At 39.2% G+C, this 134,541-nt stretch overlaps 3 protein-coding genes and 1 non-coding gene across 4 annotated transcripts; 2 read left to right on the top strand and 2 right to left on the bottom strand.

Annotated features, from left to right (window-relative positions):
- Nucleotides 1-10,250: 10,250 nt before the first annotated feature.
- Nucleotides 10,251-50,644, top strand: GSR (glutathione-disulfide reductase). Its single transcript, XM_059909420.1, has 13 exons — nucleotides 10,251-10,547; nucleotides 19,230-19,256; nucleotides 21,575-21,663; nucleotides 23,514-23,583; nucleotides 26,577-26,724; nucleotides 29,356-29,410; nucleotides 33,274-33,373; nucleotides 40,066-40,152; nucleotides 41,415-41,573; nucleotides 44,219-44,330; nucleotides 45,893-46,024; nucleotides 47,117-47,250; nucleotides 49,704-50,644. The coding sequence occupies exons 1-13, from the start codon at nucleotides 10,251-10,253 to the stop codon at nucleotides 49,851-49,853; spliced, it is 1,560 nt and encodes a 519-aa protein (XP_059765403.1). The 3' UTR covers nucleotides 49,854-50,644.
- A 19,123-nt stretch (nucleotides 50,645-69,767) lies between these two features.
- On the top strand, nucleotides 69,768-132,313 carry GTF2E2 (general transcription factor IIE subunit 2). Its single transcript, XM_059909299.1, has 8 exons — nucleotides 69,768-70,027; nucleotides 74,155-74,324; nucleotides 92,607-92,698; nucleotides 98,483-98,590; nucleotides 100,193-100,375; nucleotides 107,798-107,891; nucleotides 130,414-130,529; nucleotides 131,806-132,313. The coding sequence occupies exons 2-8, from the start codon at nucleotides 74,159-74,161 to the stop codon at nucleotides 131,920-131,922; spliced, it is 876 nt and encodes a 291-aa protein (XP_059765282.1). The 5' UTR covers nucleotides 69,768-70,027; nucleotides 74,155-74,158; the 3' UTR covers nucleotides 131,923-132,313.
- SMIM18 (small integral membrane protein 18) lies at nucleotides 81,002-81,820 on the bottom strand. The gene is made up of 2 exons (XM_059909193.1): nucleotides 81,759-81,820; nucleotides 81,002-81,335 (listed from the first exon to the last, which is right to left on the bottom strand). Exon 2 carries the CDS (start codon nucleotides 81,296-81,298, stop codon nucleotides 81,002-81,004), a length of 297 nt encoding a protein of 98 aa, XP_059765176.1. The 5' UTR covers nucleotides 81,299-81,335; nucleotides 81,759-81,820.
- LOC132356762 (U6 spliceosomal RNA) lies at nucleotides 91,940-92,046 on the bottom strand. The gene has a single exon (XR_009500038.1). It is a non-coding gene; the product is annotated as a U6 spliceosomal RNA (small nuclear RNA).
- Nucleotides 132,314-134,541: the final 2,228 nt, after the last annotated feature.

Genomic DNA, 134,541 nt, shown 5'->3' with positions numbered 1-134,541 from the left:
GATGTGTATTTAGTTGGATGCAGTATTATCACCTGTGTTGATTCATGTGACCACCACCAGTCAAGATACAGAACAGTTCGTTCAGAAGAGTCTCTTGCACTACCTTTTTATAGCCACAGTCACTTCATTTTCTATCCTTCACTAAACCCTGGGCAACAACTAATCTGTTCTCCATCTCTTTAAGTTTGTCATTTCAAGAATATTATGTAAGTGGAATCATACAGCATTCATTAACTACAATGACATGCACATATCTTAACTGTACCATTCCTTGACTTCCAATATAAGCATTGTTAAAAGACAAACTGAGGCATATTAAAGCTTTTAATATTGGCCTTTGAGATAGCTTTTCCTTTTTTTTTTCGCCACACCGTGTGGCTTGCAGGATCTTAGTTCGCCGACCAGGGATTGAACCCAGGCTCTGGCAGTGAAAGCGCCGAGTCCTAGCCACTGGACCACTAGGAAGTTCCCGAAATAGGCTTTTTTACTCAGTATAATCCCCTTGAGATCCATACAAGTTACTATGTGTATTCGTTTTTATCGCTGGGTAGTATTCCTTGATATGAATGTACCATAGTTTGCCTAACCACTCACCTTTGGGGGACATCTTGATTGTTTCCAGGTTTGGCTATTATGAATAAAGCTGCTATAACCATTTGTTTACAAGTTCTTATGTAAACTTAAGTTTTCATTTCTCTGGGATAAATGCCCCAGAGTGCAATTGCTTGGTTGTATGGCAAACACATGTTTAGTTTTGTAAGAAAATGCTATTTTTATTTTTCAGAATGGCTCCAGAAATCTACCTGGGGTCCTAAGCTGCACACGTGAAGGGAGAAACTCCATAAGGCCAGACAAAGACAGATCAGGGAGCTGTAAGATGGTTGAATCATACAGCTCACATAGGTAAGGAGATATTCATACTACAGCCAACCAGAGTGGAAAGTCCTTGTTGATCATCTAGGGGAGGAATCAACAAACACTTTCTGTAAATGACCAGATAATGAATATTTTAGGCTTTGCAGGTCATCCAGTCTGTATCTCAACTACTCAACTCTACTGTTGTGGCATGAAGGCAGCCATACACAATAAATAAACAAATGGTTATGGCTGTGTTCCAATAAAACTTTATTTACGAAAACAGTCCGTGGGCTGGATTTGGCCTATGGACCACAGTTTTCTGACCGTTCATGTGAAGTATTTAAGAGACCACAAAATAGTTTTACTTCAGTAGTGGTGCTAAACTATCCCTAGAGTAAAGGCTTCTTTAGACCTGCTCTAACAGAACTTTAGAAAGCAGGCCACAAAAGGATCAAATTGATCCATAAGTAACAACTTCCTGGGAAAACAAAGTCCAACACTTTTTAAATTCAGACATTCAATATCACAATGTCAACCATTAAATTAAAAAATTACTAGACATAACAAGAAGCAGGAGAAGGTGACACATAAGCAGAAGAAAATCAATGGAAACAGACTCAGAAATGACATAGATGATTGAATTAGCAGACATAACTTTAAAGTAGGCCAACAAGGAAAAATGGTTACCTCAGAGTGGTGAAATTATGGATGATTTTTAAAAACTTCTAAATATATATATATAAAGAAAAGTTTTAAATATTAGCATATTATATATCTCTAAGTACTATAATATTGTTTAGCGTATTTTAAAATGTCATATATTCTTTTCTAATTTAATGTTATATTAGATTGTTCCCAGTTAATTTGTGTAGCCCTAGTTTATTTTCACTTCCACATAATATTCCAATATAAGAACATGAATATCTATTTTTCTGATGATGGACATTTATTTCCAAGAAAAGAGAAGTGATAAAGATCAAATTTAGGATACTGATTACCTCTTAGGGGAGGAAGAGAGGAAAGAGGATGGGACAGGGATAGATACCTGGAGCTATACAGTGTGGTAAGACTTCATTTCTTAAGCTGAAAGGTGTGGATGTTCACTGTATTATTGTTTTTTTCCCTTTTTAAAAAATTTAGATACAGTTGATGCACAGTATTATATGTTATAGGTATACAACATGGTGATTCACGATTTTTAAAGGTTATACTCCATTTGTAGTTAGTATAAAATATTGGCTATATTCCCTGTGTTGTACAATATATCCTTGTAGTTTATTTATTTAATATATAACAGTTTGTACTTCTTAATCCCCCATCCCTATCTTGCCCCTCCCCGCTTCCCTCTCGCCACTGGTAACCACTAATTTGTTTTCTGTATTTGTGAGCCTGTGTCCTTTTTGTTATAGTCACTAGTTTTATTTTTAGATTCCACATATAAGTGATATCATACAGTATTTGTCTTTCTCTGACTTATTTCACTTAGCATAATACCCTTCAAGTCCATCCATGTTGCTGCAAATAGCAGAAATCATTATTTTTTATGACCGAGTAGTAGTATTACATTGTGTGTGTGTGTGTATGTGTGTGTGTATATATCTCATCTCCTTTATTATCCATTCATCTGTTGATGGATTCTTAGGTGGTTGCTTCTATATCTTGCCAGTTGTAAATAATGCTGCTATGAAAATTGGGGTGCATGTGCATGTATCTTTTTGAATTAGTGTTTTTGGTTTTTTCAGATATATACCCAGGAGTGGAATTGCTGGGTCATATGATAGTTCTGTTTTTAGTTTTTGGAGAAACCTCCATATTTTTTTTCCACAGTGGCTGCACCAATTTTCATTCTCACCAACAATATAAGAGGGTTCCCTTTTCTCCACATCCTCGCCAACATTTGTTATTTGTGGTCTTTTTGATGGTAGCCATTCTGACAGGTGTGAGGTGATATCTCATTGTGGTTTTAATTTGCATTTCTCTGATGATTAATGATGTTGAGCATCTTGTCATATGCCTGTTGGACATCTGTATGTCTTCTTTGGAAAAATGTCTATTCAGGTCTTCGGTCCATTTTTTAATCGAGTTTTTTTTTTTTTAATGTTGAGTTGTCAGAGTTGTTTGTATATTTTGTGTATTAACCCCTTATCAGTCATATCATTAGCAAATATCTTCTCCCATTCAGTAGGTTGTCTTTTCATTTTGTCAGTGTTTCCATTGCTGTACAAAATCTTTTAAGTCTAATTAGGTCCCATTTGTTTATTTTTGCTTTTGTTTCCCTTGCTTTAGGAGACAGATCCAAAAAAATATTGTTATAATTTATGTCAAGGTGTGTTCTGCATATGTTTTCTTCTAGAATTTTTATGGTTTCCCATCTGTCAGTTAAGTCTTTAAAACATTTTGAGTTTATTTTTGTACATGGTTTGAGGAAGTAGTCTAGCTTGATTCTTTTGCATGTAGCTGTCCAGTTTTCCCTACACCATTTATTAAAGAGGCTGTCTTTTCCCCATTGTATATTCTTGCCTCCTTTGTTGAAGACTAATTGACTATGTAAGTATGGGTTCATTTTTGGGCTCTCTGTTCTGTTCCATTGATCCATGGGTCTGTTTTTGTGCCAGTACCATACTGTTTTGATAACTGTAGCTTATTAGTATAGTTTGAAACCAGAGCATGTGATACCTCCCACTTTGTTTTTCTTTCTCAAGATTGTTTTGGCTATCCGGGATCTTTTGTGTTTCCATACAAATTTTAGAATTATGTGTTCTAGTTCTGTTAAAAACGCCATTGGTATTTTGATAGGGACTGCACTGAATTTGTAAATTGCCTTGGCTAGTATGGTCATTTTAACAAGATTAATTCTTCCAATCCATGAGCACAATATATCTTTCATTTGGTCTTCAATTTCTTTCATCAATGTCTTATTGTTTTCCAAAGTACAGGTGTTTTACCTCCTTAGTTAGATTTATTCCTAGGTATTATATTCTTTTTGATGCAACTGTAAATGGGGTTGTTTTCTTAATGTCTCCAACAGTTCATTGTTAGTGTATAGAAACACTTTGTATCCTGCAGCTTTACTGAGCTCATTTATTAGTTCTAATAGATTTTTGGTGGCATATTTAGAATTTTCAAAATATATTATCATCTGCAAACAGTGACAGTTTTACTTCTTTCTTTCCAATTTGGATTGCTTTTATTTCTTCTTCTTGTCTGATTTCTAAATTACTGATTCACTTGTCTTACTGGTAATTAGTCTGCTCATATTTTGTAATTCTTACTGATTCAGTTTTGGGAGAGTGCACATTTCTAGGAATTTGTCCATTTCTTCTAGGCTGTCCATTTTATTGGCATATAATAGGTTGTAGTAACCTCTATGGTCCTCTATATTTCTATGGTGTCAATTGTAACTTCTCCTTTTTCTTTTCTGATTTTATTGATTTGGGCCCTGTCTTCTTTTTTTCTTGATGAGTCTGGGTAAAAGTTTATCAATTTTTTTTTTATCTTTTCAAGAACCAGCTCTTAGTTTCATTGATCTTTTCTAATGTTTTTTAGGTCTCTATTTAATTTATTTCTGCTCTGATCTTTATTATTTCTTTCTTTCTACTAACTTTGGGTTTTGTTTGTTCTTATTTTTCTAGTTCCTTTAGGTATTGCTATATAATTCCCTCTTAGAGCTGATTTTGCTGCACCCCATAGATTTTGGATCATTGTGTTTCTATTTTCACTTGCCTCTAGGTATTTTTTAAATTTCCTCTTTGATTTTTTCAGTGACCCATTGGTTGTTTAGTAGCATATTGTTTATCCTCCATGTATTTGTGCTTTTTTGCATTTTTTTTTCGTATAGTTGATTTCTAGTCTCATAGTGTTGTGGTAGGAGAAGATGTTTGATATGATTTCAATCTTCTTAAATTTATTGAGACTTGTTTAATCTGTTGCTTAAGCCAGTGTTTCCCTGTTGATTTTCTGTCTGGATGATCTGTCCAGATATATCTGATAAGGGGTTAATATCCAAAATATACAAAGAACTCCAACAACTCAACATCAAAAATCAAACAACCTGATTTGAAAATGGGCAGAGGATCTGAATAGACATTCTCCAAAGAAGAGATACAGATGGCCAACAGATACACGAAAAGATGCTCAACATCACTAATCATCAGGGTGATGTAAATCAAAACCACAATGAAATATCACCTCACACCTGTCAGAATGGCTATTATCAAAAAGACAACAAATAACAAGTGTTGGCGAGGATGTGGAGAAAAGGGAACCATTGTGCACTGTTGACGGAAATGTAAAGTGGTGAAGCCACTATGGAAAACAGTGTGGAGTTTTCTCAAAGAATTAAAAATACAACAACCCTATGATCCAGCAATTCCACTTCCGGGTATTTTTCCAAAGAAAACAAAAACAGTAATTTGAAAAGATATATGCACCTGTAAGTTCATTGCAGCCTTATTCACAACAACCAAGATAAGGAAGCAACCTAAGTGCCCATGGACAGATGAATGGATAAAAAAGATATACATAATGGAATATTACCCAGCCATAAAAAAGAATGAAATCTTGCCATTTGCAATAACATGGATGGACCTGGAGGGTACTATGCTATGTGAAATAAGTCAGGCAGAGAAAGACAAATACTGTATGATTTCACTTTTATGTGGAATCTAAAAAACAAAACAAATGAACAAACAAAACAGAAACAGTCATATACATGGAGAAGAAACAGGTGGCTGCCAGAGTGGGAGGGGATGGGGAGATGAGCAAGATAGGTGAGGGAGATTTAGAGGCATAAACTTCCAGTTACAAAATAAATAAGTCATGGGGATGAAATGTACAGTGTAAAACAAAAAAGTAATTACAGAAATCATAATACATATTTATATCCAGAATAGGTATATTAGTGTTATTTCTAAAGCTTTTTTATCATCTCCCCCACCCATATTCTTTGAAAATACATTGGTAAAAAATTAGAGATCAAAAGGGTGAAAGAGCTAATCAGTGCATGTGTGATTTCTCTCTAAACGTGTCTTCCGAGGTAGTAGCCCATTTTCCAACAAAGCAGACTTGCTGTTTCCCTTGGAAAGATTCCTTCCTCTTATTGTAAAATTTGCTTTTTGTTAATCTCACATTCAGTTATAATTATTGTTGTCTGTCTTTTCAGTGTTTATTCGTTGCCTCAATATTAAACAATGAAATTGTGCAATTTAGTAATCTTTGTTTAATTCCTTTTCTCATATTATGTTTATCCTTCTTATAAATGACTGAAATTATTTTCATATATGCGTCACGAGAAATACATTTCATTGAGCAACCTAGATGTGCAAGCTTCTTTACCTACTACTATTTCCTGTACAGACTTTGCAGATTGTCTATGAACAATCTATAAAAGTACTTCTATAAAAGTACCATTTCCACCTTCCTTCTAACATAATAGCTCTTGACCTATAACCTTAAAAGAACACAGAGTTGTAATATCAATGAGTTACTTATGAGACATGAATACATTTCCTATAAATTATACTTTAGGAAAAAATGCAGAGGGAGGGACTTCCCTGGTGGCACAGTGGTTAAGAATCCGCCTGCCAATGCAGGGGACACGGGTTCGAGCCCTGGTCTGGGAAGATCCCACATGCCGTAGAGCAACTAAGCCCGTGCGCCACAACTACTGAGCCTGCGCTCTAGAGCCCGCGAGCCGCAACTACTGAAGCCTGCGTGCCTAGAGCCTGTGCTCCGCAACAAGAGAAGCCACCACAATAAGAAGGCCATGCACCGCAATGAAGAGTAGCCCCCGCTCGCCGCAACTAGAGAAAAGCCGGCGTGCAGCAACGAAGACCCAATGCAGCCAAAAATTTTTAAAATAAATAAATGAATAAAATATTAAAGGATCTAGAACAGTGTGTGGCATTTGCATCATGTAAATATTATAAAAAAATGCAGAGGGAGAGAGGCTACAATTTTTTAAATGAAATAAGTGATGTTCAACATTTTCTCCTACAAAAAATACCATTAAAAACAAATCTTGGATCTTGTATTTTCACCATAGGACAATATCTTTGATGGTCCCTTTCCAGTAATGGTTAAGAGAATAGGCTTCAGAGTCAGGCCTCCAGGATTTGAATCCCAGCTCTGCCATTCACCAGCTGTGTAATCGTATACAAGTTATTAAGTCATTTACTCTCTTTGAGCCTGTCTATTTACAAAATGGGGGTAATAATAATATTTATTTCTTGGGTTGAGGAGGGGATAACAGAAAGCTCTTAGCATTGTGCCTAATAAAGTTCTTAAGGACAGTGCTTAGTTCAATCTATACTAATCATTGGCTTATTATTTTGACAAATATTTCAGTGTCTTTGTGGAAATCACCTAAATTTGTATAGTATTCAAAAGAAAAATTTAATGATGGAATTATTAAAATATGAAATAATCCCTTGGGGCTCTGCTGTCCCTCACAAATCATGCTAGTTTATAATGACATCATAAGACTGCGCACTTGAATGATAACTTAGTCGATTTTCATTCTCAGCATTTAATATCCTGAAACTACCTCTTATTAACTACATTGACTAAATTTTTACTTTAGCTGATATTTCTTTGCTTGAAGAAGAGAAAGTTTAGATACAGTCTGAAGTCTTCAAGTGTTGGGGATATGGCTACCCGTTCCCCTTCCCACCTAAGTCAGAAGTTCAAAGAGGAAAAACATTTACGTGAATGTAAAATATTATAGTCCCAAATAATACCTTATGAACCTTTGGTTTCAACATATTGCATGGGATTATGTATTTAATGAAAATGTTGATGAAAAGTTCTAGCAGAGACGTAGACCTCCTTTCATCTTCTTTATGTTTGCTTTACGGCATCATTGTTCTTCCGTATCTCCTGGTTCAAGACTTGTCATCTTTGACTCATACCCTGTCAGTTTCACTTCCTGATGTCTGTCCAATCTGTTTCTTCCTGCCTATTCTCAATACTGCCACCTATTACCTTTGCCTCCTACGCTGCCAGTTTCACCATTTCCAATCCATTTCATCTATTTCCAGGGAAAGACACCCCTGAGAAATCTCCAGAGACTCCTTATTGCCTCTGGAGTAATGTCTACACACCTTACCCTGGTTACTAGCAAGGCTTTCCAGGACTCCACTCACCTCCCATTCTCCCCTTTAAGTTGCCTACAGTTCAGCCGGTCGGCACTGCTCTGCTTACTTCCTCCAGTTACTGCTAGCTCATTTCCTCCACTGTAAGTTGTTCTTGTTTGACAAGCCTGTCTCCTTTTGGTCAGCCTTCCTACTTCACGCATGAAGAAACTGACTCTCAGAGGGATTAAGTGACTATGACAGCGCCTGTGGGGGGATACGAAACCAAGTTTCTCTGACTCAGACTCTTTACTCCTAGATACTTGTGCGTATTTCTTAAGAACAAGGATATTCTCTTATTTAGCCACAGTACAATTCTCAAACTCAGGAAACTTAACATCGATGTAGTATCATTATATATTATCCAGGCCATATTCAAATTTCACCAATCATCCTTTATAGGAAAATTTCCCCATCCAGAATCCCATTCAGGATCAAATCTTGCCTTTCATTCTCATAATTCTTCAATCTTCTTTAACCTGGAATAGTACCTTAGCCTCGTTTTTTTTAAGTTTTTTTAAAATTAATTATTTATTCTTGGCTATGTTGGGTCTTCGTTGCTGCGTGCGGGGTTTCTCTAGTTGCCATGAGCGGGGGCTGCTCTTTGCTGTGGTGCGCAGGCTTCTCATGCGGTGGCTTCTCTTGTTGCAGAGCACGGGCTATAGGCGCGCGGGCTTCAGTAGTTGTGGCTGGAGGTCTCTAGAGCGCAGGCTCAGTAGTTGTGGCGCACGGGCTTAGCTGCTCCCCGGCACATGGGATCTTCCTGGACCAGGGCTCGAACCCGTGTCCTCTGCATTGGCAGGCGGATTCTTAACCACTGCACCACCAGGGAAGTTGTTTGTTTTCAAGGCATTGACAGCTTTTAAAGAGTACAGGCCAGTTATTTGAAAATTTCCCTCAATGTGGCTTTTCCTGAGTGTTACCTCACGAACAGACTCAGGTTATGGATTTTTAGCAGGAATATTACGTAAGTGAAGTTGTATACTTCTTACTGCATCACATCACCAGGCACACGATGACAGCTGTCTCATTCCCGGCAATATTCACCTTTGACCACTTGGATAAGGTGGTGTGTGGCCCACTGTAAAGCCACCATTTTCCCCTTTGTGATCAATAAGCAATCTGTGGGGACATAGTCTGACTGTAAACAACCTTTTCCTCATCAAACTTTCACCCAGTGGTTTTAACATTCATTGATGTTTAATGACAGTGATCACTATGATAGTTGTAAAGTGATGATTTTTCTAACTCTTGTTTCATCTACATTTATTACATGGCAGCCTAGTGGAAGGAGGATCTTTCCCTTCTTTCCCTCTATTACTTTTTAATCAGGAAAACAAAACAAACAAAAAACTTAAAGAAAGAACTGGATACCATTCTACCTGGCGTGTGGTTGGTCCCCCTTCCCCTTCAGCGAGCTGGGCCTAGCTTCTGAGACCCGGACCTTTACTCCTTTGCCTCCACTGCTCCCAGCCTTGTGGGTGATGGGCGTCGGCCACACAAACTGACTAACTTACTACTTTGTTGTGCAATTGGTTGCTCCAGATATTCTAAAATGACACCCCAGTCTCTACAGCTTGGGAGGAAAATGCTTTTGTGTCTCCATCTCTACGCTATCTTTATGCTTCATCTGTGGAACACAAAAACATTTGTTCCAAAACCTCCCAAATTAAATGTGCTGAAAGCCGGGGGGGCGGGGGGTGGTGTTTAAACTGTAGATTGCTGGGGTCCTGCTCCAGAGTGTCCGATTTAGTAGATCTGGGTTAGGGCCCAGGGATCAGGTGGTCTGCGGATCAAACCTTGAGAAACATCACCCTCAAAATGATGGTGGGCAAGTCTCCCTTCCTGGAGAAGTCGGCGCCACAGGCAACTCCCAAAGGGCCCGCTCAGAAAAGGCTGGGGGAACAAAAGAGGGCGTTCATCCTTCCTCGCCCCATCAGCCTTCAGAAACCTACATTCGGCTGATGCCACTCGGGCGCGGGGACCCAGGTGCTGGGGTGAAGACGGAAGCGGAGAGTTCCCAGAAAAGAGACCCTCCCTTGGAGCAGGGCGGGCTGGCTCGCGCACAGCGGGACGGAGTGGGGCGGCTCCCCCCTGCCCCGGTCCGGCCGAGCCGGGGAGCCCCATCGCCAGCCCGCCCCGCACCCCGCCGCGCGCCGGCTGAGTGCTTAGTCACCGTGAGGCTGCGCCGGCCCCGCGCGCCCCCCTCCTTCCCTGGGCCCGCCCACGGGCCGCACCCCCGCGGCGCGCACTTCCGCATGCATGGCCCTGCCGGCCCGGACTCTGAGCGCGAGCGCGGGGCTCGGCTGGCGGCAGGCGGCGCGCACCTTCCCCGGCTACGCGCCACCTCGGGCCCGGGCCGCCCGCGCCCTCTCCCGCGCCATGGCGTGCAGGCAGGAGCCGCAGCCTTCGTGCCCGCCGCCCGCCGCCGGCGTCGCGGCCTGCTACGACTACCTGGTGATCGGAGGCGGCTCGGGCGGGTTGGCCAGCGCGCGCCGGGCGGCCGAGCTGGGCGCCCGGGCCGCCGTGGTGGAGAGCCACAAGCTGGGCGGCACTTGCGTGAGTACCCGCTCGCTCCCGGCGCTCCTCTTCACGCCTGGGTTCCTGCAGCGCCGCGTCCCGCCGCCCCGCTTTGTCTCAGCCTCTCTCTGCAGGAACAGCCTGTGCTCTTGCCTAGTGCGACCTCCCCCCGCCTCCCCGAGGATGGGCCCCCAGCGCTGCGCTGTCCGCTTTCCCACGCGGGTCGGAGTCAGGATCCCAGCGGGGTTTGATCAGAGAAGTGTAAAGGGGCTTTTCCGCGGCCCCCGAAGCTGTGCCTGCGTCTGTTCCAGCGCAGGTATCATAATAACGCTGGCCGGAGTTGGTGAAATCTAACATAACTTTCCTGCATCCTCACTCCTCAAGGTGGAAGGGTATCGTATTCCCTGCTCGATCTCATCACCAGATCCATGAAACATAAAACTGCATCTAGAATAGTTGCAGCTGGTCTGAGTCTTTGTGGGGAGAGGGGAAGGGAGGATGGAGCCCGTGTCACTGAATGAGGATCCCGGTCCTCTCCCTTCAGTTTCAAGGGCAGAATGATTTACAGCAGCGGTTCTCACTTTTGGCTGCACATTTGAATCACCTGAGGAGTTGAAAAAATTCTGCTGCCTGGGTGCAGCCTCGGCTTTGGGTGATTCTTAATTGCAGCCAAGGTTGAGAATCACCAACTACAGTTGACATTGACGTAGGATTTATTGTTAAATGACTTTACAGACCTTTTGTTTTGTTTTGGAGGGATTTTAAAACTACCTCCCCCCAAAAGAGGGTTGTAAATCCTGCGATTGAGAAACTATTACTTTAAAAAATAAGTTTAGTTCCCAAGTTACTGGCGTGGGCTCTTCTGTCACAATACTTGGGCGAGGTACTTGCTGTTAGTATTAAAATGTTGTATCCGAGTGTAACCTGGGCTTGGGCGTGGAGTTCTCGAAGTTCCTTTGGAGAGGGATGCTTAAATTACACTACACTGGGAACTCCTTAAGGGCAGAAGTGGGTTCATATGTTTGCAAGCTCTTATCACCTTAACAGAGAGCTTGCTCAATAACCGTATGTGAATGAAACTCAAAATTAACAGCTGTGAAAGGGCTGTCTCCAGTGTCCCGTGCTCACTTTTTAAGTTCAGAACGGAACGAGGAAAGGAAAAATCCCTGTTAATTATCAACTTGCACCTCGACACCTTAGTCTAGACAGACTCTTAGGAGAAGCCTGGCTCTGCAGAAAGCAGATGGAGGGGTGTCACTAAGAGGTCCCCCGGACAACTGGTGACATCACTTGATAACTGCTCATCTTTGTCCCTCTCTACTTCTCTGTTTTCCTCCTTCGCCATGTGTGTCATAATCAGCTTGTGTCATCCTTCATCGTTGCCTGGTTCCACTGGTATTAATCAAGAAGGGGCTGACTCCATTTTTAGGTTCCTGTTAGAAACGTGAATGCTTTAAGAGATCAACTACTTCCGAGAACAAGTAAAGGACAGCTTAGGAGTCAACCATTTACTGCTTCCTTATAGAGTGCCTGGCCTTGCTTATCTCATTATGCTGCAGCAACTTTTATTTTTTAGTAAGCATTGATCTCTTGGGGTAAGTCCCCTATTTAATATTTTTATTACATTCCATTTGGGCTCTTCTCAAACTGCCTTTTGGTTTTGAAATTCAAGGAAGGATGTAGTATGCCTTAGAATATCAGAGAAGATAAAACCAACTGATGAGACCTGTTTAGATCTGTCTCAGGACTCTAGTTGTCTGGGTTATCCACAGGTGCATTAATAAACTTCTTAGTGCAGTGATTTCCAAACAGGTGTTAGGGAAAATTGAGGCTCTCTGAAGCACATTTCATTTGTTCCTGTCTTCACTTCTCCTCCTAATCTAAGTGCTAAGTATTTGGATTGGGGCTGGTTGAGATAAAAGGGTAGATGCCAATATTTGTAAGACAAAGGTCCCTTCCCTCAAGGAATTTGCGATAAGGTGGGGAAGCAAAATGTAGACAGTCAACCCCAGAGTGAGGGGGTCTATGTTAATTGCTGTTATGGTAGTTGAGAGAAGAGTGTAATTATCACTTCTGCTTGGGCACATTGGATAGTTTTGGGACAGAGATAGTATCTTTGTGAACTTGAACTGGATGAATATTTTTTGACAGGGTAGGTCAGGGGCAGAGGCACAGAAGCAAGGTATGTTGTGTAATCAAATTTGACTGGAGCAGAGGGCGTCTCCTATAAAGCTGATGGGCAGGTGGTAGTAAAAATGTAGAGCTTCTGGAAGCACAGTGAACTGTGGAAGGGTTCTGAGCAGGAGAGTGGCACGATAAAAGTGGCTTTGTACTCGAGATACTATTGAGAGATGTCCCTTGGGAAAGTCAGATAGAAGTTTCTTTACTATTGACTCTCCAACCAGGTTTTTTTTTTTTTTTTCTAAGTGTTAATTAATGTATGTTAATTCTAAAGCTTGGTAAAATTTTTAAGTTGCTGTGGATAAATTCCCACAGGAGTTTCAAATTAAAGCCTCACGGTGGCGGTTATTTCCAGGGAGTGGGATTATGTTTTGTTTTTAACTGTTTCATTATTTGCTCATTTATTAATATGCCAGGTATATAGGTACTTTTTTAGATGCTGGGGTCACAGCAACGAAGCTAAAAGATAAAAATCCCCATCCTCATGGAGCTCACATTGTAGTTGTTATCTGTAGTTTCTAAATTTTCCATGCAGTTTTTTTAACAAATAAAAAAAATACAAGTTTTTGTTTTTAGCCTTCCTCCATGAAAACTTAGACTCATGGACTGATGGAGTTGGAAGTGATTTTGGAGATCTACTAATCCAGTCTGACTATAGTTGTTTTTTGTTTGTTTATTTTTTTAATGGGAAGCACTTACATAAGCTTGCTGACTTAATTTTTTTTAGAAAAATTTTTCTATCACTATCATTTTTATCAAGGACGATTTTTTGATTAAAAGTAGGAAGCTTATAATTTCAAGTAAGGGACAGCCCTTTATTTATTTATTTAACTCTTTTTTGCGGGGGGTGGGGCTGCCACACGGCTTGCAGGATCTTAGTTCCTCCACCAGGATCAAACCCGTGCCCCCTGCAGTGGAAGCAGAGAGTCCTAACCACTGGACCGCCAGGGAAGTCCCGACTGTCCTTTAAACTGAATACTTTTAGCTTTATAAAAACGGAGCATGGGCCCCATTGCTTTCATTTCATTAAGGATCCAGCTTACACAAATCCGTATAGGAATTTAGAAGCATTGTTCCAGCCTGGGACTGGAGATTTCACATTCATCTGAAGTTCTGCTGAAATAAGAATTGAACCAAAAGAATTTTAGTTCTGGGCTTCCCTGGTGGCACAGTGGTTGAGAGTCTGCCTGCCGATGCAGGGGACATGGGTTCGAGCCCTGGTCTGGGAAGATCCCACATGCCACGGGGCAGCTGGGCCCGTGAGCCACAACTACTGAGCCTGCGCGTCTGGAGCCTGTGCTCCGCAACAAGAGAGGCCGCGACAGTGAGAGGCCCGCTCACCGCGATGAAGAGTGGCCCCCCCTTGCCGTAACTAGAGAAAGCCCTCGCACAGAAACGAAGACCAAACACAGCATAAATAAATAAATAAATAAATAAAATTTATAAAAAAAAAAAAAGAATTTTAGTTCTAACATTTGAATACCTCTTGTATCAGTTCATTTTCTTACTTTAGATTCTGCCTTACACAGAATACTTTCTCCTTCTTTCTTTCTTTCTCCCTTCCTTCCTTTTTCTTTCTTTCTTTCTTTCTCTCTCCCTCTCTCTCCCTCCCTCCCTCCCTCCCTTCCTCTCTCTCTCTCCCCCCTTCCTTCCTTGCTCCCTCCCTCTTTCTTTCTCTCTTTTTCAAGGTAGATGCCTTACTGGGCTAACCTTTATCTGAAATTTGAAGGTAAAGACATGGATGTTGAATGTTTAATATGTGCCAGAGTGTGATATTGGATTTATAATAAGAAATATGTATTTGGTCTTTGTCCCCATTTCTAGCACAGAGTTCCTGGAACCCTTGGAATTTACTACGTGCTGAGTGGTAAGGGTGTCTGGATATTGAACCACACCTGAGTTTGTGTTAATGAGGTGTCTTCTGGAAAGAACATAAAATGGGGGCTGGTTGGTAGAGGAGCCAGCCATGTGATAGAGGGTTGGAACGTCAGCCTTAACCCCCTGCCCTTGGGAAGGCGAGGACAAGGGTCTGGAGGTTGACTGCCACCAGTGGCCAGTGATTTAGTCAGCCGTGCCTATGTAACGAAGCCTTCATAGAAAACAAAAAGGACAGAGTTCAGAGAGCTTCTGGGTTGGTGAGCACATGGGGTTTGGGGAGAGTGGCGTGTATGCCCAGAGAGGACACGGAAGTGCCACACCCCTTCCCAGGTACCTTGCCCTGTACGTCTCTTCCATTGGGCTGTTCCTGAGTTACATTATAGCTTTTTATGATAAACTGGTGATCTAGTAAGTAAAATGTTTCATCACATGTTTCTCTGAGTTCTGTGAGCCACTCGAGCACATTAATCAAACCCAAGAAAGGGGAAGGGGTCTTTGGAACCTTGGGTCTATAGCCGGTCGCTCAGAAGCACAGCTGACAACCTGGACTTGTGGTTGGTGACTAAAGTAGGGGCGGGGGGGATAGGACAGTCTTGTAGGACTGAGCCCTTCACCTTTGGGATCTAATGCTGTCTCCAGGTAGATAGTGTCAGAATTGAGTTAATTGCTTGATTGTGTGGAGAAATAAAACACACATCAGAATTGGTGTCAGAATTGTGAAAGGACATGGGCAAGTGGTGTCCAGACAGCATCTTGCTTGATAACTGTTGGTGTAAAGCTGATAAAGACAGGGATCTTTACCTGTTCTGGTCAGCAATACCGAGCCCCTAGAACAGTGTCTTGCACAATCTGAAAGAATGTGTTGATGAACCAATAGTGTTTTGCTTAGTGAATGATGACTGGTCATTTTCTAAGTGCTCCTTCCTCATATCAGTCCTGAACTAGATTTTAGGCTGCAAAGGAGGAAAACAGATGGAGGAACCATTAGGCAACTCTGTGATGGGGAACAGAAAGGGGGAAACCAGAGGAAGGAAGGTTCCTATTACTTAAGCACAGGTGACATTCTTGACAGGTGAGGTTGTAAATTAACCAGTGACATGGGCAGTGTGCAGTTTGTACTTGTCTGGGCAGAATTGAAGGTAAGAGGGCCAGCCCTAGGGAAGTGGAGAACCTCTGAATTTTGCCACCGGTATCATCAGACTCCTCACATGTTCTGTCCCTGTTTGGAGAGGCTCCTGTCCTCACTGTGAGCCAGTGCTGGCAGCTGACGGAACGGAAGGATTCTGAGCACTACATTGGAAGAGGGAGTTCTCAGAGATGGGCCATCAGTTTGCAGAGGGAGGCAGAACTGCAGGAATCTCTCTGACACTGGGTGTCTCTGTTCCTACGGCTTATTGTTGGTCAGTGCCCACCTAGAGAATGCAGGCTCTGCAGGGGGATTTGCCAGGTGGAAAGCGTGGTATGCTGCAGGCCTTAGCTGTGTGCACTCCTGGGAGGTCAGAGCCCTGACAACCCGTGACCCTAGTGCCCCAGTCTGGAAGGCAAGCTTTCTTTGCCATCTGTTGATCTGTTTCTGAAAGGGAGCCGGCCACCGGGGAATTTATCTCCTCTGTTTGCCATACAGCTTTTGTACACATGGGGAGCCGGCAGACTGCAGAAATAATTCAGAGGGGTCAGTGGCATCATCAGACCTATCGTGAATTAGAAAAGAGGTGCTTTACATACATTATCTCTGATCTCAAAATCTCTAGAATGTAAGTATTATCATTCCTATTCTATGGAATAGGAAACTGAGCTCAGAGGGGTTTAAAAAGTTACCCACCAACTTCTAGGAAGTGGAGGATTCAAACTCCTGTCTGTCTGACTCTACACCCGTGCTGTCTCTCTGACAACCTAATGCACCCTCAGCTGGAGAGCAAGAAGGAGGCTTGAACAGGACTCTGCACAGAGCTCTCCACTCCGGCTTCCCCAGCTTTGTAGGTAACGAATCGTTCCTTTCTTCCCTTCCAAGTCAAAGAGGCATCTGATAATCAGTTGTGTTGCACTGAAGTGTTCGAGGTTTCTGAAACTGTCGGAAACCCTGGAGGCCTATCACTAGGAGCTGCCAAAATAGGAGGAGGAGTACTTCAAGGTCATGGGCTTCCATTCAGCCATAGCCCCCGGGCCCAAGGTGTGCTGTGCTGGGATACAGATTCTCCAGCCCCCGAAGCTCACAATTTTCTACCACCTTCTCCCTCTGATTTCTGGCCCAAGACTTGGCAATTTTAGGGAATGTGGCTGATTCTGCTGCTGCCTCTTGAGCCAGCATCTTGGATAGGCTGAGCACCTCTCGCAGGTCAGGACCGTGGGCTCCATGAGAGCAGGGACCATTTCCACTGAGTGCTCTGCTTTGCGTAATGCCTGGCGGTAGTGAGTGAGCACTTCCTCAGTACTTCTGGATGAATGAATGGTCACAAGTTAAAAAGTTCAGAAACTTCTAAAAAATAAACTAACGTTAGTCATACGCTTGGCACCAGACCTGTGTTCTTTGGACACCGAGAGGGCCCGCCTCGTTCCTTATGGCCATGATCAGCAGAGCTTACAGGCACCTGACATAAATTATGTCTAGAAGGCATTTGTTTCCATATTAAAGAAAAATAATTGTATCATAAAAAATATTGAAAATAGACAAGAGAGATCAAAGAATCACCCATCTAAATTCCACTCCCCAGATAAAATCATTTTGGTTTATTTCTTGGTCTAAATGAATTATACAGTAATGAATGACATTATAAAAAGTATTTAGAGTGAAATATGAAAGTTTTCTCCCTCCCCAGAGATGACTACTGTTAAGAACATGGAATATTTGCTCAAACTGTTTAAATGTATGTGTACCTTTGCAAATATATATAATGCAAATTGGAACATGCAGAACAAATTGTTCTGCAGCTTTCTTTTTGTCCCTTAATATCCTAAGAGCCCCTTCTGTAACGGTAAATAGAAATCTACTGTGTCCTTTTAAATGGCTGCAGAGCATTCCATAGGCTCAATGTACAGTAATTTCCCTATAATAATGCTTCCGTACTGATGGGTAGTTAACTTGTGTCCAGTTATTCACTGTGACAGTACTACAGGGAACATCCTTATACGTGTGTCTGTGGACTCTTGGACATAACATGTGACTCCTTCTGTGTAATAAATTCCTAAATTTAGAATTGCTAAGTTCTAATGGTATGTGCAGTTTTAATCAGTCTTACTCTTTAAAAAATATTTTTTAATTGTATACGTTTGACATGTAACATTGTATAAGTTTAAGGCGTACAGTGTGTTACTCTGATTCATTTATAGGTTGTAATATGATCGACCATGTAGCGATATTTATCATATTACATAATTATAGTACAATGTCATTGTCTAAATTCTAATTAGTCTTACTCTTTTTTTTTTTTATTAAATTATTTATTTATTTATTTATGGCTGTGTTGGGTCTCCGTTTCTGTGCGAGGGCTTTCTCTAGTTGCGGCAAGTGGGGGCCACTCTTCATCGCGGTGCGCGGGCCCCTCACCATCGCGGCCTCTCTTGCTGCGGAGCACAGGCTCCAGACGTGCAGGCTCAGTAATTGTGGCTCACGGGCCTAGTTGCTCCGCGGCATGTGGGATCTTCCCAGACCAGGGCTCGAACCCGTGTCCCCTGCATTGGCAGGCAGATTCTCAACCACTGCGCCACCAGGGAAGCCCTAGTCTTACTCTTAACCACAGTTTTTTTTCCAAGTTATTTTAGGATGTGATCAAAAGGAAAAAACAGATATAAACAAAAATGTGTGTATAAACATATACATCACAGTTTACTAGGACTGTTGCAAGGAATTTTTTTCTAGTCTAAGGGGTATGAATAGTTATTTTCTTAAACAATTGTCTAGTTTTTATGTGAAATCTTACAACTATTTGTGTTTTTCTTTGTGTATAGGCTGCCAGAAGGCTAAGAGTCAAGTATGTGGTCTGTCTCTAACAAGTATATAAGCATGGAGATAGATAAATAGCTAGCTAGCTAGATAATAGCATGGATGAACTTTACTGCTTGATTCATCAATCGTCCTTTGATCTTGAAAAATAATGTAGTTTTCCACTAGAGATTTTCTCAAAGGGGACATTCTGGGTGTTTAACCCAGCATACGCCATGGTAAGTTTCCCAGAAATCCTCTAGGACAGTTGCTCAAATGGTTCAGTTGCCTTTATTCAGCCGGTGAGTCCTCTCACCTCCGTGGTGCTGTTTCTCTCTGCTTTGTTCCTTTGGACCTGTGCGAGCTCAGGCTTTGGCCACCTGCTGACCTATTACCATCCCTGCAGAGCATCCCCCCCTCCCCCCAGAAATGGAATTGTCCTCCCTCCCTCCCTTCTTCCCTTTCCCTCCTCTCCCCTCCCCCTCCCCCTCCTCCTCCTCCTTCTCTCTCAACTGCTTCTCTTGAGAAAAGGCTCATAAGTAAAATTCTCTGCCTCCTCACGCAAGGAAAGTAATGTTCCTATGTTTTCCAACTCTATAATAGAAAAAAGGAAGTAGCTGTAGAGTGTGACTTAGAACTCAAGGAAGTCTCCTGGGTGGATGCTTGGGGTTCATCTCTTGCATGTTTGTTTGATGGTTTGAGTTTAATAATCTTAAAATATGTCCTTTTTATTTTTTTTCTAGGTGAATGTTGGATGTGTACCCAAAAAGGTAGAACTTTTATTTCTCCTTCCTTCCGCACTCCTTTGACATATTTGGTAAATCATGATCAGAGTAAGGATGTTCTCAAATGTCCCAGTTAAAATTCTTGCTGCAAAAAATAACTGAGAAAGCTACTAAAAGTGGCTTGAACAGTAGGATAGTTTTTATTTGTGTTTTTAAATATCATTTATTAAGAAACCTGGAGGAAAAAATAAAGATGCCTGGAGATAGGCAGCTTCTGAGATTGGCTTAGCACTTAAGGATATCTGAAAGGACCCTGGCTTCTCTCCATCTTTCCGCTCTGGTATCCTTGGTGTATGGTCAATGGTAACCCCTGCCCCCTCATGGCCACAGGATGGCTTGTGGAGCTCCAGGCAGGATGTCCTCACCCAGCACTGCCCCTGCAGATTGCTTTAGATTCTCCTGGCCAGGATGAGCTACTGGCAAGTGAGTGGCATTTTCAGCCAGGAAGAAGGGAGGGAGGGGCTGCTGGAGAGATAACCACAGAAATACTAGCTCCTGGATACTAACTGCATCATACATACAAAGGAAATTCATCCTGGCCATTAACCTTGCGGTTAAGTTCCCAAAGTGACAAAGTGCCTGTGGGAACACAGAGGGGAGATACCCAGGATTGGAACACAGTGTCTGGTCTCAAACTTCTGATGGTCTAGAAGGAACAAAGACCAACAAAATATTTATAGTCATGGTGTAAAAGAAAAGCACTGTCCATCTGCAGGGGATAACTTTTTCTCAATAGGGAGATCCAGCCAGGAAATAAAAAAGTTTATACCTCACTGTAAGCCCAAGTGCTGATGTGACCAAGACCAAGTAGATGATGGTGGCAGATGGATGGATGTCCCTCCTACATGTGGCTCTGGTTAACTACATGGACCCTGGGTGACTTTGCACAGAGTGGGGTGTTTGCCTCAAGCCATCTGGTCTTTCACCTGCTCCAGGGCGTCTCTGAATCAGTTTTTCCCAGGGAGACAAGAACGGTTTTTCTCCTGGAAAGACGTGTCAAGATTGTCATGGGTTTTTTGTTTTATTTTGATGTTAGTAGTTCTTGTTTTTAAACAGAAATCTATTTCCCTATAAATTATCCAAGTTAAAATCATGTATCATGTGACGTTGGGTATCTCCTGGCCACTCTAAAATTGAATTTCTCAAGTTGCTTGAATGATGTTTCTGAGGACAGTATTTGGATACCATTGTGGTAAGCAGTTGATAGAATTGCACCTCAGTTAAAAGAATCCAGCACAGTCATCAATTTATTCTTCTTTAGGCATAAAGGGAGGAAGGTACAAAGAAGGAATCAAAGGCTTGTCAAAAGTCCTGGGACTTCCCTGGTGGTGCAGTGGTTAAGAATCTGCCTGCCAATGCAGGGGACACAGGTTCGAGCCCTGGTCAGGGAAGATCCCACATTGCCACAGAGCAACTAAGCCCATGCGCCACAACTACTGAGCCTGCACTCTAGAGCCCCAGAGCCACAGCTACTGAGCCTGTGTGCCACAGCTACTGAAGCCTGCGCGCCTAGAGCCCGTGCTCCGCAACAAGAGAAGCCACCGCAATGAGAAGCCCACGCATCACAACAGAGAGTAGCCCCCGCTCACCGCAACTAGAGAAAGCCCGCGCACAGCGACGAAGACCCAAGACAGCCAAAAATAAATAAATAAATAAATAAATAAAAGTCATGTCTCTGGCATGTCTGACAAAGAAGATGGTAGTTTGTCATCTAGAGTTCTGGATGCCAATTTCATTTCAGTTCTCATGATGATCAGTTGGTTTACAGGTTATAGGCTACATCCCACAGGAGATGCATCTAACCTTTGAGTTCCAGATGTCTGATTACATATATCCTTACAGGGACATATTTGTAGTTATAGGAATCCATTTTCTTAAAGTTTCCGGTGCTCGATTTTATCTAATAGTTTCCTTCTAAATCACTTTAAAGTTACAGATGCAATTGCATTTCTTAAATTGAGCACAGAAGGCAAGGCTTAAAGAAATTTGAAACTTAAAATGAATGTAAGCAATAGTAAATTTGAATGGAAGAACTGTGAGACATGTAAAGAATATTCTGCTTTTACAGAGTATATAAACTATGGAATTCAACTGTAGAAGTAATTTCCCCCAACATTTCAGAAGTCTCACTATGAAATCTATCTGGTCATATTTCTGAAGTTTCTCTTTTAAAATGTTTAGTTTTGTTTGTAAGTTAAAGGTCAGTATCTTTATCTACTATTATATAGTTACCTTTCTGTAGAAAACAATTTCTCTTTTTTCTCTGGACTCACGCACTACTGTCTTGGGTACTTTTTTTATAGGTAATGTGGAACACAGCCGTCCACTCTGAATTCATGCATGACCACGTTGATTACGGCTTTCAAAGCTGTGAGGGTAAATTCAGTTGGCGGTAAGTGTAAACGCTGAGAGAGCTCTGTTTACAAACATACACTTTTTCTTTCATAGTGAAGTAAGCCATAAACTTTTTGAGGGTGTATTATTGTGTCAAAATGTATATAACATAAACTTTTGGAGGTGATAGATATGTTTTTGGCATTGAGTGCAGTGATGACATACTTATGCATATACTTATCTCTAAACTCATCAAGTTGGTACATTAAATATGTACAGCTTTTTGTATGTCAGTCATACATCAATAAAGTGGTTTTAAAGTACACAACACAACATGAAAGGTTCATTTTAGCCCTTTTAAAGTTGTCAATTCTGTGGCATTAGGTATATTCATAGTGTTGTGCAACCATCACCAACATCCATTTCCAGATTTCCACCAACCCAAACGGAAACAGTGTACCTGTTAAACAATCTTCCCTTGCTCCAAACCCCTGGTATCTCTATTCTGTTTTCTGTCTCTATGAGTGTGACTATTCTAGGTACCTTATACAACATCTTATACAAATATGCCTGGCATATTTCACTTAGCATAGCACTTTTAGAGTTCGTCCATGCTGTGGTATGTGTCAGAATTTCATTCCTTTTTAAGGCTGAATGCTGTTGCCTAATATTTTTTTTTTTAAGTTTTTTTTTTAAAGCAGATATTCATTTTTAATTAATTAATTATTTATTTTTGACTGTGTTGGGTCTTCGTTTCTGTGCGAGGGCTTTCTCCAGTTGCGGCAAGCAGGGGCCACTCTTCATCGTGGTGCGCGGGCCTGTCACTATCGTGGCCTCTCTTGTTGCGGAGCACAGGCTCCAGACGCGCAGGCTCAGTAGTTGTGGCTCACGGGCCTAGTTGCTCCGCGGCATGTGAGATCTTCCCAGACCAGGGCTCGAACCCGTGTCCCCTGCATCGGCAGGCAGATTCTCAACCACTGCGCCACCAGGGAAGCCCCCTAATATTTATATACCACACTTTCTTTCTTTATTCATCCTTCAGTGGACTCCTAGGTTTTTTCCATCTCTTGTCTATTGTGAATAATGATGCTATGAATATTGGTCTACAAGCCCCTGTTTTCAGTTGTTTTGGGACTATACCTAGAAGTGGAATTGCTGGGTCATGTGGCAATTTATATTTAACTTTTTTTTGAAGTTTTATACCTTTTATTTATTTATTTTATTGAGGTATAGTTGATATACAATATTATATAAGTTTCATTTGTACAACATAGTGATTCACACCTTTTAAAGGTTTTACTCCATTTAGAGTTATTGTAAAACATTGGCTATATTTCCTGTGCTGTCCAATATATTTTTGTAGCTTATTTATTTTATACGTAATAGTTTGTACCTCTTAATCCCCCGTGTTGAACTTGTTTTTTTTTTGGCCACGCCTTGCGGCATGCAGGATCTTAGTTCCCGACCAGGGATCGAACCTGAGCCCCCTGCAGTGGGAGCGCGGAGTCCTAACCACTGGACCGCCAGGGGATTCCCTGCCATAAACTTTTCTAGCCATAAATTTTTTTTTTTTAATTTTAGCATATTCATTCATTTATTGAGCAAGTAATGAGTGGCCACCGTATACTAGGCACTGTGCCAAAGCAGCTCTCCTTGCCTTCTTTGCAGAAAGAAATTTACGAACCTTGCGTGCCACATGCACATTCTCCATAGAGTAGAATAAGGGTTCTGCACATACGGAACGCAGACGGACACAGGGGAAGGTGTGCCTGCCTTTAGAGACACTCACTCCCAGGGCTCTCATGGACAGTCTGATTCTCTGCTCCGGGGTGTTCAGGGTCAGAGGCCCTAGTTACGACTGAAAGAGGAGACTCCAGATCCTCAGTACTGACTCCGGTTTCATTGCAGGGTTGTAAAGGAAAAGCGGGATGCCTACGTGAGCCGCCTAAACACCATCTATCAGAATAATCTAATCAAGGTGAGCATGCCAGGTTTTGAACTTTGGGAAGAAGCTGTTCTCTGCCGGAGAACCAAATCTGGCCAGACATAGCCTTTACATTTATCTCTTGTTTCTTTTCTTTCTTTTGTGATTAATGGTTTTGATGTTGACCTGTAAGAATGTAAGTCGGACTCGGTAGGCCAGTCTCATTTCTATTTCTACGGAAAGTGGGACGTATGTGCCTAAGTCGGCGAATCAGGTCTCACCTGATGCCTGCCTGCACCTGTCTGACCCTCCACTTAGTTCCAGAAACCAAGCACATAAGAGCCTGATTATGTAACAATGTGCCAGTTTATGGATTAAAATCAGGACCATTATCCTTGGTGGCTAAATCTACTCAGGACACCGTGTTATGGTTCAGAAGGTTTTTGTGAATGAAGTCCAGTCAGGAAAACTGGGCAAAGGTATGTTTGGCTTCAGCAAATGTATGTTGTCCTTTGCTCTGCTGAGGCTTTTCCTACCCTCATGCTTTGATGTCATTCCTCTGCCACTGGACTGTACTGAAGCACCATCCAACTCTCCTTTTTCTTTTTTATTTATTTATTTTTAATTTATTTATTTTTGGCTTCGCCGTGCGGCTTGTGGGATCTTAGTTCCCCAACCAGGGATTGAACCCACACCCTCGGCAGTGAAAGTGCGGAGTCCTAACCACTGGACCGCCAGGGAAGTCCCAACTCTCCCTTTTCTTGACAGTGTGACTCCCAGCACCCTTAACTGGTCTTTGTGGTCTCACTCTGCAATTTCTAACACATCAACATAGCTTAGGTTGTACTACATCAGTATATTTGGGATGGTATTTGGGCCACTGTAATCTCATTAGCACATGTTTATAAACCACTTTTTAGGGTGAGTTACTTGTACAGATGGCTAACCTCATAATTTTTATATTAATTCTTATCATTCATTGGGTTTATTTTTTTGGAGGGTGATATTTTCTGACCTTAACCCCCAAATTCAAGGGGAAAGTGTTTGGTCTTCAGACCCCTGTGCACTGAGTTCAAGAGATTTTAAGGTGGCTAGACATGAATATGAGATGCCATTTGCTATACTAAGACACCCAAGTAAAAAAAAATTTTTTTTAATGGAGCTAGCTTAAAGTACTTTTGCAAAAGAGATAGGAAAATTACTCAGGAAACAGCATTTTTTAATACTCAAAAATCTTGGTGTGTAGCAGAATTTACCATGACCTTATTGGAAAGGAATCACAGGCGATCCAGAAATTCAGAATAGGAAACTTTCTGTGAAATATCCTAGGAAATGAAAATAAAAATTTCATAACCCATATTATTGCCACTCGACTCAGTCTCCTTTTTGTCTAGCACCCGGTAGGAAATCATTACCTCCTGGAGGAAAGTTTTTCAGGAGCCTCGTGGCTTTTGACATCAATCTTGATTCACCTTGATTAAGCAGGGCACCTGCAGAACAGGCCTGGAGGGCTGATTAGAAAGGAGGAAATAGCTCAATTCAGAACCAGGTGTGTTCCAAAATGTTGAAACGCTCCATTCTGTGATCGTGCCTACAGGATTCCATTGTCCTTGTGAGTTGCCCACATTTCTTGCCAGTGTGTGTATCCTGGCTGGCAGAAGCTTGCTGGCAGTCCAAACTCAAGCCCGGGCACAGAGGCTGCCAGGAAGAGCAAATCAAGTCTGAGTTCTCAGCACCTCTAGTGTAGAGCTTCACGGTCATGTAATTTTGTGGTATTCTTCCCCCCTTCATTTGAGAAAACAGAAACATTGCTTTTCCTTCCCTTGGCCAGAGTATTTCCCTTTGGCCTCAGCTCCCTGCACCTTTATCCTTTTGTTTTTCTCAGCCTTCTTTCTTTCCTCCAGACACATCATTCTTCAGTGTGTTTTCATTCTAAGTGAGGAAGGCTTTCTCCTTCAACTCTTGGGGACAAAGATGCAATCTTCTTCCTTGTGGGAATGACTTGCGTATATTTTTTTTTAGTCTCTGGGTTTTGGCCCAAGATAGTCCCTTTATTTTTTCTTACTGCATACGTCTAGCATCAAATGGCAACCCCCGACCTAAGTATCAATTAACAGTCAGAAGTTCTGCAGAAACTCGAACATTGGAGAGTTGTCTTAGCATCAGCAAACCATAAATCAGAATCCTCAGTAGAGAATGGAAAGATCTAAGAAGTTGCAGCAAGTTTTGTTTTGGTTTTTGGTTTTTTTTGGTTGTTTTTTGTTTTTTAGGGTTTTTTTGACCATACCAAACGGTTTGCAGGATCTTAGTTCCCCGACCAGTCCTAACCACTGGACAGGGAATTCCCTTGTTTTGTTTTTTAATCTTTTTCTTCTTTTTTTAAAAATTTTATTTTATCAAAGTATAATTGAATTACAATGTTGTGTTAGTTTCTGCTGTTCAGCAAAGTGACTCAGTTATACATATATATTTTTTTCATGTTCTTTTCCATTGTGTTTTATCATAGGATATTGAATATAGTTCCCTGTGCTATACAGTAGGACCTTGTTGTTTATCCATCCTATATATAATAGTTTGCATCTGCTAATCCCAAACTCCCAGTACTTCCCCTTCCCCAACCCTTTGGTTTTTTGTTTGTTTGTTTGTTTGTTTTATAAATTTATTTATTTTTGGCTGCACTGGGTCTTTGTTGCTGCGCACGGGCTTTCTCTAGTTGCGGCGAGCGGGGGCTACTCTTCGTTGCGGTGCATGGGCTTCTCATTGCGGTGCCTTCTGTTGTTGCGGAGCACCGGCTCTAGGTGCGTGGGCTTCAGTAGTTGTGGCTCACGGGCTCAGTAGTTGTGGCTCGCGGGCTCTAGAGCGCAGGCTCAGTAGTTGTGGCGCACGGGCTTAGTTGCTCCGCGGCATGTGGGATCTTCCTGGACCAGGGCTCGAACCTGTGTCCCCTGCATTGGCAGGCAGATTCTTAACCACTGCGCCACCAAGGAAGCCCCCCTTTGTTTTTTAATCTTAAGAACAGGCTAATGTTACCATGCTTCCTTCTCCAGTCCCACATAGAAATCATCCGCGGCCATGCAGTATTCACGTGTGACCCCCAGCCCACAGTGGAGGTCAACGGGAAAAAGTACACTGCTCCTCACATCCTGATTGCCACAGGTGGCATGCCCTCGCTTCCTCAGGAGAGCCAGATCCCTGGTGAGTCTTCCAAAGGCATATGCTTGTTAACAATAGTCAGAAAGAATTTACCATTGTTTTCCACCTTACTAGCCATGCCAGGGGATCTGCCATATACCAGTTCTTTGTCTTGGACACGTGAGAGAAGGTCTCTGCAGAACCTAAATGTAATTGGCCTAAGTGGTACCTAGTGACGGGGCAAAGGAAGATATTTCATCCAGCTCCAGGCTCAGACATACTACAGTAACACAGGGGGAAGAATCAGCAAAAGCCCCATCCTTCCCTTCTCGGCACAGTAGAGATTGTTTCCAGCCTCAGTTTGTCATGAGATATTTACTGTTTTGTTTAAGAGAGAGAGCTCTTGTAGAGATGTAACTTCATCAGCTAATTAAGCCTTCTTATATGCATATTTTTCTCTCATATAAAGAATTAGAAAATTAAAGCAGTAAGGAATCTCCGAGACAGTCTTGTCTACCTTTGCTTTGTATACACAGGGATGAGTCATAACATACTGCCTTGTTCTCTCATAGGAAACATTGTCCATATCTTTTTCCCCAACTAGATTATAAGGTCTTTGTGGATGGTGATCATATACAACTTCTACTTAAGACCCATGACCATGGATTGGCTTCTTCCGACCCATGACCAACCTGAATGTATATGGAAAATTTTGAGTGTGTATGCATTTATGTATTTTTATCTCTCTGGAGAGAGGATCGATAAAATTTCACCAGCTTTTAAAAGGGTTCATGACTCCCCAAAAGCTAAAGAACAACTACTGTAAAAAATATGAAGATACTGTTGTCAAGTAACTTAAAATTTAGTTGGTACGATTGGAGATACACATCTTGATAGGGAACAACCTCTATGATTGATTGTTTAGTGAAAGAAAACAAGGTGTGGAACAATGTGTATAACATGCTACAGTTTATGTCTTTTTAAAAAGACAGGGAGACTGTACAGATGCACTAGGATCTCTGGAAGGGCACTCAAAACCCTGCAGTGCCAACTGCCTCCAAGGAGAGGACCAGAGCTCTGGGTTGGGAAAGAGACCTGCTTTTCACTAGATGCTCTGTGGTGCTTTTTGAATTTTTTAAGATATACATTTATTAATTTAAAACATGTAATAAAAACAAATGCAAAGAAATAAAAGGTAAGTGTTCCAAGGTGATTGCCAGACAGTGAGGGTCAGGATCCTCAGAGGTGGGACGGATTACTATGAGCTGTCACGGACCAAAAAGACTTCCTGGGAAAAGGGCTTACAAACTGAGCACTATGTGCCGAAGAAGAGAAAGACCAGAAGAACCAGTGGGTAATAAATAGGTCTTTAAAGGACCTTCAGTCAATTAAAACAGTTTTTCTAGCAGTGAAATCTGGAAGCAAATACATTGAACTGAAACTGGAAGAAGGTTAGGGCCAAATTGTGGAGATTTATGAAGTCAAATTAAGAAATCTCTGTCATTCACGAAAACCAGTTATTAATAGCTTACAAATAGGGTAGTGACAAGATCTAAGTGATAACTTTAGAAAACTAATCTGATAGTGATTTACAGAGGCGGAAGGCCAGTTAGAAAGTTGTTGCAGCAGAATGTACAGGAGGTGGTAATAGGTCCTGAACTACAGTGTTAGCGTCGGAAATGTGGTGGAAATACTCAGTTCAGCTCTGCAGACAGTTACTAATCCACTGCTATGTGCCAGGCACTAGGAGGAGAGGACAGACATAAGAGACACAGAAGGATGAATCGGCTAGTATATTTCATTGATTCCAAGACACATTAAAAAAAAAATGCTCAACACCTCTGAAATCAGGATGGGTCCTTAATCATTGTGCATTGAATTTGGCAAAATGCAGTATTTTAAATAACTAATGAGATGGCCGTTGTTGAGAGAAGGAATTACAGATTGATAACTCAAGACTTTGGATTATTGATGGAAGGTAGTCTTTTCAGCTGAAGTGGTAAACGAGAGGGATATGGTTTGGGAAATAAAGTTAAGGTTCTATTGTGAAAATACTGAGTTTGAAACAAAGTTAAATGGTATAGAAAGACAGTTAGAAATATGGAACTAGAACCTGGGGAGAAGGTCAAAACTGGAACTACACATTTGGAAGTCTCCCACAATGAAGGGAGAGTTGGTTAAAACCTTTGAAGGAAAAAAGCAGAGAGAAGAGAACCAAGGCTGAGCCCATTTGGGGGCGGGAGAATGAAGCAGAGCCAACAAGGAGTCTATTCATGAGAGCTGAGGAGATCTTTTTTTTTTTAAATTAATTAATTTATTTGGCTGCCATTGGGTCTTAGTTGAGGCATGTGGGATCTTAGTTCCCCGACCAGGGATCGAACCCGAGTCCCCTGCATTGGAAGGCGGATTCTTAACCACTGGACCACCAGGGAAGTCCCAAGCTGAGGAGATCTTAATTCCTCAAAGAAACTTAATAGTTACTTAGTCATCACTGCTCTTATTTCTACAGAGGAAATTAAAATGTTGACTCAGGGAAGATTTGATTGGCAGCTTCCCAAGTGGAGACTTTAACAGAATTTGTCAAAACAGAGAGTGTGATGGCTGAGAAAGTGTTTGGTTCATACATAAAATGTTGTGATTATTTTACAAGAGAAGACTCCATCTGTGTGACCTATGTTGCATTTTCCTACATAGGTGCCAGCCTAGGAATAACCAGTGATGGGTTTTTTCAGCTGGAAGAGTTGCCTAGGTAAGCTGCTTTTCTTCCTGACCTCCATGTTCAGTCTCCCTCAGTTTCTCCCAACAGTTCTACCTCCTCTTCCCAACTATTAAATGTAGGAATTTCCAGAATTCTGTTCTACCTCTTCTATTTTTATGACCTTGGGTATCTCATCCATGAGTACCCCGCAGTAAATGACTCAAATCTTTCATGCTTTTGGTCGGAGGCCATTGTAAAATTTTTAGGACCAGAATCAAATGCAGGGTGGTTTTGAGAATAAACACTGAAGTTCTAAAACTGTCTTCTTTCTTCAACTTGATAGAGCATCAGTTGATAATGTGTCTAAAGTGATTCTGATCTTCAAAGCAGCTAGTACAGAGGCATCTGGATAAATGAAGGCTCTGTCAGTCTCACAAAAATAGGTTTTCTGAAATTGGCCTTTATACGTGTTTGTCCTAATAACCTTAGTAGACTTCTGTCGTGGATTTAGATAACACAGAGAGAAAAAAGATAATGAGGAGGATTGTTTCTCTAATTTGAAGAAGCTGCCAATTGCAGGCTTCCTCGATTAGCGGGGTCCTCCCTTCACTCATGATAAGTGATAGGGCACCTGGGAACTGGAGGAGGGACCCTGTTAGCCCAGAGTTTGGCCTTTATTTCCTTCTGAGTAGCACTCACCCTGGAGTCATTATTTCTCAACTCTGCTGCTCTCTCGGCGGGCGCTGCCAACGCAGTGGGAAGTCTTAATCCCGCGCTTTTACATGAAGGCCTTTCTGGAGGGTGACTGATAATCCCTGCTTGTTCCTTTACCTTAATTCACCTGGAACCACAGGTGGTTCATCAGGGACAAGAGGGCGTCTTGGCAGTTCCATAGCTGCTGTGAAAATGTCCTGTTACGACATTCAGACCAGGTCATCTTCTGACTTTGAGAAAAGGAAACAGGCATTTTAGATTTGCTGTCTGTGGGGCAGGGCAGCGTGTTAGAGAGCAGCCTTTCTTTCCTCATGATCTGTTTGGTTTTAGGTGTGAAGGATATGAGACATGTGAGAATATATGCAGAAATGTGGTCATGACTCATCGTGTTTAAACGATACAATTCAATCTGGACTCAAAGAAGCTTCATTCTAGATATCGGTCCATTACCTATTTTTAAACCATTTATTAAACTTGTGCTGGTAGCACTACAAGTTGACGAAATGAATGTATGCGTGTTATAAACAAGACTCTGGGAACATAGGAAAATGAATTAACAATTGGTATATGATTTTTGTCTTCTTTTTTTAAGATTCCTTTATCATTGTTATGTTGGTAAGTAAGTAAATAATCAAAGAAGGAACAAATTCTATAGGCGAGGTAACATGTGCTCTGGACTGTATGATCCAGCTTTTACCCTCATTGGGCTTATGGTTGAGGGGAGGCTGGAGCATAGAGTCTGTGGAACATTGTGGGACAAGAGGTTCTGATGGCCGTAATGAGGGAAAGAGAAGTGCTGTGGGGACTCAGCAGAATATAAGATTGTTTGTAGGTGGTGGAGGGCTCCCACGTGTGTCTGCCAAAGTGTCTATGTCCTCAGGGTGAGCCACGGCCTCCCCCCTCCTCTCCTGGAGACTCTCCAAGACCAACAGGCATTGAGGGTAAGAAGGAGAATGTGGAGATTGTGCTTGGTTCACAATTTTTACCTAACTTACTGAGATTTTCGTATACTGAAGATTGGTGTTTTAAATCAAGACTCCAGGGGCTTCCCTGGGGGCGCAGTGGTTAAGAATCTGCCTGCCAATGCAGGGGACACGGGTTGGAGCCCTGGTCCGGGAAGATCCCACATGCCGCGGAGCAACTAAGCCCGTGCGCCACAACTACTGAGCCTGTGCTCTAGAGCCCGTGAGCCACAACTACTGAAGCCCATGCACCTAGAGCCTGTGCTCCGCAACAAGAGAAGCCACCGTAATGAGAAGACCGTGCACTGCAACAAAGAGTAGCCCCCACTCGCCGCAACTAAAGAAAGCCCGTGCGCAGCAACAAAGACTCAACGCAGCCAAAAATAAATAAATTAATCAATTAAAAAAAAATCAAGACTCCAAAAGCCTGGATGTCAGCTCCCCAGCCTGAGCTTCAGCTTGTCAAGACCATGCCACTGTGTCTTCGTTCCTCTGGCAGTCTCTGTATCACAATGCAGAGCTTGGGGATGAAGCCAACATGAAGTGCAAAGCTGAGCATCTTTAAGGGACCAGGTCCTGACGCATCATCAGAACACTTAGATGCAGCCATACCTGAAGTCAGGACTTCTCGGTTACATTAATCAATAAATTCCTTTTTTTTTTAAACCAAAAAGAAAAAAAAAGATTGTTTCCAGTGGTTACTTTACTGGTACGAGGTGGACTAGAGGGGCCTGTGGAAGCTGAGGGGGAAACACTGAGCTCCTAAATTGGCCTTTCATCATATTTCAGAGATTGATAGAATTTAGCAATGAGCAAGGGAAAATACTGAGCCAGAGGAGAATAACGGTGGTGAGGATTGTGATGCCAAAGAAAGGAACAGAAGAGATATTTGAAGCAATAATGACTGTCACTTTCCCCCAAATTAATGTCAGACACCAAACCACAGATCCAGGAAGGTCAGAGAACACGAAGTAGGGTAAATGTCAAAAAACTATACCTAGGCATATAATTTTCAAACTGTAGAAAATCAAAGAAAAAATTCTGGAAGAAGCCAGAAGGATGAAACACACCTGACCTATAAGGGGAGCAAAGATGAGAATTACAACAACTCTTCAGAAACTATGCAAACAAGAGAGTGGAATATTTAAAGTGTTGAGAGGAAAAAACCCCACCAACACAGAACTCTTTACTCTGCAAAATTATCCATCAAAAGTGATGGAGAAATAAAGACTTTCTCAGACAAGCAAAAAAAAATTGTGGTGCCAGTTTTAGTTTTAGGTGCGAAGATCTCTGCATAAGGAATCGTCTCTAGCTTCAAAGGGTTTTTATTTCCTCTCTGAGGAAATGAAGCTAAGGAATTTTTAAAACACCTAAAAATATATTTCTGTTCTACAGAAGGATATTTTCTACTTAAAATTACTGTGTTATCCTGGATTGGATCTTGGGACAGAAAAAGGAAATGAATGGAAAGACAGGTGAAATCTGAATAAAGTCTGAAGTTTAGTCAACAGTAATGTACCAGTGTCAGTTTTGACAACTGTACCATGGTTTATAAGATGTTAACTTTTTTTTTTTTAATTGAAGTATAGTTGATTTACAATGTTGTGTTAATTTCTGCTGTACAGCAAAGTGCCTCAGTTATACATATATACACATTATTTTTTGTATCTTTTCTATTATGGTTTATCTCAGGACATTGAATATACTTCCCTGTGCTATACAGTAGGACCTTGTCCATCCATTCTACATCTACTAACCCCAAACTCCCAGTCTATCCCTTCCCAAACCCCTCCGCCTTGGCAACCACAAGTCTATTCTCTATGTGAGTCTGTTTCTGCTTCATAGATAAGTTCATTTGTGTCGTATTTTAGATTCCACATGTAAGTGATACCATATGGTATTTCTCTTTCTCTTTCTGACTTAACTTCACTTAGCATAATCTCTAGTTGCATCCATGTTGCTACAAATGGCGTTATTTCGTTCTTTTTTATGGCTGAGTAGTATTCTATTGTATATATGTACCATGTCTTCTTTATCCATTCGTCTGTTGATGGACATTTAGGTTGTTTTCATGTCTTGGCTATTGCAAATAGTGCTGCTATGAATGTAAGATGTTAACTTTAGGAAAAACTGGGCAGGGGGTATACTATCTGTACTATCTTTTAAACTTTTCTGTAAATCTAAAATTATTCTAAAATAAGTTTATTTAACGATCTTAACCCTCTACTCTAATGGTAGCCGCAGTGTCATCGTTGGTGCTGGTTACATTGCTGTGGAAATAGCTGGGATCCTTTCCGCCCTGGGTTCTAAGACATCACTAATGATACGGCATGATAAGGTAAATTCTATCCTTTTCCTTGATGTTAATCTTTTAAAAAATCTACAGGGAGAAGTTTCTCTTATGTTGTCATTAAATACTAGGGTGCAAAGCATGTGGAGCCGGTTGGTCTGTTCCACATGGAGCTGCTTTGAAGGCATCTGAATAAGGGCTTACATCCTTCCTAGCCATCAACTGCTAGTTGATGATACTGATTGAGATTTGATCAGACTTGCTGGTGTTTCCATCATGAAGTGGTAGATAGCATGCCTTAATAAAACATACATCCTTAAATATAAATATTAGTTAAATTGAGCAAACTGTCAGGTTAATTTCTTATTCTGAAAATCAATTGCATATGATCAGATAGTGTTGGATTATTAACACTCAGTCAAAAAATTTACTAAATTCTTTGCATTAAAAGGAAACGTATCAAAGATATTTGCACACCTATGTTCATCGCAACATTATTCACAATAGCCAGGAGGCAGAAGCAACCTGTGTCCGCTGATGAATGGATAAACAGAATGAGGAATACCCATACCATGGGATGTTATTCAGCTCTAAAAAGGAGGGACATTCTGACACATGCTACAACATGGATTAACCTTGGGGATATTATGCTAAATGAAATAAGCTAATTACAAAAAGACAAAAACTATATGATTCCACATATATGAGGTACCTAGAGTAGTCACACTCATAAAAACAAAAAGTAGAAATGGGGTTGCCAGGGACGGGGAGGGGGAGGGAATGGGGAGTTATCGTTTAATGGATACAGAGTCTCAGGTTTTTTTGTTTTTTTGTTTTTTTATTGAAGTATAGTTGATTTACAATACTGTGTTAGTTTCAGGTGGGCAGTATACCTATTCAGTTATATATGTATATATTATTCTTCAGATTCTTTTCCCTTATAGGTTATCACAAAATATTGAGTGTAGTTCCCTGTGCTGTACAGTAGGTCCTTGTTGGTTATCTGTCTTATATATAGTGGTATGTATCTGTTAATCCCAAACTCCTAATTTATCCCTCCCCACCACCCCCAGAGTCTCAGTTTTGCAAGAGGGAAAAGTTCTGGTTGCACAACAATGTGAATACACTTAACACCATGGAACGTAGTACTTAGAAATGGTTAAGTTGGTAAATTTTTTTTTAAATTAATTAATTAATTTTATTTTGGGCTGCGTTGGGTCTTCATTGCTACGTGCGGGCTTCCTCTAGTTGCAGCGAGCAGGGACTACTCTTCGTTGTGGTACGCGGGCTTCTCATTATGGTGGCTTCTCTTGTTGCAGAGCACAGGCTCTAGGCGCGTGGGCTTCAGTAGCTGTGGCACACAGGCTCAGTTGCTCCACGGCATGTGGGATCTTTCCGGACCAGGGCTCGAACCCCTGTCCCCTGTACTAGCAGGCGGATTCTTAACCACTGCACCACCAGGGAAGCCCTAAGTTGGTAAATTTAATGGTACGTGTTTTTCACCACAATAAAAAATAATAATAATAAAAGAAACTTATAGATCATCTCATCTACTGGAACCTCATTTTGTAGATGAAGAAATTAAGGCCAACTGAGGTTTCATGACTGCTAATTAATATCAAAACTGAGAGTCAACGAAATTCTGAGAAAGCCCAGGCCAATATTCTTTCTGCTAAAATGCAGCCTCCATGTTTCTCAGTACTTGATTAAGTGTTGCTTCATGTGTTTTGTTGATTAATCGTGACTGAGCACCACTGGGTCGTGGCACAGTATTGGAGCTTTCAGAGACACCGTGTGGGGCAATAACAAGAGTGTTGGCCTAAGAATCTGGTCCCTAAGAATCTGGCCTTCCCCAACAAGTGTGTGACTTGGGCAAGTCATTTAATGCCTTTGGGACATTTATTAGATCCCTGACAACTCAAATGCAATGACTCAAATTCCTGATTATTTGAGCAAATAGGGGGGGCACATGAGGGAAACGGATAATCCTGGTCAGTGTGGACTCCAGAGAACTTTCTCTTTGGCTTTTAGACTTGTCCTAAAATTAACCCCCAGGAGATTTTTGTCCTGAAGAATGTTTTTCATAGGTCAGTGTTACTTTGCATTGCTGGAATATGTCCAGCAAATTAGATGGCAGGAGAAAGGCAGAGGGATAGGTAGCCTGAATCTAATATATAAATAAGTAAATAAATCACATCAGTTTATCAGTAGAGTGGATAATTCCTGCATTCGGAAAATTGGCTTGTGGCAGAGAGCCACATGTATCTGGGCTTCCTGCCCTCCCCCACCCCCAATGCATTCTCCATCTTCTCCCCTTCCTGGTATAACTCCACTCTAGAGCTACTCTATGAATAAATCACAACCTCCCACCTTTACCCCACCTGTGTGTTATCCCGAAGAAATCTCTAGAGAAAGAAAGAGGAAGTCTAAGTAAAGAAAAGTTGCTAGGGACTTCCCTGGTGGCACAGTGGTTAAGAATCTGCCTGCCAGTGCAGGGGGCAGAGGTTTGAGCCCTGGTCCGGGAAGATCCCACATGCCACGGAGCAACTAAGCCCACATGCCACAACTACTGAGCCTGTGCTCTAGAGCCCACGAGCCACAAATACTGAGCCTGCGTGCCACAACTACTGAAGCCCGTGCGCCTGGAGCCCATGCTCCGCAACAAAGAGAAGCCACCACAGTGAGAAGCCTGTGCACCGCAACGAAGAGTAGCCCCCACTCGCCGCAACTAGAGAAAGCCCGCGCACAGCAACAAAGACCCAACACAGCCAAAAATAAATAAATAAATTTATTAAAAAAAAAAGAAAAGAAGGAAAAGTTGCTAGACAGTAACAACTATTATCTTAAAGACTAGTCTCCCGAGGGCAGTAATGGAAGCTATCATAGGAACATTGAAATCCAACTGAAAATAATATGAATGGAAATTTTGAAAAAGAACCAAACCTGGCAGCAAAAACAATTTTTTAAATTAATTAATTTATTTATTTTTGGCTGCATTGGGTCTTCGTTGCTGTGCACAGGCTTTTATCTAGTTGCGGCGAGCAGGGACTACTCTTTGTTGCGGTGAGTGGGCTTCTCATTGCGGTGGCTTCTCTTGTTGTGGAGCATGGGCTCTAGGAGCACTGGCTTCAGTAGTTGTGGCATGCGGGCTCACTAGTTGTGGTTTGCAGGCTCTAGAGCGCAGGCTCAGTAGTTGTGGCGCACGGGCTTAGTTGCTCCACGGCATGTGGCATCTTCCCGGTCCAGGGCTTGAACCTGTGTCTCCTGCATTGGCAGGCGGCGTCTTAACCACTGCGCCACTAGGGGAGCCCAGCAAAAACATTGTTATGCCGATTCTATTTCTTATTTCAATGATGTTATACTATAGAATTCATGTGGCTACTAATTAACTCAAGTCTATCTGATTCTCATATTTATTGAACTTCATAAGGGCAAGCATTAGAATAGCTATTTCATCATCTTAAGTGAAATTAACAAACGATAATGACACATATCTCTAGGGATATTAAATACTAATAACAATTGCTTATTCATGTAAGTGCCAAATGCTTTTTAAGTCTGTGACACTAAGTTTTACAGGTTCATTAGATATCTTGGGTTATTTCCTTGTTACCAGTTTTACTTGTGTTTAATAGGGTCTTCTGTTTGAAAGAGGCCTAGATTCATTGCCTTCTTTAGTTAGTTTAGCTGACTATTAAATCTACTGCACTATCAATTCCGTGATCTCCCCTATGCCTAATACCATCTTTGATCCTGTGTTCCTTAAACAGAATTAGGATAAACTTTCATCAGTAATGTGGTATAGGAAAAATGTGGGGTTTTCATTCCTTTTCTAACAATCTGCCTTTTTTTTACCAAGTATCCTCTTCCTCTTCCATCACCCCTATCACCACCTCACCACAATCATCATCACCTTTGTCATTACCACTACCAGGTCCTCCACAAATACATTTTAGGGCATGTTGTTCTACTCTTGTGATTGGTAAGGTTTGAGTATCACTCCAAGTATATACTGAGCCCTCATAAAGCGATCTCATCAGACGTGGTTTCTGTCTTCCAGAAGGAGTTTAACCCTCTCTAGCCTTACCCTCCATTTCTTTTCTTCAAATTTCTTCCATTCAGTAGGATCTGGCCTACTTGCTGTTCCTCTTCCGTGACCTGGTCCCATCTCTGTATATTTGTGCAGATTCCTCTACTTAAGTTGCTTTCCCTTCCCAAGTCATCAAGATCCAGTGCAGAATGCTACATTTTCCTTGAAATCTTCCCTGTTCTCTTTGACTGTAATTTTCCGTCTCTTCTAAACCTCCTTATCCGCACATTCTTCAAGTTAATTATCAGTCTGCCTTTTATGATAATATTTTGCATCTTGCGCATAGTAGAGCTTAATAAATGTTTGTCGATGGAATGGATGAATAAGTGAATTTATAGTGTTGATCTCAGTTTAGCTTACAAGAGTTACTTGTCTTTCTCCTCCACTGGGAAGGGGACAGAGGTATCAATAGGCATGTTTATATTCTCCTGGAACCTTTTAGAGTAAATGTCACAAAATAGACACTCACTACACATCTACTAATTTAAAATAGAGCTAGAGACTAAGTGGATGATTGCTGTGAAAACGGTGAAGTATGAGAATATTGCTATAGCAGGAATGTTAAACATGTAAATGGCTTTTAACCTTAACTGATCAAGTTCCCTGAACTTCCCACCTCAACTTGGCATCCTGAACTCAATGAAGAAAAAATAAAGTGTCCCCATACGAATGGAGAGGAGACTAATGAGCCTTGGTTCTGAGAGTAGGAAGAAGTCATACCTCTTTAGTCCCCGTTCAGTGACAAGTGTAAACTGATCTGAGAGATGTGGGAAGAGAATGGCTTTCTACACCTTGTTCTCTCCTGTTCTCTGTTCCTTCCCAGGGTCTGTAGTTGCCTGCCCTGGTAGGCTGTCAGTGGTCAGTTCTTAATGGTCCTGGTGGTGCCTTTCAATGGTGTCCACGATTATGGGGTGGGAAGAAGTGCATAATGTTGTGGAGAGAACCTGATCGGAAGACTCAGACCAAGCTCAATTTGAATCCTGGCTCTAGAACTTTCTAAAAGTCACTCCACTTCTTAGGAATCTCAGCTTCCTTATCTGAAAAAAAAAAATAGGGATAGCACCTTCTAATCCATAAGGTCATTGGAAGGACTTGAACATAGATAGGTAGATGGACAGACAGACATTCTCTAGAACAACATCCAGGGACTTCCCTCGCGGTCCAGTGGTTAGGACTCTGAGCTATCACTGCAGGGGGCACGGGTTCAATCCCTGGTTGGGGGGACTAAGATGCCCCTGCGGCAGGGCCAAAAAAGGAAAAAAATATAGAAAAACATCTAGCATTCCAGAAAAAAACCCACAGTTTTCAACTTTTTTGGGAACCTTAATTGGAATGGATCCCATTTTTACCAAATTTAGAACCCTAAAATTTGTAGTTTGAAACCTTAAACAAATACTAAGGCTAGTATTAAAAAAAATCTCTAAGGCCATGTAGTTGACTTTTCTGCCTAGAATAGGAGATTTTGTTCAAGAATCTTCCCTTAAATTGTATCAGCAGGAGAGCTGGCCCTGGAATACTGAAAGGGGAAAGAGAATTTCTGGTCCCTATTCTTATGGAAAAGAGAAGAGTTTGGGAGGAGAGGAACACGGCAAAGACAGTAGAGGCACGAAGGTTGCCTATGGATTAAACTCTAGAACAGGAGTGGGTGAAGTCAGGTGTAATGCAGACGTTGGTGGTGATGTCGGAAAACAGACTTATTAAAACTCCACTCAGCAGAGAAAGACAAATATGATATAACTTATATGTGGAATCTAAAAAAATGATACAAATGAACTTAGTTACAAATCAGAAATAGACTCACAGACATAGAAAACAAACTTATGGTTACCAAAGGGGATAGCAGGGTCGTGGGGGATAAATGAGGAGTTTGGGATTAACATATACACGCTACTATATATAAAATACATAAATAAGAAGGACCTACTGTATAGCACAGGGAACTATATTCAATATCTTATAATAATCTATAATGGAAAAAAATCTGACACAGAGTGTGTGTGTGTGTATAACTCAATCACTTTGCTGTATACCCGAAACTAACACAACATTGTAAATTAACTATACTTTAATTTTTTTATAGCAGCTGATTTTATTTATTTATTCTGGTTAAATCCTTTTTTTTTTTTTTAACATCTCTGTTGGAGTATAATTGCTTTACAATGGTGTGTTAGTTTCTGCTTTATAACAAAGTGAATCAGCTATACATGTACATACATCCGCATATCTCCTCCCTCTTGTGTCTCCCTCCCACCCTCCCTATCCCACCCCTCTAGGTGGTCACAAAGCACCGATCTGATCTCCCTGTGCTATGCGGCTGCTTCCCACTAGCTATCTGTTCTACATTTGGTAGTGTATATATGTCCATGCCACTCTCTCACTTCATCCCAGCTTACCCTTCCCCCTCCCCGTGTCCTCAAGTCCATTCTCTACGTCTGCGTCTTTTTTCCTGTCCTGCGCCTAGGTTCTTCAGAACCATAATTTTTTAAAGATGATTTAAAAAGAAAAAAAACTCCACTCATAGTGCAGCCGTGAATGAAGAAGGACATAAGAGGGGGGTTGATACTGAAATTTCCCTCCCTGGTTTGTAGCATATCTTTAATCAAGTTTTATTCTTTCCCACCACCCATCCCTCTGCTGCCTGTGTATACAGGTGCTCAGAAGTTTTGATTCAATAATCAGTTCCAACTGCACTGAGGAGCTGGAGAACGCTGGCATAGAGGTGCTGAAGTACTCGCAGGTATAACCGAGCCCAGGGCGAGCTTACGGCCCTTGGTTGTCTATCTGTTGTGAACCCCACTAGTTTTATAAACACAAACTACCTCTACCCCAGTCAGTTTATTCTTTTCTAGAGTACTACCAAGTCTTTTCTTTATCCTCAGAAGCTGCATTTCACATTAATGTTTTAATGAAATCCAAGGTATAAAAGTTTAGAAATCTGGAAGTTGAATTTAGTTTAGTTAGAACTAAAACTACAATTTTTGTGTTCAAAAGCCTCATTGAACATCCTTATTTTTCAGGTTTATATTTATTTATATTTATTTATTTATTTCAGGAAATATTACTATGGAATCTATTTTTTTTTAAAGTCTTTATTGAATTTGTTACAATATCGCTTCTGTTTTATGTTTTGGCTTTTTGTCCATGAGGTATGTGGGATCTTAGTTTCCCCACCAGGGATGAAACCCACACTCCCTGCATTGGAAGGCGAAGTCTTAACCACTGGACCGCCAGGGAAGTCCCATGGAATCTATCTTTGAAAGCACACCTCTGGGTTTTGTAGATGGAAACAATGACAAAGTTACTTTGTATTTTTTTTTATTCTCAGGGAATCACCTACATGTCAGATTTTTCCTGGAGCATTAGCCTTGTAAAAATGACTTTCTCCCCCAAAGCTTTGCCCTTTCAGCATAGGCCATATCATAAGTAAAACAATAAATGTGAAGTTGCTTTGTAAATGCTGAAGTACTGGGCTGGTGGTTAAGGGCAACATCAGAATCCCCTTGGGACTTTCACTAAACTGTGTATGCCCTTCACTCTCCTGACCTGATCTTACCCTCCTCCCCCGAGTCCTGATTAAGAATCTCCAGGGAGGAGCAAGGATGGTGCAATTTTAAAAACTCTCTTAATGATGCTGCTACAGCCATTTCCTCCCCTGATTCCAGCTGCAAATCACTGTGCTTAGATTTGTGGTTTAAAAATTTTATCACAGTTTTGAAGAAGTACGCTTTAAAATACTTTGTTTTTAAGCTGAAGCATTAGGATCTTGATGTGAGTTGACATTTCTGGCTGCTGGCTGATTTGGGGCCACCTAGGATATCATCTGGGTTCCAGAGAGTTCCAGGGTTGGTGGCCTTTGGGCAAAAGTAAATGTGTCAACATGTAAGACTCATATGTAGGATTCAGTGGAGAGTTTTTAAATGTTAAGAATTCTAGTTTCCTCTTTATTTGCTTTTCTTCCCATCCCCACACCCCCAATTAACAAACTGTATCTCCCAATAGGTCAAGGAAGTTAAAAAGACTTCTTCAGGCCTGGAACTCTGCATGGTTACTTCAATTCCTGGTAGGAAGCCCACCTTGACCACCATTCCAGATGTTGACTGTCTACTCTGGGCCATTGGACGGGACCCAAACTCCAGGGACCTGAATTTAAACAAACTGGTAAGCTGACCTAGTCTGCCTACGATGTTCTATTTTTTTTCCCCCAGTTTTATTGAGAAATAATTGACATACATCACTGCATAAGTTTAGGGCACATAGCACCATGGTTTGATTTACATACGTTGTGAAATGATCACCACAAGAGGGTCAGCTAACATCCATCTTCTCATATAGATACAATAAAAGTAGAAAAGAAAAAAGGAAAAAATTTTCTCTGTGTGTTGAGAACTCTTAGGGTTTACTCTCTTAACAGCAGTGTTATCTGTAGTCACCATGTTGGACGTTATATCCCTGGTATTGTACTTATTTATGTTGTAACTGGAAGTTTGTACCTTTTGACCACTTTCCTCGCCTAAAACCTTCTTGAATCGGTCAGTAGTCCTGTGATTTCCCCTGATCCAACCCCAGACCCCCCAAAACTTGAGTGGGTTTTATTGGATTCATTTCTTTTTATTCCATGTGTCCAGTTTGTCATTAAATCCCATTGCTTCTGCCTTTGGAATGGAAAAAAAGGGGTTTTTTCTTCTTTCTAGTGTCATCACCCTAGATCAGGTCATCGTCTTGCCATTTCCTGACTAGCCTTCTCCCTACAAATTTCTTTTTTACTATGATACCTGTCTCTTTAAAGCCCTATAATTATTTCTAATTGTCTGCAGCTCTCATCCTAATGGATGGGTGTGTGACTCGTCATGGACATTGTGGCACTCGGGGATGGGTACAGATGTGAAGCTCATCTACCAGTGCTATACTTAGCATTCTTATTTGTTCTTTTAAATTTTGAAGGACAGTCTAGTATAGTAGCCTGGGGCGTGGGTCCCATTGTTTGACCCAGTTTTCAACCTTAGTTCTGTTACTTACCGGTTTCATGGCCTTAGGCAAGTAGCTTAGTTACTCTTAAGTTTCGACTGCTTCATATAAATATGGGAATAAAAATAGTACTTGTTGCATTGGGTTATAGAGAAGAGTAAATGAGAGTGCATACAAAGTAACTTGCTTAGATGCTGGCTTACAGCATGAACTCAATAAATATTAACCAGCTGCTGTTGATGGTGAGGGTGATGATTTTTCTGACATGCTATACTACTCTACTAGTAATAATAGAATATTTTATATATTTGAGGTTTATATATTTGATGGAGCCTCTTGAGTAGTGTCTCACAGTTTGATTTATGTTCTGATATTAGTATCTGTTTTAAGTTGCATCCCTTTTTCATTTCAATAAAAGGTATTTTTCATAATTAAAAAAAAATATCCAGGGACATGTTTTACTTGATTTTAATCTTACTATTCTGTGGAATTTAGTAAAATTAGTTATCTATTTCTATATTAACAAAACTATTCATCCAGCTTTTCACCTTTCAAGAGATATTGTGCCTTTATGCAGATATAGGCAATGGTAAGTCCAGTTCTGAACTATATTTGCTGAATTTTTTTTAAATGAGGCAAAAATTTTCCATCTCATTCAGTGTTAAGATATATATTTATACTGCAAATTGAATGATTACTATTTTAAGTCTTGGCAACATGTTACTGGCCTACTTTAATCTTTTTAAAAAAATTTTATTGGAGTATAGTTGATTTACAATGTTGTATTAGTTTCTGCTATACAGCAAAATGAATGAGTTATACATATACATATATCCACACTTTTTTAGATTCTTTTCCCTTATACGTCATTACAGAGTATTGAGAAGAGTTCCCTGTGCTATACTAGCCTACTTTAATCTTGCCAACAACTGTTTGAGGGTTAAGGATGAGGAACCCAGGAGCACAGAGATAAATTGTCCACCAGGCTTGTAAACTCCACAAGGAGTGGAGATGTTTGTATTATTTACCACTGTATTTACAGTGACTAGCTTAATGCCTCATTTAGAAGTTCAAGTAATTATTGATAAATGGGTGGTCTCATAACTAGTAAGTGGCAGAGCTGGGACTTGAACCCAGATCTCCCAGCTCCAAAGGTTGTACTCTTAACCACTACACTACCTACTCCCTATGCCTGCAGGCCTTCTACTTCTCACATGGGAGTATATACACCAGGGATCTGCAAAGCCACAAGATAAGCATGACACATATTCTTGGAGCAAAAATTCGACTCAATGTATAGGGAGAAATTTTGGTTAAAGGAAACATTGATATCTTTTAGAGTAGAATACAAATTTTGCTTGGCTTTTTAAAGATAAAACTGTAAACTTCGAAGAAGTCTACTTTTGATGACTGCTTCAGGCTGTGCCTGTCTAAAGTATGAGTTAGCATGCTTCAGGAGGAGGGCTTCCAAGGAATTCAAAATCACTGTCTTAGGTGGGCTCCACGGGGATGCCAAGTACCATGTCTGATAGTTGAGTGACTCCTTTTCAGGCTTGCCTGGCCAGCTGAATCGTACAATGCAAAGTCAAATCCTGTTAAAACTCCTCAAAACTGAGTTAAATATTTACCTTTTAAATTAAGCAAAAGATATGAAACTTGCCAGCTTGCTAAGATGTTTTTCATCTTCTGGTTGAGTCTTGTGGTTTCTTGGAGATTCAGGCTGAAGAGGTGCCTGAAGTGAGGCGGATCCAGAGATGTGAGCTGCTATTTTTTTGTAGATGGGCCAAATACTTACATGATGTCCCAAATACTTACATGATGTCCCTTTACAATTTTAGGGGATTCAAACTGATGACAAAGGTCATATCCTAGTAGATGAATTCCAGAATACTAATGTAAAAGGTGTCTACGCAGTTGGGGATGTGTGTGGAAAAGCTCTTCTTACTCCAGGTGATGTTTCTTCTTTTTGGGGGCTAAGGGAGGCTCTGTGTGTTACATAAAACTGTTCAGCTCTTCATAGTCAAATCAGCTCAAGCAGAGTTAAAAGACTGAGTGTCTTTATGTCATCAAAATGATAAAATGTGTTGAGATAGATGTTGGTTGGGTACCTGACATGTTATGAATAATATTCGTTTTTTCCTTTAAAAATGCTTTGAATAGTATTTATTTTTCTTTAAAAGATTTTTAAAATGCATGGTGAAGACTGAAATTTTTATACAGATGATACAGTCATCCTCTGAAGAATGCTGTAAATTAGAATCCGAGTTGTGTTGGTGCCAGTGGAAGGAAGTGGTATTCTTATATGACTGTTGAGTCTTGATACAACCAAGGTTGATCCCCATCCTCAGAATCCCATACTTCAGCCTACTTCATGAGTTAACTGGCGTCATTTCAAGCTCTTTGTCCTGCTTCTGTTGGTGGTATCCATCCATCTGCTTTCACCTGTACCCCTCCGGGGCCTCACCATCCTTTCCAAAATGGCCCGGGTCTTACTCAGAATGGAAACACACACCCAAAGCCTTTTAGCTCTTTTAGGAAGCTCTCTCCACAAAAGCAAACTAACAAGCAAAGTTTCAAAACCTTCATAACATAATCTAACAGCTGAAAATTTTGTCGAGGTAAAAAAAATTTCTTATGTATCCTACTGATACCTTATTTTGGAAAAACAATTATCAATTTGAAGTCAATAAAATTAATAACTGATGCTTTTACTGAACTCAGGCATTTTTTTTAAAATTTATTTATTTATTTTTGGCTGTGTTGGGTCTTCGTTTCTGTGCGAGGGCTTTCTCTAGTTGCGGCAAGTGGGGGCCACTCTTCATTGCCGTGCGCGAGCCTCTCACCATCGCGGCCTCTCTTGTTGCGGAGCACAGGCTCCAGACGCGCAGGCTCAGTAGTTGTGGCTCACGGGCCTAGTTGCTCCGCGGCATGTGGGATCTTCCCAGACCAGGGCTCGAACCCGTGTCCCCCGCATTGGCAGGCAGATTCTCAACCACTGCGCCACCAGGGAAGCCCCAGGCATTTTTTTTTTTTTTTTGACCATTAGGAATAAAAACAGGCTAAGGAGGATAAACTTCAAAAAAAAATTAATAAGAAATAAAAATAATTTTAAAAAGAAACAAAATATTCCTGTGAAATGACTATGGTTATGAAGTAGAACTGAAGATGCTCGAAATTAATGTAGTTTGCTCCATAAATATATCAAAAAGCTAACATCCTCATTAAGAGGTAACTTGCCAGATGGTTGGGAACTTGTAAATGTGTCTTTATTTTTTTTTTTTTTTGGTCATAATAGAATGTACAGAATGCACATAAGGCGATAGTTTTGAATTGTTAACTAAGGTATTATTGATAGGTCTTTTATTATATTGAACTAGATATTGTAATGAGCATTGACAGAAGACTTTGTCAGAACTTGTATGTTAAGCCAGATGGATAAACGGTTAGTAGAACAATCCTGCTGTGTTAAAATGAACAATAAGCTAAGCACTGCTTTAAAAATATCTTTGTAGTTGCGATTGCTGCTGGCCGAAAACTTGCCCATAGACTTTTTGAATGCAAAGAAGATTCCAAGTTAGACTATGACAACATCCCTACGGTGGTCTTCAGCCACCCCCCTATTGGGACAGTGGGACTCACAGAAGGTAGGTGTTTAAAAATAAAGGTCATTTATGGTTTCTTCCCCTCCTCTGCTAACGTTAAACTAGGTGTCTGCCAGCTGACTAAATCTATCTTAGCCCCCGTGTTATATTTCTTTTTAGTTACTAACTTCTCATCACAGGTCCAGTTTCCTCCCCAGCTACTAGTACTTTGAGAGTATAATTCCTTTCCCCACTCCACCCTATCTGTTTGATTTTTTAAGCTTTTTTACTTGAACTAATTTCAAATTTAAAGAAGAGTTGCAAAAATACTACAGAAGACTCCTGTCTACTGGTAACACTTTTGCTGTATCATTTTCTCTCTATACACATGCACACACACTTCAGTATCTGTTTCCTAAGAACAAGGCTGTTCCCTTACAGAAGCATAGCTTCAAATGAGAATATTTAAGTGGATACAATATTATCTAAACTTTAGACCTTATTCAAAGTTTGCCTGTTATCTCAAATAATTTCATTTTTAACATTTTTCCCTTCAAGTCCAGGGTTCATTCCAGGATAATGTAGTATATTTAGTTTTGATACCTCTTTGGTCTCCTTTAGTCAAGAGAAAGAATTCCTCAGCCTGTCTTTTGTCTTTCATGACATTGACATTTATGTTGTAGATTTCCCTCATTGTGGTTTGGTTTTTTTTAATATATTTATTTTATTAATTTATTTTTGGCTGCGCTGCGTCTTTGTTGCTGCGCACAGGCTTTCTCTAGTTGCAGCGAGCTGGGGCTGCTCTTCGTTGCGGTGCACAGGCTTCTCATTACGGAGCACGGTCTCTAAGTGCACAAGCTCAGTAGTTGTGGCTTGTGGGCTCTAGAGCACAGGCTCAGTAGTTGTGGCGCACGGGCTTAGTTGCTCTGCGGCATGTGGGATCTTCCTGGACCAGGGCTCGAGCCCGTGTCCCCTGCATTGGCAGGCGGATTATTAACCACTGTGCCACCAGGGAAGCCCCAGCTCATTGTGGTTTTGTTTAATATTTCCTTGTAATTTGATTCAGGTTATGTATTTCCGGCCATCTCTCTGATAGCTCAGTGGAATTGTTTAAGTTTCTGATAGATGCTTTTTTTTCCCCCCTGTGCATTATAGATGAGGCCATTTATAAATATGGAAAAGAAAACGTGAAGATTTATTCCACCACCTTTACCCCAATGTATCATGCAGTTACCAAAAGGAAAACAAAATGTGTGATGAAAATGGTTTGTGCCAACAAAGAGGAACAGGTATGGGAAAAATCCAGTAAGCTCAAAACTGTCTTCAAGGTTGGCAGGGATGGGGTATTTTGGTGAGGTGGGAAGGGAAGACCAGGTAAAGCGTTTCTCTGATTCAACTGGCACAGTCCCACCTTTATCTGTCTCTCTCTCTCTATATTGCGGTTCTTCATAATATTTCACATAGAAAGAAGGTTCCACTGCTATAAAAACATAAGTTGGTGGGGGGGAATTCTCTGACGGTCCAATGGTTAGGACTTGGCACTTTCACTGCTGTGGCCCAGGTTCAATCCCTGGTCAAGGAACTAAGATCCTGCAAGCCACACGGCATGGCCAAAAAAAGCACATAAAATATAAAGGGGAGAGGTTGAGATTGTCATTGACCAGTAGGCCAGAATAGATAGGCAACTCAGAAATATTGGTAAGTGCAAGAATTTAATGTAAAAAATTTAGACTTACCATAACCAATCAGTGAGGAAGAAGTTTATTTAGTAAAATGTTCTGAGATAATCAGTTATCTATTTTTGGTTTAACTTTTTGAGGAACTGCCAAACTGCTTTCCAAAGTGGCTGTGTCATTTTATGTTCCCTTCAGCAACGTGCGACGGTTCCAGTTCTTCCTCACCTTCGTCAGCACTTGTTACTGTCTTTTTTTATTGTAGCCATCCTACCGGATGCGAAGTGGTATCTCATTGTGATTTGAGTTTGAATTTGAACAGTTTTTTTTTTTAATAATTTTTGAAATAGGTGTTGTTTTGATATTACGTCAGCCTATTGGGCTTTTCTATAAATTGAATTAAATATTAAAGTGGAACTTAGCAATATGCCTTGGGAACATGGCTTTGTGAGGAACAGTAATTTAACTGAAGATTCAGGTATGGTTTCCAACTTTTCTTATTAAAAAGAACATAGTCTGTATCTGAATCAGTGGCCCTTACACCAAAAGCCACAAGATGGTCCCTGGCTTCTGGCTTACAAAAATCAACATCACTGACAGTTGACAGAAGCAGAGAATCAGTGCAAAGAGAAGAAAGTAAGTGGTTTGGCAGGAAGATAAAGGTTGCTGTTTCTTGCCCTGAATGTTCCTCAGTAGCCTGAGATCCCCAGTTATTGAATCAGCAAGGTCCTTACTTATCTCTTCATATCAGTTATTTCTTTATGTCATTTATCATTCATTCATTTGGTAAACATTACCTGACAGTCAACTAAAGAGTAAGAAGTGGGATACTGTATGGAGAGAAATAACATAAGGCTCCTGCTATCATCAGAAGCTCTTTGTAAATTCAGTTTAGATCACAATATCTAAAAATTTGGCTGAATGTATATGCAGTACATGATTTGGGATTTCCTTGTCTTATTTTGAGATATACTTTTTCTTTCAATTGTAAAGAAACATATAACATTAAGTTTGCATCAACCATTTTTACGTGTACTGTTCATTAATATTAAGTATATCCTTGATTTGTTTTTAAGCAACATATTTTTGTGGCTAAGTTTTATATTCTCTAACTTTGCTTTTCAACAGTCTACTTACCCTAGAAGTGTTTGCTGGAGGTGAACATTAACTAGTCATTTTTAAATGTATTTAGAAACCTGACTGAAAAATATGATTTGAAACAAATGCCTCTTGTTGGTCATTCGTCCAGTCAGCCAGCACGTGTGGGCTGAGTGCCTCTAAGGGCTATCTTTGTGCTCGGCCAGACGGGTAGAGTGGGGAGCAAAAGTGGGCAGGGGGACTTGCCCAGTGGTCCAGTGGTTGAGGCTCTGTGCTTCCATTGCAGGGGCCCCAGATTCAATTCTTGGTCAGGAAACTAAGATCCCACATGCCATGTGGCCAAAAAAAAAAAAAAAGTGGGCAGGGTCCCCTCCATCTAGAGATTAACATCTACTGGGAAAGATGGACTGTAATTGTCCAGTCCCCAGATGAATACAACTTTGCAGTTGTGATAGAACCGTGATGGAGAAATATTGGGACTGAGAGCTCACATGATAGACAATTTAACTTGGTCAGGAAGGCAGGTGTAGCTATCTGAAGAATGAATGGGCTTTAACACTTAAAAGAGGGGAGGAAAGAGTGTCCAGACAGAGGGAACAGCCTGTGCAAAGGGGAGAGCATGCCGAATATTCAGGACAGGAGGAAAGCTGGTGAGGCCAGAGTGGGGAGAGCTGAGTGAGGTAGGCAGGGGAGGGACGTCAGGGCTACGCAGGGCTGTAGCCCATGTAGGCTGTGTTATGCTATATTGGGATTAGAGATGTAAGTTTTTTAGGGGTTTTTTAATATCAGGTATCTCTCATGACTAATAAAAAATTTATTAGTATACCTGATAAAAAAATTGTGTGAGTGTGTGTGTGTGTGTGTGTGTGTGTGTGTGTTTACCTAGAAGGAGATTTATTACAAGGAACTGGCTCATACAATTACAGAGATAAAAATTTTTACTTGAAGGATTTTTGTCTTTTCTGTCGCAGGTGGTTGGGATCCACATGCAGGGAATCGGATGTGATGAAATGCTGCAGGGTTTTGCGGTCGCAGTAAAAATGGGAGCAACAAAATCCGACTTTGATAACACTGTTGCCATTCATCCTACCTCTTCAGAAGAACTGGTCACACTTCGTTGAGAACCCAGAGACTCGTATGGCTGGCAGCTGGACCAGTAGACCTTCAGAAAGGAACCAAATCATCACGTTTACTTACCATTCCCATTATATGTATATCTTTATTGTAATGAGGATCTTCCAGTAGTGGAAATTTTCAGTAAACTTATTTATGTAATTAGAAATCTGTTTTGTTATCCAGGATTGATTTTCATTTGATTACATCTCTCAATAATTACTATTTGTTTTATTAATAGCTCTGTGCTAGCTGGTTTTTTGTTTTGTTTTTGTTTTAGCCTCATCCTAAGTATAAAACCATATGAAGTACAGTGAAATTAATGTACTTGAATATCACTTGCTAATTTTTATAGAGGAAGATGACAGCTGCTCTTCACATTTAAATAATGCAAGTACAGAGTCTTTTTTTTTTTTTTTTTGAAGCCAGTACTGCGCTCTGCATATTACAAAGCTGCTTCAAGGATGTGAGTTTTCTCTAAAAGCATGTAACTTGAGAGGCCTGCCTCCTGTATTTTACTCTTTCTTTTGTTCTAAATGATTAAAAATGGTTTGTGTTACTTTTATGAGATGAAGTTCATCAAATTTGGGAAAGATTTGAGGAGGCTGGTTGCACAAGTGAGAGGGACATTTTAGAAGTGATCCGTGTTTTCAGATGTACTTCAAAAGTCCTTTCCTCTGCTAAGAGTTCATAGTTCGGTGAATGATTTCAGTTTTTGTATGTATTCTTGTCATTTTATTTTTTGAAAACTATTTCCAAAAATCTGAAAATAAAATCACAGTCTTTTCTTCTTATAAAATTTGTTATGAGTTTATGGGTAACAGTTCATTTTCTAAGAATATTTCACATTGAAGGGTCAGATGCCAATAGTGAGCTACCCTAAGTCGGCTTAAGACCTTATGGGGGAGAAAAGAGATTTCGCTTTTATAAATAAAGACCAGAGGTATAAAAGAAACATTTAGCCAATTTAATGGTTGAGTTGAAAGCACAGTCTAGAAATCATAGAGATTTTTAGCATTTTATTTCCATTAGCCTTTACCAGCTACGTAAGCTGGTTAAATTTTTCCATGGCTTTCAGTAGTGACTTAATGCTGCTGACCTCTGTCATTAAGCTTTTACTGAATGTCTTTCTGGTTAGCCATGGCTAGGCTGCACTGACAAATTAACTAAGTCCAGTCTCAAAGAAAGAAAATTACCACTGGTAACCAGGTAATGTAAATGTTGCAGCAAGCAAACAGGATCTAAAAACCTGGACGTAGACTGACATGACACTGCCCCCTCTCCTCCACCAGCCTAAAAGGTAGTGGACCATGGTCCTGAGCTCCGCTGACCTGGTGGGTTTCTCACTCTGCATAGGGCCCAAGCTTTGGGTGTGATTCCAGAAGGAAAAAGGAGAGGCCCCAGCGGTCACATGTACCCTCACACCATGTGTGTGTGTGTTGTTTTTTTTTTAAGTAATTTAATTTATTTACTTATTTTTGGCTGCATTGGGTCTTCGTTGCTGCGCACGGGCTTTCTCTAGTTGCGGCGAGCAGGGGCTGCTCTTCGTTGTGGTGCGCAGGCTTCTCACTGCAGTGGCTTCTCTTGTTGTGGAGCACGGGCTCCAGGCACATGGGCTTCAGTAGTTGTGGCACACGGGCTCAGTAGTTGTGGCTCGCAGGCTCTAGAGTGCAGGCTCAGTAGTTGTGGCGCACGGGCTTAGTTGCTCCGCGGCATGTGGGATCTTCCTGGACCAGGGTTCGAACCCGTGTCCCCTGCATTGGCAGGCGGACTCTTAACCACTGCGCCACCAGGGAAGTCCACACCATGTGTTTTTTATCTCAGAAACCCTCTGCACTGCTTTTTTTCTGGTTCTGGAGTAAACCAACCTGGAAGTAACCTTTTCCAAGGGTCGGCCTTCGTTCTCATCAGTTCTCAGCTCAGTCCAGCCCGCGAGCTGATCTGACCCTTTGATGCCTCCATTCCACAAGGCACTGGGGAAGGTACGGGTACACAAGGCAGCACATTGTAGGTGCTCAGTAGATGTTTATCGAAGGAAAGACATGGTACTTGCTTTCTTTGAATAACCATATAATCTAGAAGAGGAGAAAAAATTCTACGCAACTAACTGCAGTTCAAAGCAGTGCGTTAAGCACAGGGTGATCGTACGATTTATTGACTAGGATGGGACACTTTGGGGAGTGAGGGGGGCACCGTTAATTAATTAATTGGGACAGTAGACACAGATTTGTACTGTTGCAGGAAAATGGGACAGTGCCATCCTAGTGAGGCATTGGAGAGGTGAAAGTATACAGGTTCAGAGAAGGCAGAAAGTACCATTTTGCTGGGAGAACTGAAGAAGGCTATGAGAAGGTAAGAGGTTAGGTAGGATCTGGAATTTAGGGTTGTGCAGGAGGTCAGAGCATGGGGCAGGCGCAGTGGGGCAGACGTGGGCCACGTATCCATGGGGAATGATAGAGCTCAACTTGGCTGGAGCACAAGAGTACGTGATAGCCTTGTATGGAATGTTCTTCCCCACTTGTGAACCTCATGATCTGGTTATATACTGCCACATAACAAACTACCTGGAAACTTAGTGGCTTAAAATAGCAATCATCATATCTCATGATTTTGTGGGTCAGGAATTGGAGCAGGACTGAGCTTGCAAGGATGACTCTTCTGTTGATGTTGATAAAAATCACTTGGTGGTAGTCAACTGGCAGATGGGCTGGTCTAGAGAGTCTAAAACAGTCACCCAGGTGTCAGGCACTTGGGGAAGGATGACTGACTGGAAGGCTGGCCTTGGCTGGGACTGTCAACCAGAGTTGCCCACGTGTGGCCTCTCCAGCATGGTCGTCTCTGAGTTAATGGACTTACATGGAAGCTCAGGGCTCCCAGAGATTGTTCCGTGCTTCCTAGGAAGCTGCTGCAAGCTTTATGACCTAACCTTGGAAGTTCTAGAATGTCACTAATGCTAAGTGTTATCAGTTAAGCAAGTCACAAAGGATTTAAGAGGGAGTGAATTGGACTTCAGCTCTCAGTGGGAAGAGTGGTCAATTTGTGGCCATCTTTAATCACACACACTAACGGCAATCTACTCATTTTACAGGGCTTGACTAAAACCACCTTTGTGAAGACTTTTCTATCGTGGTCTTATGCATGTATTATGTGTTCCCATAACACCTTGTCACATAGGAGGTCTACACTCTGTGTTCACCTTGTGTATGTCACTTTCTACTTAGTGTCAATCATTTCTATATTCTGTATTTCAGTTTCATAATATTCCTGGTATATCATACACTAACTTTGGCTGCAAGAGGACAAAGGTGTGTTATTTTGTGATTTTTGACACTAGGATCTATAGTAAAAAAAAGAGCCAACATTTTAATCCTTAACCTTTTTGAAAACTGGGTAGGCAGGATTTTCAGATCTTCAACAAACTTTGCATGAATCTTTCCATGAATCTGACCACCTGGATATAAATGAAGAGCTGGAGCAGGTGGATATAGAAGATTTCCATTGTGCCCTACTCTAAGAAATACTCTTTTATTGCCATTACCATTGATACAATAATTTAGCATGTTGATTCATCAATAAAGACCACAGTCAACATTTTAAAGGTAAGAATAATTGTATACAGTCATTTCTGGGTTTTATATAGTATATTTTAAGTGCTATTTAATGTGTTAGGAGGAGTTTCAAAAAATAAAAAGTGGTGGATGGTAGAGCTGGGGTTAAATCTAGATTTTACATAAAATTTTTATGCAAACAATTCCCCTTTAAAGTTCTTTCTCTGTAAGTTGTGTAAGTAGACATTTGTCCTTTTTGCCTGTTCAACCTCCAGACACCATAAGTTTGGGGAATGCCAACCTTGTGAGCCTTGGAGACAAAGCCCAGCTCCCCACATAGAACCCAAAAATGCTAGGTGCATGACTTCTCAGGCTCCCTTGCAGCTAGGGAGGAGGCATATGACATAGGCTTGGCCAATCAGATGCACCCATTCCTGACTATTCAGAAACCAGTGATGCAAAGAAACAGGTATAGGAGAATCCATTCTAGTGGCAAGTGATGGCAGTTGTGGCAATAATATCAAGGGGCAGCCTGGCAGCGGTCCCAGTGCCTGCCATGTTGGTTACTAGCTACAGTGATAAGCACACCATGACAGCAATGCTGACCTCACTGGCCCATTTCAGAGTCATGGTTTTGGCCACTGTGGCTCTGGCTGCCTAACTTCTGAACCTGGGTCACCAGCCCTCCCAAAATTCTGTGAGGTACCCTACATAGTATACCATTCCTTCGACTTAAATTAGCCCAAGTCAATTTCCAGTTGGTTATCTAAGAACTGTGACTGATACAGTTTTATTTTCTTAAATTACAAGAAAGCTTATCCATCTATTAACAGCACTTGTGCATTGCCATTAAGTGTTTGTCCATGTACCTGTCCTTTGCTCCTTTCAAAGCCAGGGAGCACACCCTACACATCTTTGTACTGTGTGTTCCTCCTGTTTACTGCAGTGCCCAGTACTGTTGAATTGAATGACTGGGAGTAGTGGAAGATGACACTAGAAAATTAGGTTGTGATGTTGGGAGAGGACCTTGATAAATGGATGAAAAGATTAGCAATAAGGAATCATTGAAGACTGTGAAAGGAGGAAATGCCATCAAAGTGGGATTGGAAGATAAAGGTGGAAATAGCAAAAAAGTAGAGACTTGGGTGGGGATGAGCCGTGAGGCTGAGACTGTCTTTGTGTGAGTTCATAAAGGGCCTGGACTAGGGTGGTGGCAGTGGGAATGGAAAGGAACACGTGCAAGAAAATTTGCAATAGAAGAATCTGCAGAATTGGTGAACTGATTTGAGTTTGGGGCTTGAGGGAAAGGGAAGAGTCAAAACTAGCCCTGACCTTTCCAGCATGAGAACTGGGAGAAAGATGATACCATTAATAACAAGACCATTAATAAAATACCAAGACAGACAGAAACTGGTTGAAAGGGAGCAGATGCTAAGTTTTAGCCATGTTGAGTTTGTGGTCTCAGTAGGGATCTGGAAATAAAAAAGCTGGGATTTAGGAGAAAAGTCAGGACTAGGGAGACAAATGTGTGAATTACACGCCTGGAGGTCATAGTTAAAGCCACGAGTATATCCATGACCCTGAAGACAAGGAGTGTGAAGAGAGAGAAGAGACCAGAGCATCAATAATGCCCACATTTAAGGGATGGATAAAGGGCGAAGGCCTCGGAGGAAAGGGACAGAATAGAAGTCATGGGGAAGGAGCTCCAGGAAGAGAGAGAAAAGGGTCTTAGGCCACTGAGCCTAAAGGCAGAAGAAAGTTCACAGCAGTGTCAGTGTTCTTCAGCCAAGGACCACAGGAATCTGTATCTTTGAACAAGGTGGGTTATTACTTGGTGGTGGTGAGGAGTGACATAGAGGGTTATGGGGCGTGTTAGTAAGAGTTCTTTCTGACAGAACCTATTATAGGATATGGGGTTTCACTGGGTGTCTTTGGGGAGGGTCTCAGGAAGCAGAGGTTGGCTGTAGACTGATAGCAGAAAGCAGGGGGCAATTCTATGACCGGGTATAGCAGTGGGGCGGCAGCTCCCCTAACCCCCATTACTAATAATTGGTAAAGAAGCAGCATTAACTCATTCAGTAAGAGGGGATGTTTGGTATTTTGTGCTGCACAGTGGCCTTGTCTAAATCTATGAGATTTTATGTCCAACAGGAGAGCAGTATGGTTTAGCTGTGAGCCTCAGATCCATTCTCAGACATCAGGGCTGTTCTTTTCTTTCCCAGGAGGTTATTGGGGACTTTTGAGATTCCAATTTTAGTAGATTTGTAGGGAGAAAGAGCAAAATAAAAGTGGCTAAAAGGAGATTCCATGGTTGAGAAAGCAGCAACTTCAAACTACTCACTCATTCAAAAGAATTCATTTTCTGCCTATTAAGGCCCATCTCTGAAGATAAGAAGATTGCTAGGGGGGGCAGGGTGAAACTATTTGAAGATGAAAAAAAAAATCTGTGCATATTTTTCCTGAGGGGATGGAGCCAGTAAGTAAGGAGGGAGGAGAATTGATGCTGACACAAGAGGTGATAATGGAAGGAATAGACTCTTTCACAACAAACCACAGCAAACACTGAACATTTTTTAATGCCTCTTTTTTTTGGGGGGGGGCCACACCGTGCCGGCTTGTGGGATCCTACTTCCCTGACCAGGGATCAAACCTGGACCCTCGGCACAGTGGAAGCACGGAGTCCCAACCACTGGACCGCCAGGGAATCCCCTTTTAATGCTTTTTAAGATGTCTTTTGTTTTTCATTTTGTGTGGGCAAAAAGATCTGTTTGCTTCAAGATTAAGGATAATGATGTGTTTATCCTTATTACCATGCCAACCTCCGAGATAGATCCATGGTTCCTCAGATAGACAACCCCAAACTTGAACACTGGCCCCAATCTACCTTTCCAGCCTCATGTCCCATCTCAGACTCCACATTCCAGCCAGACTGGCAGGACAGCTCTTCCATCCTAGCCAACACCTTCTGTCTGGTAAAGATAGTGTCTTCACCATTTCCAGCACCATCTCCTCTCATGGCCTCTTCTGGGTCTCTGCCTGTGGTAGCCTGCACTTCCCTTCCATAGCGCTGAGTCCTCTCGCCCGGCCAAAGCACATTCTCTGACCTCTTTCCAAAGCACTTTTCTTTTTTTTTTTTTGGCCTTGCCTCGGCTTGTGGGATCTTAGTTCCCCGACCAGGAATTGAACCTGGGCCCCAGTAGTGAAAGCGCTGGTCATAACCACTGGACCACCAGGGAATTCCACAAAGCATTTTGATTATACCTTCTAGAGGACTTTTCACAGCCTGACTTGCCCTCAAGATCTTTGTTAAACTCTTCAAAGACAGAAAGCATGTTTTTTTTCACTCTAGTATTTGTTTACTCCTCCTCACACTCAAACATCACAGATGATAAACGTTTATTTGTGGAATCAAAGTACACTGGTACCAAGGGGGGAAAACTGCAGTGGGGTGGGGATGGTGGTGTGCTGAATTGGGGGATTGGGATTGACATGTATACACTGATGTGTATAAAAGTGATGCCTAATAAGAACCTGCAGTATAAAAAAACAAACAAACAAAACAACTAATACTAAACTTTCATTGGGTTATTTGATGGAAATATGTTAATATAAATGTTTCAGACATTACATGAAATTTCTAAAAATCTTATATTTGTATTTGTATGGAAATATGTATGGAAATATGTTAATATAAATGTTTCAGATATTATTAAAAAAAAAAAGTACACTAGGGACAAGTGAATCAAATTATCCCAAAACATTAAACTTCTCCCTATTGATAAAGTTAACACTTTTTGACAGGTCTATCTATCATCTATCTATCTAGAGATAGCTCCAGTATATTGGTATCCAGTATATGGTATATACTATGCATAGAAATAGAGATGTATCTATATAGAGCTCTCTCTCTTTCTGTATATATATCCTATAAATTAATGAGAAGCTGTTCATTTAAAATAGGCAAAAGAAATGATCAGACCATTCACATAAGTGAAAGCTGAATGGCCGGTATATGAGAAAATGTTCAACTTCACTAGCAATCAGGCAAATAAAAATGGGTATAAAGAGATGCCCATTAGGTTTAAAAAATATATATCTGATGATATATTCTTCTACATACATGGGGGCAGACCGTGGTGATTATCTGCTCAGTAATTACTCCCCTTCTTATTTCTGTTGGCAAAGCCTCAATTTTGTTCTAAATTTCACTCTGCTTATCCACATGCTCGAAAAATGCTACTCCCTTCCCACCCACAGAAAAATGAATCTTGTTTGCCTGAGGTTGTCAGTGGTTTCTTTCCCTTTAATAGTGATTGGTTTAGGCAAAGGCATGAATCAATGACTTCATCCCGGCCGAGAGCTACCCAGGAGGAAGTCTGTTTGTGTGTCGAGGTAGGGGATCAGAGCTCTGGTAGAAGTTTTCTTTATCCATTAAAAGTGATACAGGGGTCAGGCAACAGCATCAAAAATAGACAAATGAGACTACATCAAACTTTAAAACTTCTCCATGTCAAAGGAAATAAGAATGAAAAGGCAGCCTACAGAATGGGATAAAATCATGGCAAGTCATATATCTGATAAGGGCTAATGTCCAGAATATATAAGAAACTTCTAAAACTCAATAACAACAAATGGGCAAAGGACTTGAATAGACATTTCTCCAAAGAAGGTACACAGATGGTCAACAAGCACATGAGAAGATGTTCAACATCATTAACCATCAGGGAAATGCAAATCAAAACCGTAATGAGATATCACCTCACACCATCAAAAAGAACACAGATAACAAATGTTGGCGAGGATGTGGAGAAAAAAGAACCCTCTTACACTGTTGGTGCGAATGCAAATTGGTGCAGCCACTGTGGAAAAAAATACGGAGTTTTCTCAAAAAACTAAAAATAGAACTACCATGTGACCCAGCAATTCCATTCCTGGCTATATATCGAAAAAGAACAAAAACACTAACTCAAAGATACATGCACCCCAATGTTCATAGCAGCATTATTTACAATTGCCAAGATATATGGAAGCAACCTAAGTGTCCATCAACAGATGAAAAAAGATTTGGTATATATATATATACATACATACACACATACATACAATGGAATACTACTCATCCATAAAGAATGAAAATTTGCCATTTGCAATAGCATAGATGGACTTGGAGGGTATTATGCTAAGTGAAATAAGTCAGACAGAGAAAGATAAATACTGTATGATATCACTTGTATGTAGAATCTAAAAACTGTAACAAACTAGTGAATATGACAAAAGAGAACAGACTCACAGATACAGAGAACAAACGAGTGGTTACTAATGAGAAGAGGGAAGGGGAAAGGGGCAATGTAGGGGTAGGGGATTAAGAGGTAAAAAATACTATGCAGGGGCTTCCCTGGTGGCGCAGTGGTTAAGAATCTGCCTGCCAATGCAGGGGACATGGGTTCGAGCCCTGGTCTGGGAAGATCCCACATGCCACAGAGCAGTTGGGCCTGTGAGCCACAATTACTGAGCCTGCGTGTCTGGAGCCTGTGCTCCGCAACAAGAGAGGCTGCGATAGTGAGAGACCCGCGCATCTGCGATGAAGAGTGGCCCCCACTTGCCAAAACTAGAGAAAGCCCTCGCACAGAACCGAAGACCCAACACAGTCATAAAAATAAAAATAAATAAATAAATAAAATTTAAAAAAAAATTAAAAAAAAATACTATGCAGAAAATAAGCTACGAGGATATATTGTACAACGCAGGGAATATAGCCAATATTTTAAAATAAGTATAACTGGAGTATAGCCTTTAAAAACTGTGAATCACTATACTGTACATTTGTAACATATAATATTGTACATCAACTATACTTCAATTTAAAAAAAGGAACGAAGTTCTGACACACACTGTGACATGGATGAACCTTGAACACATTATTCTGAGTGAAATAAGCCAGACACAGAAGGACAAATATTGTATGATTCTACTTATACAAGGTGCCCAGAATAGGCAAATTCATAGCGACAGAAAGTAGAATAGAGATTGCCAGGGACTGGGGGGAGGAAAGTGTGGGGAGTTAATGTGTAGTGGGTGCTGCTTGGGATGATTTTTAAAAGTTCTGAAAATGGATAGTGGTGATGGTTGCATAACATTGTGAATGTACTTAATCCCACTGAACTGTAGACCTAAAAATGGTTAAAATGGTAAATTTTATTTTATGTATATTTTTACCACATTAAAAAAACTTTTTTAATGATGCAGAGGAAAAAATATCTAATATCTGGAACTGCTGCAGCCATTTGTGGCCATGAGGGCAAAATCATGCTGAGGTTAGCAGCCCAGAAGATGGGCTCATAATGACACTGTTGTGTTGTTGAATTAATGAGACCCAGAAACACCTATCTCTGCATTTATTATGTGAGATTAGAAACTCCTTATTATTTAAGGTATATTTAGATGGATCTTCTGTTGCTTGCATTCAAAACATCCTAAACCATAGACTACATTTCCGTATTTCTGATTTTTGTACAAGGTGTATATTTACAAGCAAAAAATAAACTTCTTGTAAAAATTTAATTTATAAAACTCCACATTTATAAAATGTTAGGAAATGTTTTTCACATTAAAATAACTAAATTGCAGGATTATTTTGCATAACAAGCTTCATATGTAATAGCATATGCAAAGTATTTAGCACTTAGCAGGCATTTAGGTAATACTCAACAAAAGTTAGTTCCTTTCTCCTTCTCTTTTCTTAGTGCTTTAAAAACTATGTTTAAGTCCCAGAATTCTACTTATATAAAACTTCTGGGATTTCCCTGGTGGTGCAGGGGTTAAAAATCCGCCTGCCAAGGCAGGGGACACGGGTTCGAGCCCTGGTCCGGGAAGATCCCACATGCCGCGGAGCAACTAAGCCCGTGCGCCACAACTGCTGAGCCTGCGCTCCAGAGCCCGCGAGCCACAACTACTGAGCCCACGTGCCGCCACTACTGAAGCCCGCGCGGCTAGAGCCCGTGCTCCACAACAAGAGAAGCCACCGCAGTGAGAAGCCTGCGCACCGCAATGAAGAGCAGCCCCCGCTCGCCTCAATTAGAGAAAGCCTGCGCGCGGCAACGAAGACCCAACGCAGCCAAAATTTAAAAATAAATAAATAAATAAATAAATTAAAAAGCAAAACAAAACAAAACAAACTTCTGGAATATATTGTACCACTCTTGAACAAAGTAGAGTAACCTATATTATACATACCTTCATAAAAAAGACTTTCTGTTTGAATTTTTTATTCAGATGAACCCAATATCAATATCCCAGGGTTTTGGATTAATAATTTGAAAAAAAGGAATATCTGGTTTTAGAATTTGCAGTAATTAGTATTTTGAAAGCTCAATCTGCTTTAAAGATTATTGCTATGCCTAGATATTTTTTAAATAGTAGCTGGGGTTTTTTGTTTTTGTTTTTGTTTTCCCTCTTCTAAAATTTCCCCCCCCTCTTTCACTCCTTGTTTTAATTGTCTCTTTACTCATTGTCTTCATGGAGGAATATGTCAGGGCAGAGAGCAGAAAGAACTTTGATTTTCAAAAGCTTAACTCCTGGGGGAATTGAAGACACCCTTTATCTCCTTTCTTGACATACATTTTTTTCCGAATAATGTCTCTTCCTTTCCTTTGAAAACTCAGATACGAACTCATCAGCGTAAAATGTTGTTGATTTTTTTTTCCCAATTTGACTAATGAAAATGGCATCTCATTGTGATTTTGCTTTGCATTACTAGGACTCCTTGTGAGGGTGGATATATTTTCATATCTTTGTTGTGATGGGTTCCTGATCTTCAGATGTCAAACAGGATCAGAATGGAAAGTAAGAACAAGACGAATGTAGAAACATGAAATTTGCTAGGCCAATGCTACGCTAGACAAAGGAACCTTCAAGAAATTGTACTCAGCCTGGAGACGGAGGCTAGACTCCTCTAATTCAAACAGTTGTTGTAAAAGTTGCACAGCCTGAGAAGCAGAATGGAATCTAAGTGCCTAGAGCACTTTCTGGCATATACTGGAGGCTTAATTACTGACTGAGGAAGGGGGAGAAGACTGAGGTTGAGGCGGTATAGTAGGTCGTTAACAGGGTCTGGAGCCAGGGTGCCTGGGTTTGAACCTGTATAATACTGTTTATTTGCTGGGTGACTTTGGGCTAATATCTTGCTGGCTTCATTTCTTCGTATATAAAATAGGAATAGTTAAAGTATTTACTTCACTGGGTTCTCGTGAGGATTAAATGAGTTAATGCACAGAAAGGAGTTAGTATAACTAGTGCATAATAAACTCAGTTACACATGGCTATTCTTTTTTATTTGTCAGACCAGTGAAAACTTCATACATAATGCCTCGTTTGAACATGTCTTTGAAGGGTGAGTGGGGTTATAATAGAGACAAGGGAAAGGGGATGTCTGAGTTAAGGCAACAATAGGACAGATTCAACATTTTAAAGATATTTGCTGTGTTTCTTCTATGTGCCAGGCCCCAGAGAAGATAGAAGCTTTGGGTCAGGAAAGAAGCAGAGGATTTTGCAGTCAAACCAAAAGCCCGAGTTGAAGGGTGGGAGGAAAGGGAAGGAGGCACAAAGGTGTTTTGAAGCCAACGTGCTCTGTGCCCTTGGCCTTTGGTCTCTGGCTCTGTCTTAGGCCACTTGTTGGCAAGGACGCCCATCAGAGGTGGGGCGAGAGCCCTACTGTGATAGGGAAAGGGAAGGGAGGAGGACAAGCTTAAAATAGACCCAATCTTTAAATTGCTTTTTAGTTTGTTTAATAAATGTATTTATTTATTTTTGGCTGCATTGGGTCTTTGTTGCTGTGCGTGGGCTTTCTCTAGTTGCGGCGAGCAGGGGCTACTCTTTGTTGCGGTGCGCGGGCTTCTCATTGCGGTGGCTTCTCTTGTTGCAGAGCACGGGGCTCTAGGCACACGGGCTTCAGTAGTTGTGACACGCAGGCTCACTAGTTGTGGTACACAGACTTAGTTGCTTCGTGGCATGTGGGATCTTCCTGGACCAGGGCTCGAACCCGTGTCCCCTGCATTGGCAGGAGGATTCTTAGCCACTGCGCCATCAGGGAAGTCCCTCAATTGTTGTTTTAAAAGCATACATCTTCTTTGTTGTCGTCAGGCAAACCTGGGTTTTTCCTCCTAAGTATAACCCTATCCATTCCTCAAATTGCTAATTATCAGGAGGGAAAGCTGGCGAAGGAACACATATGGTGAGAGTTGTGATAGGGAAGCAGCAGGAGCTGTGGAGCAAACCAAGGGCATGCATGACCCAGACCCAGAGGTCCAAGGAGGCATCCAGATAGAAATATTTGAGGACTTTGCTCCGTTCTCTCTCTGCATTATGAATTTCTCTTTCCTTATTGGATCAGAACCATCAACATACACAGTTCTGTAATCAGCTACCATTGAATCCAAATCCTTCCTTGACCTGTATCTCTCGCTACTGCTTCATCACTTTGCATCTATCTCTAGCAAAATCCTTAAAAGAGTTGTCTAGACATTCTGTTAATTCTCAGGCATTCATCCTCACCACATTATGAAAACTGCCCTTGTGAAGGTCACCAATGACTATATGATACGAAACCTAATGGTTAATTCTCGAGTTTCATCTAGCACGACCTCCCACCAGTATTTGACATTTGGTCAACATTTCCTTCTTGAAATATTTCTTCACTTGTCTTCTGGGACACCCACTCTTTCTTGGTTCTCTTTCTCTTCACTGGCCCCTTCTCAGCATCCTTGGTGGTCTTCCTTCGTGGGTCCTAGCGCTCAATCCTTGGCCTTCTTTTCTTCTCTATCTTCATCCACTCCCTAGGTGAGCTGATCCAGTTCCATGGCTTTAAGTACCGTCTGTAAACTAACTCCTATAGCCAACTGCCTACCCAACAGCTCCATCTAGGTATCTGATAGGCATTGTCAACTTAATGTGGTCAAATGAACTCACTTCCTCCTCCAAACTTGCTTCTTTCCCGGTGTTCCCCATCTCAGTACACGGATCACCACTCACTCAGTTACTCAAAATAAAGATTTGTAGTCATCCTTGACTTCATTCTTTAAGTGAAAGTTTTTTTGTTGGCTTATAATGAAGATGCTGCCAGGCAAGGGGTTATTGGGACAACTCACTTTCATACTATGGGACCCTCGTTGAGAAAAGGATGGTGTTAAAGTAGAGAGAGAGAGACTAACTATAGATGTTGTGTGGGGAGATCAGTTGACTACTTAGGAAGAGTTTTGATGAAGTCAGTAGGACATAGGTTGGTACTTAGCTTTATGGGAGCAAGAGCTAAAAAGTTTCAGTGCATTCACACTCTGTCAGGCTAGGGATGAACTCAGTGGCTTTCAACCGTAAAGTTTATTTCTCATTCATGCTACATGTCTATTGTGGATGGGCCAGAGCTCTTCTCCATGTCATCTTCACTCCGGGATTGGGTTGACAAAGTGCCCCAGTCTGGAATATGGCAGCAGAAAAGCAAGACAGTGAATCACAAGCTAGCTCTTAAATTAAAGCTTCTCCTTAGATGTTACACATTTCACAGTCCATTAGCCAAAGCAAGTCACATGCCACTCCTATGTTTAACAGGGCGGACAGTATAATCTTCCTTCAGGAAGAAGAGGTGAATCATTATGAACAATTATACAACCTACCACAGACGCCATTGGATTTGGCAATTGGGAAATCATTGGTGGCCTTTGAAAAGAATTTAACTGGAGACTTGGGTTCTAATAATAAGAATAACTATAATTTAGTGATAACTTGCTATAGTCCACATACTGTGGTGAGTGCTTTACACTTATTATCTCATTTAATCCTTGTTATGGGCTGCATGTTGGTGTCCCCCTCAAATTCACATATTGAAACCTAACCCCCAGTGGGATGGTATTGGGGGTAGGGTCTTTGGGGGGTAATTAGGTGGGTGGAAGCTTCATGGTGGGGTTAGTGCTTATAAGAAGAGACAGGACAGGGACTTCCCTGGCAGTCCAGTGGTTAAGACTCTGTGCTTCCACTGCACGGGGCATGGGTTCGATCCCTGGTCAGGGAACTAAGATCCCACATGCCATGTGGCATGGTCAAAAAATTAAAAAAAAAAAGAGACAGGAGAGAGCTTGTTTCCCCCCAGACACTGGTTCTTTTGGCATTTGGATTTTTACAAATCCAAAATCCTTGATCTTGGATTTTCCAGCCTCCAGAACTGTGAGAAAGAAATGTTTGTTGTTGGGACTTCCCTGGTGGTGCAGTGGTTAAGAATCCGCCTGCCAATTCAGGGGACACGGGTTCGAACCCTGGTCTAGGAAGATCCCACATGCCGCGGAGTAACTAAGCCCACGTGCCACAACTACTGAAGCCCGCGCACCTAGAGCCCGTGCTCTGCAACAAGAGAAGCCACCGCAATGAGAAGCCCTCGTACAGCAACGAAGACCCAATGCAGGCAAAAATAAATAAATTTTTTAAAAAAATTTAAAAAAAAAAAAGAAATGTTTGTTGTTTAAGCCACCCAGTCTATGGTAATTTGTTATAGCAGCCCAATCTGAGATAATCCTTTCCATTACACATGAGGAAACGCAGGTTTACAGAGATTAAATATTGGTTTAGGGTCATACGACTACTGGTAAGTGGTGGAGCAGATTCAGGCCAGTTCTGGCTCCAAGGCCAGTATTTTAACCCCTGCAGATTGAAACTTAACAAGCAGAGGCAATAGCAATTTTTTTTTGAGAAAGTTTGTGAGAGAGAGGATTGTAGGGTCGCAGAATGTGCCAGCACAAAATATGCCACCTGGGCTTAAGGACTGTTTTGAGCTGAAGACAACTGAGGAGAAACAGATACGAGAAAAGCTCTCTGTCCTCCCCCTATTTGCCTAAAAGTAGGACATAAATTTGTGAAGGTGTGCCCCCTCCTCTCTCTACCAGGAAGGACAAAAGTTAATCACTGGAGACAACTTTAGACCCTTCTCACCCCAGAGATGGCACCAGAGGAAGCTATACAACAAACTTTGCTAACTAGCCCTTATCTTCCATTAGTTTCCCCAAATGTTTACCTTTACACAATTTACCACCCTGGAAACTCAACGTCATTTTTGCTCAAAATCTCGTCACTTCTGTAAAAAATTATTGTTCTTTTGTTAAGATGCTAAGTAAGGGAATTCCTTAGCAGTCCGGAGGTTAGGACTCTGCGCTTTTACTGCTGAGGGTGCGGGTTCAATCCCTGAATCCCTGGTCAGGGACGTAGGATCCCGCAAACCACGGAGTGCGGCCAAAAAAAAAAAAACATGCTAAGTAAGCTTTAGTTCTAACCACCCCTTTGCGTTACTCATCTCTTGGTGCTCCCGCGTGTGTGTGTGTGTGTGTGTGTGTGTGTATTGCACATGGTAATAAACTTATGTTCGCTTTTCTCTTGTTAGTCTGCCTTTTGTTAGTCTAATTACAGGGCCCCAGCCTGAGAATTTAAGATGGATTGAGGGGGAAAAGACTGTTTTCCTCCCTTACGGGATGAATGCTTGAGACAGAAGCAGAGTCCTAGAAAGATATTTTCAGGATTGGGCAGGCTGCATCAGAAAGCCGGGCAAAAGGCTCCAAGGGAGCAGAGACTGTCAATGCTAGAGAAATCTAGGACAGGTGATGAGCAGAGTATTGACTGTAGCTCTTGATCTGGGTAGATGTGGGCTAATTTGCTTTGTCGGCTATTTTGAGAATGCAGTTATCTAATTAGTTGAGATGGATTAACTGGTGAGGGGAGTTGAAAAGCAGTTGTTATTTGATGGCAAAATGAAGTGAATTTATTTGCCTTACCTCAGTTTTCCTCTACCAAGCAATTGTTTAATGCGAAAAATTAAAATGTAAAATTAAGCCACTGCATTAAAAAAAATGAAGTTCTGATACATGCCACAGCATGAGCGAACCTTGTAAACATTACATCAAGTGAAACAAGCCAGCCACAAGAAGACATATACTGTATTATTCCACTTACATAAAATATCTAGAATTAGGGTAAATTCATAGAGATAGAAAGTAGATTAGAAGTTACCAGGCGCTGAGGAGAGGAGGAAATGGGGAGTTATCCCTTAATGGGTACTGAGTTTCTGTCTGGGATGATGAAAAATTCTGGAAATAGTGATGATAGTTGCACAGTGTTGTGAATGTAATTAATGCCACCAAATTGTACATTTTAAAATGGTTGAAATGGCAAAATTATATATATATATACCACAATTCAATAAAATAGTAAAAAAAATTTATGCACCATGTTGAATTAATCATGTGGTTATATTGAGTTGTTTTTGGGGGTGAGGGGGTTTGGACAGGCCAGGAGGGAAGAATGTTTTTTAAAATATGCAAAGTATATTTCCCTGAAGAAGTCACCACACTTTCTACCAAAGAGTATGCAGTGTATTATAAGCATTCATGAGATGACATAAATTGTTATTGCATGAATAGCTTGGGTCCTTCTTCATATAATTTGACGTTCACCACACCCTTCTGATCTGGAAATACCGAGCCTGCCAATATGTAGATGGTTTTAATTATTATAAAGGTTTATTTTATTTAAGCATCAGTGGTGGAGACTTTGTGTATATTACACAAACAGCCATGTCCTTATAAATAGTCATGGCCCTCACCTGAGAGTGAAATGTTTTTCATATGCTTTCCCTAAGCCCTGGCTAGAGGCTGCTTCAGAAGCAATTCACATGGTGTCTATATTGTGTAACAAGGATGAGAAGACAGAATAAAAGTCTATACGTTTAACTCCAAATCATGAATTCTGTGAAATCTAGCTAATTCAGGCTGATGTTTGGCCACGTGGTTATCATGCAAATCATCATGTAGTCAACATTACCAGCAGACAAAACAGAATCCTTTTTTAGTTCATGTGTAGTGTGGTGTCCATGTGTAAGTACATTTGACACAAAATTGGCCTAATTACGGGCCATATAGGGAGCACATTTGTCTCTTCACTTGAGGAGTACCTTCAGAGTGCAGGAAGTCACACCAAAGTGTTTTGAATGAGTGCAGCCATCACTTTCAGTGCAATGACCTAGTCACAGGCAACAGGACGTATAAAGAGGAGTGATGCCACTGCTTGACGACATTGATCATTTATATATTTTAATGGTTTGCCGGGGTGTGTAGGGGAGGGTGTCAAGTTGGGCAATGATAATAATAGCTAATATTGGGGTAAAGGCGGGGGCAGTTGACATTTGAGGGTTTGGATTATAAATAACATATTCTAATATTGGCATTAGAAGGCTTAACTGTGTCCTATAGCTGTTCCAACTGGCTGAAATGAGACAGGACATTGAAATAAAGGAATACTTGTGAGCATTTTGTCTAAGTAATTAAACAAGGAGGCCCTAGACTAAGGTGGCTCCAAAGCCTTGGTAAGTCTACACGTAAAACCACAACCTAAGTTGGAGTCACTGGAATCCGAGAAAACGAAATTTAAGAACAACTAATCACAAACAGCCAACCAGGATTTCCCACTAAGGCAACCGCTTAAGAGCTGTAGCCTACCAATACTTTCTTTGATTTGCTTCCTCCTCTTCTCTGTAAAAACCTTTCCCCTAGCTCCTGTCACTGGAGTGCTCCTAACCATTTTTGGTTTGTTTGCTGCTGATTTGAATTGCTATTTGCTTAAACTCTTCAAAATTTTAATGTACCTTAGTTTATCTTTTAACAGTTCATTGTGTGCTCTCTGTGTGGTAGATCTACTTCTGTAAAAGCATGAGTCTCTAATTGTTAAACTCCTAAGTCTCAAGTGACTAGGTAATGAGCATGTGCGGAAGTTTTATTAAACACAGTGGAAATAAATGAAGACCACTCAAATGAGAACAGAGACTGCACCCCTTGCTACGTAGCAAGAGATTCAGCCACCATCTCTTGCATTTGGCAGAGACTCAAAGGCAATCACAAAGAGGGGAAGTGTTATAGTGCAAAGAAAAGAGGGGGGTGATGCTTCTGGTATGTTCTGATTAAAGTTTTTTGGCAGGGGAAGCTGGGGGAGGGGTGTCTGAAATAGGGAAGTTGGCAGCCTTTGAGTAAATCCTGACCATTCTGAGCTAATTGCTGCAAAGGTTGTGGCTTGGTTTTGTAAGTGGGCCAGAGTTTTATTATCATATATGGTCTAGCCATTGTCCATTTGTATATATAAAGTCTCTCATTCATTAATAAGGAAGCTAACAGAATGGTAGAACTGATTCCACAAGGATATGGTAAATTGGGATTTATATAATCATTGGGGAAAGGATAAGATAAAAATAAATTGATAAAAAACTGGCTCATGTTTCTCAGGACAATGCAATTTTAAGCTTTGGGATTTTTTTTTTTTTTTTGCAGTGGACGCCTGTTTCTCCTCATTACACCTCATCAGTTTTTTACCAGTTAATCTCTGATTCTCCTGGATTATAAAACTTCTGAGCCCTCATAAACTGTTATCCAAATGAAGCTACCTTTCCTGAGGGTGTCAGATGAACATCAGGTGAGTTTATTACAAAATCCTGTGGAATGAAATCAATTTAAAAAAGACACAATCGTCTTTTGGCTTTATTTCTAAGTTTTGAATAAATATTTACGTATTATCTCATACAATCTTCACAACAGTCCAATGAAAGTAACGTATTGTGGTAATACAATTATTATTCCCATTTCCGAGACCTGAAAACCGAAACGCAGGTTAAGTAACTTGAGGAGTAACCAGCACTAAGTAAACGACAGCTGTATAATAGTTGAGCACTGGCTATGCGCCGCTTCAAGTTGGAGTGAGGAAAGGCCAGCCGCACGAAATTTGACACGCTCCAGTACATTGCAGGTTGTGGGCAAGGCCAATTATCTTTTCCGTCGCCTTATTTCTACCCCTTATGCAGCTTCTGAATCCGAAATCCTTTTCCAAGAGAGTTTACAGGGGGCGCGGTTGGGAGTTCAGAAACTGAACTTCACGTCAGGATTTGCCTTTGCTAGCTGTGCTGTCTCGAGCAAGTCATTTAGTTTCACTGGGCCTCTTGTTTCCTCAGTTGAAAAAGAGAGAGCTGGAACAATGTTCTTCGAAGTTTAGGTGTTGGTGACTGGCATTTGATGTAAAGTCACAGGACATCTGATAGACAATAACTTGAAAAATCTCGTCGCCATTTGGGTTAAACAGATCCCAGAGCACGCTGCAGGAGGATTTAGTAGCTTTACAGTTCTATTTCTGTAAAGGAGAGAGTTCTTCCCTCTCAGCTGCGGCTGCTTAACTCCCACTTAAGCCCCTCTCCCAACCACCCTCCCGTTGTCATGGAGACCAGGGACGCCCCAGCTCTGGATTCCCCTCCCCGGGCGGGGGTATGAGAGGGCGCATGCGCGTTCTCGGCGGCCGAGGGGCCGCGGTGGCTGCCGGGACTGGGCTCCGAACCCGCGGATCAGGAAGTGGTGGTTGGAGCCCGGGGCCGAGTTGCCGCCTGAGCCGCCGCCGCCGCCGCCGCCGCCAGTGCGAAGACCCCGACCTGGCGGGGTAGCGCTGGGCGTGCGTGCGGGCGAGCGGGGGCGCCGACGACGAGCAGGAAGCGGCGGCCACGCGGGCGTGTGCGGCTGGTCGAGGAGGAGGCTCTGGGAGGCGGCGGCCGGGCGCGTGGGGCTGCCCTCCTGGCTCAGGTAGGGGCTGCAGCAGCGGGGTGAGGGGCGCGGAGCCCCGGCCTGTTGTTCCTCCGGGCCGCCTCCGCCCGGGGGCGAGCGGGCCTCCCACCCCGCGGGAGGCTGGGGCCGCCGTTCCCGGCGCGAAACGCTGAAATCTGCTAACAGCTTCTCGGGAGCATTGTCTTTTAGGCCGGAGGTTCATTGAGCAAAGTTTTGGGTTAGAAAGAGGGGAAATTCACATCGGAGAGCTGATTGTGCCTTTTCCTGGTCCCCCCAGCTTGCATTAGCAGCTGCCGTACGAACCAGGTGTGTGGAGTTTGGGGAAACGGTGCCCAGCCACCTAAAGGCTGGGATGTAGATGCTCCTTCGCGGACTGTTGTTTTCAGCTGCCTTTTGGAGACACACTTTGGAATGATTCCTAAGCTTGAGTTATAATGGTTGTTTCCTGCAAAGCCTAAAGACATTTCCCGAAACAAATAGCTGCGGTAACCTTTTTCCGTCCACCTCTACGTTTCTGTCATTTAAGAGGTGAGCAAGTGTCTATTCTCAGCTTGCCGGCTATTCATAGTGTTGGCACCTGCGAGGCGCAGGCGGGAAAGAAGCGAGAGAGGAAAGAGCAGAAAGGTTGAAAGAAGTCAAATGATAAAGTGGAAAGAATGTGGGCTTTGGAGCGAGATTTTCATTTAATTTTTGGCTTCTTATTGGGGGAACACATGGACTCTCTGAGTTGTGGGGTTTTTTTTGTTTTTTGTTTTTGGTTTTTTGTTAATGTCAGATGGGCAGGGTGATGTGTCCTGTCTACAACACAGGTCAGTACATGTAAAACTCTACAGATACTGTAGTAGTCTTGTAAGGAAAAGTTAGGCGGAGCATGTGATGGTGAAAGACCTTAAATCTTCTGTTCTTCGTGCCATTGGACTTGACCCATAACCACACAGGTCGCCTTTGTTTGGGAGGCCTTTACCAGCATTTCAGGTCTGGAGTGAGGGCCACCTGATTTAGGAGTCAGGATATTCGTGTCCTGGCTCAGGTACTTTCAGCTGTGTGACCTTAACGATGCCTCTTCATTTCAGATTTCACATATTAAAATAGAAATAACGCGAAGTACCAGTGACCTCGTAGAGTTGTGAGGATCAAATGCTGTAAACATCAGGTCTTCGTAAAATTTGGTTAAATCTGTGTTAAAATCATGGTTATAACAGCCGGGGTTAGTTATCTGTCTTTACAAGGTGAAATAAACAGATAACAGATGTTTCCTGTTTTAGGCTTGTTGCCCTCGCCTTATCACTGGGGAATTCTCCTTTCTTGTTCTGACACTTTTCCTCCCCAAGACTGCCTCCTCCCTTCTTCACCTCAGTGTAATCATTCGGTTACTTCTTTTCAGATCCAACTCAAAATAATAGTACTGAAATAACATATTTGTATAGCTTTACTATTTAAAAAATCATTTTCACAAACATTTTTTTCAGTTTATTCTTACAGTTGGGCTAGATGTAGACAGCATTGGTAGTACCCTTATTTTACTTATGATAAAATTGGATTTAGGGAGGTCTAGTGGATTGCCCAGGTCATGTTGCTGTTAGGGATTAGAACTGAGGGAAGAAGGCAGGTCTTAGATTCGAGGTCCTGTGCCGGTGATTCTTCTTTCGTTCCTTAGCTGAAGTTTACTCTGATTATTTCTTATCAATGCTTTTATATATGTATATATTTTAAATTTTATTGAAGCATAGTTGGCTTACGATGTTGTGTTTAATTTCTCCTCTACAGCAGAGTGACTCAGTTATACATATATAGTCTTCATATTCTTTTCCATTATGGTTTATCTCAGGATATTGAATATTGTTCCTTGTACTGTACAGTGGGACCTTGTTTATGCGTCCTACATATAATAGTTTGCATCTGCTAACCCAAACTTCCAGTCCTTCCCCCCCCGCCCCCCCCCCCCCGCCCCCGCTTGGCAACCACAAGTCTGTTCTCTATATTTGTGAGTCTGTTTTTGTTTCGTAGATATGTTCATTTGTGTCATATTTTAGATGTCACATACAAGTGATAGCATATGGTATTGGTGTTTCTCTTTCTGACTTCGCTTAGTATGATAATCTCTAGGTCCATCCGTGTTGCTGCAAATGGCATTATTTCATTCTTTTTAATGGCTAATTATTCAATGCTTATATTTTTAACTTTTAGCATGGTAAGTCACGTTTTATTTATTCATTGCTTTTTAAAAAATTATTTGATTGATTTATTGTTGGCTTCATTGGGTCTTTCGTTGCTGTGCGCGGGCTTTTCTCTAGTTGCAACGAGGGGGCTACTCTTTGTTGTGGTTTGCGGGCTTCTCATTGCGGTGGCTTCTCTTGTTGTGGCTCACGGGGTCTAGGGGCGCGGGCTTCAGTAGTTGTGGCACAAGGCTTAGTTGCCTCGTGGCATGTGGGATCTTCGCGGATCAGGGATCGAACCTGTGTCCCCTGGATTGGCAGGCGGATTCTTCACCACTGTGCCACCACGGAAGTCCCTATTCATTGCTTTTTAACCGAGGTGCTCAGTGCTTTCATGTTCTCAAATGTAAGCTTATTGAAGGCAAGGATTTATCTTACAGAACTTTTCAAAGGTTGGAGTACAGTGCCTCACAAACAGGAGAAATTTTTTTTTAATATATTGGTTTTTTAAAATTAATTTATTTTTAAAAATTTTATTTATTTTTGTCTGCGTTGAGTCTTTGTTGCTGTCAGCGGGATTTCTCTAGTTGCCTTGAGCGGGGGCTACTCTTCGTTGCGGTTTGCGGGCTTCTCATTGCGGTGGCGTCTCTTGTGGAGCACGGGCTCTAGGCGCGCGGGCTTCGGTAGTTGTGTCTCGCGGGCTCTGGAGCACAAGCTCAGTAGTTGTGGTGCTCGGGCTTAGTTGCTCTGTGGCATGTGGGATCTTCCCGGACCAGGACTTGAACCCGAGTCCCCTGCATTAGCAGGCGGATTCTTAACCACTGCGCCACCAGGGAAGCCCAAACAGAAGACATTTAATAAAGGATTGTAAAACCATTAACAATGAGGCTAGAGCAATTTAAAGATGTTCTTCCGTTCGTTGCTCACTTAGAAATTTATTGAGCTACCCCATGCTTGAAGGCTTTCAAAGTATAAGAATAGAGTCTTTTTCCTCTGGGACTTTGCTTCCCAACTTATGAACACTAGTCTTAATAGTGTAGAAGTCATTTTCGTAGTCAGCTTGTGTACTTCTGAGACTCTCCATGGGGTTCTAGGGAGAGTTCAGACAAGAGAGGAATGTTTTAAAATACTTGTTGAATGACCTGTGGCTTCCCTGGTTGTACTGAAGTTGCTTAGAATTGTGGAGTTTTAAAACTGGGAGAAAACCCAAAGAGGTCTAGTCCCACCTCCTTCCAAATCAGGAATTTTCTGTAGATATTTCTAACACATATTAATCCAGCCTCTTCTTACTTATGAGAGTCCACCAGTTTTAAAATATACCTTTTAATTTATAAGCAATTCTGATGGTTCTCATTTTTTTGCAATGAGCCTAAATTTGTCTCCTAATTTCCACCCAGTAGTCCTGCTGTTGTTCCTAAAACAGCATTGTCCAGTAGGAATACAGTGTGAGCTGCAAATGTGAGCCACACATGTAATTTAAAATTTTTAGTAGCCATAATTAAAAAAAAAGAAAAAATAGGGGAAATTAATTTTAATATTTTACTTAACCGAGTATATCCAAACTACTATCACATTAGTGTAATCAGTCTAAAATATTTCAGTAATTTAAAAAGTTCTTTTTGTTGTATTGAGTCTTTTAAATGTGGGTGTATTTTACACTTAGAGTACATCTCAACTCTAGCCCCATTTCAGGCGCTCAGTCAGCACTTCGGCCAGTGGCTGTTTGTTATATTGGACAGTGTAGTTCTAGAGCTTTAGAGAATAATCCTATTTTTCTTTTCTAGTGCCTAGCACAGTGCTTGGCATATAACAGGCACTAATTAAAGAATTTTTTGAGTGAATGAGTGAGTGAATAAATACAAGTGCTAGAGAACAAGTAATAAAAGGTAATTCTGTTTGGGAAGTAACTCTTGTTGAGACCTGTGGATTTGGCACATAGATTTGAGTGACTGGAATGTGTATTGAAGAAACTTATTTTTATCTTTGCAGCATTATGGATCCAAGTCTCTTGAGAGAACGGGAGCTGTTTAAAAAACGAGCTCTTTCCACTCCTGTAGTAGAAAAACGTTCTGTATCTTCTGAGTCATCTTCATCATCATCAAAGAAGAAGAAAGCGAAGCTAGAACATGGAGGATCATCAGGCTCTAAACAAAATTCTGGTTAGTAGAATTGACTCTTTAGGACTGTTCAGCTTTTATTTTTCGGGAAACCATTTAGTTCATCATTCATATTGTTTGTTAGGTACTTTGTTAAGTATAAGGGTTGGGATGATGAGAATTTTTTGCTCTTAGGATGTTAATAGTTGTTTTGTAGTTAGAATTTAGGTTATTATCTTTAAGAAAAAAAAAAACACTTCACTGAGGTTTAATTTATGTACTGTACCGTTCACTCGTTTTAAGGGTATAATTCAAAGATTTTTAGTAAGTTTACAGAGTTGTGCAACAACTATTACTACAATTGAATTTTTGTTCCCACCTCAGCCTCTGATAATTAATAATCTACTTCTGTCTCTATATATTTGCCTTTTCTGGACATTTCATATAAATGGAATTGTACAATATGTGTTCTTCAGTATGTGGCTTCTTTTACCTGGCATCTGTTGAGATGATAATGTTGTTCTTGTTCTTTGTTAATATGGTATATTACATTAACGGATTTTCAGATGTTAAACCAACCTTGCATTCTTGGAATAAATCCTACTTGGTCATGGCGTGTAATCCTTTGTTGTGGGATTCAGTTTGCTGACATTTTGTCCAGGATTTATCCATGTTGTAGCATGTATCAGTATTTCATTCCATTTTATTGCTGAAGAGTAATCCATTGTATGATATATACCAAAATTTGTTTATCTGTTCACCAGTTAATGGACATTTGGATTGTTTCCACTTTTTGGCTATTATGAATAGTGCTGCTGGGAACATTCACATACAAGTCTTTGTATGGACATGTGTTTTTTTCCTCTTGGATAGAATTCCACCTAAGAGTGGAATTTCTTGGTCATGTGGTAAATTTATGTTTAATTTTTTAAGAAACTACCAAAATGGCTGTACCATTTCACATTTTCACCATCAATGCATGTGGGTTCCATTTTTTTTTCTTATTCTTGCCAACACTTGTTATTCCTTGTCATTTTGATTGTAGCCATTCTGGTGGGTGTGAGGTATCATTGTGGTCTTAATGTGCAGTACCCTAATGACTAATTATGTTGAACATCATTTCATGTGTTATTGATCATGTGTCTTTTGGTGAAATGCCTATTCAGTTTTTTTGCCCATTTGAAAAAATTGGGTTGTCTTCTTCCTACTGATTTGTAAGAGTTCTTTATATATTCTGGGTACAGTTTCTTGATCCAATATCACATGTGTTCTTGGTGTCATATTTAAGAAATCTTTGCCTAACCCAAGGTCATAAAAAATTCCTCCTGTGTTTTCTTCTCAGAGTTTTATAGTTTTAGCTCTTAGATTTAGGTCTGTGATATGTTTGAGTTGATATTTTTATGTATGGTTTAACATAAGGGTGTAAATTCATCTTTTTGTGTGTGGTTATTCAGTTGTCCCTGCACCATTTCTTGAAAAAACTTTCTTTTCCCCATTGACTTGCATTGGCATCATTGTGGAATATCAGTTGACTACAAATGAGTTTTTTTTTCTGGAATCTAAATTAGGTTCCGTTGACTCATATGTCTGTCCTTATGCCAGTACGATATTCTCTTGATTGCTGTAGCATTCTAGTGACATTTTGAAATTGGGAAGTGTGGAAGTGTAAGTCCTTCAGTTTTGTTCTTTTTTTCAAAGTTGTTTTGGTTTTTCCTGGAGCCTTTGCATTTCCATATAAATTTTAGGATCAGCTTGTCAGGTCTCATCTGTAAAAGAGCCAGCTGTGATTTTGATAGGGATTGCATTGAGAATTGCTATCTTAACAATATTAAGTCTTTCAGTCAATTAACATGGCTATCTTTTCATTTTTTTAGGTTTCTAATTTCTTTCAACAATGTTTTGTAGTTTTTAAAGTATGTCTTGCTTTGTTAAATTCTAAATATTTTATTCTTTTTGATATTGTGAATGAAATTGTTTTCTTAATTTGATATTTGGATTGTTAATTGCTAGTATATGGAAACACAGTAGATTTTTGTACGCTGATCTCAAACTCTGCAACCTTGCTGAACTCATTATTTCTAGTTTTTTGTGTGGATTTTTTAGGATTATCTATATGTAAGATTTTGTCATCTGTGAATAAGAACAGTTTTACTTCACCTTGCCAACATCAATGCCTTTTCTTTCTTTTTCTTGACTGTTAGTATTGGCTAGTAATAGAAGTAGTGAGTGTGAATATCTTTCGCTTGTTCCTATCTTAGGGGGAAAGCATTCAGTCTTTCACTATTATGTATGTTAGCTGCAGGGTTTTTGTAGGTGCCCTTTATCAGGAATTCCCCTCTATTTTTAGTTTGTTGAGAGCTTTTAATACAAATGGGTAGTAGATGTTGTTAAATGCTTTTTCTGCATCTATTGAGGTAATCATGTTTGTTCTTGTTTTTTATTAATATGGTATATTACATTAATTTGTTTTCAGATGTTAAACCAACCTTATATTCTTGGAATAAATCCTACTTGGTCATGGTGTGTAATCCTTTTTATTTGTTGTGGGGTTCACTTTGCTGAATAATCTACTTCTGTAATATTTTGTACAGAATTTTTGCTGATATTTTGTACAGGATTTTTGTATCTGTACTCGTGAGGAATATGGTCTGTAGTTTTCTTGTGCTGATTGGGGTATTTCTGGCCTCAAACGATTTGTGAAGTATTTCCTTTTCCTCTGTTTTCTGGAAAGGTTTGTGAAGGTTTGATATAAATTTCTCCTTAAATATTTGATAGAATTCACTAGGGAAGCCATTTGGGCCTGAGCTTTCCTTTGTGGGATGCTCTTGGTTGAAATTTCTTCTTATAGATCTATTCAGATTTTCTATTTTTTTTTTTTTTTAATTATTAGCACCTTTATTTATTTATTTATTTATTTACTTATTTTGCTGTGTTGGGTCTTCGTTTCTGTGCGAGGGCTTCCTCTAGTTGCGGCAAGCGGGGGCTACTCTTCATTGCAGTGCGCGGGCCTCTCACTATCGCGGCCTCTCTTGTTGCGGAGCACAGGCTCCAGACGCGCAGGCTCAGTAATTGTGGCTCATGGGCCTAGCTGCTCCGCGGCATGTGGATCCTCCCAGACCAGGGCTCGAACCCGTGTTCCCTGCATTGACAGGCAGATTCTCAACCACTGCGCCACCAGGGAAGCCCTCTATTTCTTCTTGAGTTAATTTGGTAGTTTGTCTTTTTAGGGGTTTGTCCATGTCATCATCTACATTGTCCAAAGTTTTTTAGAGTATTCGCTTTTGATTTCTATAAGGTCAATAGTGATATCCCTCCCTTCTTTCATTTCTGATTTTAGGAATTTTTTGTTTGTTTATTTGTTTTTGTTTTGTTTTTTGGTTAGTCCAGTTTAAAGGTTTGTCAATTTTGTTGATCTTTTAAAAAAAACAACTCTTTGTTTCACTGACATATCTGTTTTTCTGGTTTTTAAAAATTTCATTTATTTCCACTTTAGCATTTATTATTTCCTTCCTTCTGCTTATTTTGGGTTTAGTTTACTCTTAGGCTATTATCTTTTCGACAGCTAGGTCAGTGCAACTTAATTCGCAACAGAAATTATTTACCTCCTTCAAAGTGTAGCAGTGTAATCTTTATTGATGTCATCTTGTTAGTGTTCTTCAAGCTGTTTTACTGGTGTTAAAGCAGAGCCAGTCTTTCTATCAAAGGAGGTTTATCATTCTTGTTAGCACGTGCATTAGGTTTGATTATCTCTCATTACAATGAAATTTACATGAATTCATAATAAAGTTTTACAAATTGTTTTAAACATTAACAGAGACCTGCTCTTAGACCTGGTCTCTTTGATCTGCTTAAGAATATCTTTGCTCCAAAATCTCAGTGGCTTAAAACAACAAAGGTTTGTTTCTCTTTCATACCACATGTTTATCATGTGTTGGCAGGGGTCTTAGCTCATTACAGTCACTCAAGGACCCAAGCTGATAGAGTAGCTGATATTTCAAATGTTGTTGGTTTTGTTTCAATGCCCGAGGGAAAGAGAACTCTGGAAGATCTTGCCTGGCAGTTAAATGCTGTGGTCTGGAGGTGATTACACATCAATTCCTCGCACATCTCATTAGCCAGAGCTAGTCACAGGGCTGTACCCAGCCAGTTCCATGTGCTCAGAAAGAGGGGAGCTGGAAATACTGGGTGTAAACACTAAAGACTACCATACCACCCTAGCTCGGGGCACTACCATTGGATTGCCCAGTCAGCTGCTTGTCAGGTCTCCTGGTTTAGCTTCCCTACTGGCCATTCTCTGTACAACAGTCAGTGATTTTTCTAATCATGAATCTGATGATGTCATTCTCTGCTTAAGGCTGATCATTGCTTTTCAGACAAAGCCCACCTTTTCCTGCAGCCTACATGCTGTACTTGATCTTGTCCCCCTTATCTTTTGTGCCCATATCTCACTTTTCTCCTTGTACTCTGTCCTAGTGATACTGGCTTGTAGCTCCTCTAACATGCTTCACTCTCTTGCCTCTTGGCCTTTGCTCATATTATTTCCTCTTCCTGGAACGTTCTTTCTTACCTCCTTCCCTCTTTCTTTTGGTTAACTCCTATTCCTCTTCTAGGTTTCAGCTTTAAAGTCATTCCCACTTTCCAATTTGTGTTTATTGCTTAGCCTTTGAATTCCCAGAGCACTCCCTGTTTCTGACAAAGCTATTGTGTGCCACTCTAATTGCCTGATTACTTGTTTGCCATTGTAACCTAATCCCTCACACATGGAAGCACTCAGTACGTATTGGTTAAATGGCTAAATAGATTACAGGGTAGGGTAGGGAAAAGGTAGTGTATGTTATCAAAAAATCTAGTTATTAAAGGACCTGTATGCTTCCCATCTATGGCAAGGACCCCAAAGTTTTCCATTTATGAAAATGTGGTTTTAACAAGTGCTCAGAGTAGCTCTTGGTTACCAGAATATTTTGTATACCTAAGTTCCACAAGTCCTTTGAAAGTTGGTTATGTTATTTGTGTTTGTTTCTAATGTTAAAAGAAAAATATAAAAACATTGTGTGGAAAAGCGATTTCAGACTGGCATGTAGGGCTCTCTAAGTTGAAAATGACAGATACTTATTTTTCACTTCCCATATCAAGTATTTTCTGTTTTGCCATAATTTTCAGTTGCTTCTTAATGTTGATGAGACACATTTAGTTAAGTGCCGTTACTTCCAATTATTTTGTTATTTTGAGTAATGCTATTGTAAACATCTTTGTATCTTCAGTTTTTTCTTTTGAAGTAATTTCTCAGAATAAATTTCCAGGAGTGACATTTCTGGTCTAAGGGCAGTTATAGTGATCTGAATCAGATTAAAAGCATACTTTGGTTTGTTCATGGGTAGTAGCAAAATAGTGTCAGGGTTATAAAATATAATACTGTACAGGCTTTGGCATTCCAAGAAATAAGATTGCCATATTTCTTAACAGGTGTTAAGTGGTCCTAGCTTTTGACTTGCTTTTGACTTTTTTGGCAGTCTTTTTTTTTTTTTTTTTTGCCACACTGCGCGGCTTTCGGGATCTTAATTCCCGGACCAGGGATTGAACCTGGGTCCTGGCAGTGAAATCGCCCAGTCCTAACTACTGAACCGCCAGGGAATTACCTGGCAGTCTTTTTGCATTGGGTGTCTTAGGCCTTGGGAGTGTGAATGCGAGAGGCATAATGAAAGAACAAGCTCAAGAAATGCAATTTAGGGGGCATGCGAGGAAGTTTGAGCTTGACAACAGCTCATCTTAGGCCATGTATTTCTTACTAAACAGTAAGTCAGTTTTTTTTTTTTTAAATTGATTAGTTCTGTAATTTTTTTTTTCCTAAATAAATTTATTTATTTATTTATTTACTTTTGGCTGTGTTGGGTCTTCGTTTCTGTGCGAGGGCTTTCTCTAGTTGCGGCGAGCGGGGGCCACTCTTCATGGCTGTGCGCGGGCCTCTCACTGTTGCGGCCTCTCGTTGCGGAGCACAGGCTCCAGACGCGCAGGCTCAGTAGTTGTGGCTCACAGGCCCAATTGCTCCACGGCATGTGGGATCCTCCCAGACCAGGGCTCGAACCCGTGTCCCCTGCATTGGCAGGCGGATTCCCAACCACTGCACCACCAGGGAAGCCCAGTAAGTCAGTTTTATGAAAAGTTTATGCAAGTGTCCTTGTGACCTTGCTGAGTATTTTGCGTCTTTTTTTTCACACTAATCCTACATAAAACTTAAATCTTTAAAAATGTTTAAGTTGTCTTCAATAAACTAGAAAGTATTGCTTCTTAGTAAGTAGGGACTTACGTATAAGTGGGAATATTTTACTTTGGATTTAGATAAGTACTTTAAGTAGCATTTTAATTACCAAAATATATGAAGGATAGTACTCTGTTTTTTAGTTCACATGGTTTGTTTAGGAATGTTATTTTGGGATCATTAGCCTTTCTTTTGGTTTCCAGTTTACTTTTTAATGCCTAGTATTGAGTTCTAGGAATCTTTTATCTAGTTTTTGAAGTGTTATTTTAAATAGATTGGTAAATTATTCACATTTGTGAAAGTTTTACTGTGTATTTAATGAAATCGATAACACAAAAAGTGCATATTTAACTTGTTTTTCCCTTCTAGTAGAAATCTTTTAATTATTCATAGTCAATTTTGTAATAACAGTTGACCTCAGAAATTTTTCTTTCTCAGTAATTGACGGCTGTTTTCAGAGCTTTTGTTCATCTTATGTGGAGTACTAGACCACTTCAGTTTCACGTTTTCTGATGTTGTCCATCATACTTCTAAGAGGGTTCGGTTCATTTTTCAAGTCTTTCACAGTTTTGTTTTTTACACAGCAGCAGCAGTCAAGCACTTCATAAAGGAAAGCCAGCACCACTAAAGATACCACTGTAAATATAAATAAAAGCAGAATGACAAAGCAGGCAGTGTTCCAGTTATCATGGAAAGGGTAAATTTTTTGAACTTGAAAACCAAGGTATTGATAAACAGATGTAGTTGTTTCATTCCAGAAGCTGGAGCTCTGGGAGGCCATTCTTAGAGATTCCACTTCTTATATTGCTTGTTGGAATCTGTAGAAAGGTAGAAAATGAATATATGTAACGAAACTCTACCGATTGGTCAATTCAGATGTCAGTTTCTAAGATTTGTTAGTAAATTTATATAGGCTGCATGAGTCTTCCTTATTTTCTGTCAGAATTAATGCCTGAGTGGTATTCTTTAATTTTTTTGATATCTATGCAGTGTACTCTGTAAACCATACTACGTATTTTTTAATGTATATCATTTGTTAGACAAATATTTATGATCAAGATTCATATACAGAAATTAACTGCTAATGGAGGGAGAAAAAAGGCAGCTGAATTGGTTTAAAATTTGATTAAAGCAGTGGTCAGAGAGCTGTTATCTACAAAAAAATCTTAGCATTTTACAGTTGTGTTCTTCAAACTTTCTGCAGAAAAGCTTTTCCCGTTACCCTTGTGGATCCTTCTCACCTTCTTGGTTCAGTGTATTTCTGTCTATTTCCACTCCTTTAAACTTCCAGGACAGGTGATCTGAATCAGGAAATAATGGCTGAGTGAAAAATAGTAGAGAAAGAAAATCCAAATAATGACAGTTTTCAGAATAAGGATAATACAGTTTTAGATTAAAGTTGCCTATGAAGAGACCTTAATCTTAGGATTTTTTTTGGTATGTATATGATAGTCTTAAATGTTTCATAATACCTAAATGACCTATGGACAGGAATATTAAAAAAAAACAGGCAAATTCAGCATCCCAAAGGTATGTATTATTAAATTATTATTCCATTTCACAAAATTAGCCAGTGAGTTAAAGTTTCACTGTTCTTGCATTAAGCTTTGCTCTTGTTGACCTGATACTTGTTGGGCCTTAAATGGGACTGTAAGGATGAAGATCTGATAGTATTAAAAATAATAAATGACTTTATTATCTTAATCATTCAAAAATATCTTTTTAAGGGGACTTCTCTGGTGGTCCAGTGGTAAAGAATCCACCTTCCAATGCAGGGGACGTGGGTTCAATCTCTGGTCGGGGAACTAAGATTCCCACATGCCGCAGGGCTACTGAGCCTGCGTGCCTCAACTACTGAGCCCATGCGCCTCAACTAGAGAGCCCACGTGCCACAAACTGCAGAGCCCACGTATTCTGGAGCCTGCATGCCACAACTAGAGAGAGAAAGCCTGAACGCCACAACTAGAGAGAAGCCCACATGCCACAGTGAAGATCCCGCGTGCTGCAACTAAGACCTGACCCAGTCAAAAATAAATAAATAAACAAAAACCCCAAAAATATCTCTTTAAGCTTTTTGAAAAAATTATAAAATACCTATATACTAAGAAACTTTTTGAAATGAGAGGAAAAAACCCCATAGTTCCACTTCCCTAATTCAGTGACTGTTGTCAGTTTGTGTGCTTGCTTTTACGAAAGAAATGAATTATTTTGCGTAATTTTTTTGCTACATAGTTGTACATAGACTTTCATTCTTGTAAACAAATGTTTATTGATTACCTACTGTGTAACAAATACTTTTTTTTTTTAAAGTGACAAGGTATTTACTTTTTTTTTTTATTCTTTTTTTTTTTAAAGCCTTATTCTTTTTTTTTTTTTTTTTTTAATTTTATTTATTTATTTATTTATGGCTGTGTTGGGTCTTCGTTTCTGTGCGAGGGCTTTCTCCAGTTGTGGCAAGTGGGGGCCACTCTTCATCGCAGTGCACGGGCCTCTCACTATCACGGCCTCTCTTGCCGCGGAGCACAGGCTCCAGACGCGCAGGCTCAGTAATTGTGGCTCATGGGCCCAGCTGCTCTGCGGCATGTGGGATCTTCCCGGACCAGGGCACGAACCTGTGTCCCCTGCATTGGCAGGCAGACTCCGAACCACTGCGCCACCAGGGAAGCCCACAAATACTTTTTTAAAAAATATTTGTTTATTTATTTGGCTGCGCTGGGTCTTAGTTGTAGCACGCAGGATCTTTGTTGGGTACACGGGATCTTTAGTTGCGGCATGCAGGATCTTTAGTTGCGGCACGTGGGATCTTTTAGTTGCGGCATGTGGGCTCTTAGTTGTGGTATGTGGGATCTAGTTCCCTGACCAGGGATTGAACCCGGGCCCCCTGCGTTGGGAGTGTGGAGTCTTAACTGCTGGACCACCAGGGAAGTCCCAACAAATACTTTTCTAAGTGCTGGAGATAACTTGTGTGTGAGAGTATGTTTCATTTATAGAAAATTTCAAGGTAGTACAGAAGTATAAGAGTATAGTAAACACCCATGTGCTTATAACACAGCTTCATCAATTCTTGGCCAGTCTGTATCTCTACTCACTTCCATTCCATGGATTATTTTGAGGCAAATCCCAGACATCATGTCACTTCATCTAGGAATATTTCAGTATATATCTCTTAAAAGGTGAGGACTCTGTTTTTAAATATAACCACAATATCATTTTCACACCAAAAAAGATTAAAAACTGACTTAAAACCCCCCACACATAACAATATAATTCCTTCAATTTCTGTTTTCTTTATAAATATAATTTTAAAACTTTGGGGTTAATAAACTAATATTTTCTAAGGGTTTTTTTTCTTTTTTCTTTAAATCTGATTTGCGTGGCGGATCATCTCACTTCTTTGGTTGGACTTGGTCCCTTCCTTTTTTCCTTCATATATTTTGAAGGTTAAACTGATGATCTGAGGCCAACAGTAAAGGCTTAAATTCATTTTTTCTAGTTGGATTTAAGAATCCATTTATGGTGCTTGGTCACCCTTCATCTTGAAATGAGGGACAAGAGACTAATGGACAGTAATTGAATTAATTGCTTCTGTTCTGGGACATACAAAAATGCATTGTCTGGAACACAGGTATTTGAGTAACTTCCCATTACATTACAGTATTTCAAACTATGTCAAGAGACCCAGCCTTGCAAAGTTACTCTTGTATCTTTTGGATTTTTCTCTTCCAAGCACACCCTTATAGAAAGCAGGCTGCTGCGTTGTACAGCTCTGGGGAGCACCAGTCGTGTTGTGTTGTGGGGTGGGTGCCATTCAGGTAGAACACAGTGTAAATTGGGCTCGTGCAGCGCGGCGTCCTGGTAGGCTGCGCCTCCGCCTCTGCGTTGTTGCCGCCGCTGAACTTAACCACCTTTTACACAAACAGGCAAGTAACCTATAGAAACCAACTCAAACGGAGGCCAAAGTTAAGTCCTTCTTGACCCAGCCTTGCTGATAGAGTAGTGTCATGAATGCATGTGCACAGACACACAAATGCCTGAAAAATGTTCAGCTTTGGAACTCCTGTAGGATTTTTAGCACTGCTAAAATGCAGATACTCCTGGGAGGGGTAACAAACATTGTTACAATTATTCTTACTTCAGTGTGAATGAGTTTCAGGTGCTTTTTAAAAAGCAGAGCTAATAGAGGAGAGGGAGAGGAAGAAGATTAGGACCTTGGTGAAACGGGGGGATCGTGCGACTTATGTGGGCAGGTAAAGAACAGGAAGAATTTCCTGAGGGTCTGTCTAATAACTTTACCTTGGCTAACCTAGCCCTCTCCAGCACTGATGAAAGTATTCCTTAGACTTTCTGTTAAGGCCTTTCAGGTTGATTCCTTTTTAAAATTTGGGAATTTCTTTTGAAGATTTCTCTTCTAAATCTGGCATTAGAACTGATTGCAGGGGAAACAATGGTAGGGGAGGGAGGAGAGAGTAGAGTGAGGTAATTTCCACATTATGCCTCTGAAATTAATCTACCATATTAATTAATGTTAATTTAAACTGCTATTTCATGATTGATATCAAAAATATCATTATAGCAATTTAAAATAAAAATTAAAAGCATCACCTGTGGACTTCCCTGGTGGTGCAGTGGTTAAGAATCCGCCTGCCAATGCAGGTGACACGGGTTTGAGCCCTGGTCCGGGAAGATCCCACATCCTGCGGAGCAACTAAGCCCGTGTGCCACAACTACTGAAGCACGCGCGCCTAGAGCCTGTGCTCCGCAAAAAGAGAAGCCACCGCAGTGAGAAGCCCGCGCACCGCAACAAAGAGTAGCCCCCACTCGCCGCAACTAGAGAAAGCCCGCACGCAGCAACGAAGACCCAACGCAGCCAAAAATAATAAATAAATAAAATAAATAAATTAAAAAAAAAAGCATCACCTATAATCTTATCTCTCTAACATATCAAACTTGTAATTTTTTTCTTTTATCCTAGACATTGGCTGTATAAATCTATAACTCATACCTGGTTGAAATTATACTGAATTTATTACTTTGTATTTTAATTTATTATGAGCAGGCCTTTTTATTTTTATTTATTTTAATATTTCATTTACTGTTATTTTTATTTTTGGCTGTGTCGTGTCTTTGTGGCACGTGGGCTTCTCTCTAATTGTGGTGTTCAGGTTTTCTCTTGTTGAGATGTGCGGGCTCAGTAGTTGTGGCATGTGGGATTAGTTGCCCCGCGGCATGTGGGATCTTAGTTCCCCGACCAGGGATCGAACCTGCATCCCCTGCATTGGAAGGCAGATTCTTTACCACTGGACCACCAGGGAAGTCCCATGAGTAGGCCTTTTTAAATTTGTGGTGACTTCTTAAGACTGGGGAGAAATTGTAAAGACTAATAATGTAAGTTACTGTTTCAAAATGAAATTTTAGAATGATTAGAAAGTTGGCTTAAGGAACTTTATATTCTATTTATTTTTGAGGTACAAGTGAACTGCTTAAAAATTTTTCAGGTCCCCTTGCTCCTAAAAAAATAGAGTGAGAGGGAGGGAGGGGGAGAGATGGGAAGGGAGAGATAAGGGGAGGCAAGAAGGGGGGCAGGCAGACAGACACACAACTAAATTCACTTACTTTGAAGTTAACTTGTACCCATCAATGAACTATTCTTCTGGTTAAATTAATGTATACTCACACAGTCGGATGTTAAGCATGAGTGAGGTGACTGTAGTGACATGGAAAGATTTCTAGGATATGTTGTTAAGTAAACAAAGTGCAGGACAGTGTATAGAGGAAAAAGGGAAATAATATATATTTTTAGTTGCTTGTATCTGCACAAAAATCTTGGGGATATACAGAAATTAATAGCAATCATTATTTGTGGGGTTGGTTGGAGAGTTGGAGAGTAGAGTCGGGAGACAGGGACGTGTGTGAGACTTGTCAAGATGTACCTTGTTATATTCCTTTGGTTTTTGAACCATTTGAATGTATTATTTATTCAAACCCAGAAGTATTCCTTGCCTTTGGTTTTTAATAATCTATTGTGTTTGGATTACTTCTAAAAAATTAGGATTAGTAAATTGTGACTTTGGTTAGACTGTGTACTTTATCCACACACAAATATGCTTATGATAATTATACTTGTGATAGTGACTGGATAGCAGTATGTGCCATTTCCAAGGGTACTTGTAAGTTTTGCTAGGAGCATCTAAGCAGTTTTCAGAAAGAGTATATATACATGTCAGGTTTATGTTGTGAATGATGACAGTTTGCCATTTGTGAGTGTGTTGATAACTGATGAGCATCTCAAAACATTCACTTTTTAGTTAGCTTCTGGGCATATCTGGAAAAAGTAAACCCTGTAATATAGATTCATTTTCCACCTTAAATTTAATGTGGTTTATTCTTTCAGAGTACGGTAGAGCTCTAATAATTCTGTGTGTTAAGTTTAGGATAAAATCTAAATCTTGCTTTGATGAATTAGACATAATTAGATACGTAGAAAGACATTTATCATTAGGATTTTCTTGTATTTTGAGACTATTTTTGAAATTAAAATGTAAATTTATGTGAAGCAAATGCTGTAACATGCCTTACGAAAAGTGAGAGTAAACAGTAAAAAGTAGGAACAGTTTCATATATATAATTTTTAGTTTATTATTATTTTCTAATATATTCCCATCACCTATTTTTCCTCCCATTTTAAATGGCCCTAGTGAAATATTTACAGGGATAGGACTTGGAACTGTTCTGGAACCTTGAATTGCCAGATCAGAATAAAATTATGCCTTTGCTCTATTTGTGGAAAAAGGCTTTGAATTGAATTCTCTAGTGCATTTAAGCATATCACTTTGAAATATGATCAATTAATCGTAATAGCCTTTATATACAGAACAACGCACCCAACGCTGGAACTCTCTGGCTTAGGCCATGTCTTTAGTCAGTTTGGCTAAACAGCAATGAGCCTCCATCTGTACTAACTATAGATATATTGCCAGTAAAATGTAGGCTGATTATAATGTTTAAAAAATGTGGGTGGTAGGAGTTTTTGTCTACAGTTTACCTGAAATTTGAGTTATGAGTTAACTGTTTTATTTGACAAAGTTATTTTTATTTGATCTGAGACTTTTTTTTGAGCTCCCATACTTCGTATAGCAAGCAGGAATGTTTTCTAGGCAATTAACCACATTGTACCGAACCTGGAGAGATCTAATATCTTCTTACAGCAACCTTTGGGCTTTGTAAGGGATACTTTGCTCATGCTAGCAGAACACTGGTTAAGAAACAGAAGGAATAAAAATTATGAAAAAAAAACCCTTTAAAATTTAAAATAGATTTACCAGCAAAGAAAAGGACAGAAGTTGGATCTTTAGGTCAGTATATATAGGTAATATCCTGGAACTCTAGCATTTACTAAATAATTATTTTTTCATGCTTTAATATTGTAGAATTAGAAATTTGGTCAGCAGTTGAATAGTAATTTTTAGTAGGCATGAATGATTGCTGTTAGCTATGAAAGTAATCTTATTACCTTGAAGGGTACCCTCCTTCCTCCCATAACCAATTCTTCTTAGAGCATATTTTTATTTTAAAATTTAGTTTATCAAAATGACTTACTGTGTATTTATTTTAAGTTCAGTTTAAGAATAACTAACATTATATAGAAATAGTGTGATAAGTGTATATTTTTGTGGCATATAAAAATGAAACACTGCTTAAGAAGGTTTTTATTTAATAGCATGATTTGTATGTTACAGTGATAGAGACTTTAAAATTTGACTGTAGGGAATTATTTTAATGAAAATGTATGAAAGCCTAAAGCTCTATAAATGGTCTCTTTGGTTACAGTATAATGCAGCCTACGTAATGGTACCTTTATGGTCTTTTTATTTTTATATACAAATCACAATGTGATAATTTATTGGCATTCTCTGCATCTACACTCAAAGTCAAATAAAATTTTGAATTATTTTCTCATATTCCTTAAAATACAGCAAACTTTCTTATAAATAACTGCTTTAAATTTGCACATATAATCAGAAAGCTTTAGTCCTGGATTTGCTTTTAGTCTAGATTTTTCTTTAAGAAAAATCCTTTGTTAAGACAGACCAAACCGCTGAAATGAAATAGCTCAGAGAAGATGAAATTTGCAAGTAACCTCTTAACATCACATGCATATGGCTTACTCTAAGGTCTGGATATAGATTAGGTTCATAGAAAATGTAATGATTTTCTGTTAAGGCACAGATGGTAAGGGTGCTTATCAAATAGCAAAGATAGTCTTCATATTTTCATAATAAAAATCCTACCAAACAATGAAATGAATACATTTTTTTGGGTCTTTAGTAGGAACAAAGCTTTCTGCTTTGTTTTTATGGTAAAATATTTATATTGTATCATAAGGACATGTATTATTAAATGAAAAGATCATATAACCTACCTCTTGTCTGAAAGGCTGCAGTTGAAGCGATGGTATCCGTCTGTTTGTAATGCAGTCTAGTGCACAGCCAAGATGGAGCTGTGCTTCTATTGGTTGAACCACAATGCAGCTGACAGTTTCCTCTACGTGCATTTGCATTAAGTCCTGCCACCCTAGGAGTAAATCATTCATAAACTTGAATAGAGCCATCTGGGTTCTCAACTGTCACCCCTTATTTTGGCCTTATTTTTTTTGTCTTTAAGCTAAATTTCTGCACAGGAATTTGTGAGTTAGTAACAAATTGATGATTCCATAGTGCTTAGCTGTAGGATTTCAGATCCTTCAGTGATTATTTCAGTGCTAGGGCTAGAAGATAATGTCGAGAGAGGCAGTAACCTGGGAAACAAACAGTCCAGGTTTACCAGCGTGGTGTTTCCTTCATGAAGTGTGCATAAGAGCTCCTAAATGATATTTTCTTTCTCTTTTTTCTAATACTTGTTATTTACATAAATCTTGCTCTCTGGAAGTGATTATTTTCATGTGGTGGTTTGATTTAGATGAAATTCTGAGGAAGAAGAAAGGAAATAAGGTTTTTATCTCTACTATTTGGGAGAAGGGTAAGTTTTGGTAGGTACACCACCTGTGTTAAAAAAGCAGTCTGTGAAAGTTAAGTTGCAAAAGAATCCTCAGTTGGATGTGTAGAGATAGAATGATTTTCTTATGGTGTATTAGAGTTGTGGTCTAAGCTTAACAGTCAAGGTTTTTATTTATGGGAGTGGCTACTAGAACAACAGCAGACTGGGTAAATGCTTGCTGTGCAGACTTATTTTTTAAAATTATGGATAATTGGCACATTTGTTTCTAGGGCCAATAAAGGGGTATGTGGAAACATTCTTATTATAGTCATTCATTCAGTCAATTAATATTTATTGTTGACTGTGCCTGGCATTGAGTTAAACACTGGAGGCCTTATGGTAAACAAAACTGTATGTGCTTCATGATTGACCATTTGCGTGGTGCTTATCCTTAGCATATTGTCCTTAACTGTTATTTATAGTCTTTCCAGCTAGTTGTTTATTTAGTAGTGTAGGATAAACATAGTATTATTTTCCTAAAGTTAAACAAGAATTCCCTAAATATGCATTTATGAATTTCTGTACTGTGACAAAATATCCAGTTTGAGGTGGAATAACCTGTGTTAAATATTAGTTAATGATTCTTATACAAGACATATCAGAGTTTACAACTGGATTTGAATCTTTACTCTGCCACTTATTACTCTGAGCTTTCTTAGGTTTAAAATGAGACAGTAAAACCTCCTAAATAGGATTTTTGGGAGGGATTAAATGGGAAAATCATTTAGCACAGGTCTTGGCAATAGTAGGTGTTCAATAAATGTTAGTTACTATTATCATTATGAGTTTCCTGAAACCTTGGGAAAATGAACCATGTAGGAAGTATTTCATAATTGAAATAGTAAATGTGAAAACACACCTGTAAGGCATTCTTTGTTTTTTGTTTTTTTTTTAGAATTTTGCCAAGGGAACAGAGTTTTATTATTTGTTTGTTTGTTTATTTATTTATGGCTGCGTTGGGTCTTAGCTGTGGCATGCAGGCTCTTCGTTGTGGCGCGTGGGCTTCTCTCTAGTTGTGGTGTGTGGGTTTTCTCTCTCTAGTGGTGGCACGCAGGCTCCAGAGTGTGTGGGCTCTGTAGTTTGTGGCACGTGGGCTTAGTTGCCCCACGGCATGTGGGAATCCTAGTTCTCTGACCAGGGATGGAACCCGAGTCCCCTGCATAGGAAGGGGGATTCTTTACCACTGGATCACCAAGGAAGTCCCCGTAAGGCATTCTTAATATTGCTGTTTTTGAAAACATAGTAAAGAAGGCTTTAATGTGTCAATTATTATATTATTAAAATTGTAACAAAGTTATTTTTAAAGGAAAATTGCGTATGAGGTCTCAAAAAATCAGTCAGTAAAGCCTTTTCACTAACTAATCTCAAAGGAATATTATGTTGCCTTCTAGAAGCTGTTCCTGTGGATCTCTGACAGTTGTTACATTTGACTTGTGGTTATTCTAATGCATTCTTTTATTTAAATTATTATTACCAAACTGGTGCCAGAAATGGACTCTCCCCCCTTTTATTTAACCTCTTCCTTTGTGGATCAGCCACATGGGAACTTTATAATATCTGATCTGAGGCCTGGCTAATAAAATGTGTACTTCTGAAATGTCTTCCTGGTATTTACAGTGACTTTTTTTTTACTCTTCCTGCCTATGACTAATAGAATGCATTTGTGATGCAATGGTAGCATTAGGATTTCTGCCTGTAAATATGCAACAGAATGGTATATGTTCTGAACCAAATGATCTTCTATGTAGATTGCTCCTTGTTTCATGCTGTCATCCTTTTTAAGTATCCATGTTTATGCAGTGGCAGTGCTTATGTGTGTGTGTTTTTTTTTTTAACATCTTTATTGGAGTATAATTGCTTTACAATGGTGTGTTAGTTTCTGCTCTATAACAAAGTGAATCAGCTATACATATACATATATCCCCATATCTCCTCCCTTTTGCGTCTCCCTCCCACCCTCCCTATCCCACCCCTCTAGGTGGTCACAGAGCACTGAGCTGATCTCCCTGTGCTATGCGGCTGCTTCCCACTAGCTATCTATTTTACATTTGGTAGTATATATATGTCCATGCCACTCTCTCACTTTGTCCCAGCTTACCCTTCCCCCTCCCCGTGTCCTCAAATCCATTCTCTACATCTGCATCTTTATTCCTGTCCTGCCCCTAGGTTCTTCATAACCATTTTTTTTTTTTAGATTCCGTATATATGTGTTAGCATACGGTATTTGTTTTTCTCTTTCTGACTTACTTTACTCTGTATGACAGACTCTAGGTCCATTCACCTCACTACAAATAACTCAATTTCGTTTCTTTTTATGGCTGAGTAATATTCCATTGTATATATGTGCCACATCTTCTTTATCCATTCATCTGTTGATGGACACTTCGGTAAAAATATGGAATGCTTCACAAATTTGTGTGTCATCCTTGCGCAGGGGCCATGCTAATCTTCTCTGTATTGTTCCAATTTTAGTATATGTGCTGCCGAAGCGAGCACAGTGCTTATTTTTTTTATTCCTAATATATCTTTAAAATTTCCCTTAAAATAGTTATCGTATCATACTTTTTATTAATTCCCATTAATCAATACCCATTTATTTTTTTTTAAGTTGATAAGCAGAAATTGATGTCATTGGTGATAAATTGAACTTTTTATCCCTTAGAAGTAATCCACTCACTTCTTATGGTTTTTAAGGTTGTTAGAAAAGCACTATGGATCAGATTGAGATTTGTATTGTCCTCTTGTTTAAAAAACCTTGCTTTTAATTATGGTGGAAATCTAATCAGACTTAAGGAAAGGGTGAGATAAAGGTGCTTATAAAAGAAATGTATTTTGAATTATTTATACTTTGCTTCCATCCTTGGTGAGAAAATAGTTATTATGCATGCAAAGATTTTAAATTTGTCACCAAAATTTTATAGGGTAGAATTGACTAGATAGGAAGACTCCAAAACAAGAAATATTTTACCAGAGTTAAAATCATCTTAGTTGCTTAAAAGTCAGTAATCACATCTAATATGAAAATGTTATAATTGCTTTTTGAACCTCATTTTCAGATCATAGCAATGGATCATTTAACTTGAAAGCTCTATCAGGAAGCTCTGGATATAAGTTTGGCGTTCTTGCTAAGATTGTGAATTACATGAAGGTAAGTATTTTTTTCAACTAACAGAAATTCTGTTGACTTCTGGCAGAAGACGGGGATTGGAATTTTCAGAAGTAAATTTGTATATACATGTCAAAATTTATCAAATTGTATGTTTCAATATGTGTCATTTATTTTATGCCTATTATACCTCAAAACTGTAAAAAAAAAAAAAAAAAAAAGATTTACTGCCTGAAGCCTTTTACATTATATCAAGTTAGCATTGCAGTGAGTCATCTAAGTGTATTTGATTTACATTACGTTACATTAGTTCAAGTACACGGTTTAAGCCCACCATTTCACTTAATAAAATTGTGCTCAGGCAGTAGATACAGTCACCTCTTAATCAGTCAATACGTGTTGACAAAACCAATGAGAAAATGGGAACGATTTACAGGATATTACTTCCATTGATGTGAGAAGTAAAAATCTACATAGTTCAGGCAGATGATGGTGGTGGTGGCTTTTCTACATCTTGGAGGAGAAAATTTGAGAATTACTGAGTGTCTCAGAAAAACTTTGACTCACAAAAGAATTGGAGTTTAATGTTTGATTGGAGATTTAGTATTTTTTGAAGTAAATTTTGAAGTTTTTTAAAATAAATTTATTTATTTATTTTTGGCTGTGTTGGATCTTCGTTGCTATGTGTGGGCTTCTCATTGTCGTGGCTTCTCTTGTTGCGGAGCACGGGCTCTAGGCGCGCACGCTTCAGTAGTTGTGGCATGTGGGCCCAGTACTTGTGGCTCGCGGGCTCTAGAGCTCAGGCTCAGTAGTTGTGGCACATGGGCTTAGTGGCTCCGTGGCATGTGGGATCTTCCCGGGCCAGGGCTCGAACCCGTGTCCCTTGCATTGGCAGGCAGATTGTTAACCACTGTGCCACCAGGGAAGCCCCAATTTTGAAGTTTTGATGGTATGACATTTTGGCTTTACTAAGGATTCTGAACCCTAACTTAATTTATGAAAGTGAAATTTCATTTATAGCTAAAATGGCTAAGTGATTTCAGATTTACCCCCTTTGTCTGCCAAACTCTTATTCCCATTTAGTTACTAGTTGTATCTCTTGAAAAAAAAGTCAAAGAAAGTACTGTATTTGTTATTATTTCAAATTTCAGCTATTCCTTAGTATATAAATCAAATTTTATGTGAAGTCTTTTCTTTTGTAATTTAAGAGACGCGGTGTCTGTCTAGCTATATCTGAAATCTGTGGTTTGTATTTGATTTCTGGTAGAAATGTGTTAGTTTATAATTTCTCATTATCAAATAATATACTCTGACACTTAGGCATTTACCTTTCATTCCATCCATCCATTCCCCCACATGGTGAGCAATACTAAAACCTACTATCTGCTGTTATGGCACGAATGGTATGAATACCCAGACGAAATGTATGCCCTCGAGGCTGTCAGTCTTTTGAGGGAGACTGACATTTAAATGTCATGTTTTTGCTACTCTACTAAAAACAGTTTTCATTTATCTAGAGACCCTTATTGCTTTGTTAATCTATGACAACTATCTTCAAATTTTTACTCATGTGTTCCCTGAAACAATTTTGAAAAACTGTGTGTCCCTTTGCACATATTTAAATTGATAAGTGTAATTTTTCAGCAAAAGGTTTTTTTTTAATTGAAGTATAGTTGATTTACAATGTTGTATTAGTTTCAGGTGTACAGCAAAGTGATTCAGGTATACATATATGTATATTCTTTTTCAGATTCTTTTCCATTATAGGTTATTACAAGATATTGAATATAGTTCCCTGTGCTATACAGTAGGTCCTTGCTTATGTATTTTATATATAGTAGTGTGTAGCTGTTGATCCCAAACTCCTCAAACCTCCCCCCTTCCCCCTTTGGTAACCATAAGTTTGTTTTCTATGTCTGTGAGTCTATTTATGTTTTAACAAAAGTCTAAATAGTGACACAGGATGAAATTACTGGCATATTGTAATATTTCAGTAAAATACAGCACTCTTAAATTTATCTAAGGGAATCTAAATGCCATTTTTTAAAAATATGAAAACAGACTTTAATGGTTGGAAATTTTAATTATTTTCCTTTCAACTTGTATGTCAGTTCTGTTACTCCCACTGAATTTTATCCTAATGTTATGTATTTTAGTGTTTGGAAATCTTCTGTTGATCATCTGTCAAACTCCTTTGTCACAATAATATGTATATAAATTGAAATTAGGAATGTTTTCCCTATAACCATAAGGCTCTAAATATTTTCTGGTTTGAGCTATCATTATAATTACTATTACCAAATAGTTGATTAGAATAACATAAATATATTAAAATTTTGATTAAAATTCACTTTGTATGTAATAGTTATGCAACAGAAATCCATTTTTAATGAAATAAATGGAGCTGTCTTATCTCTCCAGTGGTTCTTGTATCTGGAGATAATATATTATTTACTGATAGAATGAAACAGGATTTGGCACCAATTTCTGGTCTTATTTTGAGATCTTGTAGGTTTAAGTGCTGAGAAATAAATGTTCATATAAATAAGTTCATTCTAATAGAAATTTTGTGATAGCAAAACCTTCCAAGTTGTATGCCAGAAATTACGTGGTGATTTATCATCAAACATTTATCAGTTGACAGTTCTGTTAGGTCCTTCTTCAGTTTTGTTGAAAGTAAAAGAATGGGAATCACCTAACTTGCCAGAGGATTTGTTACCTGGTCCTTAACCATCTAGTTTCTAGGAAGTGTATCAAAAAGGTTTTACCAAGACTCAGTAAATGTCTAATTATATCAGCTTCCTCTTCTTCCCCATATCGGTACTTTCGTTAATCTGATACATTCAGAAGCAGTTGAGAAAATAAAAATACTAGTTTCAACACACCTTTGCCAGTGCAATTTTTTTTGATGAAATACTTTTATCTTAGGTGTATAAGTATATTTTTGCCAAAACTGTCAGGTTGAAGGTTTAGCATACTCAGTTTATGGAAATTATTTTCTGGTTAACAAAGCTAGTCTCCATTGTCAGACCAACCAGATATACCAAACTTATTTTTTTATCATATTTTAAGTAATATAAAAATCACTGAGAAATATAGTATGGAATGAATACTAACAGTTACTACTAAGGTAGTTGAGATTAAAATTATAAGGATCAAAAAGAATGAATTTTTCCATTTTTATATGATTAAAAAAATAAATACGCAGTTTACCATCGTGTAACATTGCATCATTATAAATAATCAAATGTTTATGAAGCAAGGGTGTGTTAAACAGTGTGTTATTCCTTTTCTAAATGTGTGTGTTTGTATCTTCTATCTCTGATATTCAGCTTTTAGATATAAATAAAAGGGAATGATTCAGAAATAACTGTAAATTTTATCTTGGGGTGATTAATGAAGGGGAAGGATACCTATTGCTAAAAATGAATTGGTTTTACAGCTAACTATGACTTATTTTTTTAATAGGAGGTAGAAATATTAAATATTTAAAACGTAATGAGAATTGACTAATTAGAATGAAAATTTCATGATATGATTTGATAAAGTAGGTTTTAACTACCGCATTGAATAATGCACCCTCAGTCTAAAACAGTTCCTATGTGGTTTTTGTCTATGGGTTTTATGTAGCATGATTTGAACATTTTGGTAGTCCGAGAAAATATTTGTTATATTTAAAAGAATCAGCCTCCTTTATTAATACTGCTTCAGTTCTTTAAATGTGCTTTTTCTTCTGGCTAATAAATATTCAAGGAATGGATTTTGAGAATTGCCGAAGAGAATTACTTATATGAAAATACCTGAAAAATTCTATATTTATCATTAGATACTTCTTACCAGCGTTCCCTTTATTTGGAGATTCTCCCCTAAGAGTGATGCATTCTTGGACAGTATGGCATGGAGGTGTGTGGGGATGGAAGAGACAGAGTTGTTTAAAGGGAACAGCTCTCAATTGCCCACAAACTGTAGTTCATCAGAATTTAGAATGTCATAGCAAGGGCAAAAATATCCTATTTTTAACTCCTAGAAAAATATTTAGGACTGGAAGAGACAAGAAGCCCCATCTGTAGTGGATAGTTTGATACCTTGATTTATCATTTATGAAGGCTTCCCCAAAACAATATTTTTTTGACCTGACCTTTTGTTTGAGTCCCTGGAGTTTAATATAGCTCCGGGCATTGCAGTATAAATTCTGGGTGGAGGTGAGAGTTATACCTTTTTTTTTTTTTTTTTTTTTTTTGTGGAAAGGGGGCAGGCCTGTTTTGAAAAGGAAAGAGTACATTCGGAAGATGATCTGTAAACTGATTCTTGGAAAGTCTTCAGCTGCCCCTTGTGTACCCTTTTTGAAGAGCTGATAAAACCAAGAACTCAGAAAGAAAGGAAAAAGGCGACACAAAATACTCCTCATAGTTTATTCATTTACTGATGGAAGAGCTCTTTAATTGCTCAATGAGAATTATGTAGAAATTATATGGAGAAGGTTCAAGAGATACGGTTAGGTCCATATGAGACACTGCTCTAGTTCTAAGATGACAAATCAATGGTGCACTTTGTTTTTGGTGGAATGATTTTTCTCTTGATCTCACTATTATCCGTTTATGTGGTTGTGTCTCAGTTATGTAAAAAATCATGTTGAAAAATTTGGTTAGTTTGGTTTAGCCTAGCTCAGTGGTTCTCAATGTGTCATTCTCCAGCCAAAGGCATCAGCATCTCCTGGGAATTTGTAAGAAGTGCAAATTCTTGGGCCCCTTCCTAGATCTACTGATCCGAAACTCTGGGAGTGCAGCTCAGCAGTCTGTGTTTTCACAAGCCCTTCCTTCAGGTGATTCTGATGCACACCACTGTGCCACTTACATATGTTTTTTAACTTAATAGTTTGTCCTGGACATCTTTCCAAATTAGCACATAGGGAACATCTGTATTTTCTTTTCTTAACATCTATATAGTAGCATAGATGTGCTGTAGTTTATTTGATCATTCCTCTATTGATGGCCACTTGAGTTGTTTCTAATACAACTTAGTGTTGTAGTAGTTCTAATAGTACGTCTTAATACAACTAATGTTTCTAATTTTCCTTTTACAGCAATGCGGCTTTTCTACTTTGTGGTTTATCTGTAAGGTAAATTCCTAGAAGCCGACTTGCTGGGTCAGGGGTTTCAATGCATTTATATTGCCAGATTCCCTCTGTAGGAGTTGTATCAATTTGCATTCTTACCAGCAGTGTGTGAGAGGGCCTGTTTCCTTACAGCCTCACCAATAGAGTTGTCAAACATGGAATTTTGCCGGTGTGATAAGAAATACCTTAATGGAAGTTGAGTATCTTTTCCTATGTCTAAGGTCATTTGCATCTCTTTTTTTTTGTGCTTTTTGTGTTCCTGTCATTGGGTCATTTTCTTGTTAGGTTTTTGGACCTGTTAAAATATTAGGAAGGCTAACTCTTTGTGATATGAATTGCAAATATTTTTTCTCAGTTTGTCATTTGATTTTATATAGCTACAAGTTTGAACTTGGTTCTGTATGATTTTATAGTCTATTCTCTTCATCACTATAATTGTACTGCCTTAAATAATATACATTCTGCATTCCTGAAAAGATTAATTTACTGGTAACTATTATTTAATGCATCTAGCATTTTAAAACTGTCTTCCAGGGAATTCCCTTGCAGCCCAGTGGTTAAGACTCTGTGCTTTCACAGCTGAGGGCCTGGGTTCAATCCCTGGTCAGGGAAATAAAATCCCACAAGTTGCACAGCGTGCCCCCTGCCTCCCCGCCAAAAAAAATCATTAAAAAAACCTGTCTTCTAATAACAGTTTCTTGCCGCAATAGACACGGCATCAGCGAGGAGATACACATCCTCTTACTTTAGAAGAAATTTTGGATGAAACACAACATTTAGATATTGGACTCAAGCAGAAACAATGGCTAATGACTGAGGTAAGAATAGGCTTAAATTATTGTAAAAAAAAAAAAATTTGTTGTAACTAGGGTTTTCATATACTGAAATATGATAATTATTTTTGCTTTTTCTTAAAAGAATTGGTGTAGGGTTTTTGTTCTTTAAACATACACATTTTGAGATTGACTTGTTTTCATATAACCTTATGTATCTATTTAAAAATGTCAAAGACTTGAACATAAAAGTTATAAAGAAGTCAGTCATTGTACCAATTTTTAACTTTTTGCAGAATAATTGATACTTATTTTGAATTGCTAAATTTATAATGTACATGTTGGCAAGTTGTATTGTTTCTATGTTTTAGGACATTTAATGCATGAGGGTATTATAGGGAAAGCAAGATATTTTGTTAAGCAAGATACTTGTTACACCGCTACTGCTATTATGATTTGATAGTGACGTTACTGCCTCTAGCAGATTACTTGGAAAAATAATCATGAACATTGTATATATGTTCCACACAACGTTGGAAGAAAAGGAATCCCCAACCATCAGTGACCACGCTAATTTGGAAATGAGTAGCACTTTAAAAATTGAGATATTTGTCTCTTTTCTGTTTAAGTATGAAATGACAATTTAATAAGACAACTTTCTAGGACCAGTGCTGATTCTAAAGACCAAATGTAAACTTCCTAAAATATAATTTAATTTATTTTATCGAGCAAATATTGTTCTTGATTTTAGTAATGTAAAATGAACCAGTTAGTATCATTGTAGCTCATTATATTAGTGATATACAAATGGTGGTAATCCACATTTAAATTTTGATGCTTTACCTAATCTTGAAATTTCATGGACTTACCCACATTAGGTAATTTTATTATAATTACTATTCTATTCTCCCTCCTTTCTTCTTTCTGTGTTTCTTCTCTTTATCCTTTCAGGATCAGGCTGGCAGCTGTAGAAGAAAATTAATAGGGTTGCTCTTTCTTGAAGAGCTTTCCTTCTGATACTAGCTATAAAACAGGACTGACTAGAAACATAATTATATTCAGTAATTTCTGCATTCCTACTCAGTTTCAATCTCAGCTGACAGCGTTATAGGTAAATTTCTTACACGCACTAGCCTGGTCCTTTTCAGTTCCTTCCACAGCTGCTGGTGCCATTTGATACCGTGTGGAGCAGGCTGACTATTGGTATTTTCATCCCAGGGTAATGTTTCTCACATTATAATCCCGATGTGTGATAAACTATACTTTGAGGGTGGGGTAGGCAGTAACCACTTCACTTTGTCTAGTGATGTTAATAGGTGTTTTATTGATCCTTACCTCTTTTGTCTTCCGAAAGAATATGGGTACAGCGTTCTTCAAAGCAGTTGTAATAAAGTGGTTTCTTTCTCATCCAAAGAATCTATATAAATCATAAACAGTTTCTTTTATAAAAAATGAGCACCATGCTGGTCTCTGCCTGTTGTTTTGGATCCTGGATGTCCGGTATTTTAGATCTGTTGATATCCACAGGATACTTTTAGTTTGCCACTCTAATACGAGTATTGTGGTTTTTTAATAATTGGTAGAATTAAATAATGTATGTATGGTATTTCCTTTTGTTAATATGTCCAAATTGTGTCACTGTTACAGGCATTAGTCAATAATCCCAAAATTGAAGTAGTAGATGGAAAGTATGCCTTCAAGCCCAAGTACAACTTGAAAGATAAGAAGGCCCTACTTAGGCTTTTAGATAAGCATGACCAGCGAGGCTTAGGAGGAATTCTTTTAGAAGACATTGAGGAAGGACTGCCCAATTCCCAGAAAGCTGTCAAGGTAACCTCTCTTTTCTTTCTATGCCTTAATATAATTTGAATTAATAATGTCTTTTGCTTTTAAAAAATATCATGACTTAAAAAAAAGTTATTTTTAAAACCTCCTCCATCATATATACTTGGGGTTGTTACGAGCCAATTAAAGATTTGAGATTTGTGTTTTGTGCTGTAGAGCAGGACAGAGCATAACCATTTTTGTGGAACTTTGACAGCTCCCTTTTGTGTTGTTGTGTATGATTGATTCTTCAAAATATTTCTGGAAAGATTTCCTCAAAGACATTAGTCTTTTTCTTATAAGTTGTTATGTTTGTATTTAAGAACTCCTTCAACAATGCTTGTGCACATTGCTAACCTGAGGGAATCAGAGGCATTAAAACACAAGAACAGGACTTCCCTGGTGGCGCAGTGGTTGAGAATCTGCCTGTCAATGCAGGGGACACGGGTTTGAGCCCTGGTCTGGGAAGATCCCACATGCCACGGAGCAACTGGGCCCGTGAGCCACAACTACTGAGCCTGAGTGTCTGGAGCCTGTGCTCCGCAACAAGAGAGCCCGCGATAGTGAGAGGCCCGTGCACCGCGATGAAGAGTGGCCCCCGCTCACCGCAACTAGAGAAAGCCCTCGCACAGAAACGAAGGCCCAACACAGCCAAAAATAAAAATAATAAATAAATAATAAATAAAAAATTAAAAAAAAACAACAAAAAAAAAACAAAAAAAAAAACCCACAAGAACATTTGTAATTTGGTTGTTTCGAATTCCTAAAGGGGCTATCAGTAAAAGTGATAGAGTTTACATTTCCTGTTTAAATTTTCAACTCTCTCGGGAAGGCTGCAAGTCTCTGTTATTCAAAATTGCTAACGATTGATGCTAACCTGTAAGCAGGTTCATTCTTTTTGCTACCTGTGGAGAAAACTTGCTTCTTTCTCTGCTTCTTGGTAATTCAGTTACACACGTTAGCCTTTTTGGTATTGTCCCACAAGTCCCTTAGGCTGTGTGTGTGTGTGCGCACGCACATGTGCTTTTGGACTTTGTTGTTGTTGTTGTATTGATCTGTTGTTAACTGTACTGACTTTTTTACCTCCAATTTGTTATTAAGCCCAATTGGTTAATTCTTTATAGATTGTATTTTCAGTTCTAGACCTTGCTTTTTTTTTTTCTAACAATCCCCTCAAGAGAGGTTTTTTTTTTTTTTTTTTAATGTTTATTTATTTGGCTGCACCAGGGTCTTAGTTGTGGCATGCGGGATCTAGTTCCCTGACCAGGGATTGAGCGCGGAGTCTTAACCACTGGACCACCAGGGAAGTTCCATCTAGACTTTCCTTTTCATTCTTTCTTAGGTTTCTGTTTCTCTTCTGAGATTTTGTTTTTTGTTTTTTTTCCATTCATTACAAGCATATTTTACATTACATCCTTGAGTGTAATTTCTTGTAGCTGCTTTAAAATTCTCCTCTTCTAATTTCAAGAGCTGGGTCATCTTGGGGATGGTCTGCTCTGAGACTTTGTCTCTTGAGTACGGGTCATGTTTTCTTCTTTCTTCATATACCTAATTTCTGTTGAGTCTTGAACACTGTGAATTATATGGCTCAGGATTCTGTTATATTCCTCCAAAGAGTGTTTTTGTTTGTTTATTTTGTTTTTAAGTGGGCATTTGTCTTGACTAGAGTCAAACTTCAAACTTTGTATTCTCTGTGGTGGATGGCATACGACACATCTGTTTTGTTCTTTTAGCTCTATTCTTTTTAAAATGTCTTGTCCAGAGATTAGTATAGTAGTTTTCTTCTGGTGGGCTGGTCCCTTAGGAGCTACTTGGCCATTACTAGATGAAGAACCCTTTTTAAGATTTTCACTTAAGTGTCTAAACTTAACCTGCACAAATGTTGCAAATAATATGTGACCAAAGTTGATAAATTGTGCACTTTATAGCATGTTGAAAGGTAGAACTACTGAATGCTAGCTTAACAATTGGGAGTGCTAGGTACATTTCCTGCTCCATTCTTTTTCCCATTTTGATACAGGCCAGTATTGTTACTCTTTGGTAGGCTTTATATTACATTCTAAAGTAGAACAGTAATGTAAACTGATATTTGCTTTTTCTATTTTAAATAATTTTGTGATGTAAAGTCACATTGTCACCGTATTTTTTTTTTTTTTTTTTTTTTTAACATTTGGCTTCCACTTTTTTTCTTTTTCTTTTTTTTTTTTTTTTTTTGGCTGCGTTGGGTCTTCATTGCTGCACGTAGGCTTTCTCTAGTTGCGGCGAGTGGGGGCTACTCTTCGATGCAGGGCACGGGCTTCTCATTGTGGTGGCTTCTCTTGTTGCAGAGCATGGGCTCTAGGTGTGCAGGCTTCAGTAGTTGTGGCACGTGGGCTCAGTAGTTGTGGCTTGCGGGCTCTAGAACACAGCCTCAGTAGCTGTGGCACACGGGCTTAGTTGCTTCGCGGAATGTGGAATCTTCCCGGACCAGGGATCGAACCTGTGTCCCCTGCGTTGGCAAGTAGATTCTTAACCACTGCACCACCAGGGAAGTCCCTGTTACCCTGTTTTTAATGGCTCTCTTCCTTAAGAAGTAGAGCTGAAAAGGGGTCATGAAAAGCACACAGTCTGTCATTTGCAAGCAGGATTATTTCTAAGTTGTTCGAAACCCTAAGTTTTAAAAAAATCCTCACATTTTAAATATGTGAAGATGTGTTCTAAGTAATTTCTCAAGGGAGAAATTTGGCCTAATTAAGTTAAATCCCTTCTGTGTTGTTTCCTTTTCTTCAGTTCTTGGTGGAGATAGAAGATAACTTTTACTGTCATTTTGTTGACCATATAGTGTTTTGAAGAAATGTACAGTATAGTGCTAGCAAGGAACAAAAAGGACTGTGCAAAAGCAAGAAAACAAGACAATGAGAAAAACCAGTGACTGTTCCAGATTATTCACTTCTCAGTAGTTGTTTTTTGGGGGTTTTCTAATAATTAAATTAACTGCCAGAATAATTTTAATAACTCTGCGTTTGTGATATGGTTTAATTTTAAGATGGTGTATTGAATCAACTAAGGGTTTTTTTTTTAAATTAAAAATTCTTTTTAATTGTAAAAAATGATCATAGTAAGTCTGGTTAAATGCGTCACATACATAGTTATCAAAAAAAATTTATTTTGTGATAAGAACTTCTAAGATCTGCTTTCTTAGCAACTTTCAAATATGCAATACAGTATTATTAACTATAGTCATCATAATGTATAGTACATCTCTATGACTTATTTTACAACTGGAAGTTTGTACCTTTTGACCCCTTTCTTGCATTTTGCCCACCCCTTGACCCACTCGCTGCCTCTTGGAACCACCAATCTGTCCTCTGTATCTGTGAGCTCATAATTTTTTTTTTTTTTAAGATTTCATATATAAGTGAGATCATACAGTATTTGTCTTTCTCAGTCTGACTTACTTGACTTAGCATAATGCCCTCAAGGTCCATCCATGTTGTTGCAAATGGCAAGATTTCATTCTTTTTTATGGCTGCGTAATATTCCATTGTTTATATATAGCACATTTTCTTTATCCATTCGTACATCATTGGGCACTTAGGTTGTTTCCATATCTTGGCTACTGTAAATAATACCGCACTGAACAAGGTGGTGCATATATCTTTTTAAGTTAGTGTTTTCATTTTCTTTGGATAAAAATACCCAGAAGTGGTATTGCTGAATCATATGGTAGTTTTATTTTTAATTTTTTGAGGAACCTCCATACTGTTTTCCAAGGTGCCTACATCAGTTTACGTTCACACCAACAGTGCACTAGGGTTCCCTTTTCTCCATATCCTCGCCAAGACTCATCATTTCTTGTCTTTTTGATAATAGCCATTCTGACAGGTGTGAGGTGATAGTCTTGTTGTGGTTTTCATTTTCATTTTCCTGATGATTAGTGATGTTGAGCATCTTTTCATGTACCTGCTGACCATCTGTGTGTCTTCTTCAGGAAAACGTCTATTCAAATCTTCTGCCCAATTTTTAATCGGGTGGGGTTTTTTGTTTTTTTTGCTGTTGAGTTCCATGAGTTCTTTATATATTTTGGATGTTAACCCCTTATCAGATATATGATTTGCAAATATTTTCTCCCACTTAGTAGGTTGCCTTTTCATTTTGTTGATGTTTCCTTTGCTGTGCAGAAGCTTTCTAGTATAATGTGATCCCCACCTGTTTATTTTTGCTTTTGTTGCTTTTGCTTTTGATGTCAAATCTGAAAAGGTGCCAAGATGAATGTCAAGGAGCTTATTGCCTGTGTTTTCTTACAGGAGTCTTATGGTTTCAGGTCTTACATTCAGGTCTTTAATCCATTTTGAAATAATTTTTGCATATGGTGTGAGATAATGGTTCAGTTTCATTCTTTTGCATGTGGTTGCCCAGTTTTCCCAGCACCATTTATTGAGAGACTATCCTTTCCCTATTGTATATTCGTAGCATCTTTGTCGTAAATTAATTCACCATATATGCATAGGTTTATTTCTGGGTTCTCTCTTCTGTCCCATTGATCTATGTGTCTGTTTTTATGCCAGTACCATACTGTTTCAATTACTGTACCTTTGTAGTATAGGCAGTGTGATGCCTTCAGCTTTGTTCTTTTTCAAGATTGCTTTGGCTGACAGGATCTTTTGTGGTTCCATATAAATTTTAGCATTGTTCTATTTCTGTGAAAAATGCCATTGGAATTTTGATAGGGATTGCATTGAATCTATATTTTGCTTTGGGTAGTATAGACATTTTAACAATATTAACTCTTCCAATCCATGAGCACAGAATATCTTTCCATTTTTTGTGTCTTCTTCAGTTTCTTTCATCATTGTCATATAGTTTTCAGTGTAGACGTTATTTATCTCCTTGGTGAAATTTATTTCTAGGTATCTTATTCTTTTTGATGCAATTGTAAATGGGATTGTTAATTTCTCTTTCTGATAGTTATTAGTGCATAGAAACTCAAAATTTTTGTATATTGATTATACAATATACAAAACTTTACTGAATTCATTATTCTAATAGTTTTTTGGTGAAGTCTTTAGGGAGATACATAAAACCCAGTTTGCCAAAAGTAATATTTTTATTCCTTCCTTTCCAATTTTTGTATGCCTTTTATTTCTTTTTCTTGCCTAATTGCTCTAGTTAGGACTCCAATACTATGTTGAGTAAAAGTGGCAGAGTAGACATCCTTGTCTTGTTCCTGATTTTAGAGGCAATGCTTTCAGCCTTTCACTGTTGAATTTGATGTAAGCTGTGGGCTTGTCATATATGGCCTTTATTATGTTGAGGTATGTTACCTTGGTATCCACACTGTGGAGAGTTATCATAAGTGGATGTTGAATTTTGCCAAATGCTTTTTCTGCATTTACTGAAATGATCATATGATTTTTATCTTTCATTTTATTAATGTGCTATATCACATTGATTGATTTGCAGATATTGAGCCATCCTTGCATGCCTGGAATAAATCCCACTTGATTGTGGTGTGTGATTCTTTTAATGTATTGTTGAATTTGGTGTGTTGACTATTCTGTTGAGGATTTTTTGCATCTATGTTCATCAGGGATATTGGCCTGTAATTTTCTTTTCTTGTAGCATACTTTATCTGGTTTTGGTATCACGGTAATGCTGGCCTCGAAAAATGAGTTTGATGAACAGCTTCAGTTTTTTGGAAGAGTTTGAGAAGGATTGATATTCTTCTTTGTTCAGTAGAGTTCACTAGTGAAGTTATCTGGTCCTGGACTTTTGTTTGTTGGGAGATTTTTGAGTACTTATTCAATTTATTAGTAACTGATCTGTTCACAATTCCTGTTTCTTCACGATTCAGTCTTGATAACTTATATGTTTCTAGAAATTCATCCATTTCCTCTAGGTTGTCCAATTTTGTTGGTGTACGTTCATAGTAGTCTCTTATGATTCTTTGTATTCTATGGTATTATTTGTAATGCCTCTCATTTCATTTCTGATTTAATTGAGTTTTCTGTCCTTTTTTCTTGGTTAGTTGAGCTAAGGGTTTGTCAATTTTGTTTATCTTTTCAAAGAACCAGCTCATAGTTTTATTAATCTTTTCTGTTGTCTTTTTAGTCTCTATTTAAATTTATTTCCACTAATCTTTGTTAGTTCCTTCCTTATACCAACTTCATACTTCATTTGTTCTTTTTCTAGTTCCTTGAGGTGTAAGTTTAGGTTATCTGAATTGTTCTTGTTTTTCGATGTAGGCATTTATACCTGTGAACTTTCTCTTAGAATTGCTTTTTTTTTTTTTTAACCTCTCATAAGTTTTGGTATGTTGTATTTCCATTTTCATTTTTTTCAAGGTATGTTTAAATTTCTTCTTTGACCCAGTGATTAGAAGCATATTGCTTAATTTCTGCATATTGCTTAATCTCTGCATATTTATGAATTTTCCATCTTCTTATAATTGATTTTTAGTTTTACATACCATTGTGGTCAGAAAAGGTGCTTGATGTGATTTGTTAAGACTCGTTTTGTGGCTTAACATATTAACTATCCCGGAGAATATCAAGTGTGTACTTGAGAATAATGTGTATTCTATTGCTTTTGGATGGAATGTTCTTTATATATCTGTTAAGTCCATGTAGTTCACACATGGATGCCTAAGGCTGAGATTATTGTCATCTAAAGGCTCATAGATTGAGACTTTATTTCTGTGATGAATTTCACCATCATCATTATAGTCCAGATTACTGCTATCAGGCTTTTTGCATTCTTGTTCTCATTAATTAATAATAATGAAATATATCAATTTTCTTGTCATTGCTAGAGTAGTAGAAAATGAAAAATTTTTAATTGTCAACTGTGCTCAGTGAAAGCTAAAAGATAGTAAAGACTACTCAAGTCTTTTATATTTTCTTTAAAGATGATGCAGTATTTTGGGCAGTGCAGTAAGAAAACTGAAGGATGCTATTTATCTCATAGTTGCACACACATTTTTAGGTGATTTAATCATTCTTCCATTTTCTTACTGTTCTAGCTTTTCAAAGCATAATTGGAAATGATAGATGGATAATGATGAGTAACAAAATATTTCAAGGTAAAGGAAAAGTAAGAACAATGAGGTTCCACAGTTTTTCTCATAGATTAATGAAAGGGTCCAGTAGACCCAAATTGTAATTGCAACATAGATTGAATTTTGTTCTATTTAAAACAATTTTTTTTTCTTTATGTACTTTGGATGATCTCTAAGAATAAAAGTCTCAAAATATCAATTCTTAAAAATAGAACTGCTCAAGAAAGAAACTCAAGAATTAAAATTTGGTCTAGTGGACCCTAATGGTGTACTGAGGGTTAAAGGAAGTGGGAGTCCTTTGTTGTTTTAAAAAAAAAAAAAAAAAAATTTTTTTTTTTTTCCTTGGGTGATGTAATTTGGAGTTAACTGAAAATTTTTTCTTTATCTTTAAGGCTTTAGGGGACCAGATACTATTTGTAAACCGTCCTGATAAGAAGAAGATTCTTTTCTTCAATGATAAGAGCTGTCAGTTTTCTGTGGATGAAGGTGAGCCTTTCTGTATAGATAACTTTCTTTAATTTGCAGACATGTTACAAATTTAGGGTGACAGAATTTATAATATTTATAATACAATTATAACTTAAATTTTATAATACTGCTTTTTTAGCATTATCATCTCAACGCTAATAACTCCTATGTCTAATGTATTGTTTCTCACAATGCAGTTTGAAATGTGTAATTTGAAAGATTTTAGGTACAGTCATAGTATAGCAGTTCATGATTTCTTATGCTCATAGCTCAGCTGTACCAAACAGGAGTTTATTTCTTTATTTCTGTTGTTTTACAAATATTACTTCATATCTTGATATGAAAGCTTGTTTCAGGATGAGAAAAAGAATAAACTTTTTGTGGAGACTGATATTCTCTTAAATGACTTAGAATTTTTTGATTATCAAATTGGATAAGAAAGGAGATTAATTTTTTCTTTCTGGCAATTTTAGAGTTGTATGCTAAGCTATATGTTGTCTTGTACTAAATGTGTGATACTTATATTTTGGATTTTAGTTTAAATTATTTCATCAATATTTTCAAGTAAAATAGTAATTAAACAAGGGTTTAGTCATGAGAAATTTCTTTTCTATACAAGTAGATATTCTCATGTAAGCAAATATGTTTTACTCTAAATTTGTATTAATTTTGAAGTTTTATCAAAAGGCAAGAAAAGGATTGAACGTCATTTTAATTATAAAATTTCAAAAGTGATACAAACTCCCAGCAAAATATTCTAAAAATATAGAGGGACATATAGTACGATAGTAGTATAGACTGCAAACAGTGAAACTATTGCTGTGCCAACCTGGTAGTCATATTGACTTTTTTTTTATGACATTAAATGAAAGAGTTTCTGTTGAATGAGTAATTTTGTATAAGAAGTGCATTTACAAATCTTGTCCCTATAGAGCCCAAACCTGTCTTGATTATGACTTGTAATTTGTACAGTAACCCTAAGGTTTTCTCTTATGTGTTATCTGGCTGTAGATAATCAGGCTTGTGGTGCTGTAGTTTCGTCAACCTAAGGTTACTTAGATGACCATGATTTTTTGTAGGAAATAGAATATTGTATTTTTGTGAAAATCCTCATCAAGAATACCTTGTATTGATATATAGTTGGTTCTCGATAAATGTTTGTTAATTAAATGAAATTTGCAAAGTATTCCGGCTCTTCTATAATGCCATTTCTAATAAATAAGGTAAGCTTCCTGTATGTAAACAAGATAGTAGTCAGCTCCTTCTGTACATTGTAATGATAGGTGCTCATTTAAGAAAGATTTGGCTGAGCAATTTTTGTATTGCCTGAGTCTCTTTTACTTGGAATTTTGGTGTTATGTAAACTTTTATAATTGTCAAATTGATTTCTTTTAAAAACCGTATTTATGGACTTGACCTTTAAGTCCTTCTGGGTTTAAACAAAGAAACAACCGATTCCTTTATTCTTAAGCATAGTTAATCCATTTGAAGAAAATTTTCACAGTATTAAAAAAAACTTATCACAAGTATCACATGTTCAAATAGTTAAGGAAGATCTTACAATAAACAGCAGATGTGCTTTTCCTTTCTCCAGTTCCAGTCCCTTTTTTTTTCTGGCAAGTAACTTAACTGGTTTTATTTTAGATTCTTCTGGTGGTTTTTCCCATCTGGCTAAATAATTTGCTTATACTGTTATTTCTTTATTTTTTTAACTTGAAACATCGTCTAATGACTTATTCTTTATCATCTCTCTGATTCCAACACCTATCTCTCTTTTCTACTTCCCAATATAGTACATCACTATTTTTAGTTTCTCTTTCATTTATCTTGGCACTTTCAACAATGTAAACCTTCTCAGTGGGAATTTTTAGTATTAAGTCTGCTCTCTAGATGGCAGCATAGTGTAGCATATCTGTTCTGGAAGTAGATGTTTAAATTGAGGCAAGTGTTTGATAGGAGAGAGACTGCAGTAGCTCTGTAAGGGTAGCATGAAACTGTAGGATTTCTTGATGGTATTTCATTGGAGAAATTTTAGGAGTACACTTGGATTTAGCAGTAACCCTCACAGTAGTCCTTACACTAAGCCATTGTGATTTTTGTGTGCCTTGTGTGTGCTTTCTGTGGATACTGTTGTTTTAACTTTGGTCAGTGTTTTCCTGTTTGTGTATTTTTTACCTACAGTTCTGTTCCTTAGTATTACCTGTTTTCATTTGCCATGTTATATGGCCTTTTGCAAGGCTTAAGTTCTTCCCATCTCCTCATTACTTGGCTGTAAAGACAAAATGAGGACTTTAACTTTTTGCCCCTCAGATTATAAAAGTAATCATATATGCTTTTTAGTAAAATCCCACACATCTAGAAATAAGTGCTGTAAATAGTTTAGTGTTTATTTCTCTAGTTTACTTTCTCTATACTATAGGTATCCAGTGATGCTGTGTGGCTATTTATTTATTTTTAGGATATTATTTATTTTTATTATTTATTTATTTATTTTGGTTGTGCCAGGTCTTAGTTGCGGCACACGGGATGTTTGTTGTGGCATGTGGACTTCTTAGTTGCAGCATGCGGGATCTTTAGTTGCGGCATGCATGGGGAATCTAGTTCCCTGATCAGGGATCAAACCTGGGCACGCTGCATTGGGACCGCAGAGTCTTACCCACTGGACCACAGGGGAAGTCCCCCTGTGTGGCTATTTAGTATTCTGTTTTATAGGTGTGTCTGATGCATGGATTTTTAGACACTTAACATTGCTGCAGCAAATATCCTTACAGACCTGATGTGGTGGATATATGTATATGTATTTTTTATGTTAATGAAACGCCATATAAATCAGGAAAATATTGGGAAGGTAAACAATAAATTACTTTTGCATCTTTTAAAGATCTTTACTGCTATTGGTGAAATACATTACTAGATTTCTTAATATTGAACCATCCTTTTAGTCCTAGAATAACCCTTCTTTGGCGCCTGTATTTCTGCGTTCCTTTTACTAATGTATTTAAGGATTTTTGCTTTTTTCTTTTTTTGTGTGCTTTCTCAGGGTTTAGTATGGGTATATGCTGGATTCATAAAAAGAGAAGTGCAGATTTATATTTTTAAAATTTATTTCAATATTTGTAATTGTTCAAGCACATTTATACATACTCAGATATAAGTGGAATATAAATGAAATACTGTTTACATTTTTATATAGAATTACCATTGAATGTGATAGCTACAAGTGAACTAATGAAGGTGTAATTCATTGGCAACTTACACACCATAATTGGTGTTTTCCTTAAGTGATAAAGAATGCTTGGTAAAGTTCTAAAAAATACAAGGTGTAGCTTTTCTGTGATTACAAAGGTTAATCATACTGTATTCATATACATTATACACTGTATATTCTTAGAAAATCAAGTGTGTATTAAACCAGTATGAGAAATACTTTGTTTACATACGTAAAACAGAATTGGGTTCTAGGCTCAGTTTATTATAAACTGGTATTTATCATTAATCTGTATACTTTCTAATAAAGATAGTTGGGAGGATGCAGGGTTTTTCAGCCTTGGCAGTATTGATGTTTGGAGCCGGGTAATGTTTTTGGTGTCAGGGTTGTCACAGTGCCTTTTGGGATGATTAGCAGCATCCCTCCCTGCTCTAGATGCCAGTAGCTTACCTTTCCCCACAGTGTGACACCCAAAAATGTATCCAGACAGTACCAGAAGTTCCCTGGGGAGCAGAATTACCCAGGTTGAGAGTTATATTAAAGGTACAATTTATGTTTATAAAACAGAAATATTACGATATGTTGTCTTCAAGCTTTTTTTTGTGCGTTCCTTCATTCAGCACATTCAGTGATATGAGGGATAGCAAAGTGAATGAGATTTCTGTCCTTGAGCCCAGGCGGAGGGTGGAATGACATGGGTACACATATGGTACAACATGTCATACAGCATGTCACTGTGGTGTTCATACAGTGCTGTAGAGACCCTGGGGGTCACAGCCACCCACAGGAACCTCAGGGGTAAGATGCCGTTCTTTTAGTTGAAAGTGTCGGTATTGCGTAAATCACTTATTTTAAAAACGGAGGTTTTTTGTTAATGATTTAAATTATGTGTTTCCAGAGAAGACCTATTGAAAACAGATGCATATCTTTTTTTATATATATAAATTTATTTATTTATTTATGGCTGTGTTGGGTCTTTGTTGTTACACATGGGCTTTCTCTAGTTGTGGCGAGCGGGGGCTACTCTTCATTGTGGTGTGCGGGCTTCTCACTGCGGTGGCTTCTCGTTGCAGAGCACGGGCTCTAGGCGCGCGGGCTTCAGTAGTTGTGGCACGCAGGCTCAGTAGTTGTGGCTCACGGACTTAGTTGCTCCGTGGCATGTGGGATCTTCCTGGACCAGGGCTTGAACCCGTGTCCCCTGCATTGGCAGGCGGATTCTTAACCACTGCGCCACCAGGAAAGCCCACAGATGCATATCTTAACATTTGTCTTTCTCACTGTCCACCTGTCTGTCTTTTTTTGTATTTTATTTCTCAAAATAATTACGCTGATCAAGTTATTTGTTTTAGCTCACTAGGTGGCAGTCTTAGCTATAGAGAGGAAATGTTGAGTGGGCAAGCTTTCAGTCACACTGAAGATTCACCCTTCATTGTATCTGTGATAGAAGCAAATGTCCAAAAATGAGATATAGCATAAGTAAGGAGAAAGTCTATTGTGTAGTAATTAAAAAGAATTAAATAGATAAGTGAACCCAGAGTAGTTGGACCTAGGTATGTGTTTTATTTCACAGAGGTATTAATTTTCTTAAATCAGAATCTTATTCATTAGAGGCAATATAAATGCAGTGGTCAAGAGGATGGTCTGAGTAGTCGATCTGTAGGTTTAAATCTTGGCTCTGCTCCTTACTAGCTTAGGCAAGATACTGCCTAGTAATACTTAACCCCTCTCTGTCTGAGATTCCTCATCTATAAAATAGGAAAAGTGGTATCTGTACTTCAGTGGTCCTTATGGGGATTAAATGAGTTAATATAAATAAAAATGCTTAGAGCTTGGAATGGAACCTGGCACATAGTAAGAATAATAGTATCAGCAGGTTAGCTATTATTAGTAACATTAAAAATATAAAATAGTACCAAAATATTAGGTGTTTTAATCTTACTCATCTGGTTACTTTATTCAGCTGTCTGGTTATTAACTCAGTGGATCTGTGGTTTTGCAGTTGGTTAGACAGGTAGCAGAGAAGCAGAGTCAGTTCAGTCGGAGTGCTGATGTGTGGCAGTGACATAACTGTTAGGTGGTGTGCCTGTACGAAGTCCGATGACAATCTGACTGACCCCCCGTTGCCGGTAACTTGTTCTTTTCTGCCTGGAAGCTTCAGCAATTTCAGCTTTATCCTTAGAATCTAGGACTCCTCCCAGTAGCTACTCCCCTGGGGCCCTGATGCTGTTTTAGGTCATTTTTTAATAGCTATGTGGTATTCCAGATAGGGACATACTTTTTTTTTTTTTTTCTTGTATAAACCACTCGATTTGTGGTATTTTATTTTATTTATTTTTTTCACACACACACACTGTATTTTATTTTTACAAGAGATAAATAGACTGACACCAAGCATTGTACATGGATGACCACAACAAAAGCAACAATGATTGCAATTACCAAACATGGAACACACTCATACTAAGGGACATACTTTTTTTTTTTTTTTTTTTTTTAAGGGACATACTTTAAAACACTTTTTCTTATGCTCCACAAAGAGAAACTTAGTGTTTGTTTTATTTTTTTGCTATATGCTATTATAAATAATGCTCAGTCCTTGCACATAAATATATGTACACTTGCTTGATTATCTCCTTATTGTAGTTTTCTTAAAGTATAATTGGTGGGTCAAAAGATAAGGCATGTTTGAAAAAAATTTCAACAGCCTGCCTAATGCCCATCCTAAAGTTTGCACCAATTTTTGGGACCAATTTATATGCGAAGGTATCCATTTCTTTACCCTCACTAGATGTTTTTAGTTAACTTTGCCGGCCTCACAGAAAATACAGATTATCTTGATTTTAATTTGTATTTTCTTGCCGTGATTTTTATAAAATTTACACCAGTTTATTTCTCTTTGTACCTCTGTCAGTAAATCTGAGCATTTTCTGTCCCTACAAACATTAACAAGTAATTAAATTTGGGATCTTGTGAGATCCTGTTTCTAAAATTAGGCCCTGCCTTCCAGTGTTCATCTTAAGTATTTATACAGCTGTAATACATTTACACAGTAGATGTATTATTTAAATACTGCAACAGCATTGAGCTAAGGAAAGCCATGGATTAAAGTAGAAATGTTTCATTGAAACAAAGACATTGAAGAATTTTTATTCAGGTATTTTCCTCTGAATACAGCTCAAGTGATGTTTCTTTTAGCAAAAGGAAGTAGTTAAATTTTGTTTTAATGTCTTTTCAATTCCACTGTACTATGAAAATGTATAGTGTTGTATATTCTTTTTGGTGGTACAGTAACACAGACTGGCTTTCCAGACCATTCCTGTCATATTGCCTCTGTCATTGTGTCATAAGCAGCCTGAGGTATATAAGCTCTGTACACATCAGGTACAAAGTGAAAGTAGTTTCAGTCTTCAAGGAACTGAAATTTTGCAATGCTGGTAACACAGAGGTTTGGTAAAGAGTGAACTGAGTGAAGTTTAACACTGAGTGAAAGGTGTTTTTATTACATGTATCTTTTTCTCCTTACCTTTTTGTTATACAGAGAGAAGTACACAGTATAGTTGTTATACAGTTATATCACGTATTACTTATTCTAAATAGTGAATACAATTTTTACAAGTTGATAGTTAGAATTTAACGTCATATTTAAAATGTCAGAACTATTGTGTGTGACATAATTCCTTCAGCAGCTATGTAAATCTGACCTGTAAATTCCCTGATATGGTGTACATTTTAAAATAATTTTGTGTGCCTTTTTGGAATTAGATGTTTTTGTTGCTGACGTGGAAGTTTGGCCTGAAGCTATTTTCTCTCATATATGCCTGATGTGAGCAGAGCTAGCCATGTTAGTCACATTGTTCTCAAAGCTTGGCTAAGAGGTAGATAGTTGGGGGCTTGTAGCTTTCACTTAGCGAAAACTGGGGAGAGCGCTGTTCCCACTCTTGCAGCGACAGCAAACCCTGGGCAGCTGCAGAGTTGCCGTTTTCTTGACGCCATCAGAGAGCTGAGGTTGCAGAGCAACCACCTAACCTGGAATCGAAGGGAAGGCAGGCGCCTCCAAGAAGAGGTGGGGTGCAAACACGTGTCTGCCTGGCACAGGGAACATGAACACTTCTCAGAAGAATTCAGTGAAGATGTTTAATGACCTGCTAAACGCTTCGTGTGGACTAGCAAGCGAGCGTAGAACCCCTGGGGGCCGCAGACACATGGGAGTTCGCACCCACTCACAGGCTCTTCTCCGCAGACTGCCCTCGCTGCTTACAAAGCAGAGGCCAGGGTGGGGATACTGGCATTATGGGGCAGGTGTGGAGGAGGGGAGCAGTAGACGCTTCAGAAGAGACATGAAGCCCTGTCTGGCTTCTCCTTCCTCCCTGTCTCCCATGAGACAGAAGCCTTCAACTCCTGTGAGGAGAAAAGAAAGAAACACCCTCTACCTGGGGAAGGGAGGAATACATGCTGGGCCCAGAACTTTGGCAGAGGGGGCGGGTCAGGAACACTGAGAAGGCTACCCCCAGACACCTCGGAACATAGGGCTTGTCTAAATGAAGCTGAGGCTTAATCGGAATATCAGAGAACTCCCACCCACCCCCATACAGGCTGACAGATTTGGAGTAACAGGTAGCAGTGGAATTCCGTGAGAGTCGCAAGAGCATGGAGGCTGACAGACCATCCAAGGTGCAGCATAGGGAAGACCTAAAAGAGCAGGTTGAGCAGACACTGAGGAAAAACCCTCTGGCAAAGCAGTCTCTACCCTAAACACAAGGTATGGCTGGAGGCATTTGGAGCCTGTGGTGCATTGTGGGTAACCATAGCAGCAACAGATTCCAAACCAAGTTCACATTCTGACAATAGAATGCCTCTACCTCCACACGCTGAAGGCCTAGCAGAAGGAAAGGCATGCCCATTTCCCAGCACAAAAACTATTTACCTCAGTCTCAGCTGTCCTACAGAGGATATCCTGCTTTCAAAAAAATTATGAGGCATAAAAAGAAGCAAGGAAAAGCAAAGCACTTTTGAGACAAGGGAATTTACAGAACCAAATTCTTAGGACACAGATATTGGAACTGTCAGACATGGAATTTAAAATAACACTGGTTGATATGTTAAGGCCTCCAGTAGAAAAGGCAGACAGCATGCATGATCAGGTAGGATATTTCATCAGAGAGATAGACATGATAAGAAAATCAAATGAAAATTCTAGAAATGAAAAGCACAGTAACAGAGACAAAAAATGCCTTTAGTAAGCTCATTAGTCAACTTGGCATAGCCAAGGAAAGAATCTGTAAACTGCAAGATAGGCCAGTACAAATTAAACTGAAATGCAGAGAGACAAATGTGAAGAAATACAGCAGAGCCTCCATTAGCTGTGAGATAACATCAAATGGTCTGAATTTATAATTAAAATCTCAGAAGGAGAAGAGAAAGAGAATGGGAGAGAAGAAATAATGGCTAAGTATTTTGTAAAATTAATGATAGACACCAAATCAGAGGTCCAGGAAGCTCAGAGAACATGAGGCAAGATAATCCCCCCAAAGAAACAAATGACAGAAAAAACACCTAAGCATATCATTTTCAAACTGCCAAAAACTGAAGGTGAAGAGAAAATATTGAAGTAGTCAGAGGAAAAAGCTCATTACAGAGGAAAAAAGAATTAACAGCAGACTTGTCATTTGACCCTGTGCAAACCAAAACACAGTGCAGTGACATCTTTAAAGCACTAAAAGGGAAGAAGTTTTCAACACAGAATTCTGTACCCAGCAAAAGTAATCTTTAAAAAACGAAGGATAAATACTCTCTCAGAGGAATATTCTCTTCAGTATCACAGAAACTGAGAGAATTCACTGTCATCAGACCTGCCTTACCAGAAATCCCTGAAGGAAGTTCTTCAAGCAGAGGGGATGTGATACTAGACAGAAACTTGGATCTATACAAGGAAGTAAGTGTGCTGTAAATGGAATAAATGAAAGTAAATATAAAATTCATGTTTGTCTAATTAAAATTCTTAATTAAAAATTTTAATCACTGAAAGATAGCTGACTATGAAGCAGAAATATTAGACATGAATTTGTGTTTAGAGCATATGTAAAAGTAAAATTTATGACAGTAGCTCAAAGGTCAGGAGGGAATATACTATTATAACATCTTTACATATGATCTGGTATAATTTACTTGAAGTTAGGCTCTGGTTAGCTAAAGATGTGTATTGTAAACCCTAGGACAACCACTGAAACCATTAAAAAAAAAAGTATAGTTAACAGTACTATATTGTATAGTTGAAAGCTGCTAAGAGAGTAGGTTCACAAGAAAAAGGATTATCACTATGTGAGGCGATTTATGTTAACTGAACTTACTGTGGTAATCTTTTCACAATATATACATGTATCATATCATTATGTTATACATCTAAAATTAATACGGTGTTATATATCAATTACATATAGCTCCATAAAGAAAACTATAAGTAATAAGACAATAATAGAAAATGGAATCATAAAAATACAGTTAATCCAGATGAGCACAGGAACAGAAGGAAAAAGGGAGTAGATGAAACAAATAGAAACAGTGAGCAAGATGATAGATTTTATTCCAACCACATTAAGTGATAATTATGTTAAATGTAAATCATCTAAACATACTAAGACAGATTTTCATCTGTCTAAACATACAAAATCATATAACATACTTTTCACTGTAAAATCATCTAAACATACTAATTGAGAGAGATGTAAATTGCCTAAACATAAGACAGATTTTCAGATTGGATGCAAATGCAAGACCCTAGTATACGCTGTCTATGAGAAACTTTATAAAAACGTGGGTTAAAAGTAAAAGAATATAAAATGATGTATCATGCAAACACTAATCAAAAGAAAGCTAGAGTATTAGTATCAGGCAAAGTAGTCTTCAGAACAGAGAAAATTACCGAGGATAAAGAGGAACATTACATAATGATAAAGGGTTCACTTCTCCAAGGATATATAATAGTCCTAAATATATGTATATTTAACAACAGAGCTTTAAAATACATGAGTTAAAAGTAGATACAGGACTTCCCTGGTAGTCCAGTGGGTGAGACTCCGCACTCCCAATGCAGGGGACCCAGGTTTGATCCCTGGTCGGGGAACTAGGTCCCGCATGCATGCTGCAACTAAAGATCCCATGTGCTGCAGCTAAGACCTGGTGCAGCCAAAATAAGTAAATAAATATATTAAAAATACAGCTATAACTGAAAGGAGAAATAGACAAACCCACAATTAAGATTGAATTTCACAGCACTGCTCTCTCAATAATTGATTGAACAAATAGATGGAAAATTAATAAGGATATGAAAGTCTTAAACAATACTATCAACCAATTTGACCTCATTGATATTTATAAAACAAGACTACCCAAAAACAGAATACATATGTTTTCCATTGTACATGGGATATTCACCAAGACAGATGGTATTCTAGGCCACAAAACCTTAATGAATTTAAAAGAATTGAAAGCATATAAAAGATGTGCTTGGATCATAATGGAATTAGGCTAGAAATCAGAGATATATTTGGAAATGCTCCAGAGTATTTGGAAATTAAATAACACTTTTAAATAACTCGTGGTTCAAGGAGGAAATCACAAGGGAAGTAAAAAAGTATGTTGAATTAAATGAAAGTGAAAGCACAAGATACCAAAATTCATGGGATGCAGCTACAGCAGTGCTTAAAGGGAAATAGAGTATTAAATGGTTACATTAAAAAAGGACATTACATTATGGATATACAACATTTTATTCATCCATTCATCAGTTGATGGGCATTTGACTTGTTTCTACTTTTTGGCTATTGTGAATAATGGTACTATGAACATTCATGTGCAAGTTTTTGTGTGGAAATAATTTTTCATTTCTCTTAAGTACATACCTAGGAGTGGAATTGCTGGATCATATGGTAATTCCAATGGCTAACTTTTGAGCAATTGCCATACTGTTTTGCAAAGTGGCTACATCATTTTACATTCCCACCAGCAGTGCATGAGGGTTCCAGTTTCTCCACATCATTGCTAACACTGATTTTAGCTGTCGTACTGGGTGTGAAATGGTATCTTATCGTAGTTTTGATTTACATTTCCCTAATGATGAGCATCTTTTTGCTTAATGGCCATTTGTATATTGTCTTTTTTTATTTTTAAAATTTTTATTTATTAAAAAATTTTTATTTTTATATTGGAGTATAGTTGATTTACACTGTTGTGTTAGTTTCAGGTGTACAGCAAAGTGATTCAGTTATACATGTATATTATCTTTTGAGAAATGTCTGATTAAATTCTTTACCTATTAAAAAAATTTTTTTATTATAGAATTTTTTTTCTGTGCTATACAACATATCCTTGTTGCTTATCTATTTTATATACAGTAGTTTTTGTATCTCTTAATCCCATCCCCCCAGCTTGCCCCTCTCCTCTTCCCTCCCCCCACTGGTAACCACTAGTTTGTTCTCTATATCTGTGGGTCTGTTTCTGTTTTCTTATATTCACTCGTTTTATTTTTTTAGATTTCACATATAAGTGATATCATACAGTATTTGTCTTTCTCTTTGTCTTACTTCATTTAGCACAATACCCTCCAGGTCCATCCATGTGGTTGCAAATGGCATTATTTCATTCTTTTTGTGGCTGAGTAGTATTCCATTGTATATATGTACCACATCTTCTTTATTCATCTGCTGATGGACACTTAGGTTGCTTCCATATCTTGGCTATTGTAAATAGTGCTGCTGTGACTATCAGGGTGCACAAATCTTTTTGAATTAGTGTTTCATTTTCTTTGGATATATACCCAGGAGTGGAATTGTTGGGTCACATGGTAGTTATATTTTCAGTTATTTGAGGAACCTTCATACTGTTTTCCATAGTGGCTGCGCCAAGTTACATTCTCGCCAACAGCATACAAGGGTTCCCTTTTCTCCACATCCTTAACAACATTTGTTATTTGTCATCTTTTGATGACAGCCATTCTGACAGGTGTGAGGTTATATCTTATTGTATTTTTTATTTGTATTTTCCTGACGATTAGAGATGTTGAGCATCTTTTCATGTGCCTGTTGGCCACCTGTATGTCTTCTTTGGAAAAATGTCTATTCAAGCTTCTGCTCATTTTTTAATCAGGTTGTTTATTTTTTTGATATTGAGTTGATAGAGTTGTATGAACCATTTGTATATTTTGGATATCAACCCCTTATCTGTCATATTATTTGCAAGTATTTTTTCCCACTTGGTATGTTGTCTTTTCGTTTTGTCAGTGGTTTCCTTGGCTGTGCAAAATCTTTTAAGTTTAATTAGGTCTCATTTGTTTATTTTTTATTTATTTCTTTAACATCTTTTTTGGAGTATAATTGCTTTACATTGTTGTGTTAGTTGCTGCTGTATAACAAAGTGAATCAGGAGGGCAGACAGCAGAAGCAAGAAGGACTACAATCCTGCATCCTGTGGAACAAAAACCACATTCACAGAAAGATAGACAAGATGAAAAGGCAGAGGGCTATGTACCAGCTGAAGGAACAAGGTGAACCCCCAGAAAAACAACTAAATGAAGTGGAGATAGGAAACCTTCCAGAAAAAGAATTCAGAATAATGATAGTGAAGATGATCCAGGACCTTGGAAAAAGAATGGAGGCAAAGATCAAAAAGTTGCAAGAAATGTTTAACAAAGACCTAGAAGAATTAAAGAACAAACAAAGATGAACAGTACAATAACTGAAATGAAAAATACATGAGAAGGAATCAATAGCAGAAGAACGGATAAGTGACCTGGAAGGCAGAATGGTGGAATTCACTGACATGGAACAGGATAAAGAAAAAAGAATGAAAAGAAATGAAGACAGCCTGAGAGACCTTTGGGACAACACTAAACGCAACAGCATTCGCATTATAGGGGTCCCAGAAGGAGAAGAGAGAGAGAAAGGACCCGAGAAAATATTTGAAGAGATTATAGTCGAACACATCCCTAACATGGGAAAGGAAATAGCCACCCAAGTCCAGGATGCACAGAGAGGCCCAGGCAGGAGAAACCCAAGGAGAAACACACCGAGACACATAGTAATCAAATTGACAAAAAGTAAAGACAAAAATTATTGAAAGCAATAAGGAAAAAATGACAAATAGTGTACAAGGGAACTCCCATAAGGTTAACAGCTGAGTTCTCAGCAGAAACTCTACAAGCCAGAAGGGAGTGGCATGATATATTTAAAGTGATGAAAGGGAAGAACATACAACCAAGATTACTCTACCCGGAAAGGATCTCATTCAGATTCAACGAAATCAAAAGCTTTACAGACAAGCAAAAACTAAGAGAATTCAGCACCACCAGACCAGCTCTACAGCAAATGCTAAAGGAACTTCTCTAAGTGAGAAACACAAGAGAAGAAAAGGACTTACAAAAACAAACCCGTAACAACTAAGAAAATGGTAATAGGAACATACATATCGATGATTACCTTAAACGTGAATGGATTAAATGCTCCAACCAAAAGACACAGGCTCACTGAATGGATACAAAAGCAAGACCCATATATAAGAGACCCACTTCAGACCTAGGGACACATACACACTGAAAGTGAGGGAATGGAAAAAGATATTCCATGCAAACGGAAATCAGAAGAAAGCTGGAGTAGGAATACTCATATCAGATAAAATAGACTTTAAAATAAAGAATGTTACAAGAGACAAGGAAGGACACTACATAATGATCAAGGGATCAATCCAAGAAGAAGATATAACAATTATAAATATATATGCACCCAACATAGGAGCCCCTCAATGCATAAGGCAACTGCTAACAGCTATAAAAGAGGAAATTGACAGTAACACAGTAATAGTGGGGGACTTTAACACCTCACTTACACCAATGTACAGATCATCCAAACAGAAAAGTAATAAGGAAACAGAAGCTTTAAATGACACAATAGACCAGATAGATTTAATTGATATTTGTAGGACATTCCATCCAAAAACAGCAGATTACACTTTCTCCTCAAGTTCTCATGGAACATTCTCCAGGATAGATCACATCTTGGGTCACAAATCAAGCCTCAGTAAATTTAAGAAAAGTTGAAATCATATCAAGCATCTTTTCTGACTACAACACTATGAGATTAGAAATGAATTACAGGGGAAAAAACATAAAAAACACAATCACGTGGCGGCTAAACAATACGTTAATAAATAACCAAGAGATCACTGAAGAAATCAAAGAGAAAATCAAAAAATACCTAGAGACAAATGACAGTGAAAACATGACAATCCAAAACCTATGGGATGCAGCAAAAGCAGTTCTAAGAGGGAAGTTTATAGCTATACAAGCCTACCTCAAGAAACAAGAAAAATCTCAAACATTCTAACCTTACACCTAAAGGAACTAGAGAAAGAAGAACAAACAAAACCCAAAGTTAGCAGAAGGAAAGAAATCATAAAGATCAGAGCAGACATAAATGAAATAGAAACAAAGAAAACAATAGCAAAGATCAATAAAACTAAAACCTGGTTCTTTGAGAAGATAAACAAAATTGATGAACGATTAGCCAGACTCATCAAGAAAAAGAGGGAGAGGACTCAAATCAGTAGAATTAGAAATGAAAAAGGAGAAGTTACAACAGACATACAGAAATACAAAGCATCCTAAGAGACTACTACAAGCAACTGTATGCCAATAAAATGGACAACCTGGAAGAAATGGACAAATTCTTGGAAAGGTATAACCTTCCAAGACTGAACCAGGAAGAAACAGAAAATATGAACAGACGAATCACAAGTAATGAAATTGACACTGTGATTAAAAATCTTCCAACAAACAAAAGTCCAGGACCAGATGGCTTCACAGGTGAATTCTATCAAACATCTAGAGAAGAGCTAACACCCATCCTTCTCAAACTCTTCCAAAAAATTGCATAGGAAGGAACACTCCCAAACTCATTCTATGAGGCCACCATCACCCTGATACCAAAACCAGACAAAGATACTACAAAAAAAGAAAATTACAGATCAATATCACTGATGAACATAGATGCAAAAATCCTCAACAGAACACTAGCAAACAGAATCCAACAACACATTAAAAGGATCATACACTATGATCAAGTGGGATTTATCCCACAGATGCAGGTATTCTTCCATATATGCAAATCAATCAATGTGATACATCATATTAACAAATTGAAGAATAAACCATATGGTCATCTCAATAGATGCAGAAAAAGCTTTTGACAAAATTCAACATTGATTTATGATAAATACTCTCCAGAAAGTGGGCATAGAGGGAACCTACCTCAACATAATAAAGGCCACATATGACAAACCCACAGCAAACATCATTCTCAGTTGTGAAAAACTGAAAGCATTTCCTCTAAGACCAGGAACAAGACAAGGATGTGCACTCTCGCCACTGTTATTCAACATAGTTGTGGAAGTCCTAGCCACAGCAATCAGAGAAGAAAAAGAAATAAAAGGAATCCAAATTGGAAAAGAAGAAATAAAACTGTCACTCTTTGCAGATGACATGATACTATACATAGAGAATCCTAAACATGCCACCAGAAAACTACTAGAGCTAATCAATGAATCTGGTAAAGTAGCAGGATACAAAATTAATGCACAGAAATCTCTTGCATTCCTAAACACTAATGATGAAAACTCTGAAAGAGAAATTAAGGAAACACTCCCATTTACCATTGCAACAAAAAGAATAAAATACCTAGGAATAAACCTACGTAAGGAGACAAAAAGACTTGTATGCAGAAAACTATAAGACACTGATGAAAGAAATTAAAGATGATACCAACAGATGGAGAGATATACCATGTTTTTGGATTGGAAGAATCAATATTGTGAAAATGGCTGTACTACCCAAAGCAATCCACAGATTCAATGCAATCCCTATCAAATTACCAGTGGCATTTTTTTTTTTTTTACAGAACTAGAACAAAAAATCTTAAAATTTGTATGGAGACACAAAAGACCCTGAATAGCCAAAGCAGTCTTGAGGGAAAAAAACAGAGCTGGAAGAATCAGACTCCCTGACTTCAGACTGTACTACAAAGCTACAGTAATCAAGACAATATGGTACTGGCACAAAAAACAGAAATATAGATCAATGGAACAGGATAGAAAGCCCAGAGATAAGCACCTGTGGTCAACCAGTCTATGACAAAGGAGGCAAGGATATAGGAGAAAAGACAGTCTCTTCAATAAGTGGTGCTGGGAAACCTGGACAGCAGGTAAAAGAATGAAATTAGAAGACTCCCTAACACCATACACAAAAATAAAGTCAAAATGGATTAGAGACCTAAATGTAAGACTGGACACTATAAAACTCTTAGAGAAAAACATAGGAAGAACACTCTTTGACATAAATCATAGCAAGATCTTTTTTGATCCACCTCCTAGAGTAATGGAAATAAAAACAAAAATAAACAAATGGGACCTAATGAAACTTAAAAGCTTTTGCAAAGCAAAGGAAACTACAAACAAGATGAAAAGATAACCCTCAGAATGGGAGAAAATATTTGCAAATGAATGAACGGACAAAGGATTAATGTCCAAAATATAAACAGCTCATGCAGCTCAATATTAAAAAAACAAACAACCCAATTGAGAAATGGGCAGAAGACCTAAATAGACGTTTCTCCAAAGAAGACATACAGATGGCCAAGAAGCACATGAAAAGCTGCTCAACATCACTAATTATTAGAGAAATGCAAATCAAAACTGCAATGAGGTATCACCTCACACTAGTTAGAACGGACTTCATCAGAAAATGTACAAACAACAAATGCTGGAGAGGGTGTGGCGAAAAGGGAACCCTCCTGCACTCTTGGTAGGAATGTAAATTGATACAGCCACTATGGAGAACAGTATGGAGGTTCCTTAAAAAACTAAAAATAGAACTACCATACGACCCAGCAATCCCACTACTGGGCATATACCCAGAGAAAACCATAATTCAAAAAGACACATGCACCCCAATGTTCATTGCAGCACTATTTACAATAGCCAGGTCATGGAAGCAACCTAAATGCCCATTGACAGACAAATGGATAAAGAAGATGTGGTACATATCTACAATGGAATATTACTCAGCCATAAAAAGGAATGAAATTGGGTCATTTGTAGAGACGTGGATGGATTTAGAGACTGTCATACAGAGTGAAGTAAGTCAGAAAGGGCACAACAAATATTGTATATTAACTCATATATGTGGAACCTTGAAAAATGGTACAGATGAACTGGTTTGCAGGGCAGAAATAGAGACACAGATGTAGAGAACAAACGTGTGGACACCAAGGGGGGAAAGTGGTGGTGGGGGGGTTGGTGGTGGGATGAATTGGGAGATTGCGCTTGACATGTATACACTAATATGTATAAAATGGGTAACTAATAAGAACCTGCTGTATAAAGAAGTAAATAAAATTCAAAAATTCGAAAAATAAAAGTGAATCAGCTGTATGTATACATATATCCCCATATCCCCTCCCTCTTGCATCTCCCTCCCACCCTCCCTATCCCACCCATCTAGGTGGTCACAGAGCACCAAGTTGATCTCCCTGTGCTATGCGGCTGCTTCCCACTAGCGATCTATTTTTCATTTGGTAGTGTATATATGTCAGTGCTACTCTTTCACTTCGTCTCAGCTTACCCTTCCCCCTCCCCGTGTCCTCAAGTCCATTCTCTACGTCTGCGTCTTTATTTCTGTCTTGTCCCTAGGTTCTTCAGAACCATTTTTTTTTTTAAGATTCCATATATATGTATTAGCATATGCTATTCGTTTTTCTCTTTCTTACTTACTTCACTCTGTATGACAGACTCTAGGTCCATCCACCTCACTACAGAGAACTCAAATTTCGTTTCTTTTTATGGCTGGGTAATATTCCATTGTATATATGTGCCACATCTTCTTTATCCATTCATCTGTCGATGGACACTTAGGTTGCTTCCATGTCCTGGCTATTGTAAATAGAGCTGCAGTGAACATTGTGGTACATGACTCTTTTTGAATTATGGTTTTCTCAGGTATATGCCCAGTAGCGGGATTGCTGGGGCATATGGCACTTCTATTTTTAGTTTTTTAAGGAACCTCCATACTGTTCTCCATAGTGGATGTATCAATTTACATTCCCACCAACAGTGCAAGAGGGTTCCCTTTTCTCCACACCCTCTCCAGCATTTATTGTCTGTAGATTTTTTGATGATGGTCATTCTGACTGGTGTGAGGTGATACCTCATTGTAGTTTTGATTTGCATTTCTCTAATGATTAGTGATGTTGAGCATTCTTTCATGTATTTGTTGGCAATCTGTATATCTTCTTTGGAGAAATGTCTATTTAGGTCTTCTGCCCATTTTTGGATTGGGGTGTTCGTTTTTTTGGTATTGAGCTGTATGAGCTGCTTGTAAATTTTGGAGATTAATCCTTTGTCAGTTGCTTCATTTGCAAATATTTTCTCCCATTTTGAGGGTTGTCTTTTCATCTTGTTTATGGTTTCCTTTGCCGTGCAAAAGCTGTTAAGTTTCATTAGGTCCCATTTATTTTTGTTTTTATTTCCGTTTCTCTAGGAGGTGGGTCAAAAAAGAATCTTGCTGTGATTTATGACATAGAGTGTTCTGCCTATGTCTTCCTCTAAGAGTTTTATAGTGTCTGGCCTTACATTTAGGTCTTTAATCCATTTTGAGTTTATTTTTGTGTGTGGTGTTAGGGAGTGTTCTAATTTCATTCTTTTACAGGTAGCTGTCCAGTTTTCCCAGCACCACTTTTTGAAGAGGCTGTCTTTTCTCCATTGTATATTCTTCCCTCCTTTATCAAAAATAAGGTGACCATACGTGCGTGGGTTTATCTCTGGGCTTTCTGTCCTGTTCCATTGATCTGTATTTCTGTTTTTTGTGCCAGTACCATCTTGTCTTGATTACTGTCACTTTGTAGTATAGTCTGAAGTCCGGAAGCCTGATTCCTGCAGCTCCATTTTTCTTTCTCAAGATTGCTTTGGCCATTCGGGGTCTTTTGTGTTTCCTTACAAATTGTGAAATTTTTTGTTTTAGTGCTGTGAAAAATGCCATTGGTAGTTTGATAGGGATTGCATTGAATCTGTTTATTGCTTTCGGTAGTATAGTCATTTTCACAGTGTTGATTCTTCCAATCCAAGAACATGGTATATCTCTCCATCTGTTAGTATCATCTTTAATTTCTTTCATCAGTGTCTTATAGTTTTCTGCATACAGGTCCTTTTTGTCTCCTTAGGTAGGTTTATTCCTAGGTATTTAATTTTTTTTGTTGCAGTGGTAAATGGGAGTGTTTCCTTAATTTCTCTTTCAGATTTTTCATCATTAGTGTATAGGAATGCAAGAGATTTCTGTGCATTAATTTTGTATCCTGCTACTTTACCAGATTCATTGATTAGCTCTAGTAGTTTTCTGGTGGCATGTTTAGGATTCTCTATGTATAGTATCATGTCATCTGCAAACAGTGACCACTTTACTTCTTCTTTTCCGATTTGGATTCCTTTTATTTCTTTTTCTTCTCTGACTGCTGTGGCTAAAACTTCCAATACTATGTTGAATAATAGTTGTGAGATTGGACAACCTTGTCTTGTTCCTGATCTTAGAGGAAGGAGACTAGGATGCCTAGATCTTGGTTTCTAAATACCATTCTCCAGTAAAAGGAGTCAGGACTCCTTGGCAAAGAGTTGATTCCAAGTTTGGGGAAATGCAAGATGAGCTTGGAACATGTTTTGGTACCAGAGAGTAAGAGAATGCTCAAAAAACCCCCAAACAACAAAAAAGGGAAGCAAGTCAGAAAGAGCCAGGGACAGTTTGAAGCGACTCAATGACCAAAGCCAGGATATTTGAACAAGAAAATAAATAATGATAGTAATGAGTTATAATCCATGAAATAAAATAAATATCCATGAATCCATAGTAAGTTAACAATTGAATAAATAGATTGGATCGAGAATCCAATCCATTTATTCAGTAGTCTTCCTTATAGTAGAATTCTAATCCATACGTATGAAAGGAATCATGGAAGTAACATGCCATTAGGCAAACCCACAAGTATCAGTTGTTGTAGGCACGAGCCATCAATGGATGCTGAAATTAGTGAGCTAACGTGTGATGAGAAACAGGGTGTTTAGGCATAGTCTCAGATCTCCCCACAGGGTGCTTATTAATTACAAAGGGAAAAATAACAGCTTCATGGTGGAGAAATCTGACAGACACCACCTTAACCAGTGATCATTCTAACAGCCCCAGTAATAAGACATGTGAACATCATGGACCCTTGATGTTAGGTCCTGAGAAGGGCACAATGTCTTCTCTGTGATGTTCTTGCCCAAAATGTATAACCTCAATTTAATCACAAGGAAATAGCAGACAACCGCACATTGAAGGCCGTTGTATAAAATAACTACAGAAACTCCTCAGAAGTGTCATGGTCCTGAGAGATGAGGAGACACTGGGCACACTTAGAGCCTGGAGTAAGGAGACACGGCAGCTAAACACAGTGGACTCCCGGGTGGGGTGCCGGACCAGGTCGACCAGGACGGGGACGCAAGTGCTAAAACTGGTGACATGTGAATAAGGTCTGTAGATTAGTTAATAGGCTTGTATTACTAGTTTAGATAATTTTACTAAGATCATATACAATGTTAACATTAGGGAAAGCTGGGCAAAGCCTGTACCGGAGTTCTGTGTACTAATGTTGCAACTCTTCTGTCAATGTAAAATTATTTTAAAATAAAAAACTTTAAAAAATGTAAAAAGAAAAGAGATACTCTGTGATGCCCAGAGAATAACATTTCATACGTTCAGTGATCAAATTGTTGAGGATGTGCTAAATTCAGTGCCTACCATAGTAGGAAACTTATGAAATAGAATATCCGCTCCCGAGGAGCTTGTAGCCCTTCAAGGGGCTGAGAAAGTCATGCAAACAATTGATTGTCATCTGTTAACTGGTTTCTGTAATCTATGCAGATGAAAGTTCAGGGAGCATATAGGAAAAAAAGCTCCTAATGTATTGAAAGAAATTAAAATTTTTTTTTATTTAGAGATGTTTTGGATTGAAATAACTTTGTGCCCAGGTTGAATTCTTTGTCGTAGATTGTCACTTTTGCATTTGGTCACCGTCAGCAAAAAGCTTTTCAGTGTGTGGCAGAAAACAGATTTCCTAAGTATCACTGGAGCCCCAGCTGTTAGAGCGTCATTTGCTTCATGTAATACGTATTGAAATAGGAAAGAGGAGAACAGTCTGGTCCAGCACAGTATCATGTGCCTACTTTGTTTACAGCTTGTGAATGGACCACTCTCCATTCTCACTTTTTACCTGAAAGTAAGGCAGGGGGCGGTGCCGGCGCCACCTGGATTAGGCCTCTGGGATGCCTTGCCGGGGAGGAGGGTGGGGATGGGGGTAGGTGGTGTCGTGTGTGAGGTCTCTGGTGAGCAGGAGGCCCAGCCCCAGCCTCAGGGCACCCAGCGAACTTTCCTTTTTCACCATCCAGAGTACAAATGTCTTATGATTTGCCATCATAAGACATTTTTTGTGTGTTGGAAAGTAGATGTTAATAATGAAGTGAAACCTGGTTATTTGAGCCTGTCTTTAGGGACAGAATTTAAGATGCATACGAGTTTAATTCTGGACATGTCCCAATTATGATCTCTTTTGGTTGCAGAAATGGTGGTGTGGCAGAGGGGCTGGGGTCTCTGAGAACAAGGGGTAGGCTGGATGGAAGGCCTTTCTCCTCTGTCTTCCAGGGCATGTGGGACAGTGTCACCGTCTCAGTATTCGTCCCCTGACTTTCATGACCTCTTCGTCACCCATCCCCCATTTATTTGATTTCAAAAGGCCTTTTTTGCAAATAAGCTGTTGTAACTCCTCAGTCCGTATAAAACTTTGGTTCCTCATCTCCCTGTGTGTTTCTCTTCTCCTGTAGGAGAGGAAGTGGGGTATACTGAGCTCATGAGAGATGATCAGGAATTTGAACTATTTCAATGGAGAACTGATTTCTGGAATTAAAGGAGAGGGTCAACTGCGTTTCTTCCCAGGAAAGCTGGGAGGCTCAATCACATGGCCCTTCATTTATAGGCTCTAAAAATAGAGCAGTGCTGATCTGGTCTGTAGGGATGCAGTTCGTGTTCCCAGGCCCTCCTGCTGCTCTGTGTCCAGCATCTGAACGTTCCTGTCTTCCTTTGTTTTTACAATGAAATCTCACATGTGCTAATTGAGATCAGAGGAGATAATATTGAAGCCTGATTTCGATCACACTGAGATGTTATAGCTTGTAAACATCTGTTGTACAGTAACTACTGTCTTGTTGGCACAGAGTTTCAGAAACTGTGGAGGAGTGTCACTGTGGATTCAATGGATGAGGAGAAAATTGAAGAGTATCTGAAGCGACAGGGTATTTCTTCCATGCAGGAATCTGGACCAAAGAAAGTGGTATGTACTCTCTAGAAGAAAATGTAATTCTCTGCTCTTTGAACTGTTAGCCTGCTTCCTGTGCAGCTCTCGGAAGAGCAGGTAGGTAGGTAGTTCTCCCTTCCTGTTTTTTCTGTGTCCTAATCCCGTGACCTTGGTCAGGTGCATTCAGATCGCGTCCGGTGTATTGAGGGCCAGCGGATCTCTTTGCCCTCAGGTGCTGCTCGCCAGGTATGTGTGAGCCTCCCCGCTCCAGCCGCTGTCCGGCAGTCAGTGCCTGCTCTTAAGCTCCAGCCATAGGACGCGTGGTGCCCACGTGTTGTCCTCCCAGTTTCTGCCAGGGGCTTGCTTCATCGTCTGGCCTTTATGATCTTCATCCCACCCCCCAACCCCTCTTGCTCCCGGAGCCCAGTGGTCTCGGTGCCTGGCTTTGCCTGAGCCCTGATCACATTGAATTATCCTTGTTGACTTTCAGATCTCTTAGGAACCAGATATTACTGTCCTTACAGCCCCCGAATCCTGCTCATTGGAGGGATTTGTAATTGAATGAAGACCCGTGAATTCCTTGTACCAGCTAACCAGCTCTCTGCAGTCCAGGGACAAAGCCAGGATGATAAATATTTCACTAACACCCTCCTTCCCTTGTCCACCATCATGCCTTGTAGCTTGCCTTGTTTGTGACTTTGTGTTTTATTCAGTGAAGTTTTAGGACTCCTTTAAAAGGGAAAATTCATTGCCAGTGATCTCCAAGAATTAGTGTGATTGCAGCACTTCATGGTTTCCTGTCATTGCTTAGTTTGTTAATATTATGTGATATTAGGATTTCAAGTATACAGTGAAGAACAGAGGATAATATTTAACAAATCTTTCTGTGTTCATCCACTTCCTAATTTGCCCATATCTCTATATTTTGCTGTATTTGCTTCAGGTCTTTGTTTTATTGGTAATTAATGGTGGATAAAATTTTAAACCTGATAACATAGATGAAAAACAAAACAGATTTACTGCCTCTCTTTTTATCCACTTCGTGCCTACAATAATAGTTCTGGTTAGTTTTCGTGCCAGCCCATTTATTCCAGGTGGAGGTATGCACTTCACTGTAACAGAAAGCCCTGGTTTGTGTTTTTGAACCAGGATTGTGTGGATTGGTGTGTGTGAGGCTGGGCTGCAGAACAGAAAAAAGGTCACAAACCCTGCATCTCTTTGCTGCTGGTTTCTGGGGCATCTTTTGTAAATCCTCCCCATATTACTGCTCTGAGTAGCCGCTGTTTCTAACTGTCTTTACCTTTTCCTGTAGGCTCCTATTCAGAGAAGGAAAAAGCCAGCTTCACAGAAAAAGCGACGGTTTAAAACTCACAATGAGCACTTGGCCGGGGTGCTGAAGGACTACTCTGACATCACTCCTGGCAAGTAGTGAACAGTTTTGTCTGAGAGCGGAGTTACAAAGTCAAGATCTTCCTTGTTGACGCTGGGATCTGAAGACTGACCGTCTTCCCATTCTACTTCTTAGGACCAAGGACAGGAGCAGTTCAGTTTACAGAACTAGTGCAAATTACCAAACTCGAAGCTTATTTTCATTAATGGGCTAATGAGAAATGTTATGTCCCCTGTTAACCTCCTGTTACTTCTTGGGGGAAAGGCGCTCAGCGTGGCATGCAGGTGTCTTTGCTATTTATCTCTACTTCTAAGTGGTTCCTGGTTCCATTTTCCCTTTCATTACCTTAGAACAAGTTTGCCGATAGTCTTGAATGCAGTATTTGTTTATTCCAAAAGAGCATATTTATAATAAAATCGTTGTAGAAGGAGCTCTGAGGTGTCAGTGAGTTCAGTTTGCTTCTTTCCATTCTTGGCAGTGACGGGTGGCAGCTCGTCTTTGAGTCCCACAGGTGGTGTCTGGAATGCGTCGGAGACTGAGGTCTGGGCTGCGTTGCTGAGCGTGTGGGTTTCACAGTTGGAACCCAAGGTGTGCCTCTTGGTAGCAGGTGAAGCAGTAAAGGTACACCACATGTGATTTTTTTATTTTTTTTTAAAATTTATTTATTTATTTATTTATTTTTGGCTGTGTTGGGTCCTCGTTTCTGCGTGCGGGCCCTCTCCAGTTGTGGCGAGCGGGGGCCACTCCTCATCGCGGTGTGCGGGCCTATCACTGTCGTGGCTTCTCTTGTTGCGGAGCACGGGCTCCAGGCGCGCGGGCTTCAGCAGTTGTGCCTCACGGGCCTAGTTGCTCCGCGGCATGTGGGATCCCCCCGGACCAGGGCTCGAACCCATGTCCCCTGCATTGGCAGGCGGACCCCCAACCACTGCGCCACCAGGGAAGCCCCACATGTGATTTTTTAATGCTTGCTTTTAAAAGGATAAATCAGTATTTAGCCTCTTGGATTTCTCAAGTCATGTTCTCATGCCATCTCCAGCAAGGATGAAGACATGACTGTGTCCCAGCCCTGATGGGGCTTGGCCCTGAGGTTCTTCTTTCAGAGACTCCGTCTCCCAATCACTGGCTGAGCTCAGGAGAGCTGCTGTCACACATGTGGGTTAAGAGTTGTGGTGACTTTTGGGGAAATCTGTGGTCATTCCATCATTCTATGGTAAACTACCCATTTTCCTTATCTGTGCTTGTTTTATGGTCTGTGGTGGCCCTTTGGGGTGATTGTTATGGTTCTCATATCACATTGTAGTAGATTATAAAAGCAAGGTTTGGTGTTCTCAAAAAAGGTATTATGATAGCCCAAAGCAGTAAGTACTTTGTGCAGATGACAGGGAGCCTTTTTGCTGTTTTAGTTTTTATCCTTTTTGTTTACTTCTCATCCATTTTCAGTGTCATCCTATTTCAGTGTCATCTTACCTCTTTCTTATATCCAAGCCCCAAAATATGGCATGAGAAGATGTAAAACTGAGACTCTTCAGGATAATTTAGAAAATGGGAAACTCAGTCTGTCTTGCTTTGTAGAGGATTTTTGCTAGTAAGGAAGAGCTTTAATATTTTATGGCATAAACTAGTTCTCTTTTTAAAAAAAAAAAAATCTGGAGCTGGCTTATCTCCAAGTATACCTACTTTTTCTGGTCTATACATACCCACCCCCGCCAGTTTTATTGAGATACAGTTGACATATAGCACTGTGTAAGTTTAAGATGCACAGCATAAGATTTGACTTACATACATCATAAAATGATTACCACAGTAAGTTTAATGTCACTCATTTCATATAGATACCAAAAACAAGTGATGAGAACTCCTTAGGATTTACTTTTAACAATTGTCACATGTATCATACAGCAGTGCTATCTGTAGTCCTCTTGCTGTACTTTACATCCCTAGTACTTATTTATCTTAAAACTGGAAGTTTGTACCTTTTGACCACCTTTGTCCAATTTCCCCTCACCCTGGCCCACACCTCTGGTAACCACAAATCTGATCTTTTTCTGTGAGGTTTTTTTTTTAAGAATCTATATATAAATGAGATCATTTGGTATTTGCTTACTCTGTATGACTTACTCACTTAGCATAATGCCATTAAGGTCCATCCACGTTGTTGCAAGTGACAGGATTTCCTCCTTTTTTATGGCTGAATAAGGTTCTCTTGTGTGTGTGTGTGTGTGTGTGTGTGTGTGTGTGTGTATATCTGCGTGTATCCATTCATCCACTAGGGAACAATGGGGAACACGTCTTGGTTATTGTAAATAATGCTGCTGTGAACTTGGGGGTTCAGCTATCTCTTTTTTGACTTAGTGTTTTTGTTTCCTTCGGATGTATTCCCAGAAGTAAAATTGCAGTATCATATGGTAATCTCTGTTAACTTTTGGAGGAACTTCTGCCCACAGTGGCTGTACCAGTTTACAACCCCATCAACAGTGCGCAAGGATTCCATTTTCTCTACATCTTCACCAGCACTTGTTATCTCTTGTCTTTTTGATACTAGCCATTCTGACAGGTGTGAGGTGATAGCTTATTGTGCTTTTGATTTGCATCACTAATGATTAGTGATGTTGAGCATTTTTCCAGGTACCTGTTGGTCATTTGTATATCTTACTTGGA

This window comes from Balaenoptera ricei, chromosome 21 (assembly GCF_028023285.1).
Source record: "Balaenoptera ricei isolate mBalRic1 chromosome 21, mBalRic1.hap2, whole genome shotgun sequence".
Taxonomy (NCBI): domain Eukaryota; kingdom Metazoa; phylum Chordata; class Mammalia; order Artiodactyla; family Balaenopteridae; genus Balaenoptera; species Balaenoptera ricei.
The sequence above is the reverse complement of the archived record's forward strand: the minus strand, read 5'-3'. Positions and strand labels throughout refer to the sequence as shown.

Coding starts and splice junctions, on each gene's coding strand:
- GSR (XM_059909420.1), top strand. CDS start 10,251: ATGGCCCTGCCGGCCCGGACTCTGAGCGCGAGCGCGGGGCTCGGCTGG. Junction 21,664..23,513: donor GAGGGTAAATTCAGTTGGCG/GTAAGTGTAAAC, acceptor GTTTCATTGCAG/GGTTGTAAAGGAAAAGCGGG. Junction 46,025..47,116: donor GACAGTGGGACTCACAGAAG/GTAGGTGTTTAA, acceptor TGTGCATTATAG/ATGAGGCCATTTATAAATAT.
- GTF2E2 (XM_059909299.1), top strand. CDS start 74,159: ATGGATCCAAGTCTCTTGAGAGAACGGGAGCTGTTTAAAAAACGAGCT. Junction 92,699..98,482: donor AGATTGTGAATTACATGAAG/GTAAGTATTTTT, acceptor TTGCCGCAATAG/ACACGGCATCAGCGAGGAGA. Junction 98,591..100,192: donor AACAATGGCTAATGACTGAG/GTAAGAATAGGC, acceptor TCACTGTTACAG/GCATTAGTCAATAATCCCAA.
- SMIM18 (XM_059909193.1), bottom strand. CDS start 81,298: ATGGCCTCCCAGAGCTCCAGCTTCTGGAATGAAACAACTACATCTGTT.